This window comes from Pituophis catenifer, unplaced genomic scaffold (assembly GCF_029215685.1).
Source record: "Pituophis catenifer annectens isolate HBS135680 unplaced genomic scaffold, rPitCat1.0.hap2 SCAF_3, whole genome shotgun sequence".
NCBI classification, from domain to species: Eukaryota; Metazoa; Chordata; class Lepidosauria; order Squamata; family Colubridae; genus Pituophis; species Pituophis catenifer.
This window is the reverse complement of record NW_027256883.1, coordinates 29,840,671-29,984,849: the sequence shown is the minus strand read 5'-3', so window position 1 is coordinate 29,984,849 and position 144,179 is coordinate 29,840,671. Positions and strand designations below refer to the sequence as shown.

Sequence of the window (144,179 nt, the reverse complement as noted above, 5' to 3'; positions counted from 1 at the left end):
ACTCCTAACTTTTTATTTTTTGGCTAGTTCACAGTTTGCTTTAACTGTTACCTAGCGTATGCTTCCCTCCACTCCTAACTCTAATGGCTGGTTCACAGCTTTATTTTGGTTGTTTTCCAGCCCGTGCTTTCCTCCACTCCTAACTCTTGTTTTTATTTTTAACTGCTTCCCAGTTTTGCCTTAACTGTTCTCCAGTATGATGCTTTCCTCCACTCCTACCTTATTTGTAAGACTAGATCACAGCTTTACTTTCACTGTTCTCCAGAATCATCCTTCCCTCCACTCCTAACTTCATTTGTTTAACTAATTCATAACATTTTATTTTAATTATTGTCCAGCTTTATGTTTTCCTCCATTTCTACATCTCTTATTCAATTATTTAACTTTAAATTAATTCACAATATATTAGTCATATTCATTTTTAAATCCATTCTCCTCCATGTCTTTAACTGATTAAAAATAAAAAAGTATATCGACAAATATCTTAGCTCCTATTCTCTCCTAGGCTTTCTCCTGTGCCATATTTATTTCCAGTGAATATCAACATTTTAAATCACTTTAAAATCAATTTTCTACAATTTTTAAGTCTGTAATTAATTCTTCTTAATATCCAGCACCTTAGAGAACATTTTCTTCTAAATTATTAGGTCTGTAAATAGAGCTTAAAAATTCCAAGTTTAAAAAAGTATTAAAACATCCAAAAACCATAATTTTCAATCATTTATACTCATTTTTCAAAGTCAAATTGTTGTATATTCATAAAATCAACTTAGATAAAAATAATAGTGAAAAATGAGAGAGAATAATAACAATATTAATAGTTAAAATAAAAACAAAAGAAAAAAACAAGAATAAAAATAGGAAAGAGAATAGAAATATAACAAAAAAAGTTGAAAAGAGAATTAGAAAAAATAGAGAGGGGGAAAGGGACAAAAGAAAAAAAGAAAAAGGAAAGAAAAATAAATAAAATAGAATTGAGAGAGAGCCCATAGAAGAAGGAAGGTATCTTCTAAAATTATTCAAAGATCAAACTCCCAGACACCATTACATCCATTTAATTCAAACTATAGTATTTTGTTATCTTGTTACTTTATATTCCATTTTTTTCCCTTCTCCAATCTATCTGAGTATATTTTTTTTCCATTTCAATGTCCTCAAAATTGTAAGTTCTATAAAGTTAATTCTGAATTGACTATTCCATATATGGTATCATCATGTTCTTCTTTTGTTGCCATGCCCTTTTTCTCTTGTTGCCACGCTTAATAAATCAGTTTTCATTATTCCATTTATTTTTTTCTTTCTGAAGACCATCAGTTTTTGACATAAGCAGAATAACAAGTCAATTTGACATTTAATTTATTCTTAGTATATCTTTAACCAAACAATAAATACTTGAATGGTTTTTAAGTCAATGAAGAAGAGGGAATTTGTTAAAGAGATAAATATGAGTTTGGCCATCACAAGGGTCAGCTTCTAAGCAAACACATTCTAGACATCAGTTCAAATGAGCTAGAAGGCATACGGTATGTCTACTCCAAAGCAAGCAGAGATCAAAAGTCCAATGCAGGAAAGAAAACAGAAAAAAACTCAACTCAAATTCAAGTGAATAATCAAGCCCAGAAAGAGCTTGAAGTACATATTATCAAAGGGATCAGAGGGACTAGAGAAATAAGAATACATAAAACTAGGAAAGAGTAAAAAATGCAGTAAAAGATCAGAAGGGCTAGAAACAGATGCAGAGCACTTAGGGATCAAGATGCATATGTTGATCAGAAAAAAAGCAGGAGCACAGATAACATTCCCAGAACAAGTATCAATTATCCAGGCTGAGGATCAAACTCAAATTAGGACCTTAGAAAACTTGGTGGGAATTGGCCCTTGACTAACTGAATACACAGGCAGGTTGGTCCTGTAACCTAAAAAATGATCTTGGAGGTATTTTTTTAAAGGTTTGTGATACAAGAAATACATAGTTTACCCATCACAGGAACTAATGTGAAACTGTCACACAATAAATTATGCACTCTCTTAGTCATTTAGAGTCTGCCATTTATCCAATTCACTTGTCCTCCAAGTTGTTCTCATCAAGGATGGTTTGAATAGCAATATGAAGCATGGCAGGTAGAATGCTGAAAGCACCCACCTACAGTTTCTAAACCCTTCCTTCCATTTCTGGACAGATTAGCAAACCCAATAGGGAATTCAGCTTGTATCCTGAGCCTGCTTTTGCTTAATGACAGCATAAATATACTTAAAACGGTAGAAATGATAGTAGATTTTAGGAGAAGCCCTCCTATATTACCACCATTCACAATACTAGACAACACAGTAGCAATAGTAAGACCTTCCAGTTTCTAGGTTCTATAATATCTCAAGACTTAAAATGGACACCTAACATCAAATATGTCATCAAAAAAGCACAACAAAGAATGTTCTTCCTGCGCCAACTCAGGAAGCTCAGGCTGCCCAAGGAACTACTGATACAGTTCTATGGAGGAATTATTGAGTCTCTCATCTGCACCTCTATAACTGTCTAGTTTGGCACTGCAACCAATCAAGACAAACACAGACATCAACGGATAATTAGAACTGCAGAAAAAACAATTGTTACCAATCAGCCTTCCATTGTGGACTTATATACTGCATGAGCCAGAAGGATGGCTATGAAAATATCTACAGACCAGTGATGGGTTGCCCCTGGTTCACACCAGTTCTATAGAACCGGTAGTAAAACTGGAGGGAGGCCCCGCCCACCGACCCTGACGTCAACAAAATGCTTCTGCACATGTGCAGAAGAGCATGGCACAGCCCCGTTGCAAACCAATAGTAAAGGTAGGTAAGTAGAACCCACCCCTGCTACAGACCCCTCGCATCCTGGACATAAACAGTTTCAACTTCTACCATCAAACCTACACTATAGGGCACTGCACATCAGAACAACTAGACACAAGGAGACAGTTTTTTCTCCCATGCCATCACTCTGCTAAACAACTAATTCCAACAACACTGTCAGACTATATAGAAAGGCAGTACTATCATCATTATTCTCATCTTCCCTATTACCTAACTTCTTATTTTCTTATGACTATAACTTGTTGTTGTATTTAAATTGTTTAATTAGTATCCTAGTATGATTTATGTTGATTGCTTATTTAGTATTCATACTAAATCACTAAGTGTTGTAGCTAATGTTTTATGATGAATATATTTTTACAATGACTATGATAATCATCTATCACTATTGTTGGATGTACACTGAGCTTATGCACCGGAGACAAATTCCTTATGTGTCTAATCACATTTGGCAAATAAAGAATTCTAATTCTAGTAAGCTACCACTTTGGTGCTTCTCCCTGGGAGGCTACAGAGAAGTACCGAAGGTTCTTTTTGAAGAAGAAGAGGAGTAGTAGTTCATAATCATAAGGTAGAAAATGCAAGAAATCGTGTTTCATCTGGCTGTGAAAGAGGGAGGGGGTTTGTTTTATATGACATGGAATTTCCAGTTATTCCCATTTCAAAGCATTCTTGCTCATTTGCTATTGGATTCTGTGATCTGCAGCAGTATACTTAACAATAGAATCCCAATAATTTGTGATTAATTGACTAGGGCTGTGAAAAATGTGCTCCTATTTTTACTTTTGAAACATTGGAAAGCATGCACAATTTAACTCTAGATACATATGCTTAGTACCACCAATAAATCAGTAAGTGAACATCCTTCATAATACCGCAGGGTCTGCAGAAATACTGCATTTTTTGCATGTGAGTAAAGACTGTGGTAAGGTATTTTAATACCAGAAAATTGCTATCTTGAGCACATTTTTGCAAACCCTGTTCCTGCATAGCTCATAATAAACAAAGAGTGGGTTTGTCTTCAAGGAAAGGATTAAAGTTGATCTGCCAAGAACAGTCATATCATTATATCTTTAATTACATATGGAGTTATACAAAGATAGGAAATAAATAACAATTAAAGAGAATTAGTTCAAGCCTGTAATAAAAATCCACTGCAGTCAGATGGGCAGCCATATACATTGCTTAAATATATAAATAAATAAAAGCACAAAGAGTTGTGGAAAAGACAGGGGCAGGGTGGGGATTACACATCCTGGAATTTGTATATTTATCCTATTTATATTTGTTAGCCGCCAAAGAATTATGACACAGTGTATAGTAAATCCATAGACCAGTTCTTCCAGTCTCATGTTTTCAAAAGACAGATATTTCTACTGTTTTTTTCCTTACCACCTCAGAGTGCCTACCGTCCCTGTCCTATTGTCCCCATTTTTATTCGTATCCATTTCCTGTATTCATAATCATGTTTATACTTTTATCTTTTATCTTATACATGCTTGACAAAATAAATAAATAAATAAAATAAAAATATCAAAGAAAAACTTCTTATTTCCTTCACATTTTTTACATCCATCAGAGTTGATCTTATTGATTAGTATATATCACTTCAATTTCTCCTCTTCTTATATCAAACTAAATTAATTTCTTTCAATGACACTGAAATATGTAGTCTGTTATTATATCCATTTTAAACAATTGCAAGAATACATTCTAATACATTCTAACAATTGCAAGAATACATTTTAAGCAAATTGTTGTACATGCAACAACCTAATTTGGTGTTATTGTTAAAGAGTGGAGAGTTAGAAACTCTTCAAAATCTATGGATTTTGATCTAATACGTTTATCCTGCTGTATATATGGTATACATAAGGCTGAATTCAAATCAAGTTACCACAGATGGTCTTTAGCTAGTTCTAAATGCCTTGTTATTGATAGATGTGATCAATTTCCATCAATTTCCATTAAGTATATCAATAATAATAATTTGCTAAGTATGTAAGTAGCAAATTATACTACTTAAAGTATGCTATTTAAGTAGCATGCAAATTACAGATAACAACCAAATCAATGATTAAGTTAATGTAGTATATAGAAATAATTAGCTAAATGTTTTAAAACAGAAAATTATGCAGTAAGCTCCCAATAAATTCATACAAACAATCCTGAAAGACCTGGTCTTATTCATATATTTGATTTATTAGATTTTTCTCCTACTTTTTTTATTTTATAAGTAACTCAGAGTGGTGGGTATATATAATACTCCCTCCTTTTCCCTCCCACAATAACACCTTGTCAGGTGGGTTGAGCTGAGAAAGTGTAAGCCAAAGTCACCCACTGGCTCTCGTGCCTAATGCAGGACTAGAACTCATAGGCTCCTGGTTTCTAGTCTTAACCACTACATGTCTTAACACCTCAAATACAATAAAGCCAGGTATGCCAATGGAGGTGTCTGCAAGGCCACAGTGAAACCTTTACCCCTTTCATGCACACATGCAAAATCACCATGCATCTACAAAAGGCACAGCTTGCATCCTGTATTAACAGGCTTGCATCTGTCATTTGCTGTGAGTGATTCTGAGAAGCAGAATTCAGTGGAACTGAGAAGAGGCAGGCCTAGATCAGAGATTTGGAAACATTTCGTATCTTAATTGGCTTTTTATGAGTCTGACTTGGAACTTACAGTTTTCAAGACTGTGTTTGTAATCCCTGGCATTAAAAGTGTCTTTTTGAAATCTGTGTGGTTCTTACTTTTTAAGTTTGTCAGCCATGTGGACCTTGACATTTGCCCCTCTCACCACCACCCTGATCCCTCTCCATGCCATAAAATGCACAGCAGAAGAACAGAAAGGGAATATCATCCTTTCTTTACATAAACAATATGTACAGTATATATACAAGATGGTGTTCATCAATCCGAAAAGCAGACCCTGCACCTACGAGGAGGAGGAGGAGGAGGAGGAAGAAGAGGAAGAATTTCCTTTCTTCGCATATATAAATTTCCCAACAATAAATAAAGCAGGTGTATATGATGCTTAAACTTGGCAATGTTAAAATGTGTGGACTTCAATTTAAAGATGTGTGGACTTCAGTTTGCTGGCTGGAGATTCTGGGATTGGAAATCCACACACCTTAAAGTTGCCAAGTTTGAAAAACACTGTGCTAGGCAGACTAGATAAGCTATTTGACTGCAGGGCAGATCCAGAGGAAGGCATAGTGCAAAATCCCCAATGATGTGTAGTCTCTTTCTCACTTCCCCATTTAGAACACTATTGATTTCCACTTCAAATATTTAAATATGGGTGACAAATCATCCAGAAATGCCAGGTCACATTCCTGTGGTCACTGTTGCTTAGACTAGACATACCTAGAATTAGATGAGGTCTAGTTTGAATTCCAAGAGACTTTACATAGGGTTGCCTAGGCAGCTATTGTTTGTTGTTATTATTATTAACTATTTGGATTTTAGGCATATTCATTAATACTCTGCTTAAGTTCCTGTGTGTGTTAAAATGCATGGCTCAACATTTTCTACTTTTTGAACATACTTAATAAATCTCCAGTTCCAGAGCTAAATCATTCCTAATGATCTTTTCTGTCTATCTGTATCAGAAGTGGGTTTCAGCAAGTTCTGACCAGTTCTGGAGAACCGGTAGCGGAAATTTTGAGTAGTTCGGAGTAAAAATTCTGACTGGCCCCGCCCCCATCTATTCTCTGCCTCCCAAGTCCCAGCTGATCGGGAGGAAATGGAGATTTTACAGCATCCTTCCCCTGCCATGCCCACCAAGCCACACCCACCAAGCCATGCCACACCCACCAAGCCACGCCCACAGAACTGGTAGTAAAAAAATTTGAAACCCACCACTGATCTGTACATCTACTGACTTGCACCCATATCCGGATTAGAAAATGGTGACCGTCTCTGTGTATTTCACATGTTGACTTTGGCATTCAAGTACAGAAAATAGATGCTACAACAAACAAGCTGCACAGGTAATATTTTTCTAACTACATAAAATCTATAACTATTTTTCATATATTTCCAGCTGTTCCAGGTTAAATAGTCTTCAGGCCAGTTGACCTTTACAATGTACCTTACATTCCTTTAGTAGCATTTTTAGACAGCATTTTTAATTTCAACTAGGAAAGAGGAGCCTGTTTCTACAATCCGGAGAAATGCCATGCTATTCTAGAAATAATAACGCTTTTAAAACACTTAGTGGAAAATCAATCTTTCTTTTCACTGCACTTTAGACTGTATTTAGGTTTTGCCTGAGCTTTTAAATTAAGAACATTTTTTTCTTTTACTTTCCTGTAATATGTGATCTTGTTTACACATCCAAAACTGTAAAATTAAATTGAAACAAAAAATCCACATGAGTGTATATTGCAGGGTTTGAAGCCAATATGTTTCTGTCCAAGTATTAAGGTTCAGCTGGTAGACACTTTTCCAGCTACAAAATAATTTTTAACTTCTTTCTTGAAAAAAATAGTAGTTAAATATTAGTAGCTGACTTTAATTTAAAACGGTTTGGGGGGGTGGATTATGAAATATTAAAGAGAACTAGCACTAGATACCTCATGTGACACCAACATCCATCAGTAATCATAAAAGAATTTGCAAAAAATAAAGGCAAGCTACCAATTCTATTGAAAGCAAAATGTGTTTATCAAATGTAGTTGGACCATGGAGGGCATATTTATTTTATTTATTTTATTTTATATCAAATTTATATACCGCCCTTCTCCCTGAAGACTCAGGGCGGTGTACAGCCAAAGTAAAAACATAAACTACAAACATTAAAATACAAATAAAAAGATATATATATATATTTGGCCCCATAATTAAAAGCAATGACAAAACAATTAAAAACATTTTTAAAAAGTGTTAGGCCAGTCCGGCTTGCTGAAAAAAGAAAGTTTTAAGGGCACGGCGGAAGGCACCGAGGTCTTGGATTCTCCTTATCTCTGGGGGTAGCTGGTTCCAGAGGGTAGGCCCCCTGGGGGGTCACCAGCCTACATTGTTTGGCTGATGGCACCCCGAGGAGGCCCTCTCTGTGGGAGCGCACAGGTGGATGGGAGGCCGTCGGTAGCAGCAGGCAGTCTCGAAGATATCTAGGTCCTATGCCATGATGTGCTTTAAAGGTGATAACCAACACCTTGAAGCGCACCCGGAAGACCACTGGGAGCCAGTGCAGCTCACGCAGGAGAGGTGTTGTATGGGAGTGCCATGCAGCTCCCGTAACTACCCACGCGGCCGCATTCTGCACCAGTTGGGGCCTCCGGGTGCCCTTCAAGGGGAGCCCCATGTAGAGCGCGTTGCAGTAGTCCAGGCGAGAGGTGACGAGGGCGTGAGTGACTGTGCACAGGGAATCCCGATCAAGAAAGGGCTGCAACTGGCGGATCAGGCGAACCTGACAAAAAGTCCCCCTGGCTACAGCCATCAGATGTTCCTCCAAGGACAGCTGCGTATCCAGGAGAACTCCCAGATTGCGCGTCCTCTCCGAGGGGGCCAAAGACTCACCCCCAATAGTCAGGGATGGAGTCAACTGACTATATCGGGATGCCGGGAACCACAGCCACTCAATCTTGGAAGGGTTGAGCTTGAGCCTGTTTCTCCCCATCCAGATCCGCACAGCCTCCAGGCACCAGGACATCACTTCAAGGGCATCGTTGGGGTGGCCTGGGGTGGAAATGTACAGCTGGCTGTCATCAGCGTACTGATGGTACTTCACCCCAAAGCCACGGATGATCTCACCCAGCGGCTTCACATAAATGTTGAACAGAAGGGGCGAGAGGACCGATCCCTGAGGCACTCCACAATGAGAGGCCTCGAGGTCGACCTCTGCCCCCCTGCCAACACAAACTGCGACCGGTCTGAGAGAAAGGAGAACCACCGTAACACGGTGCCCCCCATCCCCAACTCTTCCAACCGGTACAGCATGATACCATGGTCAATGGTATCAAAAGCCGCTGAGAGGTCTAACAGGGCCAGAGCGGAGGAACAACTTCTGTCCCGAGTCCTCCAGAGATCATCTACCAACGCGACCAATGTCGTTTCCGTGCTGTGCCCGGGCCTGAAACCTGACTGGAACGGATCTAGATAAGACGTTTCCTCCAGGTAGTGCGGAAACTGTCGTGCGACCACACTCTCAACAACCTTCGGAGGTTGGAGACAGGACAATAGTTGGCTAATACTGCCAGGTCCAGGGAAGGCTTCTTGAGGAGAGTAATAGTTTACCAATTAGATTTATAAAATGGAGTTATTTTAAGATATTTTCCTGTATTTCACTTGGACAATTGAAGCTATGGGTACTGTTAAAATTCAAAAGCATTTCCAGGTTCTTATAATCTGGCAGTATGGAGGTGTTTGAGAGTTGATCAATTGCGGCATGGTTGAAATTGCAATAAAACTAGTCTCTTGTTCAACATTGCAGCTCTCTGGAATTGAATAGAAAATCCATATCTCCATTTGCAGGAACCATTCTTTGACACACTTCTGGCTCTTGGACTTTGGATCTTACAGCAAGACAGTTTCACTTCACAGGAACTAAGGTATTTTGCATGCAGTAAAGAAATGCATGCTGTTCCTTGTCATTAGCTTTGTAAGATCAAATTATCTGAAACTGAAGAGTGAAAGTGGAGACAATATGAAAACATTCCCAAACAGTGGAAATGTGTTATTCCTCCTTCCCCCCATCAGCCTCTAAATATGGAAGGAAAAAAACCTATGAAATGTTTGAATGTAACTTTTGATCACAAGAAGTAAAAAACTTTCATAGATCAATAAAATCACAATAATCTGAAATCATTTTTTCTAATTCAAAATGTACTTAAGAGGTACATCTGCCATTGTTGGGGAGCAACATCATAAAATATAATTGATTATGTTGAAAATAATTACAATCGGTCTACATACTATAAAAGTGGCAAATTGTAGAAAGTAATTATCACGCTTAAAACTTTTCCCTAAAATAATATACCGTTAGTGGTTTGGGCTGATGGCTATTCTTTTATAAAGCTTGGGAAATTATTTCAAATTGGCTTAAAAATAAACTTTTATGTTCTACATGTTTATTGATTTCATAAATTCAATCATGTATGATTTCACACCTCCAGCATTGTCAGCATGGCATAATATTCTCATATTCTTGGCACCCTAATTCTCTGTAAATGTCCTTATTGATTTGGGGACACTCACCAAAATATTATAAATTTATGTATTTAAAAGAATAAAAATACAATAAATAGAAGATTCATGAGGATGTGTATTTTTAATTTATATTGATCATTTATAAAAATATGTACATTTAATTTCACATTGCAACTGCACAGATAGTATCATGCTCTTTCATATAAATTTCTCTTTCTATGATTGCATAAAACTATAATACTTAAAATATAATATAGTACGATCATCCAGATCTTTAGAATTGTCACAATAATTAATTTTGCCTAGCTTTTAAGGCAAGGTAGGTCCAAGATTGGCTGGCTATCCACTCTTATAGAACCAGCACTAATGGCTCTACACTGAGTTGGAAAGCAATAATCAGCAGAATTCTGTAGTGATCTAGTTTGGATATGTCATTCAATATCTGTATTAATGACCGGGATGATGGGACTGATGGACTGCTTATCGGATTTGCAGATGAACAAATTGGGAGGTCTGGACAACATCCAAGATGACAGAATGAGATTACAGTCTAATCTGGACAGCTTGGAAGACTGGACAGAGAAGAACAAGATGTCCTGAAACAGGAAGAAACATATTGCATTATATTTGCAGAGAAAAAAAATGTGCGACGTAATATAAAATGACGGATGTACAGCTTGGAAACTCTACTTTTGAGAAGGAGTTAGGTGTAATCATTAATAACAAACATGAGTCGGGAATGTGAAATGGCTGCTAGAATGACTAACACAACTGGAGTAACACAAGGAATAATGCATCAAAGACATGTGAAGTCATTGTTTTCTTTAATCGTCTCTGGTGATATCACACCTTGGGTAAAAAGGTTAGATATACATTAGAATAATAAGTAAGTAAATAAATCAGCCAGTAAGAATATTTGATGAGTGATATACCATCTTCAGAAGCAAATTCCATGTTAGAACTTGATGAATTTTAATGGAGCACATGGTTTTGCAAATATGGGGGGAAAAAACCACAGGTGATAACTACAAAAAGGATTTTCAGTTGTATGATAGCAATAGCAATAGCAATAGCACTTAGACTTACATACTGCTTCACAGTGATTTACAGCCCTCTCTAAGTGGTTTACAGAGTCAGCATATTGTCCCCAAACAATCTGGGCCCTCATTTTACCGACCTCGGAAGGATGGAAGGCTGAGTCAACCTTGAGCCTGGTGAGAATCGAACTGCCAAATTGAAAACAGCAGTCAGTCAGCAGAAGTAGGTTGCAGTACTGCACTCTAACCACTGCGCCACCTCTGCTCTATTAAAAAAAAAATTCCCCTGAAATGAATAGTGCTGCCCACTTAAAAGCAAACCTATATTTCTTTTTTCACTTTGTATTATTTTAAAATTGTGTACTCCTGTTTCTGAAAAAGATATGCATGAATGATCATTTTATGCCATCTGCTAATGCAGTTAAGTACTCCAGAATTAGTAACATAGTGAATCTGAAGTAAAGGAAGGTTACAAAACCCAAGATTTTCCCCATTGATTTCTATGGGATCTGACCAATCAAATTCTCTGCAGAACAGCAATCATAACAAGTAAAGATGTTGTTCAATTATTTAATTGCAGTATAAAGGAGTTCTATGATGTCTGCTGAACTTTAAGTTCTACTTAGCACAAATCCACATGGCTTCTTTGTTCAAAAGTGATGGTGGCCCACAGACCATTACTACAGGACCTGTTCTCAAGCTATTGTCCCATCTCATCATCTTGATTTTAATGGAAATTCCCACTAAATATCTGTAAGACATTTAACTGCTTTTTAAGCAACGGATTGTTTCCTGTTTGGGATCATCTAAAATGAGCTTCCCTTTGCTCTTAATTACCTCTAAGGAGCAGAAGAGGAGTAATTTCCAAGCATTTAGTTCAGAGAATTGGATGGATTAGAAAAAGAAGCTTAAATTAAAACAACAAGGAAAGGAATGACGGCTTAGAAAATCAAATGTCACGGTCGAAATCAATTAGCAGAAGAAAACTCCTCCAAGTATAAACAAAACAAGGAAGTGAAGAAGCCAAATAGTTGTCCAGTGTGGAATTACAACAAAGAGCAAGCAAGTATTAGCAAAATTACACAGAAGATTAATATAGTCTGCAGATAAACAGGATTTTGAAGGATTGCTAGTTTTTTAATTAGGTGGTTAAAAGCAATAAAAGGGCAGTTCATACTTGTAAAAGGAGAAGAGAAAGAATGCCAAATGATTATAGAAGAGAAAAACAAATCCCAGAATTCAGAGGTAAAACAAATGCTGTATGAATAGGCAAAGAATTGGTGGGACAAGTGTTACATCTTTGTTTCCTCACCTAATACAGGTAGTCCTCGAGTTATGACTGTAATTAAGCCCAAAATTTATTTTGCTAAGTGAAACATTACCTAAGTGAGTTTGCCCCATTTTACAACTTTTCTTGCCACAGTTGTTAGGTGAATCATTGCATTTGTTAAGTTAGTAACATGGTTGTTAAGTGAATCTGGATTCCCCATTGAGTTTGCTTGTCAGAAGGTCACAAGCTGATCGCATGACCTCAGGACACTGCAACCGTCATAAATATGAACCACTTGCCAAGCATCTGAATTTTGATCATGTGCCCATGGGGATGCTGCAACGGTCGTAAGTGTGAAAAATGGTCATAAGCTCCTTTTTTCAGTGCCATTGAAACTTTGAACAGTCAGTAAATGAAGGTTGTAAATTGAGGACTATCTGTATAAGGCAATAGGCTTTATGCTTACTTATGCAATACTTATACACACACACACACACACATATATGTATGTATATATATATATATATATATATATATATATGTATGTGTGTGTGTATATATATGTATATATATATATATGTATGTGTATGTGTGTGTGTGTGTATATAAATATAATATATATTGTATATATAAATATATATATAAATATATATATATATAGGCTTTAAACTGTATGGGCAACATGTCAGAACTACAACAGTAGTAAAATATATTACTGATTATACCATATTATTACCATATATTACTGATTATACCATATTAAACACCGACATGCATAGTTTTTGTAACAAAATAAGCTAGATATTAACAAAATATAAAATCCATGTACTATTAGTTTAGAATGAGTAATTAATCCTTAAATTTACCATTACAGCTAAATAATTTAAAAACATGGTTCTATCTTTTCATTTTTGTCTATAACAACATTTCAGTATATAAAGCATATTCAGAACATTTCAATCCATTCCTTAACAACAGCAGTATACATTTCTTTCCATTTCTGCCAGATTAAATTCAGCCCTCTAGGCTGAAAAAAGATGAAGTTCTTCATAAAATAACAAATTCCATATCTGAGCAACATAATAACATATTTAAATGTTGTATTTCTTTACAAAACTATTTTCAATATATGCTATTATTTGAAATCAAAATAGAACGATGACTGAACATGAGCAAATTTAATGAATTCTCAAATTTCTTACTGTACTAACACTTATCAGTAAAGAAAATCTGATACTTCATTTTAAAAAATATTCAAGGGATCCAATAAATATAAAACAATTTTCATTTTTAAATCATTACATTTCAGAAGATTTAACCTCATTGATTTTCCAAGACTGATATTTCAATTCTCATTCCACATTCCGTATATATAACTAATGTTAACCTTCAACCTATTTTTAATTATCATTAAAATTATTATTAAATTAGTAATTTTTTAATTATTTGTAAAACTTAATTGTTGAATACATACCATATCAAGCTCTGCATCTCTTAAGGATTCTAGGGTTACAAGTCTCTCGAGTTGCTAAAACAACTGAGTCATACTCTTTTTTTCAGTAACTGTTTCAAATTAATTAATTAATTAATTCATTCATTCATGAACTTAGATTCTTCCACAACTTCTGCTAGTTAGCATCACCAAGCAGACGTTACATACGTAGTCATATGTAATCTCTCAAAATACCGGTATTTAAAAAAATCATTGTAAATATAATAATTTATTTATATTCCAGATTTCCAATAAAATAAATTCACCTCTATCTTCAATTTTGGATAATTCCATAACATCATATGTCCACAGCTTTCAAGGCTGGGGGGAAAAAATTCACTGTTTATTTCTCCTTTATCTTAATACTTGCCAAGATTTCAAAAGGTCATGTACTTACTCTTTAATTGGGCCCAAAGGAGACTAATATTTAGAAAAGTTTCCATTCCACAGAAAACATGTGCTGAAATAAAAGGCCAATTGTAAAGCTGAAAGCCTGATAAATTTACACCACCTTCCTCATAATGCAACCTCAATTTGGCCAAATAGATTTGAGGGGCTCTATCTTGCCATATAAATGTTTTCAATAATATCTATCTGTATAAAATATTTATCTCAGTGGAAATCTTAACTATCTGCTGTTTCTATATGCTGAAATTCTAACTCTACATTTGGATCTCTTTAATTCAACATAGTGTCGTATATTTGAGGAAAAATATAATTGCAAGTATTTTATAGAGTCTGTACACAATGTAAAACTTAAATTTCATCTATAATCTACATAGTAATTATGGATGTTCAGATGAAGCATGTAGAACAATATTTTTTTGTAATAGCAACACTCCAGTGATGTGAAATATGAGTACTATGAACATAGAATATAGAATATGTTCTACTGGAAGGGTCCTCAGAGGTCTTCTAGTCCAATCCCCTGCTCAAGCAGGGGACCTTATATCACTTCAGACAAATGGTTGTCCAGTCTCTTTTTGAAAACCTTCAGTGATGGAGCACCCACTACTTCTGAAGGCATGCTATTCCATTGGTTAATTGCTCTCACAATTAGGAAATTTCTCCTTAGTTTTAACTTGCTTCTCTGCTTGGTTAGTTTCCAACTTGTTGTGAAGGGTATTTGGAATTTTATTTACTTGACTGGAAAGATAATCAATATTATTATGGTTTTGATTTATTTTTATGGTCCTACTAATAATATTTTGAAATATTTCATAAATGTTTCACTTAATCACATTTTGCAATAATCCTAGCTGTAATCCATGATACTTAGAAAGAAATATCTAAAAAAAAAGAAAACCTTCTTGTAATAATTGGAAAGTACCCTATGCTTATATTTCTGAATTTAATCTAATAGTTATATAAATATTTTTAAACCCAAAATACGGAAATTATATATTATATTTCCTATGTACCTATTTTGGTGGCTCAAATTCTAGACTTCTCAGCTGGTCCAGATGTCACCCTACGTTTGTATGTAACTTTGGGGGGGGAGGATTTGTCATAACTTTGAACAGCTGCTAAATGACCAGTCATAACCCAATGACTTCCTGTATAGCAGGGGTGTCAAACTCAATTTCATTGAGTGCCACATCAGGATTGTGTCTGACCTTGGGGGACTGGGGTGGGTGTGGCCATGGTGGCCGTGGCCAGCTCAACGTCACTCATCTCGGGGGTGCCTGTGGCGGCTCAAGTGTGCTGTCAGCAAAAACAGGCTCCCGAGCTCCATTTTAAGCTGTGACGGACTCCTGCAACCCTCTGTCAGCAAAATCAGAGCTCGGGGACCGCATGCGGCCTCCCAAGCTCCATTTTCGCTGGCAGAAGCACCAGGGGCCAGACCTTTGCTGTTTCCAGGGTGACCAAAAGAGTTGGGGGCCACCAGTGTAAGCCTGCCCCTTTGGAATATGATGTCATAAGGCATATTTAATTTCTCTTAATTTTTAATTCTTTTGTATTATTTTGTTAGCTTAATATTGTGTCTAAGATTCCTAGATTTGCTGTAACAGTGGGATGGGCAGTGTATGGATTTCATAAATAAATAAATTAAAGTATTAAATTAATTATTTATTTAGTAAGCAAATGAAAAATAGAGAAAAAGGTAGTGGTTAGATCATAATGCTGTGATACTGATTATGCCATTCTGATTGCCCTTTTCTCCCTTTTCAGATGCCACAGCCACAAAATTTCACAGCATCCAAATGGATCAATACCTTGCTGTCATAGTTTGCCTATATCAGGGGTGTCAAACTCCCGAGAACACAGTGTCATCACGTGACATATTGCAATTTTTTCCCCCTTTGCTAAAATGGGTGTGGGGGTGGCCAACACGTGATGCATCTGGCCCACGAGTTTGATAGCCCTGGCCTATGTGAACAAAAGGAATTCTGTGCGAAAGAGATATTGTGAGAGGCTGGGAAAGAAAGGAAAGGGATAGCAGGTGGATTCATAGATTATTTTATAAAGGACAATACAGCCCAGGAGGGAACAATCTGGGGAAAAGAATTTTGAAATATTCAATGAGCCTCTGCCTTAAATCTGTAAATGAACCTGGGAATTTCTTATTACAGTTGCCAAGATTCTAAATTTATTCCAGATGGATTACAGAGACGTTACTGAAATCTATGGAGTTCTTGCTTCATTGGGCTTGATTACTATGAGATGGCCTTAATTTTCTTGCATCTTTTATCTCATCTGTCAATCACTATTTGACACATTTTTACCATTATATCTTAATTGTCTTGAAACCTAGTTAAAAGCAGTTAATTAGATAATAATTAATTACAGTAGACGCTACCAAGCAACAGAATTTTATAATCTCCTACTAGGAAGACTTAACAACCTTTTGGGGAAAAAAAATTAATAACTACTTTGAAAATTAACAAGGCTTTTAAAACAATGAATTGATTAAATACTTTACTTTTTTAATGCTACTCAGATGAATCGATGCAAATGTAGATTGATCTAACATTTTCAATGTTATAACTAAGAAAATGTCAGACTATTAACATAGATAATAGACTATACAGTATGGGTTAGTCATGTTGCAATAAATTGCTCTCAAAATTTAGTTTATTGCTATGTTATTGTGCCTCACATTGTTTTAGGATCTTTTAGGATGCTACAAGTAGTTTAGTGGAATGGTAAGTTCACATGCAAAAATTGTTCTTTCAAAACAATTCACATAGTTCTCTCTTTAGACCAGGAGAGGGCATGTTTGTTGAAGAAATGATGAATTAAAGAGCATTCTGTGAACTGAGACAAAATAAAAGCAAGGGCTTCTACAGAACAGGAAATTAGAAATTCTCTGAAATATAAAAAATGTTTTTATTTATTCTGTTATTGAGTTGATTCATTGGTTTCACTGTCATTGTTAACTGCATTTTAATCTTTAGATTTTACTGTTAAATAATTAATTGCATAATTAACTGCATCTATAGAAAGGCACCAGCTTTAAAGGGAAAAAAAGCAGTAACGTCCAAGGATGAAGCTGTCTTCTGCTAGGGGATTTCTACCACCACCTGGCTGTCCTGTCAAGCCAAGACAGCTGGGCAGGAAGGAATGCAGCAATAGTGAATGCCTTCATTAGTATTTGATGTCATCTCATCGTCCTCTTTCTTGTTCAACCAGGGATTTCAGAACGGGGCTCAAAGAAGGAAAGTATCTTCCCTTTTTTGTGATTGAAAAACAATAGCTGGGAGTCTAGGTTGGACATTTTACCAGATTACATATCCCAAAACACAGGTTACACCGAAATGCCTGATTAAAATCACACAAGGAATCAAGGGTCGATAAATAACAAGGGTAAGATCATAGATGAATGAATTTTCCTTAGATGAGCTTTGGCTTGTCATCTGGAAGAGAACAAGACAGCTGGCAATTTATCTGTTTACTTACTTACTTATTCTGCTTTTAGTGTTTTGTTAATACAGTCTTTGGAGGTCAGATTTGCCACAAAGCTACCTAACTAACAGTGATTGATCATTTCATTTTGTGCTCCTAAAGAATAAAAGAATCTGCATAAAACCAAAGTATAATTAGCTGCCAACTAACAAGGAATCCTGAACTTCTTTATCCAGAGCTAAGCTCACCCAGTTGTACGAGGCTCATTTCTAAATTAGTTTAAAATTATAGTGCAAGTCCCAGTTATAGAACTATGCTTTATTTTTTATGAATTATATCCAACTTTCCATCAAACATAGTATTGTAAAGCTTTTACACAATCTATAAAAATAATAAATGAATGCAATCTATATAAACAAAATATTATGAACTAAATATAATAAAGTATAAAATTTGGAACTCAGCAATGTATTTTTTGTTTTTGCTTTATATTAGCTTCAAATCCATCAAATAATGCATGGCAAAAAATAAGTATAGAAATAAATTAGTAAAATAGTGGCCTTCTAATTCATATATATTCTTTGTCTGTTTTAAGCTTACAACAATGACAGCCATTAATCAAGGTACAAACAAAAGCAGTGAAGAATGTAAAGAACTCACAATCTTGCATAAACTTTTGACTAGAACTTAATAAAGGCTTTGTTCTACAATGGATGCTGGATTCTTTTTTTTAACACAGCTGCTATTATTTTTAACAAATCTTACAAAATACTCATTTGGATACTGTGTTTTTGGTTGAGAAGCTGTACAATTTGCAGTGAATCTTAGGAAACCTGTATAATGCAATAAACAGTGTGGATCTGAAAATCAAATGTACTGATGAAGATCAAGACTGGCAACAATGGAGTAACAATTGAAAATTATATATAAACAGTATTACATCTATGTGAGGGATCATTTTTGTGACTCTGTTTCACCCTTATGTCACAGTTATGCCACAGAGGAACAGAGTGGTGTGATTTGTCCCATCAATAAGTTTTGGATCATTCACAAGTCTTGGCAGGGTTTTTCAACAGTAGTCTAGAAATCTCCAGAGGGTTTTCTGAGGATACACAGAAACTATGCAAATGCTTCTTTCGGTTTCTAAACAAGGCCTTACAGCAGTATACAACAAAACAATGCAGCCATTTCCCTTTGCTTTTAGAAGTGGGGTTTGAAGGTTATTTAATGAAGCAGCTTTGAAGGCTGCTGTGCTCAAAGCAACATGAAAGCAAAACACCCCCTCCAAGTTTTGCAGAACCACATTAAGTGTAGAATGTTGTCAACAAAACTCTGTTTTGAAACCTACTGAGAAGACTCCAGCAGGAATCTCCTCCTGCTGAAGTGCATATTCTCTCTCTCTTTGTGTGTGTGTGTGTGTGTGTGTGTATGTGTCTCAGCTAGAGTGGAATGATGCAAATTATATCTCACTCAACTCTACTTGACAATTAGATCTGAAGAAATCAGCAGGTGGAGTATTTCACAGCATGGAGATAAACATTGCCCAGTTGTATTGTAATGCCTACACAGACAGCTACCGCAGAAGATATTAGCTGCTCAGCCAATTAGAAAGTTGGCAAGCCTTTTGCATGGGCACCACAAACAAATCTATACACACACACAAAAACCTCAATACAATACAACTGCTTGTACAGCAATATGTTGACTTAATCAAAACAATCCTGATAATTGTATGAATTGGCCCACAATTAATAGGGCTGAAGGAAGTCATAGGAACAGGCCTTGAATTCAGAATGAGGTTGAAATCATCCTAAAAGGTCTAGCAAACAACTTGTTTCTTTCTGAATCAGTGAGCAATCAAAAGCCTCTTAGTATATGAGAAAGGATATATGAATCTGTACAAAATATTGCATCTTACCTGTGGGTTTTCCCTCCCACAGTAAGATTTTCTTTTCTACAAAATTTGCAGTCTTAAAGAGCAGAGTTGGAAATTGAAGGTGGCTGTGAGGAGGGAATCCATCAACAAATTATCTCTAGTAGAACAGTCAAGCTAAAAAATAAAATAAAATAAGACCACACCTGGAATATTGCATCCAGTTTTAGTCACCCATTATTAAAAAAAAAGATGCTGAGAGTTTGGAAACAGTGCAGAGAAGGCAATAAAGATGATTAAGGGCTTGGACGTTAAAACATACAAAGAATGGTTGCAGGAATTGGGTATGGCTAGTCTGGTTAAAAGGATTAGGTAGCAGTGACATGGTAGCCATGTTCCAATATTTGAGGGGCCCAGATTATGCCACATTATGCTACAAAGAAGAGGGGGTAAAGCTATTTTCCAAAGCACCAGAAGGCAAGACAAGAAAAGTGGATAGAAACTAATCAAGGACAGAAGCAACCTAGAACTAAGGAGAAATTTCCTAATAGTGAGGACAATTAACCAGTGGAATGGCTTGCCTTCAGAAGTAGTCATTGGACATTTTTAAGAAGAGATTGGACAGCCACTTGTCTGAAATGGTATAGGGTCTCCTGCTTGAGCAGGGGTTGTATTAGAAGACCTTCAAGTTCTTTCCAATAAATAAAAATTACCAAGCAAGCATTCAAATTTCTCAAACCCTCCTCCAAGTGAGTGCTGGTTTGAAGGAATAAATAACACAAGTTGTTGGGGGAAATGAGAAAAATGTGCTATTGTCAGAAACTATTTGAATTCCCTGAATCACTTTTATTTGAAAGTAAAAACAGCACAGATGCAAAGGAAATAGAATTAATATTTTTTTCTGTGTGATTTCCTTGCATGGAAGTATTCTTGTTATTCTTCATCCATAGATTTTTAATTGTCTGGGTTAAATTATTTAATTTGGTTTCAAATTGTTTCTAAATATTGTATTTCTGTATTTTATTCTGTGCCTGTTCACCGCCCTGAGTCCTTTGGGAGTAGGGTGGTATACAAATTTAATAAAACATAAACATAAACAAACATAGATGAAAATAGACAAGAAAAAAAGAACTTGAATTTTTACAATTTGGACAACTATTAGCATCGCACATATATTTCAAATCAGCTGTGAGTGTACTTTGACAAGAAGTATGATTTTAAAAGATCCCCAAAAATCTTCTTGAAGATCTCAAGTATGCCATCAACTTTCCCACAAGTTGGGACTTCCGGTGGCTCCGCAATCGCCGATGGACGCTCCTTTAGGAGCTCCAGCCCTGTGATTCCGTTTGTCGCTAGAACAGCGAAAATCAGCTGTCTAGCGGCTCAAAACTCTCCCCCTGGGGAAAAGGGGGAGAGAAGAGCAGAGGGGTTTGGGTAGAGCTCCCCTAGACCCCCAGGTTTTTCTTTTTAAACCTGGGGTTTGCAGGGTGATAGCTCCCTGAAAGCTCTTCAGTGCTCCGGATCCGGGATGAGTCTGCTTTATGCAGAACGAGGCATCCCAACCACACCAGCATTAGCAACTCAATTTTAAGGGAAAAAATTTTGGACTTGAACGCTGGCAGAGCAAATACAGGAGAAACAAAAATTGCAAGTACTAAACTTTAACTCCAAAATCTATTACTTCCCTCTGAATCCCTGTGGTAGAAAGGGAAAGTAAGATGGCGTATGACTCTAACGGGACGTGGAAAAGTGAAACTTAGGTACAAAGTATTATGTGGTGTTGAAAGCCCCTGTTTAAAAGAAGAGGATTTCATTTTAAAAGGAGAAAGATTTAAAAATTATATCCAAGGAAAAAAAATGGCTGGCTTTTTTGAAAATGATGAAGGCTCACAAATGCTGACTGTGGATCTTTTGGAAGAAGTTTTGGAATCATTTGCCTCTGTGTTCGTGGAAAGAATTGAAGGGTTTCTTAAGAAGGATTTTACTCAAATCCAAACAAGGATATAAGTGAAGAGGAGGCGGAAGAAAAAACCTAATTTATTGTGCCTTTGGAAAATGAAATAGAGGCTTTTCAAATTGAAACGAAGGAGCAGAGAGGCTTGAAGGAGTGTAACCAGGAAATATTGAGTGATATTCCTCCAGAGGTTTTGATACAGGCAAATGGAGAATTGTTAGGAGGTGTTGGGATTTTTTATACAAAAAGGAAGATTCAAAGTGGAAGTTTACAACTTGGTTGCAGGGATGGATTCTCAATCGCAGTTAAAGAGGTGTTCTTACCGAGAGGAAAAGAACAGGATTATGGCCGAGGAGTGAGACTGGAGAAGAAAGAAAGAAAGAAAGAAGAAAATAAATTATTTGGCTTTTGTAAAAAAAGCCAAATAAAAAATGGAGAAGAGAAAAATTCTTGAAAATAAAAGCAGGGGGAGGAGCAATGTTGAAGAATTGAGGAGGAGCAATGCTGAAGAATATTATTGAAGAAGGACTGGAAAAAATATAGAAAGAAAGGAAGAATGGAAGATTAATTTCTTTTGGGGAGGATCTTAGTAATAAATCTGGAAAGTTTATTGAAATTAGTATTTTTTAAGACAATAATATAAAGGAAGTGTTTTATTATATTTATCTCTGGATATAATTTAAGGGATAGCCTTTTGAGGGTTATATTTTGAAGAATGTCTTATTGAAGTAAAAATGTTTAACTAAAAATGGATAGCTTTTAAAAGTTATTGAGGTATCCAAATGCTTAATTTAAAATTTAATGGATAGCTTCCTGAAAGTTTTGAAACTTATATATTGAAGAATGAATTTAAGATTTAGAAATAACTTAACCCAATGGATTAACAGTATCTTTAAGGTTGTATTTTGAAGAATGTTTTATTACAATCAGAAATTGGCAAGTGGTTTATGAATGACCAAAGAGGATAAATGTTTAATTTAGAATTTTACTAGGGAGTAATGCTGAAAAAGAAGGTATGGAAAGGATTTTAGTAATAAATGTGAAATGTGATAAGAGAATTTATAAAAGGAAGGTTGATGAATACTTTTAAAAGGGGAGTTAAAAGAACGTGAGGGAATTTTGAATCTTTTAGTAAATTAGCATATTTTAGCTTAGGTTTGTTAAATGTTATACCCTGTTTTTGCTCTGGGAAGTCAGGTGTGTGTGGGGAGGGGGGGCTTGAAGGTTGTGTGGGGTTGAAATTGTTGTAAAATTTTTAATAAAATAAAAAGATAGATAAGTGTATTAATAGAGAAGTAAGAAATGTGGGGGAAATGTTATAATAAATGAAATGATAATATTAAGATATGATAAATATTGGAGGAGTAAGAAGAAAACACAAAAGATGTACTTAGATGATACATTGAATGATTGATTATGTATTGTTTGCTTGTTTGTTTATAAAATAAAAACTTTTAAAAAAAAAACTTTCCCACAAGTTGATGGCATACTTGGAGATCTTCAAGAAGATTTTCTTGGTAAGATTTTCTCCTTTCCATGATTCACATAACCAGGTTGGCTTAATCAATCCAGTTTTCATGCTTTGCATGACATGCACTGAGCCATAAAGTAACTATATTGACTCAATTTGCATAAAATGCCAAACCAACACATGGCTTGCTGCTTTGTGTATTCTGTGAACCAAGCCAGTATTCTTTGTAAAACACAATTTGTAGTTAATATGTTTGAGTGGTTACCTCAATGCAGTTTGTTGGGGGGGGGAGGGTGCAGTACAAAACCAGTTCTGTTTCTTTCAGTCTTTTATTTATACAGAACAAACGTTTCCAACTTGACATCCTTCAGAGTGCAAATTTCTGAAGAAATTCATATTTCATTGGATTCTAAGACAGAGAGAGAGCACCTCAACTTCCATGTTCAAAAGCAGAAAATATTGGAAAGCCATTGGTGAATGAAGCCCATTGCCCATGGCCTCCTTCTAGGCCAGCAGTCCCCAACCTTTTGCACACCATGGGCCAGTTCTGTGGAGAGAGGTTTTTCTGCAGACCAGAGGGGTTGTGGTTTTGCATGCTGTCTGCATCCCACAGATGGGACTTCCCTTGTTCGTGCAGCTCGGTTTCTGGCATGACATGGCCCAGTGGCCAGTCCATGGACCGGGGTTGGCGACCCCTGTTCTAGGCTGTCTAGAGATTTCTAGGAGGACTATTTAATCTGACCTAGCAAGGAACTTTTTATACTTGTGGAAATTAACCATTTAGCATATATTGGCAACCAACCAATAGTTATCCCTTCCTTATAGTGATGTTTCATTTATTTTTTAAAATTTATTTTCTTTTTAATGCTAGTGTTCAAATCTGTATCAATTAGGCAGTGGTGAAATCAGTTCGGTGGGCATGGTGTGGCTTGGTGGGCATGGTGTGGCTTGGTGGGCGTCGTAGGGGAAGAATACTGCAAAATCCCCATTCCCTCCCCACTCTAGGGGAAGGTTACTGCAAAATCCCCATTCCCACCCCACTCCTGGGGGAAGGATACTGCAAAATCTCCATTCCTTCCCCACTCCAGGGGAAAGGATATTGCAAAATCTCCATTCCCACCCCACTCTAGGGGAAGGTTATTGCAAAAATCCCCATTCCCACCCCATTCCAGGGGAAGGATATTGCAAAATCTCCATTCTCACTCCACTCTGGGGCCAGCCAGAGGTGGTATTTGCCGGTTCTCCGACTTGCTCAAAATTTCCTCTACCGGTTCTCCAGAACCTGTCAGAACCTGCTGGATTTCATCCTTGCAATTAGGATTCCGCTGATGGCTGTCCAAGGGATAAAAGTACTGTATGGCTAACCTATCCAAACCAAAGAATTACAAGAAAGAGAAGAATCAGACTATTATAAAATATGGAATAATTGGTATAATTGGTTAAAAATCAGAAATATACAAAAAATATAGGGGATATATTACCGATTGATATATATATGTATATATAATAAAAAATATTATTAGATTAAAGAGAGGTGAAGGAATATATTATAAGTAGAATTGTAGAACGTCACTCTGAAAAAATGCTTAAGAAGAAATTACACTCTTTATGTGTATATGTTGTATAAATGTTCGTTGTGTATATGTTACGTATGTCTTTTTTAATATTTATATTCAATAAAAACTATTTTTTTAAAAAAATAAAAAAATAATTAAAAAAAAGTACTGTATGGCACTCTGCGTATGCTCTTAACTTCGGTTTCACCCAGTTGCAAACAGAAGGGGAACAGCGTTCATTCAACACCACGCTTGGCGGCGAGCAGAGCAGAGAGGCCAGGTGAAGGCGGCGCTAAGGCTGGCGGCAACTGAGGGCTTGAGGGCGCCTTACCCTTCTTCGTTCGGACGCCGCGGCTCCTCCTGATCGCCTTGCGAATCGGGGACTCGGCTGAGAGGCCGAGAAGAGCCGGGGAGGTTCGTTGGCAGCGGGAGGAACAGCCGCCGCCAGCAGCTGCCGTCCTCTCTCCTCGCATCCCAGCATAGCCGCAAAGGAAGATCCAGAGCGAAGCATGGATGGCGTTGAGATCCCGGACGCAGCTCCTGCCTCCTCCTCCTCCTCCTCTTCCCCCGAGTCCTCGGAGGAGCTCCGTTCTGCCCTGACCATGACCAAGGGGCTCTCCATCTTCCTGGATGTAAGCGCGGCGGGTCCTTCGCCTCCCTTTCTCTGCCTTTGATCTGCTGGGTCTTTGGGCTTCAGAGAAGTTCGACCCTTCTCTCTTGTGAACGGGATGGAGGTTGGCGGACAAGGGGTGGGGGATCATTCCTTCCTTTCTTCCTTTAAATTATTGCAAACGTGTAACAGGTTGGCCTTTTGCTCCTCTCTCTGTGCGGAAGCTTTCAACCTGTGGAATGGTTCGCCCGCCCCCAAATCGATGTGTGGCAAGAGTTCCCTGATCATAAGAAGATTATCCTATCAAATGATGCTAATACAAAGATTGCGGTTATTTGATTATGGGCCCTATTAGAGTCCTCCAAATTAGATTCCCTCTGGCTGAAAGATAAACGACCTGAGGCACAAAACACAGATTCTGGACCATTGCAATTATATTAAGCTGCTTTGCACTCTTCTCTATAAGAAAAAACAGATTTAGATTAACGATTTTTCCAGGCTGTTTTATTAGACATTTAAAAGCACAACCAAGAAAAGCAAAAGCATTTTCTGTATTAAAATGACAGTTTACTAGTTCTTCTATTCAGATTTTTTTTTTTTAAAAAAAAGTCAGGTTTCTTAAAAATAATGTAAGTATTTAAAATTTGGCATTTACAAAATTAGTCACAATGATTCTGTATGACAGGTAATTCAATTTGCTCTAATAACAGGTATATTTCCAAAGCAAAAGAGCTGGTTGTTCAGGATGGGAAATTTAGAAAAGGTGTTGTGAATTTCAGTAATGCTAGATTACCTGATGCTTCCTTAGGATGGTCTCAAATGATAAAAGATAAATCTTTGGTGCAACTTAGAAGATCAGTGCATGATTGGTGGATGTGGGCATTATGTACCCATCTTATTTTGTGTGCTAAGCAATAATTAGGAAAAGTGGTTTTTCCAATCTTGGTTTGGGGCAAGGGAGATGTGGTTTTTAAAATCAGCTGAGCCATAGGGTGATTTTAATTCCTTTATTATCTCTGATTAATACATTTCATTAAATTAGTGTGGTGAAAAAAAAGAGGGTATTCATGTACAACACTTGGAACTTGTGGAGCAAAAGCAGGATATAATTGTCATAAATGATAGAACAACAATTTGTTAGGACCATGTTTGATTTAAAAATAAATCAAAGACAAAATGCTAACCTTTCAAATTAATTAGTGTTGGATCTAATATATCCTATGGAAAATAGAAGACTATGCAGTATACATAGAATTTAGTATTTAAATAGATTGTTTTATTTTAATATATAAGTGATTTTTCAACTCCCAATAACTGTATACATACAAATGTTAAAACATCAGTAAAAACCACAAAAAGAATATTGTTTAAAGCAGTTTTGTTATAACGTTACTATAAAAAGGGAAAAAATAATCCTGGCACAGAAGTAGCAACAGACTATATTTAAAAACTTCATGTATCAAATATCAGATAAAACATTTTAATTTCAGTATGTATTTTCTCCTTCCAGATAAAAATCCTTTTAGATGAGAAGTTCTTGATAGGGCTAGATTTGGGAGGTAGTGTAAAATCATTGGTTGCCAATTGTCCAAATATGTTAAATCTTAAACACTATTTTTATGTCTTCTATTAAATACTATTCTTTGTTAAATACTACTACGTATCAGCAATCCTAATCACATATTAAAATATGCTGTACTGTTTGTAAAATGTGAATATCTGGTTAAAATTCATCAAATATATTCAGTGTCATAGGTGATTCCAGTCCTCATATAGATAAATCCTCAAATACTGAATAGCTATAAATTTTGACAATGTTTCATGTAAATGGGTCACCAGTGTATGGGACTTCTACCTACCAGAAATCCATCCATTTAATTAAATGATGCAATTACAAATGTCTATTCCAGTTCCTTGCTGAGATGTAGGGATGCACAGTGGATCAATATTTCCAACACCAGTCTTTTATTGTAAAATATTCCCAGAATACCACAAAAAGTAGAACACTGAATTAGAACACCTAGTCAGCGAACAGTTCCCTGTAATTGTCTTCAGCCAGTCTGATACATCATCCCATAATTGATTAGAAAGCTTGACAGGTGAACTGTTTTACCTGGCACCAAATACAAAGGCAATCTGGCACCTAATCAATTGCAAATGTGTACCACCTATTGGTCTAAAGAAAATACTATCACTAAATGCACCTTTCTTCAAAAGTATAGTTTGTACTGTCTATTGTAGTACTGTGCTATCTGTACCGGGAGGCTTAAAGGCTTAATAAGCCTTTTAAAAAATCCTTTAAAACATTGCTAAGTTTACTGAACTATAAGTGTGTCCTGGTAAGCATTACAATATTTCTTTGTTGATACTGATACATATTGGTTTATTCTCTCTTAGATTCTGAGAAGAGCAGATAAAAATGGTAAGTCCAATCATTTGCTTTTCTTTCTCAGAACATAAATAAAACAGTAAGGGATAGGGATTTGGAGGAACATTTAGTTCAATTGCTCTCTGTTTCCCTAGGAGAGGAAGTGGCTGGTAAACTAGTCACTTCAAAATTACCTGGCTTTGAAAGTTGATTTATCATCACTGGCAATTTTAAGATGTGTGGACTTCAACTCCCATGCTCCCCGGGAAATACTGGGAGCTGAAATCCACACGTTAAAGTTGCAAGGTTGAGAAACACTGATCTAGATGGTACTGATTATGGGAATCCACAAGGGACTGTGGGCAAGGGATGCTATGCTTGCTATGGCATCATCATCATCATGTCATGCTGCGTGCAACATCATTGTAGCTTGCACTGGGCATCTATGGTGCCATCTCTGTGGAGATCATCTGACTTGTTGGGATATATGGTTGAATGGGAATTATAAATCTATCCAAAGCGCTTTACATATACAAGCTTGTTTACACATCATGTAAAGCCATGGCTCAACCATTATTTGCTGAATAAATAACAATGGTGAGTCCATAGATCATGACAAGTTATAAAACATAGTTTATAATCTTTAGTGGTTCGGCTTACCCACACACTAAGTGAATATTCTGATTGATTGATTGATTGATTGATTGATTGAAACTAACCACTTACCAGTAAGTCCTTGGCCTAAAAATATTGTTGTGTATCATTCTAGCAGTAATGTGGACTACTAGGTCAAGGACCATAAATGATCCAGTCATGGGGTTGGACAGAGAAGTCTTTGTCTTTGACACACTAGTGTTTCTTGGAGTCTTACACACATTTATGCTTAGGCAGGAACCTCCCTAAGGATTTACACATCTTCTAGATAGGTATTTAATCATTGTTGCGCCACTTAAACAGTAATGAGAGGTTTATGTCACCACAGTGATGTCCAGAAGGGAAACAGCTTTAATATGAAAATGGGGAAAGCCCTGACTGTAATTTTTCCCCTCAGAAATACAGTAAGTATTACAAATTCCCTGTGATGCCAGGAAAAGATACAGCTGCTCTGAAGAATTCCAGTCAGGTGCTACATGCTTTGAAACCCCTTTTTCAAATTATTTCCAGTGTCTTCCCATTTCATTGCAACATATGAGCAAAGCTTTTGCCTTTAAAAAGGCCCCAGAAGAGAAGATTTCATAGCTAGAGATGCAAATCTGGAACTGTGGCGCAACAGCTGTGCAGAGCTTCCAGCAGTGCTCTGAAAAAACAAGGCACTAAAAATCCAATAATTAAGAACTGATGAAAAGCTGAGGAGGGATGGTTTAGAATACCTGATGTTAGTATCATTCATAATATGCCAGGAAGAACAGCTGTGAACCAAATAAACTAAAAACAAAAAAGCAAATGAGAACTATATCTGAGGCAGAATGGATGAAACCCTAAATGAAACTAATATGAGATTCCTGTTCTTGAACAGATTTTTAGCTGTAGTAAAACATTTGGGGACAACGTAAACTGACCTTCTGTTTTAAATATAGAACTGGCCCAGTTTCATACAGATCTGTCCAAGCAGCTGATGGGAAGGGAATCTTCATGACAAAAGCCAATTCTACCTTCTCACCCAAAGAAAAAAAATATACAACATATTCATCCTTTATTTCAAATTATTAGCACTGGGCTCTTTCTCTGATGTTTGCGATTTCCCCCCTTACATGAAATTGCATTCAGAATGCATTAAACTGCATTTAGATTTTACTGCTTTTGTTAGGTAATAAAATGATGGTTTAATCTTAGGCCTTTTTCCAATTATTCTTTACTATAATATTTTTCCCAATTATCATTTTACCACAAAAACAGCTGCAACATTATTTGAAACTGATTTCAAAACCAGTTACAAAATTGTTCAAGGAAATATTTCTTCTTCATTTAGATCATGGATTTTACTATTGATTATCTAGTTGAAATTTCAGTTATTTAAAGTAAAATTAATAGCACAATTCTATTCAGTCTATTCAGAGTTATAGCCACCTGAGTAGAACATATCCCCAGGTCATTGAGTAAAGGTTTATGCCAAATGCAGTCTTATTGGTAGAACATATCCAGTCAACACCTACAAAAAGAGGCTACAATATCATGATCCATGTCCTTCCACTTCGGCACTTATGTGCAACATCAGGAAAGGTATGAAAGGGGTTTGGATTGTGAAATTATGCCCCACCATTTTGTAAATTTTAATACTTATGCGCACTGACATTATTTGACTATAGCCATCTTTTGCAGTCTGTATTCCCTTCAAATGTCTGGACTTGAATTATCTACAACATGCTGCTTGGGAGATACATAACCAGGATGAAGGAGCATAATACTACCTGGGCTTCAGTTGGACATTTATTTTGCATTAGCTTAATTCACAATTATGCTTTATAACAACAGACTTATTAGATATTAAAATCCTTGTGTATTTTCTGATACAATGTACCTAAATGACGTAAGATTCTACAAATAATCCTTGTTTAGTGATCAAATTGGGACCAGCAACCTGGCTGTTAAGAGGTTGCTAAAGAACCAGTGATTGTGCTTAATATCTTATTTCAGGTTTTCTTTGCTTTACAGATCTGTGAGGATCATAAATTCAAGGATTTGTATTTGTAAAAATATAATTTTTTAAAAAATTGCTTTTTTGTCACCATCGTAACTGTGAATGGTGGTAAATGAGTCAATCGCTAAAAGAGGACTACATGTATAAGTGTAGTATATCGGTATAAGGAAATCTTCTTCCCTTTCAGAAATCTTCTTACTCCAGCTATACTTAACATTATACAGCTAGAATCCAGCTGTTGGATGGCAGTCTGATAAAAAAGCTGAGAGAATCGTTGATGCATAATTATCAGATAAAACAAATATCATGTTACTTGCTCAGAACAGGTTTCTATGGCTACTTGAGGAGATGCTAATGAAACACTTTAGAAAACAGATAGCTAAGATTATGAAGGTAGGTAAAAAGCACTGATGCAAAGGAAATTGGTATAATATTGAGCTATCTTTTAGCATACCTGAAATAAATGTCATTAAGGATATTCTTGGCTAATAACCGATGTTGAGGGTTATTGAGCAGAGTACCCTTTGAGTTTACACACGGAAGTGACTGAGAATGATTGTGGATAATAACAGTTCACATACAAAACTGGATTTTGATAATATTTTACTTTTAGGGAAAAAGCAAAATCATAGTCCAAAAATCATTCCAAGTCATACACATATAAAATGAGATAAAGATCAGTCCAGGGTTATTTTCCAATATAAAATCTTCTTACCAGTTGTAGAAAAATACAATAAAACAGATCATCTTTAGTTTCATTCAGGAACACAGTTCAATATAAAAACAGTCAATAAATATTAGAGAAGCAATAAATAACCATGATCAAGCAATGATCATGTAGAGAGATCAAATATAGACTTACATGATATCAGCAGGTAAAATGGTGTAGTGTTCACACAAACCATAATTCAGGTCTCCTTAAGTACATTGGCTACAGAGCTCAGCCAATCAGGATGCATGATGATGCAACACAGTTTTTAAAGCTATATAATACTTTTAGCTACAAACACACAATGTTGGTTTATATATTTCCTGGCCAACCAGTTGGGTAATAACAATTTCCTAACATACTCCCCTTTTAACAGGACAATATATAATGGCTTACAATCTTAGTCCATAACTTTCACAACATGAGCTATGTTTAATTGCGCCCTGAGGTTTTGTAAAACTATCAGCAATATTATTCTCCAACATACAATATTCCAATTGTATCATCTTACTCTGTATACTTTGCCTTACATTTAAGTACCTAATATCAGTGTGTTTAGATCTTGTTTTCACAGCCAAATTTTTGCCATTTTAATAGCAGATTGGTTATCCTCAAATACTACAATTGGATCATTTAGTTTCATTTCAGAAAAGATCTCTGTTCATGAATCATGTACAGCAAAGCCTGCGTTTTTAGTTTTCACTGAAATTGAATTTTCCTTTCACTGTGGCACTCATTCAAAGAATAAATGGGTCAAAAATTTCTTAGTAGACAAATATTTAGCACTGATGGCTTCTGATGATGGAACAAATATTCACAATATAAGCGGAATTTATTCTTGTGTAATAAGGCTAGTAGATCTAGCCCTACTACACAGGAATCAAGCTGTGGGTGCTCCATCACTGGAGGTTTTCCAAAAGATACTGGATGATTTGCCTGAATAGTGTAGGGCAGTGATGGCTAACCTTTTCGGCACCAAGTGCCAAAAGTGCACAAAAGTGCGTGCACACTCATAATGCAATGCGCGCACGGCCATCATGTGTGTTCCGCCCCCACGCATCCATGCTGACCCCTGTATGTGCTCTATCCCCCATGCATGTGCACGTGACCCCGTGTACCTCACCCCCGTGCATACGTGCGCAACACCCGTGCATGTGCATACAACCTCCCTGTGTGTGCCCTGCCCTTATGCATGCACACATGTCTCTCGCATGCACCCCGCCCCCCACGCATGCACGGCAGAAACCTGAAAACCAGCTGGCCGGCAGGATGTGTGCGCGCATGCGCAGCGGAACTGAGCTGGAGCGATGACTCGCATGTCCCCAGAGAGGGCTCTGCGTGCCACCTGTGGCACAAGTGCCATAGGTTCGCCATCACGGGTGTAGGGTCTCCTGTCTGAGCAGGGATTTGGATTAGAAGACCTCCATTGTTAATGTAGCATTTCTGGGAGCTGTAATCCCAATAAATTGGTAAAACACTATTTGAAGGTGTTGGATTTTGGATCGTCTCTTCGCACTCTTGAGCTGATTTGACCACTAAGGCAACTGGTTAAAAAAAAAACCTCCATAAAGGACAGATTCTTCACAGGCTATCCTTTTGGCTATTTTACATGTGATCTACAGTAATCTTTGTAATAATCAGGGATGGTGGTCCCAAGGACAATGCAACTTCTGTGCGCCTGTAAAAAAACCCTTCACCTCTACAGTACTCGTGAAAAGTCTGTAAGAATATGACAACCAAATTTCACTGCACAACAAAAATGACCATCTGCAGTCATAAGAAACACATTTTTTTAATATAATAATGTAGTTTATATCTGTGTATGAGACAGAGGGGTGGGCAGTTCATTTTATGCAGAAATTTATAAACTGGAAAAATTACAGCCTATGGTGCTTCCTTTTAAAAAGTCATGACCTTCAAATTAGTTGGAGTAAAATGTCTCTGGGTAAGCAAATCCTTCTCTGATTTCAGATGATGGCAAATTGTCCTTTGATGAATTTAAGGCTTACTTTGCGGATGGAATCCTGAGCATAGAGGAGCTTCACCAACTGTTTCAGAAGATTGACATACATAATACAGAGTAGGTAGCATTGATTTTAAAATAATCAATTTGAAATCACAGAGGCAGGGACTTTTTCTGGTATGGATTTGTCAGGTAAACTTGCTGCTTTATAAATAATGTATGAAACGAATGCATGTATGAATAGCCTCATCCATAATCTAAACCTTAAATGTTTCTAAGGATGCAGGCTACAGTAGTGAGGTGGGTGGAGTGAGAAAGTTATCCATACTCTTTGAGTAACAGTGGATTGTTTTTTGTCATATAAATGTCGAGAGAGTGCCTTTCCCCTTTTTATTTCCATTTGTTATAATGCCATTCTGCCATTTTGAATTTTAGTTTGCTTGCATAGGGATGTGTCAGTGATTTATACCATTATCGGACCAATAGTAAAAAAAAAATGTTTTGAAAATACTATTATGCAAAGGGAAAATAATTCCCTTCCAAAACTGTCTATGGAGATTCTCAGTCATCCAGATTATGGCTGTCCCAAACGTGTTTTCAAAAGACAACTAGACTTTCATGTTTTTTTCCTTGAAAACATTTCGCTTCTTATCCAAGGAGAAATAAAGAAGCTTCTTGGATGAGAAGTGAAATGTTTTCAAGGAAAAAAACACAAGTTGCCTTTTGAAAAGCACCTTTGGGATCCTTTCAGAATTGTAAAGCTGCTCCCATATAAACATCCCTGACACTATTAATTCAAAAGATGAAGGAATGTCCCTACAAATTCTATTGGATTCCAAGAAGAATGTTATGCATACATACACATGCTTTCCTTGTGCATCTGTATTTAAATATAATTTAGAGATGCCCCTAAACAAAAACCTCTGTGCCTATTTGTATTGCAATGTCACTGCGTTATTTTATTTACCAGCTGAGCTCAGCTCATGCCCTGACATGCATTTCATACAGGAGTCTTAATTCCTACAACTCTCATTTTATGGTATCTGATGGGAAACAATCATAGCCACTTGTTGTCCTGCAGTTATATTAACAGTTGAGATGATGTTCTGGATTTAGATTTAGCTTACAAATCTAACTAATACGCCAACCAAATAAGCATGTCTTCCAAGTTACCAGCTCTGAGTTTGAACTATATTCTGTGATTAAAATATCCATGTATTTTATGTATGTAGGGCTGCCTTTATTGGGCTATATTAAGTTCTGTAGGGTTCCCAGATCTAGGCTTTAGAAATTCAAATGATGATTGGATGGCAGCATAATGATATTCTGTGGTGAACATTAACTCTTTGTTCCCATCTGTGATGGTACAGATTTTTGTAGGCCAGATCTGAAAGCCTTAAAGTTAAACACACTTTGTGTTTGGACTTAGCAAGTAGTTATATTATGAATATCTTGCTGGTGGCATTATTTCTCCTTTGATGTTTGCATTTGGTGCAGCTGCTATAAGTTCACAAGTCTTGGCAGATAGCAATAAAAAGCCATGGCAACCCATTTAAGGTCAAAGTCCAGGAGAGAGCTCTGTCAATCATGTGATAATTGCATATTTAACATTTAACATTTTCAAAAATGCAAATTAGAAAACTCATGTTGCATCCCTTTTTTGCTAGAACTGATCTCAACATCAGTCTCTTTGACAATCTGAAATTACGATTAGAGACATGAAGCTCAGCTGGTATCTGCCATTACCTTCCCGTCTGTAGCAATTAATATATTAATAGCAGCTGTGTCTTCAAGCCTCTTTGCCATGGATTGTGAGCAGGGCCTCTGTCTCTTTCATACCAACCAGGCTCAAGATTGCTTTGGGGATAAAAGTGTTTGCTTCCCAGTCTTTATGAATGGGTCCACTTTCTTGTGGTCCATTCCAGGTATCCTGAACTTGCAAAGGCACAGTTTGAGGAAGCTAAACTATTGTTCTTCTTTTACCAGAAGGTTGGAAATGTCAATATCACTTTATAATGCTTTGGTAAGACCACACCTGGAATATTGCATCCAGTTTTGGTCGCCACAATATAAAAAAAAATCTTGAGACTCTATAAAGAGTGCAGAGAAGAGCAACAAAGATGATTAGGGAACTGGAGGCTAAAACGTATGAAGAATGGTTGCAGGAATTTGGTATGCGACTGAAATGACATGATAGCGGCGGTCCAATATTTGAGGGGCTGCCACAAGGAAGAGGGGTCAATCTCTAAAGCACCCGAAGGCAGGACAAGAAGCAATGGATGGAAACTAATCCAGGAAAGAACCGACATAGAACTATGGAGAAATTTCCTGACAGAACAGTTAGTCAGTGGAACAAATTGCCTCCAGAAATTGTGGGTGCTCCAACACTGGAGATTTTTAATAAGAGATTGGACAACCATTTGTCTGAAATGATACAGGGTTTCCTGCAGGAGGGGACTGGACTAGAAGATCTCCAAGGTCCCTTCCAACTCAGTTATTCTGTTATTTGTTAACATGAGGCAGACCCAGAAGAAGATGGAGACAACATCAAAGATAAAACTTTTTTGGTGTAAGAGGTGGTTTCCACACGAATAAAGAGTCATGAAACTATCATTCAAATAGCCAGCTGCCAGTTTCTCTCTTTTGGATGAAAACCAGACCTCCATCTCACTAGACCATGGGGAGGCTGCTACAAAGAAAATAGAAAAGCCTCCACCCTAATATACACAAAATATAGTGGTTCTAAATGGAAAATAGCTCACTGCTGCAAGTTGTATAATGTTCTCCCTTTCCTGAAAATAAATCTTGCTAAAGGTATTGAGATAGAGAGAAGCACATTCTGTTTTAAGCAACTATGTAAAAACTTGATTTTGCCCTAGATAAAAGGAAAATAGTTTGGTCAAATGGCTAATTCTATGTTCTTCTTTTAATCTATCAAAGGGAAAGGTGGGTTTGGCCAACAGTCAAAACATTTTTCTTTTGCACAAGCTTGTTGAATGTGCTTGTAAATATGAGAAGGCTGTTGTTGTTTTAATCATTCAATCATGTCCAATTCTTGGCAACTTTATAGGGAAGTGTTCTCCACACTATTGAAGAATGAGAAGGCTTTTGTAGCACATTTTTGAAGTTCTCCATTCATTCAAGAATGCACATAAGTAACAGTGTTGTTAGGGTTATAGCACCATAATAGTAGACTGCATTTATTTGTTTGTTTTTCATTTTTCTAAACCACCTATCATGGTTTACAGGGGCTATAGTAGCATACATTGTGAAATCTGTAGAAGGTAGCCATGTACAGAAGCTCTAGGCATGGAAGGTTCTTTTTAGTTGGCATGGCTACATAATTGGGGTTTTCATGGTACCGTTCTATAGATATTCTAAATGTGCCATTTAGCAACTGTTTCAAGCACATTAATCTGCCTCTAGTCATGGAATGTCCATAGAATGTCTAATTTAGATTTTTATGAATTTGTATTATATGAATTTTTCTAAGGCAGAGCACATTAAAAATTACAATTAGGATTCATCGCCCAGTCAGCCAGATGTTCAGACTGGAACTTTTGACACACGCTTATTATTAGTTTCAACTGTCTTTCAAAATATGCATCTATCCCTTTTACAAATGGAGCCATTGAGAAAAAAATGTTTAGAAAGCATTTATTGCCATTATTAACTGGTAAACCTGCTTCTAGTTTCACTATAGTTTCCCTTGAATGGAAAAAAAGGAGGTACAAAATCTGCCTTGTAACCCCTTCAATGTGTGCTGTTTCAGTTTCCAAAATGTGATTGCCTTTCAGAAAATGAGATCAACTGCAGTGTGATCAGGGGTCCCCAACCTCTGGGCCACAGCCCACTAGCAGGCCATGAGGTGGTTGCAATTGGGTGGGGAAATAGCAGGCAAACGCGTATGCACGCGCATCCCCACTTGCGTGAGCAGCAGTCAAACACATGCACACCAGAGGTGGTATTCAGCAGGTTCTGACCAGTTCCAGAGAACTGGTAGCAGAAATTTTGAGTAGTTTGGAGTACTGGTAAAAACCACCTCTGACTGGCCCTGCCCCCATCTATTCTCTGTCTCCCGAGTCCCAGATGATCAGGAGGAAATGGGGATTTTGCAGTAACCTTCTGCTGAATGGGGAAGGAATGGAGATTTTACAGTATCCTACCCCTGCCATGCCTACCAAGCCATGTCACACCCGCCAAGCCACGCCCACAGAACCGGTAGTAAAAAAATTTGAATCCCACCACTGGTGCACACACGCTCCGTTTGTGTGAGCATTGGGCACACATACACACTGCTTGTGCAAATAGAGCTGCAGGGAATCATCCCCTCTCTCCCCCATTCCGGTCCGCAAAGCCAGAAAGGTTGGGGAACTCTGTGATAGATATATCATTAGAACAAGAGCACAAAGGCCCATGCTTCTCTGTCCCAGAACCTGCCCTCTTGGGACAGTTTTCCCTCAGAGATATAGATGGCCTCCATCCTGTTAGCCTTTAGGAAGGCTTTAAAACCTGGTTCTTTTCCCAGGTGTGGGGGCAAGATATTAAGCAAGCTTGCCATATACAATTTGAGCAAGAAATTGTTTTTAGTGGTTCTGCCCCATTGTACATGGTTCTCATGGTTTTGTTGTTGTTATGGTTCTATTTTTTGTTATTCAAGTCTTCTATCTTGGTTTTTTTAAGGTCTTGCTAGCTACCCAGAGTAAGAAGAATAAAATAGGCAACCATATAAACTGTTTAAATAAATAAACTGAAGGAGAGGCTGCTTCCTGAATTTGCTTCTTTTTGGTCCTCCTTTCTGTCTGCAAATATGTATAGGTTTTTTTATTTCTTTTTTTAAAAAATAAAATTTATTGAAAGTTTTTTAAAGAAGAAAATAATAAAATATAATACAAACTAAAAAAAGAAAAGAAGGTGAATAGGTGTAAGAAAAAGGAAAAGAGGAAAAAGAAAAGATTGAAAAAAATAACTTCCAATCTTCATTACAACAAATACAAACAAAATTAGCAATTCTTCACCCCCCCCCCCATAAAGTTACATGAAAGTAGCTTTTCTTCCAATAATCCATCCCTTATCCATACACAAATCTACAAATCATTAACATTTCAGCCCTGGTGTCAGCAAAAGTCCATAAAGCGTTCCCAGATATTATAGAAACATGTCTATTTTAACCTCGGTCAAACCAACCAACTCTGCACTTCTTTCTTTTGCTTCTAGAAATCCTAATCATTTCATTCAGATATTGTCATAGGGTTTGATGCCTCTTCAGATTTCCTTATCCCATTGCAGAAGTTGCTTCTTTAACAAACCTCTTTTGTAAATCCTGTAAAAAAGTCACTGTCCAGGACATCTTGGATTGTCATTTGTATTTTCATGTTAATTGTCATATCCATTTTATAATCCACATTTTTCATTTTCCAGTAGGTCAACAATTTCTTTATATTCTAAATTTTCTACATCAGATAAAGCTTATTCCAGTTCTCTATTCTGTAGTTCCTGTAGAAAGAGACAGGTATTCTCTTTCAAAGTTGTTATTTCAGTAGAGAAAAAAATAGAGTCTTTGAAGTACTCTTCATGCTAAAAGGCAGCAAATTGAATTTATAGGTGCATCTTTTATTTGAGAAAGTTTCTTGTTATTATCTTGCTGTGCCATTTTCAACTGTTCCATTTTGCATTTAATGGTAAAGCATACTTCAAACTTGCTATTCAAGCTTGAAAACTTGGAAAATTTATTTGAGATGCAATTGAGCTGCATATTTTGCCCGAAATAAATAAATTGTATGTAAACTTTAATCCATGCAAATCAACATAATAGAAATTAAAAACTGGTCAAGCACACTTGATAATAACCTACAAACTTACACTTAAATTATTAGTTGGTGTACAAACCTAATTAAAAGAAGTTGATGACAGAATTCACAAAATAGCAATGCATTTTCTATATTATATCTTTTCCTTGCAGCAACTTGGAAACTGGAGAATTCTTTGGTAAGTAATTCTTTTTTAATTAAAATAAAAGAATCAAATTCATCGCTTCTAGAAGGAGAGAGAAAACTAGTGAGTCTGAATAAGGCCAGTTGCATTTGTTTTATTGTTAGTGCCTAAGAAATAATTTGACTAAAAGCAAGTCATAAATGCAATGAGAATGTTGAAACATGGTAAGACTACAGGAGTAGATGTATGCATAGTAATTTTATCTTAGCGGGTCTTCAGATCAAATTTTTACTCTTTAGCAGATCTTTGAGCAACATACGATTGTGAGAAAGTTTATTGTTTATTATTAAAGTAAGGAGTTCAATGTATGATGTTCCCTTAGCTCTTTAATGTATTAGTGGATAAATTTTCCTGGGATGTATGCAATGACTTTAGAATTGTGTTGGTTGGGGACAGGAATATGTCTGTATCTGTTTACAGAGGCAATACTGCATTGTTATATTAAATGTCTTGCTCATTGTGTTTTAATATAAAAACGTTTTTGGAAAGGTATTTCACCCTGATTTCCCTAACTAACCTTTATTATAATTTCTGAAGCAAGCATATAAACCCTCCGTCTGCCCTCTTTCTCTTTCATAAACTACATTCTGACGTTTTCTTTCTTTGCTTATTCCTCCTCTTGTTCCTTCTTTCTTTTCCTACTGCTAAAATAAAACCAGAACAAAGTACATTCAGAGGGATTTACCACTTTTACTCAGTATTAAGGCCTTTATAAACTACTATTCTAAAGGATTTGGGTGACCCAGTTTATGCTCTTCTCTCCCTTCCTCCCTCCCTCCCTCTCTCTCCATTTTGATTTTTCAATCTTTCCACTTTCTCATTCTGTATTTCTATTTATTTTAGAATATTTTTCCCAGCATCTGGGAGCTTATGAAAGTGTCCTATCTGCTTTGGAGGATCTCAATATAGCCATACTGAAGGCAATGGATACTACAAAGAAAGTAGGGTTCCTTGTGTTATTTTTCCAACTGTATGATGTAATGGGGGCTGGAATTGCTTAAGTATATAATAATTTGCTTTGTGAGAAAAGAATTGCTATATTTGCTTAGATGGAGGACAAAGTGATCATCAATCCCAGTTCCATCAGCTCTTTCCAGTTTGTTTGAAATATTTCTAGGGCCTGGGCATAGACAGTTATTTATTTATTTATTTATTTATTTATTTATTTATTTATTTATTTATTTATTTATTTATTTTTATTGGTTCGATTTTGTAATCGAACCAATAAATAAGCCGCCCTGGAAACTCAGGGCAATAGCCTTCATACTTTTGTATATACCTGCTTAGTAGGGCTTTTGCCCCCCCCCCCAAGCGGTGTTCTTTTTTATACAAAGTCAGCTTATTGCCCCCACAATCCGGGTCCTCATTTTACCTACCTCGGAAGGATGGAAGGCTGAGTCAACCTTGAGCCTGGTGAGATTCGAACTTAGAGTAATTGCAGGCAGCTGGCAGCTAAGTGCTATTTAACAGCGCTTTAGTCCACTGCTCCACCAAGGCTCCAAGGTTAAATTGACACATACACCCATCCTCTGCATTATATATTATACCAGTGTATTTTTCCCCCACTGTTTCTTCTTAACTGTAGCCAGTGGTGCATGGAAACTCAAAATACTAAATAATGCTGAGATTAATATGTAAAGTTGATACATTTTATTACCTTGAATAAAATGAATTCACATTTTTTATCACTTCAAATACTAAATTCTAATTTGAATGGGACTCTCAGCACAGTTGGAAAATGTTTATCTATTCTACAGGATCACTGCATACAGTTCTAGCTCCCACCAGTATATCAAATTATCAGATAAGAATATAAGGTAGTCCAACAATATTAGAAGGGCCTACTAGGTTCTCAGGTTTCATCTGAAATGGTATGGAGGACGAACGTGGAAGTTATTATTTATGAAATAAAATGAAATATGCTGCTTTCTGATAACTTTAGGAAGATACCCAATATCTCACTTATTTCTGTACTTTAGTGAAAGAATACATGCTTTTCATGAAAATTGTCTCAGGCTGTTTCTAGTATACTCAAAACAAAACTGAAGCAACAATTGTAGAGTCACAACTAATCAATAAGTCTATAATGAGGTATAGTGGGGTAGGGATTTTTTTTTTTTTTTTTTTTACCAATGTAACATTTGTCTCCTTTGCTCATGTAATCACAGCTTCTTGTGAGGCCAGGTAGAAGAAACACTTATTCAGACACTCTCATCTGAGACTGAACGCATTAATTCACACCTGTGCCTTGAAAGAAAGATGATCGAGAGATGTTGGAATATAACCCCAGTCAGTGTGTTTCTTGATTGACATATTTACTTGAAAAGGGCTCAATTAAGCCATGGAATAAAACTTACATTTTAGTATCCACAGTAACTAGGTAGAGCAGGAGCAGAGAGGAAAAGAGTCAAGCTGATCAATCTCAGTATTTCAACAGGTTAAATATTTATTGATTAGATAATTAATTAGGTTCCTTCATGATCCCAAGTTACTACGTATTTTGTATAAGAACTCTTATAATCTCTCCCCACAAAGATTATGCCTAAAATTGAAAGCATCTGGATTCCTCAAATATATGGATCAAGCCAAGAGAAGCTTCAAATGGGCACTCTGCTTCAAAGTTTATCTTCTAATTGGCCAAGTAACCACACTTTTTTATTCATCAACTAACCTTACAGAGTAAAATATATTTTTGGAGTCTAGCTTGATTTTAGTAATGAAGACTGATAGCTGAAAATTTAATTTTCTTAAAATTTAAAAGTAAAAAGATTAAGAGATAATACTGCTAAATTAACACAAAAAGAACACAATGGTTAACTTTAACCCTTTTTTAAAATTTGTCCAGAGCAGTGTTTTTTAAACCTGACAACTTAAGATGGGTAGACCTCAACTCCCAGAATTTTTCAGCCAGCAAGTCCACCCATCTTAAAGCTGTCATGTTTGAAAGACATGGTATCCATGGAAATAAGGTATCCTTGAATCAAATTCCCTTTCTGATTCTTTTTTTCTGAAAATAAGCAGAGGCTGGAAGATATTGTGACAGCATTTACTGTCCTCTTTCCAAATATACTTTATTTCTCCTTTTCACCTGGAGTTCCACCAGTTCCCGGTTCTGTCCAGTTCTATAGAACCGGTAGTAAAACCGGCGGGAGGCTCCGCCCACCGGCCACAACATCATCATGGGTGATCTGTGCATGCGCTCCCGCTGCAAACCAGTAGTAAAGGTAAGTGGAACCCACCCCTGAGTTCCACCTTCAAGCTCCCAAAACTACAGCAGCCATTTTGGAGGGAGAGAGTCTATATGACAGAAAAGGTAGAGTCAGAATATCTGCAGTTTGCCTGGCCTGCAATTGGCTGGACCAATGTGTTCATATGTTACTTCACAGTATTTTTAAACCAATTATTGTTTGGCATGATAAGTCAGTGGTTCAGAAGTAGAACAGTACAAAATGGGTATAGAATGCCTTCCTGAATATGAAAAATATGCATTAGGAATTTATTCTTTCAAAACAAACAAAACCTTTGAAGACATTTGAAGAAAAACAGAAGACTTTGAAGTATTCTGTTTTTCTTCAAATCCCTTCAAAGGTTTTGTTTGAATAGAATATTTCAAAGTTGCCTCACATATGACTGAGTTTCATTAGCAACTTAAGGATAACTAAAACTCTCACCAAGACAGGTTGAATTGTACTCTATTTTCATCGGATATTCCTTCTTGCAAGAACCCCCAAAGATCCACAGACTTTTCAGTCTCATTTCCTTGGCACATTCAGTATTTGTTTTCATCTTGTCATTGTTCGTGGCTAGTGTTGTTTTCACTTTCAAAGGAAGGAATCAAATAGCTAAAGATACCTGGCAAAATCATGTTTGACTAATGCTTTGCTATTGTGTTACAAAGCACAGTATGCAAGGCAAGGAAGACAAAGGCCCATGAAAGTCCTTGTATATGTAATGGAGATATTGGGAATAAGTGTAGCATATAAATCTCATTACTTCTATCCTGGAGGGGAATTGCTATGAGTCACTTCTGTTGCAAAGTAGAACTGTGATTAGATTAACAATAGATCTAAGATTTTTCCTGCATCTCTGTCAGCTTAAAATTCGCCTGATCAAAGAAGAAATGAGAAGGTTTTACCACAGCAGTGTCTTAAAATTGGAATGCTTTATCCTTCAAAATAATTGAGGCATCTCATTATTTCTCTCCCTTTTGTTGTTTTGGTTATTTTATCTATTATCCCTTATAAACGTGCCAACCACATAAAGTTGCTTTCTCTATCTAACAAAGTTCTTACATTGCCAACTGCAGTTCTGTTTACTGAACAGGCTGTTTGTGATAATAAATACAGGAAAAATAAAGAGCAAAGAATGCGGTCTTCATATATTAGGAATCCACTGGGAAGCACTATCTTTTGCAGGTGTAAACCAGAGCAAACGTCCCCAATGTGCTGTTCCCCCTAATATGTCCAATTTATAAGGAATTTACCATTTTAGATAAAATGGAATGATGAACAGCATTGACACAGGATATTACACTACCTGAAATGGAGTCCCCTTTCATCTTTGGATAGAACCAATGCTTTCAATCATCTTGCTGCAATATTGATACATAAATATTCCAATCCAAATCTACAGTATTGTCATCCATTAGATAACAATGAAAGAAAGAAACTTGTATATTATTTAAATGTCATTTTAAAGGTCGTTTGCAATATTTAACTTTCCAAAATATCTGTTTTATAACCATGTTGTTGAAAGAGGCTATTTATAACAAGTTTCTTGTAGTCTGAATAATAACAGCAAAAATGAAGATACTTGGTATTAATAACAATAACAACAATCATAATCATAATAATAATCATAATAATAACAACAACTTAACAGTGATACCTATTGTCATCAGGGCACTTGGTACCATGTCCAAGAATTTTATAACATACATCAGCAAATTGCAGCTTCCTGCAATAACACCAGCGGAACTGCAAAAAACTGTGCTACTTGGAACATCATACATCTTAAGAAGGTACTTGGTTGATATCTAGGATGCTGGCAGCAACCCGTATCAACCTTTAGCACCAGTCAATGGTATTTGTATGCATTTTTGAATGTTCAGTTCCTGGGAAGGCAGAGAGTATTAAGAAGAGACTCAAATGACTCCTCACTCACTCGCTGGAGTATAACAAGGAAGGGAAAAGAAGCACAATCAAATTTGCAAGATATTGTAATTATACTCTACAAACACTAAAAACTGTTATCATTATTAATTATTAAACATTTAAATCATAAAAGACTATAAAAACAAAGCAAGAACAAAGAAGTAGCAGACAAAGGAATCTTAATAATAATGGAGCCACCTCACTTGTTCACCTCTCCCCTGGTTTAACCAGATCTTAAGGGACCTACAGAAGCTCAGAAGACACAAAGTCAACTTCACCTGGGGGAAGGGGGGGAGATTCCATAGTGCAGGCTCCAAAGCAGAAAAGGCCTGCCAATAAGAACTAATACAAATCAAAATTTGCCATGTGGCTACCAATCTCCAGCACAATGCCATCTCTGCTCCTTCCATGTTTCGTTTGCCACTGAACCTCACCTGGAAGCCAACTATTCTGTATCTCAAGGCTGAGTTCTACATTGTGCTACATGGCCCTTTCACTTGAATGTCTGAGGTAATCTCATGCTGTGGATAAGAAATGACACACATAGAAAAATATTGTAAATACTGACCAGCAGTGGTTCCAACAGATTTCAGTCGGAGGACTTTCACAAACCTCACAATCAGACTACCTAGGATTATACATAGTCTACAATTTACAACCATTCATTTAGTGACTGTTCAAAGTTACAATGGCACTGAAAAAAGTGACTTATGTTTTTCAAACTTATGACTGTTGCAGCATCCCCATGGTCATGTGATCAAAATTCAGATGCCTGGCAACTGGCTCATATTTATGATGGTTGCGGTATCCTGGGGACATATGATCCCCTTTTATGACCTTCTGACAAGCAAAGTCAATGAGAAAGCCAAATTCACTTAACAACCATGTCACTAATTTAACAAATGCAGTGATTCACTTAACAACTGTGGCAAGAAAGGTCATAAAATGGGGCAAAAACTCACTTAACAATTGTCTCACTTAGCAACAGAAATGTTGTGCTCAATTGTGATAATAAGTCAAAGGCTTCCTGCATATTGAACTGGAGATGCTAGAGACTAAACCTGAAGAACAGATGAGTATATGTTTACAAATGAATCACTGTTTTCCTCAAGCAACATCAACAACAGGATATATAAACAAATAGGGAGATTGGAAAGGAAGAAAAATCCAAAGCCTGATATCCTTTACATTTTTTTTAGGATGCAGTAAGTTCAAAGACACTATCAATTCTAAGAAAAGTTGGATCGCAGCAAACCAGAAGGAAAAGGATCAGGTTGTGACTAGGAGAAACTTTGCACAGCTTTGGTTTGTGCATCAGCTGCAGCCTTTCCTGGATTTGTTCTTCTTTGAAGAAGAAAAAAAACAATTTCTTTCTAATAGAATCAGCATGATTGAAAACAATTTTGTACAGTAATTCTCAAAGCAAAATTCTTGGCCCAGGAGACAAATTGTGATGTTGGCAGACTTTGAAAGATCCTCTGATCATCCCTAAGCAAGGGATGTAAATACACCTTTTATATTATTGAACTTTATACAGGAAAGGTAGATCTCCTAATAATTAATCTATCTTTCTTCATTCATTTGCCACAAAATATATAATTATTCAGGTACAATTAGTTCAAATATTTGTAGTCCACTGAAAAAGAAGTCTTATTGTTTGTTTCTAGCAACATTCTCCCTTATGGCTCTAGCCTCATGTCTAGAGAATGAAAGCCACTAGCAATTATATTATGTTTTCCAGGAACATCATCCTTAATTTAATTACAGACAGCCTTGTCAAATAGAGGAAGACAGAAATTAGCTTTACTTGTACAAATGAGTTCTGACACTTTCAAATATCAGCCACAAATATTTTCATGCAGAGTTGCTTTCACCTTAAAAACAGGGACATGTAATTTAATTTCTCAGGATTTTTCTTCCCAATTAACGGTAGAAATAACTGCTATTGTGATTGATAGTATTATAGGCTTGATTAATGTTCATGAGTGCTAAATAAATATTTGTGAAAAATATGCCTTCTGTTATCTATTAATGTGGACAATTTCTAAGATGAGCGACAACTGGGCTTTCAATAACTGCTTAATCTTTTACCACAAACAGAAGAGAAATAAGATATACTTCTGGCCTAATTTTTTTTAAAAAAAAATCTGTAATAACAAAAATGTTATACTCTTCCTTGCTTTCTGTGTGAAACTTAAGATAGTTTATATTTGATTGCTATTCACTGAATGGTATTATTGTACTGCTATGATTTTGTAATTATACAACACATACTGAAACAAGCTGATATAAAAACCATTTGAAATCATAAAGAATATAGTCAGACTACTGATTGAACAAATTTTCCTCCAATCTATGAGCATGCCAGCATCATTTGCTCCATCCTCATAGCCGGGCCTTAGTCTGACTTGACAGGTGTGGTTATCTTAATAGTTCACGGTGGGGCAAATTAGGATGTGGCTATTAATGGAGTTTTTGCAAGTGAGACACCCATAATTCACTCTCCTTAATGTATGGGGATGGTGAGGAGGCAAGTTGATAGATGACAAGTTTCCATTCTTGTTTTACTGAAATGCCTTAGCTCATCACATGTACCACCTACAACATCTTCAGATGATCTGTGTGTTGGGTAGGCAGTTGAATGCTTAGCAGATCAAGGGTAGAGTGGTGAAGGCCTGCACTGCTTCACAAAATGGCCTTCCTTCTAGGACATTTGTTTGTGTTGGCCCACTGGCTTAGAAAACAAAAATGGCATGGTTGATGGATAAATTGCAGGGCAGAGGGAACAGCAGTAAGTAACCTATTAAAAGCAGCCAATAGGATCTGGGAAGATCTCAACCCTGCTACATCCTCACCAAGGTCACAGCTAAAGTGCTGCACATATTTGTAGCAAGTCTTATATTGAAAAAGATGGCAAACTTCACTTTCTTATCTAATCAGAAACTTCACAAATTGGGCAGAGCCACTTATAATTTGGATGGGTGGAAGGAGGTAAGGCTAAGCATCTTCAAGGGGAAGATGCTTTCCTCAAGAATCATTCATTGAGAATTCAGGTGAGGTTTTATAGTACTAGACTTTTTGATCAATGTTCCTGAATTCTTTTCAGTTTTAAATGAGAGGTAGATATATTTTTTAACATTAAGTTTAGCAATTACAAATCTGTATTTTACTGATTTTTAAATTGGTCATTTGGTTATTTTTCACTATAAGGCTTCTAAAAGTCATTGGAATTTGCCTTTAACATTTTTTCAAGTTTCCTTGTGATGATAAATATGCCAAGTTATTTGATTGAGAATTGCTTCAACAAGGTGAAAATATAAATAACTAAAAGTTTATATTCCAATAATCTTAAAATAAAGCAAATCTTGAATACAAGATACAAGAATGCAAAATAACAGTCCAGTACCTAAGTTTTTACTTATTGACTTGTTTTAATCATAGTTGAATGAGTCACAGTATCTTATACTGTTGCTGTTTACCATGATTTGTTGAACAAACCCCAAGCATATGAGTTGAATAATATCATAAATCATGGTTTACAATCTACAATGGAGGAATTCGGACAACACAATAAGCAAAATTAAACTAACCATATTATGATTTAATATGATTTAACCTTCTTTGAGGGCCACTTACCTTGCCACAAGGCTGATTCTTGATGATTAGTTTGAAACATACATAATTTTTTTTGAAAAAATGTAAATATGGTTTACCAGTTAACTTTTCCCCCAATTTTCCATTTGGAATAACAATTGGAACATACCATATCAGATTTTAGAATTATGACTGTAAGAAACTATTATTTTGGAGAAAGTGCTTGTAGCTGAGAAATGTTAAGCTTTTTCTTTTTTACTAGCAGTTTTCCCTATTTGCTTTAGAATTATCAAGAGGCTTCTACGTTGGAACAGTTTGTGACTCGCTTCTTGTTAAAAGAAACCCTGAATCAACTACAGTCTCTACATAATTCCATGGAATGTGCCATAGAAACCACAGAAGAACAAACCCACCAAGAGCAGTAAGATTCTTACTATAGTGTCCCAGTGGCAGCATGGTGGAAATTATTTTAGGAAAGCTGCTATGGACCAATGTCTTGCTCAATTAATTTAGAGAATGACACTTTGCTAGTACTTCTACAAAATAAAACCTGCCCCGAGATTTGTAGTTAGATTGCTTGAAAGTACCTAAGGCCCACAAATTATTCCCTAACTATTCCTTCTATTTCAAGACTCTTCCTTCCCAATGAATCCATGTCCAGGTAGTGATGTCAAGGGAGCTTTTGTGTTGTTGAGCTGTTCTTTTTTCTGGTTCCATTGTCTTTGAACTAAAAAGGAACTATTTTGGAGCTTTCTGTCCCATTGCCTGGTCCACAGTTTAATCAAAGCAAATTGTCACTCCCAAAGTGATCCTTCATGATTCTCATTCTCGCTAGAGGACTTTAGGCAGACATTCTCATCCTTCCTCACAGTACTATTGTTATGGGAACATATACGAGGACAGAATCCTATTTTGATCTCCTTGCTTAAGACGGGATAAAAATAAAGATGTAAATATAATAAATATATTGGGGTCTGTTACTTTTTATATAATCATGTTGACTCAGTATAGAAATAGAAATAATGTTATCTAGAGCTGTATTCTTGTTGCTGGTTTTGTTTTTAACTTGCCTGGTTTTTATTTTGATAACGAGTGTATTTAGGGTCAATTTTGTGACAAACAAAAACAATGAGAAAGTTTAACAAGGTTTGTCTATGTAAAGGGTTGCAAACAGATTAAAAATACAAATAATTTAAATACTGAACAGCTTTATGCATTTTTTTCCCTAAAGACAAGTTCCAAAGAAGCCAGAGGTGCTCAAAATACAACACCCAGGAAGACGTTCAGGTCGAAGGCTCCAGAGAAATAATAGTTTTTCTCCAGTTAGTCCTCTTTTGAACCCAGGTAATATTGTTTAACATTTACCATTGTTTATTCATTCTTTAAAACTCGTGCAAGTAAGACGTCATATAAAATGAAGAAATAAATTTCATTTTTTAAAAATGGATATAATCGATCATTTCTTATATTCTGATCATTTTTAATATTTACATTGTTTGTGTACAGTACTGGCTTTATATCTGCCAGATGTCTGCAACAACTTTAAATGTCTTGCAGGGTTTAAAATATTTGAATATTTTAAGTATTTGAATTATATTTTTAGATATACATCTTAATATATTCAGAAACAAATATATTGTATACAAAATAATTTGAAGTAGCCACTTATATTCATCCTGTTAATCACCACTATGATTAAAATGCCATTTCCACCTTTATGGTCTGTTTTTACTATAGTTGGATGTGAAGAACGTATACTGTATCTCCCTCCTTTTGAACAATTGGCAGGTTGATGCAAGCCTCTTGTTGACTTTCTGAAGGAATTTTCTCCCTTCCCACCAATACTCACTTTAGCAGACACCTAGCCTTGGTTGCTCTCAGAAATTAAGCAAAGTTGATCCTGGTTAGAATTTAAATGAGGAATTATTTTGGAGTTTTAAACTGCTGTGCAGTGTTTTAAATAAGAAGTCATTTATGTGTGTGCATAAATAATAAATTCCAAGATTACTGATGATAAAGGAGGGTTTAAAAAACAGAAGAAAACAGCAAACCACAAAATGGCTGCCCCCCAAAATTTAGAGGGCTTGAATTAAACTTGCAGTTATATTTATCTTTACTAATATTTATTCAGGGATGGGCGGCAAATTTGATACAGTGCAAGCAATCTATGAGGAATGAGATTTCTACATTTGCAAAAGAAAGCAGCAGCAGAAAGATTTGAATCAAGACAGAATCAAAATGGGATTTATACTTTACTTGCATCACTTGTTCAGTGAAACAAAAATTCCCTTCCCTCGCCAAGAAACAATACATAGATATCATAAAAATTTGTCTTATTAAGCAAGTACAATCTTCAATCATGTTTTCAATTCAGGTATGTATGTTTTACAAAGGTTTGCACAAGGAGGACAACCAGTGGATGACCCAAATAAACAGACTTCAGAAGCTGATTGATAAGCTAGAACAGAAGGTGTGCATGAAAACTTCATTACCTCCCTCTTTGCTACTGGAAGCTTCTGTAAGAAATAGGATTCATTCAGTATTTAAGATTTCTTTCTTTTAAGAATCTCTGAAGTTTACTTTGTTCTAGAAAGAGGACACATTGATGTGTACTCTTTATAGACCCCCTTCATTCCACTAACTGTTTTATATATTTTCACTAAACCAAAAAGCAGCACAGTACAAGGCATGTCCATTAGCTCCAGCACTTAAGAGTCTGTTCATCCACTTATTGATAGGACAACTTTCCAACAACAGAATACAACGGAATCAAATTTTATGTGGTGAGAGAAGCTGACAAAAGAAAGATCCAGTTTGAATATGATGTGAATTAGAACAGGGGTTGTGACTTAATTAAAAAAAAATAGGGGGAAAGGAAGTTTTATTTAAAAATAAGTTCAAGAAAAGGCACATCTGTATCAGGAATATCTATATCTATATATATCTATATCTATATCTATCTATCTATCTATCTATCTATCTATCTATCTATCTATCTGTTCTTTGCCATTGAGCAGGTACACAACAAAAACTAGTATGTTACAAAAAGTACACAATGAATTCAGAGCAAATTAAGACATACTCTTGCTCTCTTAATATCTTTATTGATTTTCACCATAGAGTATGTAAAATTTTATTAATTATTAAACAGCGTGCATAAAGGAAGTTCCAGGAGGCATGATGTATTGCATTTGAGAGAAAGGATGCATCTTGACTGTCCAGGATACACTTATTTTTAATCCATATTTTAAAAAAGTGATATTTTACAAGTAGATTATCTTCTAATCTACCACCCATTGCAAATCCTATTTTACTGCAGATTTGGCCAGCTGAAATTATTAATGTATCACCATCTGTCAACATGTTTTATCTACTGTTGTTTGCTTTATCATTGCAGCAACCATGGTTCCTAATGTTTGTTATGTGGACCATCTTCAACCAATTCCAGACAAAACTAGTTTTTAATTCTGAAAGAGGAAATATATTGACCATAAAAATTGGCTTTTATGGTCAGCCATAAATCAGAAGAGGGCTCTACTTGGCGGGATATGATGCTCCCTTGGCATAGTCTTGTGTTGAAATGATCTGATGATAGAAATGTTTGTATTTATTCTAGCAATCTCCATAGATGGAGCCCTTCTCACTTATCTCCATACACAAGCTACTGCATCCAAGGGACAATGCTAGACTGTTTCCCCAAGAAGGGGAAATAATTTTTTCAATACCCTTAAATTCCACTTCATTTTTATATATTTTCTACCAAAATAGATTAGGAATCACAGTATTAGTGATTTTTTATTATTAGTGAAGATTGTTAAAGCACTAGATAACACTTAACACTTTTGTATTTTCCCTTTATCGGTTGACAAGGACCTAAAGCTCGAGCCACTAGAAGAGGATGTTTCAGAAGGAAATACTAAATCTGTAAGTAATATTTCCAAACTCCACCCCATAGAATACATATGAATGGAAAAGCAGAAGGAAGAGTTCTAAATCTTTTCTGGGACTTGCTAAGGCTGGCATCTTCTGTTTAATCCACAATTTTTTGTAGCACTTGTTTCTAATAAAGGCTTTCTAGAAACATGATCCAAGAATCACACAAGTTTATTTATTTGCATGTTGCTCTACTCCTGCACTCAAACATGAAAAACTTTGCTTTTGCTTTATCATTTGGAGCTGGGTTCAAACTTAGTCATTTATTGACTGGTCCATTTTAAAATCAATGAAAAGATTAAATATTTCCTATAATAGCTATTTACCTTGACACTTTGTGTGCATTCTAGCTGAATAAGCTGCTTTAAAAGCCTAGACAAACATATATTAGAAATAAGCTTTAGAAGCATTTTTACATGTTGAATTCATAAAACAAGATAGCATGTAAAAGAGAAACCCAGAATTGATAATACAAAAAAATATATATATCTTTAGGGGGAAAAAGGGCTGACATGTAAAGCCGCTGGGTGAGATCATCCGTGGCTTCGGGGTGGAGTTCCATCAGTACGCTGATGACACCCAGCTGTACATCTCCACCCCAGGCCACCCCAACGATGCCCTTGAAGTGATGTCCCAGTGCCTGGAGGCCGTGCGGGCCTGGATGGGGAGAAACAGGCTCCGACTCAACCCCTCCAAGACCGAGTGGCTGTGGCTTCCAGCGTCCCGATATAGCCAGCTGACGCCATCGCTGGCTATTGGGGGCGAATCACTCGCCCCCACGGAGAGGGCTCGTAACTTGGGCGTCCTCCTGGACGCACGGCTGTCTTTAGAAGATCATTTGACGGCCGTGGTCAGGGGGGCTTTTTATCAGGTTCGCCTGATACGCCAGTTGCGTCCCTTTCTAGATCGGGACTCTCTACACACAGTCACTCAGGCACTAGTCACTTCCCGCCTGGACTACTGAAACGCTCTCTACATGGGGGTCCCCCTGGGGTGCACCCGGAGGCTCCAGCTGGTCCAGAACGTGGCCGCGCGGGGGATTATGGGGGCGACAAGGCGCTCCCATGTAACACCTCTCCTGCGCGAGCTGCACTGGCTCCCGGTGGTCTTCTGGGTGCGCTTCAAGGTGTTGGTGACCACCTTTAAAGCGCTCCATGGCTTAGGGCCGGGGTACTTATGAGACCGCCTTCTGCCACCAATAGCCTCCCACCGGCCAGTACGCTCGCACAGAGTGGGCCTCCTCAGGGTGCCATCCGCCAGACAATGTCGGCTGGCGACCCCCAGGGGGAGAGCCTTCTCTGTGGCGGCGCCCACCCTCTGGAACAACCTCCCCCCAGAGTTACGTACAATAACAGACCTCCGGATTTTTCGTCGGGCCCTGAAAACCTATTTATTTCAACTAGCTGGGCTGGCTTGAGTTAAATTTTAAATTGATTTTAAATTGGGTTGTTTTAATTTACGGCCAAAATATTTAATTATTTTAATACTGTTTTTAAATTTTGTATGCTCTGTTTTTACCTTGGCTGTGCACCGCCCTGAGTCCTATTTGGAGAAGGGCGGTATAGAAATTTAATAAATAAATAAATAAATAAATAAATAAATAAATACATATTGAATGGACCCAGAATAATGTGGCTTGCAAGGAAGAACTAGAAAAACAATCTCAGAATAAGTTTAAAAATAAAAAAAGATAATTTGATGACAGTATAAATGTCAATTAATCAGATTGCACTACTGTTTTGCCAGCAAATAATGATTGTTCAACGTGAGATGTCAGTAATCACAGAACAACTAGAGTCGTTCCGCTTTGCTCTAAAGCAGTATGTAGATATGGCCTCTTCTCAGGATGGATGTCTGCAGTGAGTATGTTATTCTCAAGGGGTGGACAAATGCAGGTCATTATACTATAGGAAGATTGCACTTTGGGAGACAGTGGAAATCACTAATAAAGAACATTTATAAAACATCCTAGGCTGACTAATTCAGTAAATGTAGTATCTCCATTATATTGTTGTCTTATAAATGTCACAGTAGGCCATAGTAAATGTCAGGCCATAGTAACCTGGGACAGCAGCCATTAATAAGATAGAAGAGGCAATCTTTATTTTCCTGGGAATAAATCTGGCTGAATAGAGTGGCCTTATTCCTCAGATGTGTCAGCTACAACATTTTTACTAGAAACTATTATCCAAGTAAGAGAATAATTATCAGTAATCTGATGATGATACAGAAAACTAAGAGAATTTTCATTTAATTTTATGTATTATTTTCCATGTATACGGTGCCATCTGCTGGCAATTCTCAAACTTGACATTTTGTTGTAATTAAGTAGCTGAACGTAAGACATGACTATTTCCATTTCATTTAGCTGAGGGCCAAATACCCAAGGAAATAGGCTTTCCTACAAATCTTACCAATTGAATAAGGAATTGTGTGGATAAGGATATGCCTTGTGCAGTTTCTAGGTGTCAAGATTATGAATTCCCATTCATCAGATTTCGGGAGGTTAGATTCAATGCTTCCTTTTTCCAAAAACTAACAGAATTTCACTTTTTTAAAGTTTCAATGAAAATGCATATGTTCACATATTTCCTCATTGAAAAGTTTAACTTCGAATGTCAAGTTTTTATTACGTTATATACAGTCACATGACTGTTATGCTATGGCCAAGAAATTACTAATTTTTTTTTTTTTTGCTAAAATATACTCTGCTCAGCTTTAGGTTCAACATCCCTCTGAATACTGTACCATTTATTGCAAATGTATTTTGGCTTTCAATCAGTTTTATATGAGGTTGTAGTGCTGGGAATGATTTATTTAAAATATCAATCTCATGGTAATAAAAAAAGGTGAGCTTTAACTTAGTTTAATATTACAGAAAGAAACTAAGCATTGTCACTAGGTCTATACCAATCCAAAGATGAAAAACAGACATAAATGTTTTTAAATAAATGCCAATTTGGGCTGTTTTCTATTCAAATAAATGTTGTGCTTATATTTTAGTATTTCTATCCAGAAACTTTCAGGCAAATCCTGTTTCATTGTTTATGAATTTTGGGAAAATAACACCTGGAACAGGTAAGTAGGTTTCTGAAACACTATTATTCATCAGCATCATCATGCTTAGGCAACATAAGCGTATACTGCGTGTCAGTCTTCTGCCAACATTGTTACTTTTATATCTTTCTGAAAAATACCAACTTCCTATTCCAGCAGTACTGAACATTAAAATATAAAAAGATTTCCGTGGCCAACAGGAAGCAAGAAGCAATGTAAAACAATGTGATAAAAGCATCAGATGATTCTAATAGATTTAGAGATGAAAATACTGATTCATCAACTTGGAAAACATTTTAATATGGCAATATTTTTACATGTGAAAACTCTTCTGGCATAAAAGTGTGGCCCCAGAGCAAATACCTCAGAAACCCATGGTGGCCCTATCTTGTTTTTAGATCAGAAGCTCCGTAATAAAACAATTCATAACTGCACCCTGCCCCATTGACACACTTTAATCACAGATGTTTCTGAATGAGTTGTCTGGTTATGAGCCTGTGCATAACTGAAGCATTCATTTGTGAATTGGAACAGCTAGGTTTGGATTGGGCTATTTTTATTATTCATGATTAATTTAATCATTTTAATTCTATAAAATGTAAACCAAAGAGTTTTAAGTATGGCTTTTAAATATTTTAAATATTACTTATTTCTCCAGCCATCTCCAGATGAATTATAGCAAGTCATTCCAAAGAAGTAATGTAGATTGCCTGGAGACTCCAGAACACATTACAACTATGCTTGTTCCTGGTAATATTTTTTGTTTTTACTTTAAGAGTTCGTTATTTCCTTGTGTTCTTCTTTCCAATCATTATTTAGTTCTACTCTAAGAAACAGTAACAAATAAATGAATATCCATTTGGAAAATTTTATTAGAGTATAAATCTCATTGAATACATGGAACTTGCTTCTAACTATGCACAGAATGGCATTAGAGGTTAACAGAGGTGTATTTGTCAATTCCAGTTAGTCATAACTTTATTTTGCTTTGCTTTGTTTTTGCAAACAGTAAACAAGACATAGTAGTCTAGTTTAGCTGCACACATGCCAAGTTGTAAATGTTGCAAAAAATGGCTGAATTTACCTAGATAGTCCTGAACTAAGAACCATTCATTCAGCAGTCATTCAAAATTATTACAGCAATGAAAAAAAAGACGATTAACTAGTCCCTGAAGTTGCAGCTATTGCAGCTTTCCTGCAGTCATGTGATCAAAATTTGGGGCCGCCCCCATTTAAAGCTACAGGGACTCCCCACCATCACCTATAGTCCCATCTCTGCCCTTTTGGGTGCCCTGCACTACATATCCTTGCTCCCCGCTGCTGCCACCTCCCAAAGCTTATGTTTACCATTTTCTTCTTGTGCAGGGCTAGGATTCAGGTACTGGGTGAGGGTGTAACCATCGGATGTGCAGTGAGAACTGCAAAACTGCAAAGCCTTGTTTACCCTAGGAGGTGACTAGGCCTGGCTGCAAAGGAAGCAGTGAGACAGCAAAGTGCTCTCCATTGCCAGGCAAGGCAAGAGAGCCAGAATCAGCTCCCCAGCAAAAATGGAAGCTGTGTGGGAGGTACTGTTCAGGGTGGTGGCAGAACTGGAGGATAGTGAGGACACAGGTGGCCCTGAGATTCAGTGCACACTATGCAGCTGTTGTTGGAAGCACCTTCTACAAAGCTCACCCCTGGAAGCACCTGCTGCAAAGGCGATACTTCCATGATGAAGTCTTTGCAGGAGGCCCTTCCAGGCGAGTTTTCCAAGTTCAGCCACACCCAGTGCCTAAATCCTCAGCCACCAGCAAGAGGAAAAAGATGGCAAAGGTCAACTAGGGTAGCAGGTCCCAAGTCAGCAAGGGTCATAAAAATAAACTGAAGCTTCGTGGGCTGCAACAGCTTTGTGGAAGTCCCTTTGTGCTGCACTGCTGGGCCAGGTTGCAGCTGGGCTTTATGCTGCAGCTCAGGGGTTTCCTGGCACTCCAGAGCATGGAGTGCCAGGAAGCCCGAGATGCAGCATATTCTTTTTCTGGCCTCCCTGAGTTCACAACACAATGCACTTCCTCCAACTCATGCATGGCCAACCTTTCCAGGCCTCCACCTCCTAACAGCACTCTCATGCTCTGCACCTGGGATTCCTGCCTTTCTTCTTAATAATCCATATGCCTTGGGGTTACATTGGAAATGGGGAGTATCACATTGCACTTGCAGTCACAAGACATCTCGCTTTATATCTGCACAGCTTAACAGTGGAAATTCTAGCCCCAAAAGTGGTCCTAAGTGGAGGATTACGTGTATGAGTTTTAGAACAAAAATATTAAGATTTAATGGATTGCATAAACTTGGTTGATGCCAGTCTCTATTTGACTTCTTATATTTGTTCTGAACTATTGAATTACTGCTCTGATTCTAAAAATGTCAATGTTGGAATGGGCCACCGAGTCCAACCCATCTCCATTCAGTAAAAATAATTCAAAAGCATTTATTGATAGGGAATACAGTTGTACGGAATTATAATTCATATGTGCTGATTCATTCATCCATTTGCTACATGGGTGCCTCCAGATATAATTTAGGGAATTGAATAATCATTTTCATGGGACTGATAGTGCTGATCCAGAAAAAAACAAAGTTGAAGAAATTCTTCTTTATCCACACAAAGTTTAAGATCTAGAAATATCCTCCTTCATATGTATCTTTTACCAGAAGTGGCAAAGTTAATCTATAAGGGTTCTTTCAGATATCGTACCTTTCTAATGGGATTATTTTATTTATTATATTTAATATTGGATTAATCCAATTCCCAAATTAAAAATCATTTAAATGTCAAGTACACATTTTATCTATACAGTATTTTACCAAATTGTTGCATTAACTGATGAATTTTAATTAGCTCCTTCCCCATATCAAAGATCATAATTTAAAAAAAAATCAGGATAAAACCAACAGATAACATAAACATATATGCAGATGACAAGTAATTTACTCCAAAGCCATGCTGTTACTATACTCACTGCCAAATCCCAACTATTTTTAAGTGTCTTATTCAAATTGGGATATTAATATTGCGCCATTTAAAATATTTTAATCTTGTAGGAATTTTGCAAGGTTGATGTTTATTTATCTATTAAATTTATATACTGCCCATATCACTCTACAAAGCTACTCCATAAATATTATTTCTTATGTATGTCAGTATATTTTAATCTATTCTGATATAACAACTAAATAAAATAAAACATCTATTTACATGCTGCAAAATTACTTTAAAACTAAGCAGTCCTTTGAAATGTTGATGGGAATTACTGACATGAGATTATTTAAATCATGAATATTTCCTTTTCAGCTTCTTGGTGCATCCTGAACAACTAGAAGTACATACTTCTTAAAAGTAGGCTCTACATTAAACAGCACCTAGAGAACAATCAATCTCTGAAGCTAGCAAATCATGACTATTCTTTCATGGACAATTCTTCCATTTAAAAACAAATCTATGTTGTAAAATTTGTTGTGATTAATATTTTATGAAATGATACAAATTCATTTTAATTTCATGGTTCTTTTTTAAATATACAGTAGTGGCCAAAATTGTGGAAACCTTTTGGGAAAAGTGTATTTTCTAAAACTGGCTAATAACACCACTTTTTTGGAGTAGTACCATAAAATTATATATCAATGGAAAGATAATTTAATCAAGAATGTAATGCAATAACTTTTATGTAGGATTTGCTATTAGAATAGCAGTTACAGTATAAAGAAGAAAAGTGAAACACGTAGAAAAAATGAGATATACAAAAATTATCACGTCACTTAGTTGGGTAACCTTTAGCATGAATTATGGCCTTACGTCTTCCCACAGAGTGAACCAAGTCTTTTAGTACTGCAGCTGTTATGTGAAACCAAGATTGAATAATTGCTTCTATTAACTGGGTTTTATTGCTGGGTTGCTTCTGACTAACAATTTTCTTTAGTCGGCTCCATAGATTTTCAATTGGGTTAAGGTCTGGGCTATTTCCGGGCTATTCCAGCAGAGGAATATGATTATCTTGAAACTCCCCCCCCCCCCAAAAAAGTGGTATTATTAGCCACCAAAGATCAAAAATACACTTTTCCCAAAGGGTTTCCACAATTTTGGCCACTACTGTAGTATTGTGTTGCTTGTTTACTATGTGCATTTGTCTTTTCATTTTGCTTGTGTTTACTATGTGCATTTGTCTTCAGTTCCCTGAAAATTCATTTCTACCATCGTTTGAAATTGTTGTGTTTACTAAATTAGTGTAGTGATGTTAGTTAGAAAAAGACTTGTGAATAGTAAAATATTTTACTGTTTTATATTTATAGTAATAGAAAAAGTTTCATTATATTATGCTTATAAATAAATCTATAAGGAATAGTTATGTTACCATTAGACAGAGTATGAATACATATCTTTGTATGGAGATGACGCCATGTTTTGGGCTGAAAACTTGAATAATTTGCAATGAAGTTTAACTATATGATGCAACAGGGATCATGGACCTGAAAAGTAATCTATTAAAAACTAAAATAGCTATGTTTGATAAAGAAAATGGATCTGAAGTCAGAACCTCAAAAGGAGACAGGAAGACACTGTATGGACATTGCATAAAACAAGAAAAGTTTGCAAAGACAAGCATGGAAAGATATTGATATTGATATTGATGTCAACTAGAATTGGCGGTTTCTTTTTCTTATCACATGTCTTTAGTTTCTTTGTCTTGTTGTGTTTTAATTTTTTTAGGCTTATTGTATTTACTCCCTTTTCACACTTTATTTTGAAAGTCTGATAAATATAGATGTATGTAAACTTTCAAATGCTGCTCTAAGTGAAAGCAAGTATCTTTACACAGCAACTAAAAAAAATCTTCACAAAAGCAAATATCATTGCACATTTACATTCATAACACCAGTAACACAAGGTTCAATGTTCATCAGAAAAACATTACAAATGTAACATATTTGCAGAATTTGGAAATTTGAAAGGAACAAAATACAACGGTAATTGATTAGCAGTATTAGAAGGACCATTGTACTAGAGGACTAGATGTATCTTTGAATCCAAAATCTTGTTAACTAGTTAGATGCTATCAGATGAAAAAAAAGTGAAACCCAATTTGATCTAGTAGTTCTAAAGCTTAAGCATCAGCTAGAAACGAGAAAACTGAGTTCTAATCCCGCCTTAAATATAAAAACTGGCTGTGTGACTTTGACCCAGTTATTCTCTCTCAGCCCATGACATCAGGCTTTGGTGGCAAATCAATTCATCAATTCCTATTACAAACAAATTGATCAATACTTGGTTGATCTGAAAAACAGTAGACCTTGTAGTTGTGGGAAAATGCTAGGAAAAAATGTGGAAAAGAGTGTATAGCAAAATCTGGGAAAGAGAGAGGAAAATGACAGATGTAGAGACCAAATTATTAACACATAACCAATACCTTATACTTAAAAATATTTTTAAAAAACTTTCCAAAATGACATAGCACCTAAATCCTAATAATTGAATTGAAAATTTTAAACATTTAACAAAAAGACAAGTAGCAATAGCACTTAGATTTATAGACCGCTTCATAGTGCTTTACAGCCCTCTTTAAATGGTTTACAGAGTCAGCACAATTGCCCCCCAACAATCTAGGTCCTCAGTTTACTGACCTCGGAAGAATGGAAGGTTGAATCAACCTTGAGCCGTTCAGGATTAAACTCCTGGAATGAGCAGTGAGTTAGCCTGCAGTACGGCATTCTAACCACTGCGTCACCATGGCATTTGTAATATACAGAATAGTCCCACACAAGGATTGCCTGTTTACAGCTAATTAAGTTGGGATTAAGGATATGGGGCAATCTACATCTTTTGATGGTCATGTTTTGCTACTTACTACTTAAATGTTTGGCATGAAAATCTTCAAAGATTCCAGTGCTCATACCATTTTTTGTACATATTGATGTTAAAAGATTCTACAATCTAGCAAGAAGATTGGTACATGGAAAAAGAAGTTACGTGTGTGTCCATGTTCTCCAGCTCAATTTAGTTTATGATATGAGTTGGCATCTAGTCAAAATGCAAACAGCCACAAGATATGAGCAGTTTATAGCAGTTAAGACATATGGCATATTCCCAATATTTGGAATTTTGCTAGAATAAAAGGTGAGGAATGAGCCTCACACTTGTTAAGATATGCAACTTATTTTCATATGTAGAATTCCCAAAACTTGACAAGTGATAATGATCCTGCTTCACTTCAGCTGCTGTTTCCTTTATCACTACAAAAATCTTAATATAATACTAGTTCAGAATCAGACAACAGTTGAAGTTGATTCACATACATTTTTGCTTGAATATAGTTTTACTGATGATTACACCAACTGTAAAAGATACATCTGAATTCAGTCTATTGATATTACAGATCACTTTTCCTTAATTTTTTTAAGTGGTGAAAAGAGACGCATTCTTTATCTTCAGAAAGATCTATCATTGCTTGTAGCAGGTAATAAACAATAATTTTTCTACAAAACAAAAGGCCCACATATTTAGTTAATAGAAAACATTACATATTTAAATAAGCTTTGAAACATGTTAGCATTTATAAGATTGAGTCACAACTCAAGATAAAACTGAAAACTATTTAAGAAACTCAATTCTTTAACATAATTAGAAGAGCTACGAAAAATATATAAACAATGAATTGAAGTATACTAGCAATATTTATGGATAAAAGAATGTGTGACAGGACATCCAGAAGAATACTATCCCATACTGGCAACTCTCAGAGCTTTAACCTCCCCTCCACAAATTGCTTTTTATACCCAATGCAATTAATGTTATTTCAGACATTTTCTTCTCAATTCTCATCAATAAAACTATGCTAATATACTGATGCAGGCTCTCACAGTCAGTGTTAATCTAATAGTGATGACCTTCCAGAGTAATAGGTTATGGTCTAATTAGATCTGAGAAATGTGCTACAAAGCAGACTGCTGTCACCTCAGAAAATGCCAGCCACAACTGCTGATGAAATGTCAGGATATCAGGTACTGTAATTAGATGATACCTGTTAGCCCAGAAGCTTATCATCACTGGAAAGATATACAGGTAATCTGCAATTTATGACCATTTGTTTAGTGGCCATTTGAAGTTCATTGGCACTAAATGAATGGCTATGACCAGTCCTCAGAGTTTTGGCCATCCCAGCACCCTTATTGTCATGTGATCATGAGCTGGGCACTTGGCACTTGGTTCGCATTTATAACTGGTTGCAGCATCTGACGATCACATGATCACCATTTGCTACCTTCCCTACTAGCATCCTCAAAAAGTCAATGGGGAAGTCACTGTGGTAAGTCTCTCTCCCCCACGCACCCTCCTCCAGCCCCATGCCCTCAATGCTATGCTGGCCACTTGTGCACCCTCCCTCATCTGTATCCTTGTGTATCCTCTCTGACCCCTTTCCCCACAAGCATCTTCCTGACCCTTGCTGCACCCCTGCACTGTCTCTCTCTCTTAGCGATGGGAATTCCAGGCTCTATTGCTATCATAAATCAAGATTACCTGTATTAGTAAAGTTCAGACAGGCATTTTTAATCACATGTAGTTTGTGTATTTATAACCACTATGTGTATGATTGCAGAGTTATGGAATTATAAGCAATAACTCAATCTAAACAGTTCATATAACAGTTCATATAATAAAAAATATATGAAAAAAACATTCTTGAGCTTACAGAAATCCATGTAAAAACATGACAGGAAAAAATTATAGCTCTGTTATGCAGAAAAAATTACAGCTGCGTTATTTTGCAAATCAGAAACACAGCATCACTTTCCCCGCTGTTAAAGAAGCATGCTTTTTACAAACTTGAGCAGCTGCTACTGAAACTCTTCCTTGTCTGTCTCCCCACCGATACACATACATATGTACTATATAGTTCTACTTTCACAATAAAACCCATCCCCAATATTTCAGTGGGAAAAAGTTTGGAAGGACCTAAGATCTCTAGTTTCATTTTGGCATATACTTTTGCACATCATCACTTTAAATTTACAACACATTAAAAAATCATGAACACCTATCCGTTACGTTATGTATTAATTCTAAAGCCTTCAGACATCTATGGCCTCATTCCATTCATTTACAGTTTATTTTTTATAACTAAAGGACAATAGTTTTTAATACCATGAAATATACAAAATGCACTTTGCTTAGATTTTGTATGCAGGTCATTCTTGGACAAGAAGTATATTTGTATAATATATTTAGACTTCTTCCCATTTATTCATAAAATAATATAGTAAGTAGCAGCAATTATCATTTGTGATAGAAATGTGGTTCTTCCCTAAACTACCAGAGATAACTAATCTGGTAAGAAATTATTTGCATCATCATTTTGTCATCATTGTGACTAAGAATGGATACCTATGCTGCAACTTCACTATACAATAAATCTGTACTACTAATTTAAATGTCAGTAAAAATATTTCTACAAACTCAGTTTTAAATTTAAATACTTACTGACTTTTCCAGTACAATAGGATGATCAGGAAGAAATTCTGGCTTCTTTTGGGCAAGTGAAACCCCTGAAAGTTTCAGAAGGAAATCTCTGCTATATGTTATTCTTTCTGCCAACACAAAATTTATTAATGAAAAATGATAAGAACACTGATATACAAATCAGGCATCTTCTAATGAAAATCAGTAACTAGATTTTTTTTGCAAACAATTTTACAGAGGAATTTTAGTTAGCAAATCTGTTTCCTTATTACTAAAAATAACAAAGTATGGTTCTGGATGTTTATATACAGTAACTATCATTTGAATTACCGGCATGATTATCATTCTATACTAAATGTTATAGTAATTTATACAGAGTTTTAAAGTTCAGTGTCTAGTGTTATAAAAGAGATTGGATTGACATGCAATCATTACGTGGCTTATCCCTTGAGCTTCTGAAATATAAATACCACCTTTGCTGTAAGCATGGTATGCTAAATGAATTCTTGAATACAAATTCATTTAAGCTCACAGATAAATTTCAAATATTGAATTGAAATTGAAAATTAATAGAAAAGTCTAAGTCGATATCTGAAATATATTTTGTGTATTTTTTCATGATAATTTTTACTTACCTTTTGTGACTTCATTTTTATGCTGCGCTGACAGACTAGGAATCAAATTGTCATTTAAAACCAGCATTCCATTAGATTTACATATCTAAAATAAAGTGTAATACATATTATATTCTAATATGATATGTATCTAATATATGTATTTTGTTTATTATTTTACAAGGTTCTAGGAACTTTTGAGAATTCATGCAGGAGATATTGTATACAGATATTATACAGAATAATACAATACAATGTATACCACATGGAATTTTAACAGTGAAGAACACCATCAAAACACTCTAATTGCAGACCGTAAGGTTAGAAGTTATGTAGTCACTATTTACAGCGTGGAAGGAAGAACAAGATTCATTCAAATTCTATTGCAACATTTTCATAGGCATACATGAGAAAGTACTATAAGACTGTCAGATCAGCCACCACAAAATTGTCAAAGTTTCTTCTATGCCGTTTTTATGTACCATTTACATTTTGAAAGGACAGGTAGACCCTGATTTATGACCACAATTGAGCCAAAATTTCCGCTGCTAAGCAACACAGTTATTGAGTTTTCCCCCATTTAACCTTTTTGCCACAGTTAAGAGAGTTAAGAGTTGTTAAATGAGACACACGGTTGTTAAGTAAATCTTTACAACAGATGCACTGTCCCGATGTTTTGTAAACTTCCTAGCCGGCTTCTGACAAGCAAAGTCAATGAGGGAAGCCGGGTTCACTTAATGACATGATTAACTTAAAACTGCAATGATTCACTTAAAAACTGTGGAAAAAAACTTGTAAAGTGGGGCAAAACTCACTTCTTAGCGATGGAAATTTAGGGCTCAATTATGGTTGTTAAGTTGAGGACTACCTATAGATGTTACAAATTATGTACTATTTTGGTATGCACATTATAGGAAGAGAATCATATTGGTCTGTTAACCAGAAATGGGCAATTTGATATAGGACTTAAATTGGTATAAGAGAAGGAAGAAAGTTATGAAGATACATCTTACATGTGAGACAGATTATACTTGTGTTAAAACAGTTTCAAAAGCCTGAAACTTTTCTATGTATTTAAGTTCAACAATTTCTCATTCATTTTTACTGCTACAATCTCATTTTTGCAAAATGACCATTTTGAGATTTGCAGTAGAGTGCCCTCAAAGTTGAAATATTCTATATAACTTAGTCCTTCTTTTGATTCCTGATATCAATTTGTATCCATTCATTATTTTGTCTGAAGTCTGAGCTATTAGAAGGTCAAGACTGGCAAATGATGGCATATATCATATTAGAAGTCCTCTAAATACTATATACCTGTTTCAAAGTGTCTCAAAAAAACATAATGTTTTAAAAGTTTTTAATACATTATAACTGTCAGTTGATAAAGTACTCATAATCTGTCCAACATATTTTAGTTTATTGATTAGTCTTCTGATTATATTAAAAAAATAGTACCTGATCTAATTTCAGGTAAAATAGATAAAAATACAATATTAAAATAAATATGTGGTAAATACAGAGAATCAACATCCAGATAAGTATATGACCTTTGCAGAATACCCCAATCTGCTTGATATGATGGGTTCTTAGCTTGACTGTTTTAACTATAGACTTAGCAGTTCTGCTCACAATAAATTAATTAGAGCTGAGGAGAGAATAGGACAATCTAATTCAGATCCCAATGGGCTGTTCTTTCAAGTAGGGATGTTGAATATCTAAGTCTAAGGGTTCTATACTGTAGGTAAAAGTGAAAAAAAAAAAAAAAAGACCATGAGCAATATCTTCAATGGCTGGGACACATTTACATATCCTCTCATAAGGGACGTAATCTGTCCAACATATAACCTGTATGTGCCAGGGGTGGGTTCTACTTACCTTTACTACCGGTTTGCAAAGGGATCGCACATGCACCTTGTTTCTGCACATGCGCAGATCGCCGATGACATCCGGGGCAGTGGGCGGGGCCTCCCACCAATTTTACTACCGGTTCTTGCGAACCGGTCCAAACCAGGGACAACCCACAACTGGTATGTGCCTAACCAACTGTCTTCCTTCATTTTTCACTACCTCATCTCAATTTAAATTGTATGTCATTTAGCTCTAACTCACAAAAACTTATTCCTTTTAATAAACTTTATTAGTTCAAAAAGGTTATAGCAGTTTTTTGATTTGGGGTAGGTTCAGTAAAGTACAGAGTGTTGGCTGGCAGGGACCAGAGGACAACCTTTTTCTGCAGGGGTAGAATGTTCCATGTTCCACAGAACATAGCCAGGTTTTTAGGGCCTTATGTAAGACTAACAGGGTTGGGGGTCAGGCTTGAGCCCTAAAAACCTGGCTATGTTCCAATGCCTGGGGTGCTGAATGTGTTAAAAACCCCATTTTCTGCCTGTATTGCTAACTGGCCAAGAATTTTGATCCTACGTATATTTAATCTGGATGTTTTTACTGTTTTTAATTTTTTTTAAATGTATTTTTTTTCCAGTTGTAAGCTACCCAATCATTGGCTGAGATGAATGGCTATAGAAATTCAATCATTGATTGATTGACTGACTGAATCAAAGTTCTAGTCCTAGTAGTTTAGAATACAAGATAATCACAATTATCCATTTTACAGACTGTTATTTCAAAACAAGTTTAAGTAATGGGTTATGCATGACATTGGCATGTTAAACTAGCCAAATATTGCTACAAATCACAATATCTAGCATCAGGTTCAAGTAAAAGAGGGATTTTTGTTGTTGCTGTTTTACTGAAGTAATACTTACTGAACTAATTTCATTATGTAAAAAGACAGAAGCACTGCATGGAAAGTCAGCCTGAAAACTACCAGAGTCTGTTGATACTGTGGCTAAGGATGCTGTAAAAAAGAAGTAATAGCTTTATTAATACGCTGAGTGCCCTTCTAAATCTGTATTAATGTGTTTTCTGCACAAATACTTGAGGCGATCAAGGCACTTACCACGAGAAGAGAGGCACAGAGATCTTGCTGGCTGAAGGTGCTTACCAATCAATCTCTTAGTTTCCATTTGTTAAAACACTTGGAGATGCCATGCTGTAAAATAAACAGCCCCAAAATATACACAGATGGAAAACCGGGCAATTACTCGAAGTGTACTAATTCAGGACTTCCCAATGTCTAGTACTTAAGTCCTTACCTAAACCCTCCCCCATCTTCCTACCGACCCATCCCGTCCACACACAAAAACAAAACAAAATAAAATAAATAGAATTAATGGCTGGGCTGGGCTGGCCTAGGACGAGGCTGCACGATGAAGGAAATGAGAATTGGACGTGGATGTCTGTATAACTCTTCAGGGCGCCGCCACTCGAAAACCCCCACTGAGTTTGGTAGGTGTTAAAAAAAAAGAGCGAGAACGCGAACTCTTTGGGAACGACAAGAAACCGCGGACACTCTGAGGGGCTACATAAAAGAGCGCTAAGTTCATAAGGAAGAACGACCGTACTTCATAACCGCTTAAACAACAACAAAAATATTTTCCCAGCTTCAGGCAATTCAGGCGGCAGAAACGGCCGCAGCCATACGCTCCACACGCGTTCCATGCGCATGCGTGGTTCTCTTTCTGGCGCGGCCTCGGCGTTTCTCTGGGGCCATGGCGTTCGACCTTTTTGTTGATCGACGGCCCCTTCTTCCTTCCTCTCCCTCTCTCTTTCTCTCTCTCTGTCTCTTTTTAAGCGAGGCCTGCTTACCAGCACTTTGCGCTCTCTCTTCGGGACCAAGAGCAGCGCCGGCCGTTCCCGCGAGCGCAAAGAGCGGTCTTCGAAAGGGAACCGGACGGGACAGTCCGGCTAAATGACGGCCCGAATGTTTGTGGCGGAGAAGCAGCTAACCGCCTCTTCGGCACAGCCGCCAGTATTCTAAAGGCGCGCGCAGGGAACCTGGCGGCAGCCGTTACTGTCCATCATCGTCGTTGTCGTCATCATTATCACCATCGACCACAGACTTTTTTTTTTTTTTTTTTACAAATTTGGCTTTGGAGTCCTGCTTACCAGCACTTTGCGCTCTCACCCTTGGCTCTTTGCCTTTAACAGATAACAGGTTAACAAGAGTTGGAAGGGACCTTGCAGGTCATCTAGTCCAACCCCCTTTGGCTTCTCGGCGGTAGTTTGCAGGCGCGCTCCTATGGAGAACGGGGAAGGCTCCCGTTTGTTGCCTTCGCTCTTTAATATCCATTTATTTGGAGGAATCTTAGGTTTCTTACTCCAGTTTGAAACTGCAGAAAGAGGAATATAAAAATATTTAAACTGTTGAATAATTTGACATACGTTTAGTGAAGCCTAAAAGTGTAAGAGACCTCTGGTTAACTTGCATGTTCTTCAAGCGAGTTAATTCTGTTGCCTCAAACTTTAGGCTTAATTATTAACTTATTAAAAAGATAATATTAGCACTTCTCCTGTTTGTCATTTTTTCATTGAGTTATAAGATAAAATAACTAATTGTGTTATAAGATAAAATAAGATACAAAATACAAAAATAAATAGGAAAACAGTTGGGAGGAAGGGGCAGGGAAAAAAGTGAGGAAGGATTAGGAAAAGGAAAAAGCATTGACTTCCGACTCTCTGTTGCGGTAAAATGCATTAACATCAAATCACAACTTTTTGTTTTTTCATAATAATATAAACTAGCCATTTCTATCTGTCAGTCTAATAGGTAAAACCCAAAATCAGAGTTTAATTCTTTTCCACTTCAAGCACAAAGTTCAGAAGTAGTCTCCATGTGGAAAGAAAAGTACTTATATTCTTTTCTTTAATCAAAATTATCAATTTTGCCATTTCGGCTAATTCCATCAGCTTCTGCAACCACAACCTAAAATGGACACCCAACATCAAAAACGTCATCAAAAAAGCACAACAAAGAATGTTCTTTCTGCGCCAAGTGAGAAAGCTCAAACTGCCCAAAAAGCTGCAGATACAGTTCTACAGAGGAGTTATTGAGTCTCTCATCTGCACCTCTAACTGTCTGGTTTGGTTCTGCAACCCAACAAGACAGACACAGACTTCAGAGGATAATTAGAACTGAAGAAAAAACAATTACTACCAACCTGCCTTCCATTGAGGATCTGTGTACTGCACGAGTCAAAAAGAGGGCTGTGAAAATATTTACAGACCTCTTGCATCCTGGACATAAACTGCTTCAATTCCTACTCTCAAAGCGACACTATAGAGCACTGCACACCAGAACAACTAATAATAGTTTTTTCCCGAATGCCATCACTCTGCTAAACAAATAATTCCCTCAACACTGTCAAACTAATTACTAAGTCTGCATTACTATTAATCTTCTCATCGTTCCTATCACCCATCTCCTTCCACTTATGACTGTATGACTGTAACCTTGTTGCTGGTATCCTTAAGACTAATATTGACTGTTTCCCTATGACTATCATTATGTGTTGTATCTTATGATCCTTGACGAATGTATCTTTTATGTACACTGAGAGTGTATGCACCAAGACAAATTCCTTGTGTGTCCAATCACGCTTGGCTAATTATTCTATTCTATTCTATTCTATTCTATTCTATTCTATTCTATTCTATTCTATTCTATTCTATTCTATTCTATTCTATTCTATTCTATTCTATTATTTGTCCATGGTAGAAATCGAAGTGTCCTTCCATTTTTGTGTACATATAGAATAGTCTTGCTGTAAAATCTAAAAGTGTAAAGATCTCTGGTTAACTTGCATGTTGTTCAAACAAGTTGATTCTGTTGCCTCAAACATTAGGCTTCATTACTACCTTTTCTTGACTGTACACCGCCTTGAGTCCTACAGGAGAAAGGCGGTATAGAAATATAATAAATAAATAAATAAATAAATAAATAAATAAATAAATAAATAAATAAATATACTAGCACTTTTAACATGGCAGTGGAGGTCACTTTTTTAACTTCAGGAAAATATGTTTTTTTTTTCTTTTTAACCAAGAAAAATTTTTGGTAAATGAAGACTTGTATTTTTAGCACTAAACAACAGCATATACTTTTAAAAATCCTTGAATACAGTGGCAAGTTCTAAGAAAGATACAAATCCAACTGGGAAGGAGTAATATAACTTATAAACTTGCCACTTGTGAAATGTTATCCAAATAAATGTTTTCTGTTGTTAAGGTTTTACACGTAATCATGCCATTTATTGTTAGATCACTTGCTTTCTGATGTATCATATATACTTAATGTATGTATCATTTTCCATGTTGGATAAACTACTTTTCTATGATTTGTTCCTTATCCAGCATCAATACCAGATGCTGTAATTAATAATAATTTAATAATGTAAAAATAATCGAAAGTTTACTAACACAAGACAAACATACAACATACAAGCATTGAATACAATCTGGGCCTGTCTGCAGCATTCTTTTATAATCATATACAAATAATTAATTTCTGCATGCCTAATTCTAGAATTCTCAATTCTAATACTAAATTCCTAATAAAAATACTACTTTTCTTCATTTATTATATTTTTATGCTGCCCATCTCGCCTATGCAACCCCTATGCCGCCCATCTCCCCTATGCAACTAATTTTATAGGCTGATTTTTTACTTTCTAATTGGCACATCTTATCTCTCTTGCTAGAAGCAAAATCTATTTAATCTATTCCTTATCTACCTACATGATGCTTTCACTTTTTTGTAATAGCAAAGCACTAACTTCTAAAATGGAGTTGGTTTAACTTTCTAGTAATTACTTTCCAACACCTCACAATAATCCTGTGAGGTGGGTCAGACTGAAAGACTGTGACTGACCGAAAGTCACCAACCAACTTTCATGCCTAACAGAAGGCTAAAACTCAGTCTTCTGGTTTTCCACAATGCCAAATTCTACTACTACTACTACTATTACTACTACTACTACTACTACTACTACTAATAATAATAATAATAATAATAATAATAATAATAAGTTAAATTTGTATGCTTCCTGATTCTCAATGACTCTAGGGACCTAACTACAATCAAAGAATTTAGTTCTATAACATTTTGAAACTATAATGGGTACAAATTATAGTAGTCAAATCAATGGTGGCTCTATGCTAATATTGCATTATAGCATACACACATGTGCTAATATTGCTGTATAGCACACACACATGTAGTCCTCAATTTATGACAGTAATGGAGTCTGTCCATGTGACCAATTTGATTTTATAACCTTTTTTTTTTTTTTTTTGCTGCGGTTATTAAGGGAATCCACAGTTGTTAAGCAAACCCATTATTTTTAACTGGGTAGTGGGTTTTGCAAAAAACAAATCAGTTACATGACCACAGGATGCTGTAAATTGCCATAAATGTGGTCCAGTTGCCAATTGCCCAAAATGTGATTATGTGACCTAGCCATCAGAACTTCAGAAACATATAAGTACTTTTCAGGGGAGTATGTCGTAACTTCAAACGATTGCTAAGTGACTGGTTGTAAATCAAGGATTACCTGTACTACAGTCCCTGTACTAGTTACATTAAGCTTCTGAATCCAATTCAACTTTATAATGATCTCCATGTTGTGGCACCATAGTACCTTACTGGTTACCTTCTCCAATCCATCTAGGTGTTCAAGATATGAGTGAATATTATGGAAAATACACTAAGTTGTGGGCCCAAATGGATGCTTTCTCAAGAGGTTGTAGGCCCAAATGCAGGCCCTCTCAGGAATAGACCTGACATTTTGGAGTGTTGCACCATCATTTGCTTTGCTGTGCTGTTACAGCTTTCCAGGAAGGGCTGAACACCATTTTCCTTTGGTGATTATGATTAGAGACAGATGAACTGCTTAAGTGAGGACCCGGGTAGTCATTTGATTGTTTATTTAGAAGTTTTAGATGGAGTTTTACTGTCTGATTTTAGGTAGGACAGAGCACCCAAAGGTTTTATGGTTTATGTACTGAGATGCAATTTGCCTCTTATTATACTATACATATACTGTAGGAAATGAGTGAGATTCAAATAAGGGCATAAATATATAATTACTCTAATAACTTGCTTTTTTTATTTAGAAAGTACAAAATGATTTAATATAAAAATGAACACATCATTTTTAAAAATATTACATATCAGTTTGTTCAGTTGCACAAATAAACTATTGAAATTGTATGGTGTCATGAGTCTTTAAATGATGATTTTTGGACTTCACCCATAAATAAAATTACTGTAATGTAGTCTTCTCCTCCATAGTAGTGTTACCTGGAATTGTAGGTTTCATTATTAGCTTTTTAATAAAGATGATAGTAGCTTTAGCATGACATCCATGTCTCCTTTTGAAGTTCAAGATACCCATTTTCGTTTTAACCAAAGACATTTCTTTATTTTTTTTAGCTGCAGGAACCTCTTCAGAAACTTAACAATAAGGAGTGTATTCTATAGGTCCTTGAATACATTTAGTATTATGAAAGAAAGAAACACTTGGAAAAAGCAGTCATGTAGAGTAATCCATAAATTTGCTATTATCTTGAACCAATGTTTTCTACTGTTCAATTCCTACTTCTAATTAATGTATTTTATTGTTCAATTAGTTGCTTTCTGACTCATTGCCTCTACCAAATGTATCATTTATTTCTATACTGTATATAAACATTGACCCTTAATAAACACTTTTTGCTTGTGATTTGGGCGGGGTGGCAGTGAAAGTATATGTGATTTAAAAGCTGCTTTGCAAAGTTAATGACTCCCCCAAATTCTTGGATCAAGTTCCACTTCAATTGGTGGGTCTGAGTTTTAAAAGAAACTGTAGTCAGGAGGTACCATAAATTTATCCGTGGATAAAGTATCTCATCCTTTTTCTTAACCCCCCCCCCAATGTATAAAGACATTTTAAAGCTTTTCCTGAAAAGGTCCAACTGCCACTTTTGTAGGTGGTCAAGGCAAATTGTATATGTTTAGCGGTTGTCTAGAAATGTTCTCTTTTGCTGTTGACGCCTGCGCAGATATTCCAAAACCAGAGGGGATGACCCTGTACTCGCTCAATAGACAGTTAAGACCTTGCCTGCAAAACAAGGTGTTGCTGGGTACCTCGGTGGGAGAAATTTACCTGCAGTCACTTTTAAGTGTGGCTTGTGGGAAGATAGAAAAATAATCCTGTATCCTGCAAATCTTATCTGATTTCTTGGTCTTCAAAATGCGTTCCCGAAAGCACAAGGGATTTGCGTTTTGCGTGGAGGAGATCAAAACCCAGCAACTGGACCAGAGGATCAGCCTCACATTTTCTGGTTTCCCCGAATGCTCACACGCGCAGGTATGCATGCACGCATAAACACACAGACTTTCCCCCCCCCCATAACATATTTATGCATCACTACATCTCCACATAGGTATCTTTGTCTACATATGTGGATCTGGGAAGCTTCTCTCTATTCGTCGATGGGCATTTGGGAGACACGAGCTGTCTTTCACCGCTTCTGTTCCCTTTCCAGGCAGCTTCCTTTGCAGTCGGCTGGCCAAGATCCTAGCAGGAGAAGGGGAAACCGGGGGTCCTTTTCCTACCCCTTAGGTTGGGTGGGATATAAAGGAAACTCACAAGAGGAATTGAGGATTATGTTATGGGAAAGAGGCCACTTTGCTAGCTGCAGGGCGTGGGAAGAGAGATTTCCCAGACCAAGACGGCACAGAGGGCTTTCCCCGATAGCTCTTTGCCAGTGGGAGAAAAGGCCCTCACCAGGGAAGGAATTTGCACGCGATCCGACTTTCTGATAAGGGGGGGGGGAGGATGTCCATGTTTACTCGCTGGCTCAAAAAAGGGGATCCAATAAGAGGTGGATCCCCTGGTTGGAGAATTTCTGAGCTAAAGAGAGCAATGGCAACTTCTGTTCCAAAAATCAGGGTTCGCTTAACCAAAAATCATCACTAACTAGACGACCTTGAGAATTTCCTTGCATCCAAATAGAGGAGGACACATTTCAGAAATTTGAACAGAAATCTTCCAAATATCTATTTTACAAAAACAACCTCTGTAAATTACAGCATTTTTTAAAAATCGGGATAAAAATGAAATACATACACACACAAACACAAACACAAACACACACACACAAAATACATGCATATTTAAATGTTTCTTGTTGATTTGAGTACTTGTTGGCAAGTGCCTTGAGAGTATGAATTTTAAACACTAACTGATGAGAGCAGAAGCATTCATTTTCAATAATCATCTTTATTAATATATTTTAAAAGGTACATGATAAACCTGAGCTACTGCTTTTGTACATTTAACATTATACAAAGACAACTTCCATGTACATTTAGGATTTTTTCTTTTGTGCTCCAAATCCTCAGCCAAGCATCACTTTGTCCTTTATCAGGGTTATTATATATATATAATCCTAGAAAATCCATTTTAATCTACTTTCTTGATTTCCATTGTCTAAAGACTACTATAATCTAAAGCTCAGGGTATTCCCTCCAAATTTTTTTAAAAACCCATATTCTGTAAAATTTCAAAGTTGGTCAGTGCAGTAACTGGTCCCAATATTCTGTTTGTGAACAAGTCATGAAAAAAAATTATTTTTATTCTATCATTTAGCACGATTAGTTTTTAATACTGTACCAACCAGCTACACATTGATGGAATGATCAGAATAACTTGTTTGCTCTATTTAATTTCCTATTAACTTGTTAAGCTATAAATATGTCCCTTTATAATGACTGGAGAGTTATTCTCCCATTATGGAAAATAAACGACCAATCTAAACAAACTAAGAGATAGCCCAACATCACTCTATAATCATCTAAATGTATAAAACAAGTCATATCAAATGCTTCCCTTATTTAGACCCTGTAAAGGAACTCATACAAATAACCAGAGGGAAGTTCCAGAAATCCAATCATGGCTTTTGATGTTTAAAAAAAATACAAGAATTAAAAAAAAGAATATTCAAGTTGAATTGAAATTCAACTTGAAGAGGGTAAATGAACTTTTTTTCCTTTAGCTAGCCTACTAAAATACCGTATTTCTCAAACTGGAAATCTGAAAGGATAGTATATCCCTAAGAAAAACTCCACTTCTTTGAAAATGATGCACACTCTTTAAGGTCACGCTGATCTTAGGTGAAAGTTAAACTAAGCATTTCAAGCAAAATGTTTATTGCTTAACATTCTAAAGCAAGATGCTTTGACAGTTTTAAAAGTGTACATACAAATGTGAAGCACTTGTAGAAACACCTATAAATATTTCTTGTTTTTACATATTCATCCCCAAATGGCACAAGCACATTTAATACTGGAAAAAAAATACTATAAATTGAAATTGAATTCAGCAGTTCTTTTAAGACAGATGTACAATTCTGTAAACAAAGCTTTAGTATTCAGAGTTTGGGAATCTAGCAGCAAAACAAACTATTTGCATATAATGTAGTGCAATGAACATTTGTTCTTAAAAGGATCCCCAGCCTTAAAACTTTAGTAACAAAACAGAAACATTTAATAGGAAAACTGTTTAAATTACTCGGCTCCTATAACCATCAGATTCTCTAAAAAGCTCCATTTTTCAATAAGATACTATTAGAAGTCTATGCAAAACTGTGTTCTGGATAACTGACTTTTACAGCACCCCAATAACAGGCTCGAACCAAGCAGACTAAGCCAAAGAGGTAAGCGACAGCCCATGAAACATAAGTGGCATGAAATGTTCTAGCAAAATCCTGGGTACCAACCTTTAAAAAGAAACACATGGGGGAAAATAGTTAATGTACAGTACTAAGTCTTGGAATACTTTTTTTTTTAACTGACAAATTATCAAAATCTGAGATTAAAACAGCCGAACTTCTAACCATTTCTAATAACAATTATATAGCTAGTCCTTGATTTACATCAGTGGTGGGTTTCAAAATGTTTTACTACCAGTTCTGTGGTAGTAGCTTGGTGGGCATGGCATGGCTTGGTGGGCGTGGCAGGGGAAGGATACTATAAAATCTACATTCCCTCCCCACTCCAGGGGAGGGTTACTGCAAAATCCCCATTTCCTCCCGATCATCTGGGACTCGGGAGGCAGAGAATAGATGGGGGCAGGGCCAGTCAGAAGTGGCATTTACCGGTTCTCCAAACTACTCATAATTTCTGCTACCGGTTCTCCAGAACTGGTCAGAACCTGCTGAAACCCACCTCTGATTTACATCCATTCATTTACTGACCCTTCAAAGTTACAGTGGTCCTCGCACTTACAATCGTTGCAGCATCCCCATGACCATGTGATCAAAATTCAGGTACGCGGCAACCAGCATACATTTATGATGGTTATCTACGGGACCGCTGCTACCACCAATAGCCTCCCACCGGCCAGTACACTCCCATAGAGAGGGGCGCCTCTGGGTGCCGTCGACCAAACTATGTCGACTGGCAGCCCCTAGGGGGAGAGCCTTCTCTGTGGGGGCACCTACGATCTGGAACGAGCTCCCCCCCAAGATACGGAGGATCCCGGATCTGCGCACCTTCCGTCGCACTCTCAAGACTTTATTTCATCAAGTTGGCCTGGCCTAAATCTTCTCCTCTTTTAAATGTAAATTTTAATTTGTTTTTAAATTATTGGGTATTTTAAATTTATCTCAGCCAAATTATTTAATTCATTTTTATTCTATTTTAAATTTTTGTATTTATGTGTTTTATTCTGTGGCTGTTCACCGCCCTGAGTCCTTCGGGAGTAGGGCGGTATATAAATCCAAATAAATAAATAAATAAATAAATAAATAAATAAATAAATAAATAAATAAATAAATAAATAAATAAATAAATAAATAAATAAATAAATAAATAAATAAATAAATAAATAAATTAAAATAAAATAAAATAAAATAAAATAAAATAAAATAAATAAATAAATAAATAAATATCCCTGGGTCATGTAATCACCATTTGTACCTTCCCAGCCAGCGTCTAACAAGCAGGGTCAATGGGGAAAGCCAGATTCACTTAACCATGTGATTCACTTAATGACCCTCATGATTCACTTAACAGCCGTGGCAAAAAGATCATAAAATTGGGCATAATTCACTTAACAACTGCTTCGCTTAGCAACAGAAATTCTGTTCCCACTTGTGGTCATAAACCAGGGATTACCTATCTGCTGCTTTGCTTGAACTGATTCGAAAGATTGAATAATTTAATGTTTTTAAAAATCTATATAAAACACGTAGTTCTATTACAAATACTGTGTCGAATACTGAAGAAAGTCAGAAAGGCCACCTCTATAGGATCAGCCAGTCTTACTAACTAAGGTGTTCTTAATTGCTGGATATAAACATATATCTTGATAAGAATGTAAGAAATTTTCTGTTAGATGCGTCAAGGAAATATCTGCTTTCATTTTTTTTAATTTACAGTTTTCTAATAGGAAATTGTCACTCTTATCATCACACTTTTCTCCCCTTCATTTTTTTCCAGAGAAACTTTGCTGATCTTATTGTATTTCTCAAGATACTATATGAAGAAATTGAGTATTAATTTAGAATATGACTTTATCATTAGTATGCTTCACCATTTATAATAACACACATTTTTTAAGTAGCTCATTTAAACCTTTTGCTAATATATACTACATACTATAATACTACAGTTTAGTCACCTATAATTGTATATCATGTAATTCATGATAATTTGAGTAAGTGTGCACAGTATTGTAAACAAAGAGTTAATAAAAATAATTTCTCCTCCCAAACACTGTTATGGAATTGATGGAATTTATAAACACATGCAATTGGTGTGTGTGTGTATGTGTGTGTGTGTACATACATACATACTTGAGAATAGCTAATATTTCTCATTAGAACCAAAAGCTAGAGAAGCCAGGAACCACATTCTTCTTTACAACACTTTTTTCTAGCAGAAATTAGCAAGGACAAATAGTCTTCGTACATGCAAAATACAGAATAAATTGTCTAAACTAACAAAAGTGTTTTGTAAAAATGTCTTTCCTCATAAAATACAATTTAATATCTATATTAAAAATTCTTCTCTGCTAAAAAGAAAAGCAAGGCCCTTCTGGACAACATGGAAGGTATTGCATGTAATTTCTGATGGGTGATTGTTTTGTGCAAATTTGTCTTGTGGTGTTTGGGCTATGTGGGGAACATAAGCCAGCCTAGTATGAAGGCTGCATCCTTCTCTATTTGGCAGCTGAAGACACCATCAGGCCCATTAAAAATCTAGTTGGAGCACAGCCAATAAGACACAGGACAATTTCTATTTCATGTACAAGTAATCTTCAAATGTATGATCCTTATGGAACCACTGACCAACCTGATTTTGCAACTTTTTTGTGGCTGTCGTTAAACAAATCACCCCAGTCATTAAGAAAAACGCCACAGTCCTAAAGAAAACCAGTGGTTCACTCAGACATGGTTTTGCCAAAAAACAATTGGTCATAAGTTGAAGACTACTTGTCATCTGGGCCATAAATTCTAATTTATAATCTGCAGGCAAATCTTGTATTTTGACATTTTCTAGATTTTTAGAGGGCAGAACTGATTTGCAACCTTTTGATAAGATACTACTGTGTTTCCGCGAAAATAAGACCTTATCTTATATTTTTTTGAACCCTGAAATAAGCACTTGGCCTTATTGCCATGCACTCAAAAGCCCGATTGGGCTTATTATCAGGGGATGTCTTATTTTGGGGGAAGCAGGGTAGTTGAAGACATACCATATGTCTGATTCAATATTAAAAACCAACACTAATGCTACTTACAGTTAATCCAACGCCAATGAAAATGAATATCATTCCAATTGTAATATATGCACAGCACCGTCTTCGTGGGAGCGCACATCCAACAGAAGAACTGAAAACACACAGTATTCCATAGCCAGAATTAAACACAGATTGATACAATGATTTTGAAGGTTCACTGAAGAACGTACAAGATAATACTGCAGTTTAAACTCTTTGGGGTTCAAAGTCACATCATGTTCTGGGATTAGTGTGAAAAATATTTCATAATTCTAATTGTTTGTTTAGTTACAGACATTCCAAAATATTTGCAGGAATAGTAAGCTATCATGTGATTATCCAAAAGCTCTAAGGCTGATTTCAACAAAAAAGACCCATGTGCCAACTTGTGATTAGATTTCCCCCCTTAAATCTTGGTGGAATGTCTTTAAACTGATTGACTTGGGCAGTTTTACTTCAATAACAAATGTTCTACTTTAAAACAGAAGAGAAAGCATTACTTGATCACTGTTAATTGAGGCTTTTAATCTGTTCCCTAAGGGTTCCCACTATTGAAAAAGAATAAATGCTATTTCTATCACGGTAGTTTTGACTTTTTTAGAACTGCTATATTTCATACTTTCAGTTTTTATAGATGAATTTTGCTTTGTTACCATTAAAATCTGGATAATGGATATGATTCAAGCATTTTTATTGGGTGTTAAAACCTGGTTTGTATTATTTTTCTGAACTTTATATTCTGATTCTAAATATAACAAAGACAGTAAGATTTTTATTCTAAAATGTATATGGCAGCAAGTATTTATAACTCAGATTTGAAGTATCTCATTATGAAGAGTAGCCTCAACCAGATCTATTGTCTAGAATGCAGTTCTACGTAGTAATTCATCAGCTTTGAACTTTTTAAAAAAAGTGAAAATCCAGCCTACTATAAATTGTACATGCATCACTCACTTAATTTTACCATAAGATGAATGTCTGGATAGACAATTAGATAGACAATTAGGTAGATAAGCTAACAGGAGAAAAACTAAATTGTTTTTACCATTTTATTTGCAAATAATTACTGTATACAAAGCATTTACAATCAAGAAAGTTTACAAGATTTTGACTTGAAAACGTTAGAAATGAAAACATCAGTTGACAATGTAAACACTGTTAATGTTATTCTTTTTAAAGATAACATGCATTAATTGAGAACTAATATTTGGAATAAAATTGCATCCATAAACACTAGGATGTATAGCTGTATTTGTAGGAACTTACATTTTTTTGCAATGTGGGCACTTTGCCAATGTGTTGAATCTCAGTTCCATCCACTGCAACAAAGAAACTAGGTTGAAAAAAATGCCAGCATGAAAAATACTTATTTTGCTTCACATTAAATGCCATGGGTATCACAGCAAAATAGTTTGTTTCTCATGACTTTTATTCCTTATTTTCTTTCGTCACTGCAATGTTCTGTTTTAGGCAATATCCCCATACTTTGTGGTTTGGGAGTTCTATGTAAAATAATTTCCCATGACTTGATAGTTACAGACCTCTGTATATTATTCAAGAATTGTAGTACTTTTCAGTACTAATAATTGTAATAGCATAAGTATTCCATGATTATGATCTTATCTACATATAATCATGACAGATAAATGGTACAGATAGATAGATAGATAGATAGATAGATAGATAGATAGATAGATAGATGACACACACACAGAGATTATTGATGTCCATAGAAAAAAGTCTTTTTAACTTTTTAAAAATTTCTAAATATAAATAGACATCCACAAAATCATTGCATGATTAAAAATATTAATTGTCCTTTCATTCAAATGGTCAGCTAACAGCACTGTGTTATCTAGCTGTCATATATTAGAGGTAGTCCTTGATTTACAACTATAAGAGAACCTGCCTAATACGGTCATAAGTTGTGACAATCAGGTCAACCATATGACTATGATTTTACAATTTTTTTGTGGCAGTTGTTAAGTAAACCCTTTGTTCGCTATGGGCCAGTTTTATCAAAACCCTGAAGCAAATGCAAAACCAGAAGTAAAATGCAGTCATGTGACCATGGGATGCTGTAAGTAGCTGGTTGCTGAGCACCCAAAGTGAAGTCACATGACTGCAGGGGGTGGGCATCGGAGCTTTGAATCCAGGTTGGATGTATCCCTCACAACTTTGAACAGTTGCTAAGTGACCTGGGCATCGGAGCTTTGAATCCAGGTTGGATGTATCCCTCACAACTTTGAACAGTTGCTAAGTGACCTGTTGTAAGCCGAGGATTACCTGTTCATCATCTTGTAATTGGAGATTGAGGTTTAGTCCCATGTGTCCGCGCAAAGTACACATTCTACTAATTAGCAATAATTATTTCGTATCACAGAATTATTACATTAACTACTTAGAACAAAAAAACTCTTAATGGTTTGCCCTAAAGCAGAGGTGTCAAACTTGATTTCATTGAGGGCCATGTCAGGGCTGTTTGACCTTGGGGGGCTGGAGTGGGCATGGCCAGGGTGGGCATGGCCAGCTTGATGTCACTCGTGTCAGGGGTGTGTGTGGCAGCCCGAGCACTTTGCCAGAGAAAACAGGCTCTCAAGCTCCATTTTTGCTGGCAGAGGCACTGCGGGACAGTCCTTTGCTGTTTTCAGGGCGGCCCCACAGACCAGATTTAAGCACACCATGGGCCGGATCCCGCCCCTGGGACTTGAGTTTGACATCCATGCCCTAAAGCTTAGATTTTATGCTTGTGAATAAACTTGCTATGATAAATGAACTGTGACAAAGGATTTAAAAACCTCAGACTAGTTTGAATATTCTATCCAATGAATTAATTTGACCCTCCTGTTGTTTCATCATGACTGTACTTACTAGAAATGTATTTCCACAGTGTCCACACACTACTCTGGTGCCTTCTGGCTGGGCAGGTATTGCAGGCTGCGCTGGCTGCTCCTCTGGAATTAGCATTACTGGACTGAGATTAATGATGCGTCTACTGTCAGAAGTAAAGATGTCATACCATTTCAGAAAAAAAGAGAGGAAAAAGACTCTTTGATCATCTAGTATCCTTTCTACAAAGAAAACTCATTGGCTCAATTTTATTTGCCAAATTGCTGCACCAAACACAAAGACAGTTAGGTAAACTGGTATCAATTCCTGTAAAATAATCAAAGTTTTGAAATATAAACTTATCTTCAAATGAATAGAAAATGCCATAAAATTAAAAATCATGCACATATTGAAACCAAGGTAAATTAGGAACAGACCATCCAAGCCTGTAAGGTATGAAACATCTGGCGCAATGCAGGAATCCTAATTAAACCATCTCAGACAGTTGCTACTTAGCCTCAACTTGAATACATCTGGGCAGCTCTCATAGTAATTATTTCCACTGTCAAACGGCCTGAGTTACTGAGAACTGAAACTTTATTTATGTAACCTGGCTGCACTGCCTTGAAGTCTTAATCATCCCTGTAAACTATCATCCTTATAATTCAAGTTGCCCAAAAGCCGAAAGTAACTACGAAGAGTTCATTATTCTGATCCATAGTTTGTTGAAATTACTGGTTAAAGTAGTAATTGTATACTCTTTCTAGTAACTAGGCCAGTGGATAGCCAACTTCAAATCCAATTCCTTGATAACTGATTAATAGACAAGTCTGGTTTTAGAAGTTAACAGAAGTTAAACGATTGGGCAGAAGAATTTAAAGTACCATCTTCTAGAAGATTTCAGTTTGGAGCTGAATACTATTCAAAAACCAAGGGTACTGTATTCAGGTCCAAACTACTTCCAACCCAAGGCCAAACTCATGGTGATCTTAGTTTACTTCAGAAAAATTACTATAAATTCTGAACTGATTGCATTTTCTGAAATGGAGATAGTAAGACCAATATCCTGACTGTATTTATAATTATTCACTGGAAAGTAAACAATGCTTCAGTAGTATCTTTCTCAAAAGTTATAGATTGCTTTAGATAAGATTGAGAAGAAGAAAAAACCTGCACGATACCCTGTCCTGTTTTCTAAAACATCTAATTTCATAATCGTTATTCAAAATTCATAATCAATCAATTTTGATTGATTAGTTTTGCTGCAAACAATATATTGGACCATTAGAAACTGATAATGAAACAATGAAAGGAGAGTGATCTCTACTGGTTTGGTATCAATTATAAGAAAGCATTTTATTAATTAAATGTGGGATTGACTTTAATGCAATAAATACTGCTGGCACCATGTTTGTTCATATGCGTGTGCGTGCTTGTGCATTGCACATATTCCACTTTAAAATCCTCTTCTACAGATTAAAGATAGTTAAATTGAACCGTGATCAATCTCCTTGATTAATCCACATATCTCTGGATCAGTGAAACTGAAGCTGGATTAAACTCTTGGGCAAAGGGGATTAAAGCAAATATAAAGGGTTTCATCATTTAGGCCTAATCTAGCATTAAAGAAATAACTATAGCATTATTAATATCATATCTAGTATTTAGTTCTCAAGCTCATCCCATGTATACATTAACTCAATACTTGTAGTCCTCGATTTACAACAGTTCATTTAGAGACCGTTCAAAGTTACAACAGCACAGAAAAAAATGACTCATGACCATTTTTCACAGTTACAATTTTTTGCAGCATCCCCATGATCATGTGATCAAAATTTAGGCGCTTGGCAACTGGTTCATATTTATAATGGTTGCAGTGTGCCAAGATCACATGATCACCTTTTGCAACTTTCTGACAAGCAAAGTCAATGGGAAAACCAGATTCACTTAACAAGGTTACTAATTTACCAACTGCAGTGACTCAGTTAACAACTATGGCAAGAAAAGTTGTAAAAATGGGCAAAGCTCACTTAATAAATGTCTCACTTAACAATAGAAATGTTGGTCATAAGTCAAGGACTATCTGTAATTGCTGTTGAGGTAATAAATATCAATTACTAGATATTACCAACTTTCCTCCTGTTTTCATATCCTTAAGTTGATGGAGTTGATTAGTTATGATAACAAAGTATAAGAAAGGAAATGAAAGTACCGGTAATCCATCAGACTTTTCCCTAGTTTAGTTCTCTGGTTTAACCATACACCTTTTCCTGAAAATTAGTCAGTTTAGCACTCAATTAGTCATATTCTTGTGCAGATAGAGGATAATGTAAAATGTGTTTGTGTGTATGTGTGTGCGTGTGTTTGTGTGCATGTGTATTTTGTGTAAAATCAGAAACATACTTTGGAATCAGACCTGGACAGCTTTTATTCTGATGGCATTTAGGAAAGATTTACGAACTTGACTTTTCCAGGTCTTGGGACAGGTTAGAAGGGGAGTGATTGTTTTGATGTTGTTGTTTTTATATTGATGCTATAGCTCATATTTCCAATGTGTTGAGCTTTTTAATTCTATTTTTAAAATTTATGTTATTTTACCTCAGTTCTGTTTTAGAATTTGAGCTGCCTGCCCAGAGTCATGCTAATGTTGGGAAGTGCCAAAATAAAATTAGATAAAAAATAAACACATAAACAGTACAATATGACTGAAACCTCTAGTAAGTTACTTTAAAAAGGTAAATCAACCTCATCTACAAGGCTCAATAGACATCTGACCCAACAGCAGGTCTCCAAGGCCTTCAGGGAGACTCCCTCCCTCCCTCCCTCCCTCTCCCTCCCTCCCTCCCTCCCTCCCTCCCCCCCCCCCCCCTCTCTCTCTCTCTCTCTCTCTCTCTCTCTCTCTCTCTCTCTCTCTATATATATATATATATATATATATATATATATATATATATATATATATAAAACTAATCAGCCTTAACACCAATAATGCTACTGTAATCAATAGAATTATGAATTTTTTATGAAGGCATGAATACCTTCCATTAGACATTATGTATATTCTTCTCATAATTAAAGAAAGTGGATGTGCACAAAAAATAGTCATCTTCCTTTTTTTCCTGAGTCATTATTATTGATCTCCTATCGCTCCTCTAATTAATCTATATTTGGTAATGGCACAAATAAATATTTACATCTGCTTGACTTGCATAGGCTAGTGTCACAGTTTATATGAAATGAAATGATGAAAACAATCAAATCATATCAAGGACAGATTGAAAATTTTCTGTGGCTCTTACCAATTGGGTCTTGGACATCCTATTCTCCGTGATGTATCCTTACAGATAAGCAGACAGTTACATGGACATCTAACATACTTTTTCCCTGAAGGAGGGTTTTTGATTGGCTACACAATAAGAAAAAGAAATCACATACATGTTGATTCTCAAAAAACAAACAAACCTTACAATGATTAAAACAGAGCAACAGAAATGATTCCACTTCAGTTAAAAGTGTTATAGCACAACATATTTTTCCTTTTAATTTTAATACCAATTACTGGTAGTGTGTTTAAAATTCAAAGTTACATATAGATGTGCCAGTAGCTATTACTGTATGTATTTAATAAAATGTCTTTCATAGTACTATATTCTCCTCTATCCTCCCTAGAGTTTCTTTAACATATACCCAAGAATGGTTATCATACAATTAAACAATACAATATATAACATAAACAGAGACAATGCCATAAATTGCAGTTACTACAAACCAGACTCCTATTGTTGTTTACTTATTTAATTTTATAGATGAAAGTCTCAAGAACCAGAATACCATAAAATAATTCTTTTCTTAGTTATTAAAGATTTCCCAGAATCAAATTACATAAATGACTTCAAGAAAAGAGTTCCATAAATTGGGCTAATTTTGAGAAATGCCCAAGGAGAATTCCAAGAATTGGTGAATTGGCTTTTGTCTTTAAACAAGCAGAATCGGCTGGCCAGACAATATTGGGAAAACATTGACCAGAAATGGGGTGACTACAAAATAGGTAAACTGGTGGATATATCAACAATCAGATGTAAATCCTTTCAAAATTCTAAACTATGATATAAAGAAGGAATTTTATGCAAAAGAGTTAAGAAACGATAGTTTGATTTATTTTTGGCTGTTAACATTCAAAAAGTTATTGTGTGTTTCTATCTGGTTTCCATCAATCCTATCTGTTTATTATCATCTGTATCTTATTTTTTCTTGCTAAAGAGATTCATGTTTGATGTAATAATATCTTAGAACAATGTAATATAGTATAATAAACAAAATATTCACTGCAACCAAAAATCAAGGAAGATTTAAATGACATGTTTGATGTTGACTTTCTAATGATTTAAATTATTTTCTAATCCAATAATAGAAGTTTTATTTGATAATTAACAATGGTATAAATGTTTTAATACAATTATGATAAGAAAAAGTAAACACTTGCAACAGAGGAAAAATGGTTATTCTGCTAAAAGAAGTTTGAATAAACTATGTGGATATGTATGTATGTACACACACATATAGATACACAGAGAGAGATTCAAAGGTTAACTAGTTATTTAGGCTAACTAGCTTAGACCATAATAAACACTGGATTACAACAGGGACACTTGCATTATTATTGGTGATACTATTTGCCATTTCTGAAATGACTGTCTGACTCACAGAATTTAAATTCTCATGCAGCAACTGAAGCTAATTATCACTCCTCTTCCTGAATCATACTGAAAACATTCTCTCTTAAGAACAATCTATTCCCCAACCATTCTATTTGATTTCTTTCCCCATGTTCCCCCAAATTCATGTAGCATCTTCCCAAATGAAGAAAATTCCCCTTTTCCCTCAGCTAAATTCATCTATACCAGGAGTGGGTTCTACATATCTTTACTACCGGTTTGCATTGTCGGGGTCAGTGGGCGGAGCCTCCCACCGGTTTTACTACCGATTCTTGCGAACCGTTTTGGAACAGGGGCAACTCACCACTGATCTATACTATGTAGAAGATGACTGGTGAAAGCAACATGTCCTTTTCTGCCTCTATCTTCTTTCAAGGACCTGGTAAGCCCATTGTTCCTGCAATCTGAGGAGCCTTCTATCATAACTACCACAGAACACACCTACCATAATTAAAACTCCTTCTTCTCTCAGAAGATGGAACAGAAAAAGAGATGTAACTCAAAACCTGATCAGATCACTGAACCACAAGCATCAGAAGAGGAGGGGATCAGGGAGAAATGATGAAAATGCTACCTTGTTTTGTACGTAGTAATATTCCACATATATAGGAAAGTGGCAGAGTTTGTGGTACCACAACAAAAGTGCAACAAAATGCTAGATCTTTCAGTCTTACACAGGGGTAGGCTGCTGGGGGTTCGCAGCTAAGATTCTGTCCAGTTCGGAGAAATCCCAAATCTCACTTCTAGCTGGCCCCGCCCACCCCTCCCAGGAGTCCCCACGCAGCCCGTTTCGGATGCAGGTAAGAGCAGGGCGTGCACAGAGGCTTGGGGAGAAAAAAAAACAGGCTTACCAAAAGTTTGGGAAGGCCAGAAACAAGCCCATTTCTGGCCTCCAGAGGGCCTCTGGAGCCTGGGAAGGCCATTTTCACCCTCCCGGAGGCTTGAGGAAAGCCTGGGGAGGGCAAAAACACCCTCCCACCATGGTGCAGGAGGTCAACTAGGCCATGCCCACCATGGCCACACCCACTCAACAACCGGGCAGGGAACCCCTTGCTAAAATTTTTGAAGCCCATCTTCAAAACTATGTCTTACAAACATAGGTCCTATGAAATCTACTGAAAGCCAAACTTTGATTTACGCATCCCACGACAAAACTCTCTCTCACACACACATCACTAATCAATGAAATATAAACCAGCTGTTATCACAAAGAAGTGTAAGATTAAAAGCCAATCCTACTATTCCAAGTCCAAACAATACTGAAGCTACTGTTTCGTACTAAAAATATAACTATGGCTGTCCTCACACAAGTGATTCTTATAATGGCATGTAAATGAAACAAAACGTTAAAAAGGTATATTTATGTAGTTACTTACCAAGCACATCTAAATTATATTAAAGTAACCAAAATATCTTGACAATCCCCAAGGCGAGTCATAACTTTTGAGCACCCCCAATATTTGGAAATTGAAAGTTGAAAAATTTGACACGCCCCCCAAATTGCATTCTTGACTACTGTAAAAAAGGTCCAACAGAGCATGTTATAGAGTGAGAAACTTGTAAATCCATTTACCGTAGCTTCGTTGCAGTCTGTGCACTTGACCACATGTTGGTGAAGCTTCCCTTCCAAATGGATTACTGACTGGCACACACGGCAATTTATTATAGGAATAGCAGTGGCATCTGGGCTAGCAATGGCAGTGTAAGGTGGCGGGAGTTCTGCTACAGAAAGAAACGACATATTTGCGTCAGAGCATCTAAAAGTCATTCACACAATGAATACAGAACTAATAGCTCATGTGCCCATGCAGTTCATTCAACTGTCCTTTCGTTCAAAGAATCATCCACTTTAATACTCAAGTGCTATTGTTTCAGGATACATTAATAATAATAATAATAATAATAATAATAATAATAATAATAATAATAATAATAATAATAATTTTATTTCTATACCGCCCTTCTCCCGAAGGACTCAGGGCGGTGTACAGCCTATTTAAAAACACAGAAACAAAACAACAATTAAAATTTTAAATCATTAAATAATTAGGCTCCAATTAAAATCCCAGAAATTTAAAATACCCCAATTTAAAACGTTATGTTAATAGCCCGGCCTGGCGGAACAACAGGGTCTTCAGAGCGCAGCGAAACACCCGGAGGTCGGAGATCTTACGTATTTCCGGGGGCAGTTCATTCCACAGGGATGGGGCTCCCACAGAGAAGGCCCTCCCCCTGGGTGTCGCCAGCCGACATAACTTGGCCGATGGCACCCTGAGGAGACCCTCTCTGTGGGAGCGGACTGGTCGGTGGGAGGCTATTGGTGGCAGAAGTCGGTCTCGAAGGTACCCGGGTCCTATGCCATGGAGCGCTTTAAAGGTGGTAACCAACACCTTGAATCGCACCCGGAAGACCACTGGGAGCCAGTGCAGCTCGCGCAGGAGGGGTGTCACGTGGGCGCAACGAGTTGCACCCATAACCACCCGCGCGGCCGCATTCTGGACCAGTTGGAGCCTCCGAGTGCTCTTCAAGGGGAGCCCCATGTAGAGAGCATTACAATAGTCCAACCGGGAGGTGACAAGGGCGTGAGTGACCGTGCGCAAGGCGTCCCGATCCAGAAAGGGCTGCAACTGGCGAATCAGGCGAACCTGATAAAAGGCCCCCCTGGCCACGGCCGTCATGTGCTCTTCTAAAGACAGCCGTGCGTCCAGGAGGACACCCAGATTGCGAGCCCTCTCTGTGGGCGGCAAGGATTCACCCCCAATATTTCACATTATCTGCAGGGGTGAAATGCTCCCGGTTCGGACTGGATTGCCCAATCCGGTAGCAATGGAGTTGGGTGGTTTGGAGAACCGGTAGCAAAAATCCCTGCCCCACCCACCCACCCAGCTGAGCTGCGCGATCATCAGAGGCTTTTTTTCTTTGGGCTCTGACGATCCAAGCTGAGTTGCCTGATCGGCAGAGGCTTTTTAAAAAATCCCCTGACGATCAGACAACACACCTGGGATCGTCAAAGCCTTTTGAAAGCATTTTTTTACAACCTCTTCGCCGAAGAGGTTGTAGAAAAAATGGTTTTAAAAGTAAAAAAAAAAATTGGCCACGCCCACCCAGTCACATTACCCACCACCACCAAGCCACGTCCACAGAACCAGTAGTAACAAATTTTAGATTTCACCACTGATTATCTGTAAAAAAAAAAAAAAGTCAGAAATTTCCAAGTTGAAATACATATAAATATACAAATAACTTTAAAGATGAACATTAGATTGAAATCAAAACTTTTCCTGTTGCCATTAATGGATAGTCAATTAGGAAAGAATCATGGAAGAATGTTTTTATATATGATTACTGCTGCCAGACACATGTGCAGAAATGAAAAGATTTTGAAATACTCAGAATGGGGGAAAGATTGGTGAAGATGACAGAACTAGGAGAGATGGCAAAATTAACTTGATTAGAGAAGTAATTACATTTATCAGTGCCTGGACAACTCTTATGGGCTTTTTGCAGAAAAAAAAAGAGGAAAATGAACTTGTGATTTATGGGTTTGAAGCAGTGGTGGGATTCAAGTAATTTAACAACTGGTTCTCTGCTCTAATAATTTCTTCCAACCACCAGTTTGCCAAACTACTCAGAAAGTTAACAACCGGTTCTCCCGAAGTGGTGCGAACTGGCTGAATCCCACCACTGGTTTGAAGATTAGAAAGGGTAACTTATGGAAAGAAGGAACATTCTGATATAGCTTTAGAGAGAAAAGGCAAAATATAAATATAACTGCTGTCCAGAAGTCGAAAGCCACTTCTTTATAAGCTTTTCTGAAAAGTTACCATTTGTCAAAAAACATTCAGTACCTGATACCTCTAATAAAATAAACTCCAGGCAATTCTAGCCCTTATTAAGAGATATCAAAATTAGAAAAACAGCTGTATCATACCAGTTTTGCAACTCTGAAGTAACGTGTGTCTAAATCTGGGTTTAGATCTGAAATCAATATCCTGCATCAACATTACTTGTAGCCATAGTTTGTATCCAGGACAAAATGATTGCAATGAAAAATGTATTATTACATCTACTAGTAGAGACAATACTCAGCAAGCACACAAGTTAGCCGGTGTTATACAGAACAGGACTAACTCGGCTTGTTTCATTTTAGCCTTGGATTTCAGAAGGTGACATATGCTGAAAGAATCCCTTTGAGCTAAATTCCCCTTTGCAAAACACTTTAAAATTACCGGTATATACTTCTTTGCACTTCTAAATATGCAAAGGATTTGGACTAAAAAGGATGTGCTCCTCACACACAAATTCTTCTCTCCAACAGATGGCAGATGAATTTAAACCCAGACCATCATCCCAATTCTCAGCTTTATAGACTTGCTGAGTTCATTGGATTACCGTATGCTTTCCTGAGCTGGACTCAAATGTTTGCAGGCTCTTTGAAATGTCTATTAATTAAAATCCAAGAAAATCAGCTGTAGATCTTTAATTTCAATCAAATCTTTCCTGGTTTGTACATATGACAACTGTGTCCAACAGTTCCATCAAGCAAAATTTGAGGAGATCTGTTAAGGTCCTTTTCTTTCTTTGACTCAGATAGGAAATAATAGTTTTCTTTTGGGAAAAGAGTGTAAAGAAACAAAAATGTTCTTTTAGCACATTGCCCTCCCATTTCTCTCACCGTGCTTTGTTTTTAGCAATTATTTTTTCAACTGTAGACACATATAGAATTTAAGAAAGCATTCTGAACTGCAATAAAGATTTGCCATCATGGAAGTGAGGATTTGGTCAAACATGAAATGTTAAATGAGATTTTTTTCCCCTTCTCTGTTCACTTGTGTATGTACACATGGATGAAGTTCATGTAGTCTCACTCTCTCACATACACATATATATCTTCCATTATGAGCAACGTTGGTATTACTTTTTCTTGAAATACCAGACTTTTTGAGCAAAGGGCAAAGCTACCACCATCTGAGCTCTGGTGCTTATGAATTGAGCCAGTTTGAAATAATTAAAAACGGTTAATTTTAAAAATGACAAGTTGGAGGGCCTTAACTCGGACAGAGTGCTGCCAGCTCCATCTCATCTATTGCTACAAGATATAAAGAATGGCATTGAAAACAACAGTTTCACTTGGTTTTATGACTCAAAGGCAGATTATAAACCCAGGCAAAAGATTAGTCCAAAACTAAGGAACATTGTGACAATCATTTAAAGAGGAAATAAGCTTTTGGAGAGGCTCCCACTGCTAAGTTAGTAGCATTTCAAAGGAATTCCTTGGGAGAAACCAATACACGTAAGTTACTCCTTTTCCGGTATTTATACGTCAAGATTTGCCCCTACATTGCAAAATATTTACACTGTCAGACAACACACAGTACTAGCAGTTGTGGAAATGTTTATTCCTATTTCCCAGTCATTTCCAAAAGGCCTCATTTTCGCAAGTCTCTTGTGTCCTTAGAGCAATAAGGTTCAAGCCATCTTACTAGTACTGGTGTGTACACAGATTTATAACCCCTTCTTGACGTCACTCACATCTCCAGAAATAAATGGAGAATAATTCAGTGAAGGAAAAGAAAAACAGAACTTCTTCTAGCCTTTAGACCTTAGATCCAAGAAAGTGTGTGGAACACTTTCATGATCACAAGTCAAGCAGAGTATAAGAGTTATTTAGCAGTTCAAAGCATAAGGAAGATTTGCTGCTATAAAATCTATATTCTCTTTGCCTTCACACTCACAAAAGCCAACACTGATCCATAGAATATCACACCTATTTCCACTTAAACTTTCCTTTCCCAGGAAGATTTGTTTTCGTCAGACACAATACAGGTAGTCCTCAACTTACGACAATTGAGCCCAAAATTTATATTGCTAAGTGAGAAATTTGCTAAGTGAGTTTTGCCCCATTTTATGACTGTTCTTGCCACATTTGTTAAGTGGATCACTGCAGTTGTTAAATCAGTAAAATGGTTGTTAAGTGAATCTGGTTTCCCCATTGACTTTCCTTGTAAGAAGGTTGCAAAAGGTGACCACATGACCCCAGGACACTGCAATCGTCATAACTGTGAGTCAGTTGTTCAAGCATCCATATGTCAATCATCTGACCATGGGGATGCTGCAATGGTCAGAAGTGGGAAAAAATGGTCGTAAGTCACTTTTTCCAGTGCTGTTGTAACTTCAAATGGTCACTAAGCGAACTGTGGTAAATTGAGGACTAACTGTATATCCAACACAATCCATGCTCTGCAACTGGAAAAGACAAAGGCAGATTTGATTTTGTTCCTTTCAAATTAGAAAGATGCTCAGTTACTGTTAATGCAGCTGAAGAAAAATCTACACCCCCTTGCCTAAACCTTGAATTGTAATTATCAAGAGGAAAATGGAAATAAAATAGGGGGAAAATGGACAGGAAAAACCACAGCTGCTATACTTCCAATTTTAGTTGGAGAGCTCCATCAAGACAGAATGCATCAAGACAGAATGTAAAAATGACAGGATTTGTGACTCCACTGGGCAAATGACACAATTATGTACTTGTATCATAGCACATGTAAAAACATAAGTTCTATTATTTGCATGACAGTCATGTGTTCATATTAACACCACTCCCTCCCATACACACACACACACACACACACACACACACACACACACACACACACACAATGTAGGCTTTCCCATATGGAAAGCTTTCGTGTCCGATTCCCAAATGTGCCAAATCCATATCAATGGTTACTTATCTGCCAACAAACTAATCTGTCTGAAGAATTAAGTAGAAATCCTGCCTGACTACCAGTAGCAAAGAAAAGGTCATTATTTTTTTCCCCCAACTAGCGTAGTCCCTGCAATCATTCTTTTAAACCTCTTAATGTCTTGGGGGTCCCTTAACAGCACTGCTTCAATTAACCCTTAAATGCATTATGAGAGAATTGAAGGGAACTTGAGTGCAGGGAGGAGCAGTCAAATTAGAGAGCAGGTGCTTCGGGCAGCTGCAGCTGGCATCCCCTTCAGCAAAATGAGAGGAGGAGAGGAAATTGGAGCTGCCTGGTTTCCATCTGGAAGGGTGGCGGAATGACTACATTGTTCTTGCCCCTTCTGGGATGCATGAGTGAGGATCCTGCTCCTTCTGCCTCCATTGCCTTTGCCTTAAACACACTAAGAGATAATGTTATCAAGAACCTACAACAGTGCTGCCAATACCTATGACACGGGTGTCAACAGTGACACCTTACAATGTTTCCGGTGACCTAGCAGCATTCACCAACACCCAACAGCACTTATTCCCGAAAGCACACCCCATTCTTGCACAATTTGAGGAGGCTGCATGAGAATGGGCTGTGTGCTCTCATGGAACCTCCACCCCCCCCCAGAAGTCACGTGAAATGTATGTGCTCTCACATGACCTCTGGAGCATTCAAGAATTGTGTGAGAACAGGACATGCTTTGGTATGGTTTTAGGAGGCTCCAGAGGCCACGGAAGAGCATTCTACAAAGCATGCTTCAGGAACGAAGGCCTCGTAAGACCCAGAGCTGTCTCGGGTAGGTCCCAGGGGCCTGTCAATAGAAGGAGAACACACACTTGAACATATGATTGGATTGTACATTTTATAAAATAAATTAATATGTTAACAATTGTTTCTCTCTTGTTTTGGAGATGGTATTGTGACATGCCAGCAAAATCAAAGTAGGAATTTTCTGAATTTTTGGAATGCTAAGCCAAAAGGTTTGCCATCACAGACCTACAATGATTGCTTAAAGCTGCTATATTTCACCTCACTCACATAAAAAGTAAAATAAATGAATGGCCTAGGAAAGAACTAAATTTGCCTCCCATAATCTTCCTCTTTGAGATTTCTGGAACTCAACAATTGGCAAAAATGGATACTGTTTTCTATTGTTGTAGGGGAACACGTGCATGAAACTTAAGTTAAATCCCTAAACTAGATTTATTCCTAAACTAGATTTATTCATTATATTTAAGGAACCCAAGAATATTTGATCCTGCTCTCACATATACCCTACCATGTCTACTTTGCATCATTATTCCAGTCATTATGAATTTTCTACCCCCACCATAAGTCAGGAATGGAGTAGCAACCAAAATAATGAATCCATCTCTGAAAAGCAAAGGGATATTTTCATAGTGAAATATTGAGCTTCATATAAAGTATGTAAGCATACTTTACATGAATGTAAAAGCAAACAAAATAAAAAGTGTGGTTTTACAGGAAAAAAATGACAATGACACACATATTGAAGAACCTGGAATTATGAACTGAAAATATTTAAAGATATTTATCTCTAGATAACTCCCCCCAGTTCACACACATACATCTGATATACATCAGGCTCTGTTTGCCCTTAAAATCTGCCTTTTTCTCCAGGGATTTGGCTTCAGTGGAGTGGGGGTCCCCTTTTGGTTGTTTTTACTGTTGTGTTTCATCACCATTTTGTATTTGGAATGTCATATTATATATAGCATGTAAATTTAATATTATGTGGATCTTTTGTTTTTCTGATGCACACCATCCAGTCACATTGTTTGCCTTATAAATCCAGTACAATAAATCGATCAATAAAATGAATAGATGATATAGCTATACAATGTCCATACTTGGGAATAAATCCAAATACTAAAATGCCTTTCCAGGGATATTTTGACCAAAGGAAATGAACCCAGTAAACCCAGCCTTTTGCACTTTTGATTGTTGTCAGATATCAGGCTAGACACAGCAATAAATCTCAGTGCTCCAAAAACTTAACCCCTGAAAGTTCAGTAACTAAGTAACAGAAGGAGCTTCTTCACAGATTTGCCCCTGCTAGATATATTGCTTTACAAGGGTGAAGATTCGTTCTCCAAGTTTCTGGGTTGATTTCCGAATGTTTTGTTACCTGGCTAAGTAACATCTTCAGTGCGGTTGGTAACGAAATGTTCAGAAACCAGCCCACAAGCTCAGAGATTGAACCTTCCTACATCCGAGCTACAGATATTCGCCATTATTGCATATTGTTTTATTGCAGACAAGAAAGTAGTGGTATGTACCCAGGAAATCTGCTTACCTCAGAAGGTAGGAATCAAAGTATTTTCCTCCTACCTTTTCAAGGTTACAGACTATCTCAGTACTTCTTAACTTCAGTGCCTTTAAGATTGTGGATTTCAACTTCCAGAATTCTCCAGCCTGTAATCTGTCTGAGCAATTCACATTTTAAAGGTGCCAAGGTTGAGAAACAATGGACTATCTGACTTTTTCCTGGTCTGCCTCAACAGGGTCAGCACTTACATAGATTCAATGATGCACCAGCTATATCAGCAGTCACCAACTTGTGGTCTGTGAGAAAATTTTGGTGGTGCGCATAAAAATTATTTGCATTTTTTTATATTGCACTAAATACTATTTATCTTTTTAAAAATTCATATTAGTGGTCCGTGGGATTTAAATTTATGAATTTAGTGGTCCCTGAGGTCCGAAAGGTTGGTGACCCCTGAGCGATATACCACTACCAGCTGTGGCTATTATGCTTAATAAATACAAATACTTCATAGGATCACTGAATATTGTACGATAGTCTTTCTACTATTATAGTCTTTCTACTAAGAAATTCATTCACTATCCACACAGCCGTGAATGGGTGATGAGGGGGTGACTGAATATTTATTTTTATTTTATTTATTTATTTTGTCAAGTACGTATTAGATAATAATTACCAAATTTAAACTCATTCATCTTTCATTTGCATGATGTTCATAAATGTAACTCTGTGTAACTGTAATTAAAATGATTATCTTCCAGGTTTGGAAAAGAGCATCTTGCTGCAGGAGATAGGATTCAGGTTACTCATAGCTTATGTAGGAGTGCATCTGTGAAAAAATATTTGGCAACTTTCCCCTTCCTCAACATTTAAAATTTAAGGGTAGCTTACTCTTTCTTTATACCTTTAGCCAAGGCTGATGAATTAAACTACACTTACAATTACAGCAATGAGCACAGTATTCCATAGCATCTATTAACACACAGGTAACAAAACTGAAGTAGCCAGCTTTTTAAAAAATTCTAATACATAGCTCAAATGCAAGCTGGACCTCAGCTAAGCAAGAGGTAGGGTGTGCTTCAATGCAGACATAATTTCAAAGAAGAATTCACCAATGTTCCTGCACATAGGATCAGTACAGAAACTAAAGAGACAGCAACCATATCACCCAGTGACCTGATAAATGTTGCTGTATCCTTGCCAAGAATATCTTCTCAGTGGTTTTGATCACTGGCTTTAATCTCTACTGCCCAGCAAATCATTTAAAGATTGCTTTGTGTTCATTACCGTGGGGAACAAAAAATCATCTGGACAGCCATCGCCCATATCTTTTTTAGCTCTCTCTTTTAAATAAGCCACAGTGTCTGGATTCATAAAAAGCATTAAGCCAACAAGTGTGTTTAGTAGGATACAGTGGCTAGATGTGCCCAACGTTTTAAGCCAGAGATGTCAAATTCAAGGCCCGCAAGCCAGATCTGGCCAGTGGTGTGCTTAGACCTGGCCTATGGAGCCACCCTGGAAACAGTGAAGAACCAACCTGTGGTGCCTCTGCCAGCAAAATGGAGCTAGGAGGGCCATACACGGCCCTGCCAGGCTCCATTTTTGGTCGTGATGGCCTCCTACAGCCCTCTTCCGGTGAAACAGAGCCTGGGGAGTCTGTTACGGCTGAAAATGGAACCTTGATGAGTGACCTCAAGCTGGCCATGCCCATCCTGGCCACACACACCCGGCCCCCTGAGGTCAAACACAACTCTGATGCGGCCCTCAATGAAATCGAGTTTGGCACCCCTGTATTAAGCTATACCCAAACACATCACAGTAATGATCTCATTGTGAGCCCTTCATAGTAGACCAGGCCAACAAACAGGCCAAGTGAGGATTTCAGGAAAGCTCTTTATTGTAGTTAGGTAGAATAGCACTATCTTGAAAATTTGTCTAGGCTCCCTCTCTATCCCAGCTTATACTAAACAAAATAAAGGGGGAATTATTTAGAGTTTTTTTCCTCATTCTTTCTTCTTTTTCAGGACTATGTAATCTTTTCTGCAAATCCCCCTTAACAACTAGCTCATTCTTGAAGGTCAACCCTACATTCCTTCATACTTAAATCACCAAATCTAGTCAGTACTAAGGCTGTATGAAGTTTCATTTCAAATTTTAATTTGAAGGTGATTTGACTGAATAATTTCTTCAATTAAAATGAATCAAATATAGTATGACTCAATTAACTTGAAGGATTTCTGCATGTGCACTGTTTCACTGAACTGAATTTTATCAATCCAGTTTGATGATTTCAACCGATTCTTCAAATAAAATCCCTTATTCAAACCGAACCAATGATTCACACTGTAATCTGCTCAATCCACAAAACCTATTAGTAGGTTTTATTCTCATGGTACCATACCTGCAGCTATCAGCAGGATCTCTAGTTGAACAAAAGAAAGCCTTGAACACGGCTGTTCCTATTACAAGGCAGAATTAATTATATCTACAACGTCATATGAAAAAAGACAATGGGTTGACATTTATTTGTCCATTTCCACACACTGTCATTACAATATTAGCAATCCCATTATTAGTACGCACCAAGATAATGCTGCTGCAATAAAGCAAATGCAAGTTCCAGATAACTAGAAATATTTACAGAAAAAACATGGCATCATGGTTGCAAGATGTTGTCTTGCAAATGAAGGACTCTTAGGTGCTAGAACTTCCTGCAAGAATTCCTACATTTTATTTTAGCAGATTTAAATTATTGCTTTTAATGAATTGTATTGGTCTTAAAAAATATAATCGATCCTGGTCCAAGAAATATGCTTTCTCTGAAGCTGTGCCTTCTAGAATGGGGTCCCCCCATATCCAGATGGCCCAAACTCTGCTATTCTTTAGAAGAGCCATGAAGATCTGGCTCTTCAGGCTTTTGACAAAGAAGAGTGATACTTCTTGTTAGTCATTTATCTTTATTGTTAATCTTTTATTGATTTTATTGTAACTTCTTTGATGATGTGAGCTGTTCGTAGTAGTTGAGAGTTGGACAGCCTACAAGATGATGATGATGATGATGATGATGATGATGATGATGATCCACGATATTGAGAACTATGCATTATAGACCTTGGAAACCAGTTCCAGAAGACATGGATCTGAGTTTTATTAGAAAGAACATCTTCTGTGCTATCAGAGGTTTTACATTCCTGTTTGTATTTTCTTCATTCTTCAAGTTCTACCGTACGCTCAGTTTCTCAAATAATGAACTTTTGCTCTGTAAATATTCCCCAATGGGGATTCATTTTTGTGTTATGACAATAAATAAAAAGCTCTGACCAATAATTAATCATTATCAGCCTTTGCTTCTAGAGAGGTCAGGACATTTTGATCCTTCTTGCCAGGGGAAACACATGGGCAAAGTCACACGGATTGAAATAAGCAAAGGCTTTTTGTAGCTTGCTACTTTCTTTCTGGGCTGTGGAATACATTAAGCCAAGGCAAAAAAAAAAGTTGAAGCAAAACTGTTCACGAAAACCAAAAATGGAGCAACATCAAAGAAGAAGAAAAAGAAATAATCCTCTTAGAGCATTCCAAGATTAAGTAGGCTTCCCTCAAAAGGCTCATGCGGTTTTATATTTCTGGTCTCAATTCCCAATTCCAAGAACAGAAGTACGAAAGCTTCCAGGAGTAAGATATGGCTTCTATCTGTTCTTTTACCTTCCCTTCCCTTCCTTCCTTCTCCTTTTTCTGTTGATCATTCCTGACATGATTAACTCTTCTACAACATGCTCTGCTAAAATGTATTTTACTAATTTGTTGTGTTATAGAATCCCAGAGCATATGGTGAATTTATGATTTGTTGTAAGCAGGTAGTCCTTGACTTACAACTATTTGTTCAGTGACCAAATAGTTACAAAGTTACAACAGCATTGAAAAAACTTACAACCATTGCAGCATCCTTACAGTCAGCTGATCAAAATGTGGGCGCTTGGCAACTGGTATGTGTTTATAATAGTTGTAGCATCCTGGGGTCATGGGATCATCATTCACAACCTTCCCAGAGAGCTTCTGGAAAGCACAGTCAATGGGGGAAGCCGGATTCCCTTAACGGCTGCCTGATTGACTTAACAACCATCTTGCTTAACAATGGGAATTCTGATCCCAACTATAGTTGTAAGTCAAGGACAACAATGAACCCTGGTCATTGGGCTCATGGGTAAATTCAAACTGCTCAGTTTACAACTAACTAATATGGAGGAATCCACTTAAGAGCAAGACACAAAATTCAGTCTCAGCCAGTCTCACCTTCTCTATAAAGGGGCACTGACTAGAGAAGGGAATAGGCATGAGTGTACTGCACTAGCCCCTTATACCCGTAATGGTGAACCTATGGCACGCGTGCCACAGGTGGCATGCAGTGCCCTCTCTGTGGGCACGCGAGCCATCGCCCCAGTTCAGCTCGCCACGCATGAGTGCACACCTCCCACTGGCCACCTGGTCGTTGGGTCTCTGCCACGCATGTAAGGGGGGGTGGGGTGCATGCGTGGGGACCGCACAGCATTGCATTTGAGGGTTCGGGCACATGTGCGTGGATTCACATACACGCACAGACTTTGGGCACTCAGTCCGGAAAAGGCTAGCCATCACTACCCTATACCAGGGGTAGGCAACCTTAAATACTCAAAGAGCCACAAAGGTCCTAACCAGGAGACCTCTGTTCAATTCTGGAGCGGACCAGAAGTTCGGTTCCCCCACCATAGTCTCCTCCTAGCGCGGCGTCCTTTTTCCTCTATCTATCCTAACCGAAAACCCTATCAATTGTGGAGCCGACAGCTGACAGGGAGCCGCAGCAGAGGGATGAAAGAGCCACACAGCCGCAGGTTGCTGACCCCTGCCCTATACCCTTCTATTCCCTATCACTTGTACACACGATCACCAAGTATGATGAATTACTACAGCAACAGCAGCAGAGGACAATCTTGGAAGATAGGAAGCAGACTCCTTTGTACTCTAATGAGTTTTAGGGGCATGTGTGGAGTTTTTTCCTTGGGGAACCCAGGAACCCCCCCACCCCACCCCACCTAGCTGAGAATTGCAATAACGCTGAAACAGCCTGGTTTAGAAAGCTGCTTTACTACAAATACCCCCACGTTAAAAAAAAAAGGCACGCCCCCAACCGTGTGGAGGCCTTTAAACACCCTCTTCATCTTCTCCAGCCCCCCCCCCCGCGAATCCAGCATTTCTGTTTCTTACAGCGCGGATCGCAAAGCAAGCAAACCCCCGCCGCCCCCCCCCCCCCACCCGCTCTCTTCTGTAGTGCCTCGCCAGAAGCCGGGTGGGATTCCACATTGGGGGAAAAAAAGGGGGGGTGCATTATTTACGCACACATACGCCAGTTCTTGCCTACTGCGTACCTGTCCTTGTTTTTTTAAGAGAAGCCCCTGATTCAGCAAAATTGGGGGGGGGGGGAGAGAGAGAGAGAGAGAAGGAGGGGGAGGAGGGAAGCCAGGCAAATGGGAAGAAGACTCAGGAGCCTTGCCTCAAGGACACCGGAGTCCTGTCCGCAGCAAAGGCGTCCCCGCCCCCTTTCAAGCCAATGCCGCCGTCCCCGTCCCCCCCCCCCCACTAGCTCCAAACCTCAATTCATTCCCCCGCCATCAACAAAGCAGGCAGGGAGGCTGGGGAAGGTGTGTGTGGGGGGGGGGGGAAACGAAGAGAGACGCACGCGCACCCCTCCTGCCTCCAAATTCACTCCCCAGCTCGCCCCCAGCCATGAAGTAACACGAAACCCGCCCCCCCCCCCTTGGAGACGCTTCGTTTCCCCTCCCACCCCACATCCCCGGCCCCGAAACAGACCCGCCGAATTCCCCCCCCCTCCCCTCCACTAATTCCCTTTGCCAGCCCGTGCACCCCTCAGGTCTTCTTCTCCTCCTCCCTCCGTCCCTCCCCCACCCCTCGAACTTGGCAGCGATGCCGGGAAAGGGGAGTTTGTGGCCAACGTGCCGGGCAAGGCAGGGGGGGGAAAAAAAAACAAACCCGCGGCATGGAAAAAGAGCTCAGCAGGCTTCGCTTTACCTCTCGGGCTGCTGTCCGGGAAATACGGCGGGGCCGTCGGAGTCAAATTGCCCGACCCGGGCGCTGACAGCAGCGGGGACCGTTCGTCCACCCCGTCCGCAGCCATGGAAGTCTCGCACTAACCCGTTGGGTGGGAGAGAGTGAAGGGAAGAGGCCGACCTGCCTTTCAGCCCCGCTGCGCCAGTGTGCGCGTCGGCAGGCGGCGGAGAACGGAGGAGGGAAGGCGCCGGGCGGAGCGCTGTCCAAAGGGGAGGAGGGCTGGGAAAAAGGCCTGCTCGCCTGCCTGCCTGCCTTGCCTTGCCTTGCCTGCCTGCTTGGAAGGTAGAAGTTAATCAATGAAAGTGGGGGGAGGACTCCGAGGAGGAATTGCTCCTGCCGTGCTTCGACGGCTCGAAGTTGGGAGGTGGGAGGAGGAGGAGGATGCTGTAGTCACTTTAGAGCAGTGTTTCTCAACCTTAGTAGCTTGAAGATGGGTGGACTTCAACTCCCAGAATCCCCCAGCCAGCAGCGCTGGCTGGGGGATTCTGGGAGTTGAAGTCCACTCATCTTCAAGCTTCCAAGGTTGAGAAACACTGTTTTAGAGAAATATAGCCATGGCTCAGTGCCTGCCCGGATCTCGCGACTAGGGAGGGCTCCGGCACGCATTTGCTGGATTGCTTTTCATCAGGAATCACATTATGATGCTCCCTCGCCTAGTCAGCCAGATGTTTAGATGGGGATTTTTATTCACCTATCCCTTTTCTCCTCAAGGACCTGGGATAGGCAGAATGTGGCTGCTTGGTAGTGTTCAAAGTGTGGCCGCTGGTTCCAAGTACAGTTTAGTCCTCGATTTAATACCACGATTGAGCCCGAAATTGACGTTGCTAAGTGAGACATTTGTTAAGTGAGTTTTGCCCCGTTCTGCGACTTTTCTTGGCACCGTTGTTAAATGAATCACTGCGGTTGCCATTGATCTTCGCACAAAGCTTCTGATATTTCTACTGACTTCTGTTATTTCTAAGCATTTGATTATCCAATCATGTGGCAGAGAGTCAAATGCCTTCTTCAAGCTACAGTAGTTGAAGTTGATCTTCCTTCTCCTGCAGTTTTCCAAAATCATCTTTTGTCTCTCTGATGTTTGGGGTATTTCCTTTCTGTTCAGGTGGACAGAGCTTGTTTTCAACTATATACTGTTGGACTGCATCAGATAAATACTAATTAGCAATTTGAAAGTTGTTGGTAAACAGATTATTATTATTATTATGGGTTGGTTACACAGTCAGCCAGATGTGTAGAGAGGATTTGGCATTTTTATTCATCTTTCTTTTCTATTCTGCTTCCTCCAAGTACTACCACATCCACAAGTATTGGAGAGTTTGTAAGCCAATTTTCTGCCTGCTGTTTAACAGTGCAACCGTATAGTGTTCATTTGTTGTTTCAACAGCTTTTGGGAATGATCTTAGTGCTCAATTAGCAATAGCACTTAGACTTATATACCACTTTACAGTGCTTTACAGCCCTCTCTACAGAGTCAGCATATTGCCCCCAACAATTTGGGTCCTCATTTTACCCATCTCAGAAGGTTGGAAGGCTGAGTCAACCTTGAGCCAGGTGAGATTTGAACTGCCAAATTGCAGACAGCCGGCAGGCAGCAGAAGTAGCCTCCAGTACTGCACTCTAACTGCTGTGCCACCAAGAAATTAGGAAACCTTTAGCCCATTTTCAGAAGCGGCTTGTACAATAACCAGCAAGTGTGATAAAGGAAATGCATCTTGGAGTGGTAGAGCTATTTTTCTCTTTCCCACTTTACACTACGCAGCTGCTCAATGGCTGCTTCAGTTCAACTGGTGTACTTTCTGATCCAAGTCTTCAAGCGAGTGATGAACTGGAGATTTGTCCTGTACAGAAAGAGCCTGTTTTGGAAGAACAGATTATCCTGCTGCCCATAGCAGAATGGATGGTCTTGAAGGAAGCAACTGCTAAAGGAACTGAACAGTCATAGTATGTAACAAACATGCAAATATTGATCAAAACAATGCTTTCTCTTAGTAGAAACCAGGCTGTATACAGTTGATAAAAAAACTTGGCATGCAAGCATTTGAGGTTTTTTTTTCACCCAAGTCTATACAAGACTTTGAAGCAAGCAGAAATTTCATCAACATGCTTCAAGATGGCACGATTCAAGCACCATCCCTTATGTTCTTGTACATCATGATACATATACATCAATATAAAAAGGTGTCATGACATTGCAATGCATGTTTTGCCATTTGCCCCGTATCTCTTTCTACTGATGTGAGTCCATTGTAATTATGAATACGTAGCAGGGGTGAAATGTAAAATTTGTTACTATCGGTTCTGTGGGCGTGGCTTGGTGGTGGTGGTGGGGTAATGTGACTGGGTGGGCGTGGCCAACTTTTTTTTTTTAAACTTTTCAGAGCATTTTTTCTAATGCTTTGAAAAGCCTCTGCCGATCAGGCAACTCAGCTGGGATCGTCAGAGACTTTTCAAAGCATTTTTTCTACAACCTCTTCGGCCAAGAGGTTGCAGAAAAAAATGCTTTCAAAAGCCTCTGACGATCCCAGCTGAGCCGCGCGATCATCAGAGGCTTTTTTTTTTTTTTTTACTTTTAAAAGCATTTTTTCGTCGGAAGAGGTTGTAGGAAAAAATGCTTTTAAAAGTAAAAAAAAAAGCCTCTGATGATCGTGCGGCTCAGCTGGGCATGGTGGGGGGGCACAGGGATTTTTGCTACCGGTTCTCCGAACCACCCGCCGCCATCACTACTGGATCGGGCGATATGGTCCAAACCAGGAGCATTTCATCCCTGATACGTAGGTTGCATAGTTTCACTTTCGGTTGTAAAGAAGCCCAGATCAAATAACTTTAAAAGGGTATATATTTTGCCTATTAAAGCAACAAACCAGTCAGAGTTTGGCCATGTGACCAGTTTGGAAGGAGTGAAAACTTTTGCAGTAGATTTCTGCACAAAGGTTTGGACTCCTTAGAGCAGGGGTGTCAAACTCATGCCGTCATGGCAGCATCACGTGACGTATCGGGACTTTTTTCCCCTTCGCTAAACTGGGCGTGGCCAGCGCGTGACGCATCCGGTCCGCAGCCCAGAAGTTTGACAACTACGCCTTAGAGACTAGGTCAGGGATGAGGAACTTAGATTCTTTGGGATACGGCTAACCTACAACTGGCCATAACCATCACCATTGGCTATGCTGGATAGATCATCAGCTAGCAAAAAAAACCAACAACAGCCTTTTAAAACCCTCTCATTGAATTGTATAGTTCTTCAAGTCAGCTAGAATACAAGTAGTCCTCAATTTATGACAACTGGGACTGGAATTTTGGTTGCTAAGTGATGTGTTGATTAAGCAAGTCATATGACCAGACCAATTGTATGACTATTTTTACTGAAGTGGTTGAGCAAATCACTGCATTTGTTAAGTGAATCACACAGGGAAGTGAATCTGGCTTCCCCAATGGACTTTTCTTGTTGGAAGCCAGTTGGGAAGGTCACAGATTTTGATCATGTAATCATGAGATGCTCCAACCTTTGTAAATGAGAGCTGGTTGCCAAGTGTCCAAATTGTGATCATGTGACCACATATAGTGTGAGGCAATGCTGAAATCCAATTTTTTTTTACTATCGGTTCTGTGGACGTGGCAGGAGAAGGATACTGTAAAATCTCCATTCCCACCCCACTCTAGGGGAAGGATATTGCAAAATTCCCATTCCCTCCCCACTCTGGGGCCAGCCAGAGGTGCTATTTGCCAGTTCTCTGAAGTACTCAAAATTTCTGCTAACGGTTTTCCAGAACCTGCTGGATTTCACCCCTGGTGTGAGGGTCATAACTTCAAGGATGGCTTGGGGCATAAGTTACCTTTTCTGAGGTCATTGAACTGCTGTTAAATGAATGGTTATAATTCAAGGGCTACCTGTATCTTGAATAATTATTGGGCTGTTTTTCTTAAGCAAAAATTCTTTATTGGAGTCCCTGGAATTCTTCTGTAGGCAACTGGCCCAAGGCTGTATGGTGGCAAAGGAACTGAAAATGCAAGGGGCAAGAGAGCTCACCTGTCCAAGTTGCAAATGGAAAGAGGTGGCCTTGAACTGTTAAAATGAATGGGACATATACACAAACAGAAAAGCAGGGTGAAGGTGAAGTGGAAGAAGAGTTTGTGTGAATAATTCATTCCACTCTAATAGTCTGTGGATGAATAACCTAAACAACAAAGGAATTGCAAGGAACCTGGGTGGAGAGGCTGTTGGAAAAATGCTGTTGATTGCATTTTGCAATTAATGGGTAAGTGACAACCTTGCCTTTAGGAAAGGGTCAGAATTTATTATGGAAATTCTGGCTCTTTGTGAATTAAAATGATTGGCAGACTAATGGTTTATTGTTATCTCTTTTTCTAAGCAAAACCAATAGAAGATTGAGAAATGATCAGTAAGCAGAGAGTGGAGAAAGAAATCATGGATGATTCACAATTTCTATACAAGGGCTAAAAAAGAAGTAGGTCAATCCACTTAAGTGTTGAAAATTAAAATGGAATGAAAAATGTTACTGATTTGCCTAGCATTTTCATCAAATAGAGCAGTTCAGGGATACATACATATTTAGCCTAAAATACTAAATTACTATATTAACATGAATTTTTGTCCAGATTCTCCTGTTTATAGTCTTAGTTTCATTCCATCCTGTTTCTGCATCACTGTGCAATTTTATTGTGTATAGTCTTCAAATATTGCTTAACGCATTGTAAGCCGCCCTGAGTCTCTGGAGAAGGGCGGCATATAAATCAAATTAAAAACAAACAAACAAAAAAAAATAGACACATTTTGTGATTCTTAATATTATGTGGGATAATTATTCTTAACTCTTTCAGAGTTTCAGAGGCTTATCAGCATTAAAGGTAACCCTGTAAACATCTTCTTGTAGCACAATTATTTTGTTGTGACTGGGTTGACATATACTAAGCGATGACTTGTTAAATTAACCACAATTGGCAAGTTCACACAACACATTAAGTCATAAATCATGGTTTCCAACACTATTGCATATCACCATAATGGCTTGTATAAAATGTCATGCTAAACCAAAAATAAAGAACCTACAAATTCAACTTATTTGTTTCGTGCATATATATTCCATGTCTTTTTAACGGCAACGTTTTCAGGAATCCTTGTGGATGAATTTTAACTGATTTATAGTCTTTGTTGCCAATCAGATCCCCTACTAGATGTTCCTTTCTGATGAACATCTTTAATCGTGGCTGTGAAAAATTGTACAGCAAATAAATCAGTAAAACCTTCAGGGGTACATTTATAAAAAGCTTCCCTCAGTAAGCCATGCTGTGCCATCCACAATGACATCCTGCAGGCTTTTTATTTCATGTACTATCCTGAATGTATGGAACAAAACAGATAAAGCAATCCTTACAGAATTTTAAAAAAGCACAGAAAATATAATGAATTGGCAAGTTCTATTGCCTGGAAAGACCCATATTCTTGTAATTTTTACTCATATGATCAATATTATATCTGGCACTCCTGATGCAGTATTGTTTTCTGAGTCGCTGTCCAACTATCCCAGTTAATTCATATTATATTCTTTATTAAATAAATATCCTATGTACACCACCAATATATATCCCAGCGAACAAACATGTTTTTCAAAATGTGAGGTCAAAGTTTCACTGTACTAAAGACTTATATTAAATATATTTCTTGTCTCGATCTTCTTACAAAGTACTATACAACATAATGTCAAAAATAGAGAAGTTACAAAGAACTTGTCACAACAAAACACATATCTAGTTAAACTCAAGAGTCTGGATAATTATTCATTAGTAATTGTAAACTTTAGCCATTTAATACTGTATGTGCATATCAGGCTTTCCATGTGGCTAACTGTACACTGCAGTACTGCTTGATAAAGAATATCAGTAATATCAGACAAAAAGGAATACATGGGGAAAGGGAAACCATAAATGCTGTGAGAATGTTGCAAAATAGAAAGGTTGCATATATAGATGTTGCAACTGTTGGGTTACAGAGTGCAATTTGTTTAATCTAGGTGGGTTTGGCAAAACAAGAAAGATCATTATTGTCCTATATAAATAATAAACACGTGTGAATGTTGGGTAGGGAAGGGAATTGTTTACATTTATAAAAAAATGGAATCAAAGAACAAGACAAATAGATGAAAAGAGGGAATGAGTGTTGACAAAGATGGATGGATGGATGGATGGATGGGTGGGTGGATGGATTGTAGACTATCTACTAGATAGATATGATAGATCAGAGGTCTCCAGTCTCTGGGCTGCAACCCACTTACTGGGCCTTTAGCCATTCAGAACCAGGGCGTGGAAGTGGTGTGCATGAAAACTGAAAAAGCAGTGGTTGGAGCTGAGATCATCAAAAAGAGAGGTAAGAAGTTTAAAGAATAAAAAGTATAGAAGTTGTTGTATGTCTTATGGCATTGTCCTATTGGTTCATGGGCAAGAGTTTACTATCCTTTTACTGTAGAGAAATGAGTTATTCTGCCATGGCACCATGGAGCAAGGAACAAAGTTTGTCACAGCTATTATACTGCTCTAATTTTCATAATCTCATCCCCTCCACTAGTCTAGGCTTCATATCCCAGTTCTCAGCAATGGCAACACAAGTCACCATTATAACAATCACCTGATAAGCCAATGTTTTGGTAGTTATTGTAAGGATGCATTATATAAACCAGGATAGAAGTTTGTCTGTTTGAAGTATAAATGCTGGCAGGGAGTAAAGCCTAAAGTTCTTTCTCCCCAGGTCCTCACTGCCCCATATCAGAACTATGTCATATCATTCTGACAACAAAGCATAAGATAGCCAGGGTATTATGACATTGTTTTTTTATGGCTGTTCACCGCCCTGAGTCCTTCGGGAGAAGGGCGGTATATAAATAAAATAAAATAAATAAATAAATAAAAATGTCCTGCTATAGCTTTTGGTAGCATTTCCATTATTTATTCTGTATGGCACTTCAGTCATGGCTTTTTAATCCTTCTGTTATTCTTCCTAACTTATTTTTAGATACATGTGAGAACATTCAGTCCTGAGGCTTAAATGTGTTCTCATTGGAAATGTGTACTGGATCTAACACTGCAAACAGTGGATCTAAAAATATTTCTGGGGCTGCTTCTACATTGACTTACATCCCCTATGTAAGTCAACCTATTCACCCAACTCCCCACCCCCATTAAAGCTTGGTATATCCACTCTTATTTCTAATGATTTTAATACATTTCTTGCTATTCATACAATAGAGTTGGGTAACTGTATTGGCTTTGATGTTTAACACATCTGAAGGGCCATAGTCTAGTAATGTTGTCTTAAATTCTTTTTAGAATGTGGATTTGTATTCTTGTTATGAATTTGTATAAATACAAAATTATAGTAAGAATTCTGTTCCTGTTGAGCTCACTAGGATTTTCTTAGGAGATCCATCTAGGATTATAATGCTAAACATTCAAGTTCTATTTATCCTTTTAAAATGCCCATGTTTTAGATTTCTTCACCTGCCTCGCCTTCTAGTTTGGTTCGGAGAAGAAGTATTTTTAAACTCAAATTCAGTAAATCTATTGCCACGTTTACATCTCCTTAATTAAGGAATCTTAATTTGAAGGTGGAGAGCAGAAGCGGTCGAAAAACCACTCGAAGGTGCAATATCTCAAATAGCCATACGGTGGCGCGCCGCCTTAGTCCGAGTGCTTTTTTCTAGCCGCATACGCTCTTTCTTCCTTTCTCGTCATAGACATATAAACTCAAATTAGATTAGACCAGTGGTTTTTTTTTTAAATTGTCAATTTAAGACATGTGGACTTCAACTACCAGCATGCCTGGCTGAGGAATTTGGGGAGTTGAAGTCCAGTTTTATGGATTTTTAGATTTCTTGGTAGACAACTTTCTCTGAAGTGTACCAGTTCCTCCCAAACTTGTGCTGAAGTTTATCCTCCAGCTTAGTAGCTCTAAAAATCCCCCAGCCTCGCTCCTCCCACTTTTCTTATCTCTTTGCACTGCGGCTGGGGTAGGACATTGCGTAGGGGGCGTGTCTTCGGCCGGCCCCGCCCCCTTTTTACCCGCACGTGGGTAGCAGAGCCAGCCGGGCGGTGGTGCTGAATCCGCCATGGACGGGCGCGGGCGAGGCGGCTCAGCCGCGGTGGCGGCGGCGGAGGAGGAGGCGGAGGGAGAAGGAGAAGAAGAGGAGGAGGAGGAGGAGGGCGGCGCGCTGGAGCTGCTGGCCAGGCGGCAGCGGAAGGAGAAGCGGGAGCTGCAGGGTGAGGGCGGCGGCGGAGGCAGAAATCCGGGCAGCGGGAGGAGGATTGCAGAAATAGTCTTTAAAGCTTTGCAGGGGAAACCTGTATCCCGAAGCGAGCTGCTGCGCTTATGTTGGCAAGACACGCTGAGCCAGGATTTGCTCCACCCAGTTTTTTTCAGATTGATAGCCTGCTTTTTTCCAGGGTGGCAACTTCTAAGATGACCGTGGCTGGTTCCCCCAAAACTTAATAGGTTGAATCAGGTTAGTATTTGGGTTTGAGAGACCATAAGGAAGACCATATCGGGGTTAGATAGGGAACACGTCCAGGAAGAAGGCAGGGACACAAACCAGGTAAGGTTGGCAAGATGATGACATGGGTAGGTCAAACCTGGGCACAACGTGAAGGACGTTTTACCTTGTTTCATCCGGTAGCTCAAGTTGGTACATACAGCATTTCCTCTTCAATGTAGGAACAGGTAGGTTGGTACAGTAGGTTGGTCAGGGAGAACAAACAGCCCTGACATCCTGTGGGCTTCCAGGGTTTAGGGGACACATGGTTTGGAGTCCTTCCAGATCTGCCTGACCACATTAATCATAGTATTGCTCTGGCTAAAATCATAATGTGACACGCTAAGCTATAAACCAGAGGTCTTCAAACTTGGCAGCTTTAAGATTTGTGGACTTCAACTCCCAGAATTCTCCAGCCAGCATAGCTATGGAAGTCCACAAGTCTTAAAACTGCCAAGTTTGAAGACCTCTGCTATAAATTAACCATGGGTTGGTTGGTTGGATGCATCATATGGAAAACTGATGTCAGCACTTCAAGCTGCATTTACTCTAGTGCTGACATAAGAAGGAGAAGCAGAGGCGTCTGGAAAGGGACGCTTGACTTTTCACCTACTTATTTTCCCTGGAGATAATATCCCCTAGGAGATGGGATGGGAGGGGGGAAATTCCTTGAGCTGGAGCATTAGATAAGGGGTAGAATGACTTGGAAGATGGGCAATGAGTGCAGGGGAGTGGGGAACGGAAAGGGAGGGTTTGGGGTCTGGAAGTCAGTGTTGGCTTCGATGGAGTCAGATTTAGAATGTCGTGCTTAATAAATAGGAGTTTTTCTTCAAAGACTTTGTTTGAAACGCAATTTATTTGAGACGACCTCGAAACCTGACAACTCAGTTGTAATTGGCTTATTTGTGGCACGTTTGTCACATAAGCAGAGGCACAGAGTTCTGTGTACCAAGGCTAATGAGCTTTTGCGGGTTTCAGCCTCTTCATGAGATGCCTGGAGTGTTGTTATGAGTGAGAATGTGCAGGTGTATACTGTATATGAAGTCTCTGCATTGGGATTTGATACGCCTCAGTGAGGCGCTTTATATCATCTCATAGCTTTTGACATAGTTTGAAAGGACACTTGCAAAATCTGGAAGAAACTTCTGGATGCTTCGGCATGTAGACATCTCGTACGGCACATCTGCAGCCGCAGCCGCAGCTTCCAACAATTGCAAGTGTGAATTGAACCAGCAAGTGACATGGCTGCTTCACTTTTATAAGCAAAAAGTGTGTTGCTGTGCAAAAAAGATTCCTGGGAGGGTGTTTCACCAGAGCATTTGTGAACGTACAATGAGTGTACAACGTATGTGTTGTACATGTATAAACAGATTTACACACAAAGTCCAGGCTCAAAAGGAAATGGTATAGAAGGTCTCAAGTGAGACCATGCGAAAAACAGCAGAAATGCATTGATTATAGCATCATCCTAATAACTAATACCTGTAATGGATAAATGTAACAGAAACAAATGTTTTGATAAAAATCTTAATGTAAGATTTAAGGACAATATTCAAAAGCCAGTAGACCCTTTCAGATTTTCTGGGTACAAATGGAAATAGCCATTTTTGGCTCTAGGACTCCAAATCTAAATTGCAGTGTGAAATAGTTAAACTCTATTTTAATGTAGAAAATATTTAAATCATGAAATATTACTAATTGCTTTAAAGGTATTTTGAGCGTTTTTTTAAAAAATAGCATCCTAAATTAACTTGATGCTGTCAGAACTGCAATTACAAGCATTTTCTTGAGCTATTGCACTAATATGATAGGACTAAAATAATAGAAACTCATGTTGTTGCATCATCAATTATTCTGCATTGTCCCATACAGCTTGCTTCCATGCATGGCAAGGGAGAGAATGATGGCAGTGTTGCTGCTGTATGAGCTTTCTTGCTGTCAGGAGAACATAAGAAGCTGTCCTAAGATGCAGTACTTGGAGCAAAAGTGACACCTTTAGTTTAGTTTTGATTAATCAGATTTTCCATATAATATTTTAAAAACAATCTTTTGAATAGAATATGGTTTTGAAAATCCTTATATTTATATGCATACCACTGTTTGTAGGAACCATGAGCTAAGTATTTTGCAATATTCAAAAGTACGTACTGTGTTTCCCCAAAAACAAGACTCTGTCTTATATTTTTTTGAATCCCGAAATAAGCGCTTGGCCTTATTTTCGGGGAGGTCTTATTTTGGGCTACATGGAGCAAGTTGGGGCTCCTCTTGCCGCCTTACCTGATTTCCAGCTTGCGTTTAAATATTTTTGGGGAGGGCTTATTTTTGGGGGAGGCTTATTTTAGGGCATGCGCTCAAAAGCCCAATTGAGCTTATTATCAGGGAATATCTTATTTTTGGGGAAACAGGGTAATTTGAATTTTATTCTGTGGAATAAATTAGGAGGCCTGCATTGCTCAATAAATAAATAACCATTTCTGTATATACATATACCGCTCAAACTCAAATTTTAAAATAAGTAGGGGAATTACAAAAACTAGGAATAATACAAATTGTCGAAAAAATGTAATATTTTATTTAGAACAAGATGTTACTTCTAATAGCAGCCCTTTTGATTTTACAATTTTCTGTTGATTATGCACTATTAAGTCATGTCAAGTCTTAGCAACCACATACCGGTAGATGGATTTCATTATCAATGAATTGACAGACACCAGCCTGGTCCTTCATGGCTTCCAATGTTGCTGTAATTGAATCCATCTAACATGCTACTATCTCTTCTCTTTCTTTCTAATTTAGTTGCAAGTTTAGTAGCAAAAGCAACTGTTGTAGCCAAAGTTACAGTTTTGTCTTTATAGGACAGGCAGAAAGAATCCAGATCAAGTCTTGCATGACCCACAACTACATGGACTTACAGTATCACATGTGGCATATTTATTCACAAAAAAATAAATTATTTCCCATCAAAACACAGGCACCTCAAACTAATGAGCCAAATTGTGTTCTGACTACATAACTGCAGAGCTACATAATTCAGTCTACTTTTAATTTTGCATGTCAATTTTCTTTTGATTTTTGAAAAGTAAGCGTTTTGGGGTCAGTGTGGATTAAATTTCATTTAATGTTTTGAATTGTGTTAGTAGGAGGTAATATAGTACTAAGACAATAAGATAATTTTTCATTCCTTTGGGAGGATGTTTTCTGAAATTCAATTACTGCAATTTTATTTGATTTAATATGCATGTATAAGATAGTTATTTTGCTAAACTGAAATCATGAATAATGACAAGAATAATTTAAGATGCTTTTCATTTATCTCACCTGTTTTTGCTTCTGTAGCCAAAATCCAAGGAATGAAAAATACTGTTCCAAAGAATGATAAAAAGAGAAGAAAACAGCTGCTGGATGATGTTGCCAAGATGGAGTCTGAATTGGAAGAGAAGCACAAAGAGGAACTAAAGAAGTTAAAAGAAACATTACCTGAACAGAATAAAGTATGTGCTCCATTTATTTTTGAGTTCTCTTGAGTTTGTTGTATTTCTAGTTACTAAAAATGCCTTGTGTTTTTAAAGTAAATATTGCTAAGGACTTTTTCCATTCTGAAAATTGTTGTGTTTTGAACTTGTTTGTGGGCAACTTGTTTTAAGTAAAACAAATGAGCAATCACCGGGAAATATAGTTGGACACTTTGCAGTGATTTTCTATAAAATTTAAATGAGTTTGGGGGAATAAGGTAATTTTTGTGGAAGAGTGGTCGTATAGCTCTAGAACTCCAAGATGGAACCTCAAGGTTAGACGGAAGCAACTGTTGTTAGTAAAACATTCTTTCTCTCTAACTGAAAGAGAATGAGAGAATTGGCCATTGCAAGAAGGCAGAAAGAGATTCGGAGAAGGCCTGCACACGGAATCAGGAAGAAGCCTGGCAGAGCCAGCTACTACCTCACATAAGGCCAGGCTGGGTGCACTTTGTCAGCTTTAGGAGGAAGGAAACTGGGGCAGGAGAGCTGGGGCAGTAGGGCCGGCTGAGTCCAGAGCAATGGGGCCTTTGTGCTGTAGCACTGGGGTGGCTGGCTGTGGCATGGGGTTTGAGGTGGCACTCAACGACAGTGGCAGTGCTGGTGGTACTCAGACTGAAGTATGAGAGCACTGGCAGCTGGTTTAGACTTGAAGGACACGTGTATCTAGCATCACCACTGCCTAGAAGTGCCACTGCTCAGGGCAGCTAAAAGGGCATAGATGGGTAGGAGCAGGGGTGAAATCCAGCAGGTTCTGACAGGTTCTGAAGAACCGGTAGCGGAAATTTTGAGCAGTTCAGAGAACTGGCAAATAGCACCTTTGGCTGGCCCCAAAGTTCGGTGGGAATGGAGATTTTGCAATATCCTTCTCCCAGGAGTGGAGAGGGAATGGGGGTTTTGCAGTATCCTTCCCCTGGAGTGGGGTGGGAATGGAGATTTTGCAGTATCCTTCCCCTGCCATGCCCACAAAGCCACACCACGCCCACCAAGCCACGCCCACAGAACTGGTAGTAAAAAAAAATAGATTTCACCACTGGGTGGGAATTAGGGGGTGGGGGATTGAAGAGGAGGCAGTCCCTTATTTTATTGAGTCTCAGAGCTGGTTGGGCTCAAAGCAAGAATGGTTGGATCAGGGTGGATCCTTTACTAACCACTGATGGGATTCAGTCAAGCATGGCAACGGATTGCTGGGACTTCTGTTGCTAAGTGATGCAGTTATGTGACATTGTATTTTACGATTGCATCGTTTAACAACAGAAGTTGCAATCCCAATTACTGTTGTAACCTGAGGACAACCTATATTTATTAACCTTGGGATTATAGTTTTTCTTCTGATTTTAGTAGGAACTTGTTGCTGCAGGTTGGGAACGGGTGCATCAGAAATGTAAAACTTGTCTATTTCATTCTTATCCCAAATATAATGGGATTTAATAGAATTTCTGATAGATAGGGTTCTCTGGTGGGCCACTTACCAGAAAAGGAAAACGTCTCTCAAACTAACTAGGAAGTAGAATTAGCACAGAATCATGTAAAAGAGAACGATGGCTGCAGTAGAAAGGATGTGAAATATCAGGAGACAGTGAAGATTATGAAACTTTAAACATAGCTTCTGTTAAAATTGAAGGGCTATAAGAAATTCTTTGTGAAATATTTTAAGGAATTTTTATTTATTATTTAGGAATATCTGGCAAGTCTAAATATTGCAAAACTGGAGATTGAGAGCAGAGAACAGACCCAGCCTGCTAGAATATCAAAAGCACAGAAGAGGCGGGTAAGATTATTTCAGTGTTAATTCATTAGACTGTGAGTAAGTTTTACAACCAAATGCAAGGTGTAATCTTTAATGTGGTATCTATGGGATGATTCTAGAACCTGATTCCAGTCCCAAGGGTCAATAGAAGTCATAATCGGAATATTTTGGGCAGAGAAGGATCAGACATGCACTATGCACACTCATCCATCAGATGAGATGCTGTGTGAGGCACCGGATTTTCAAAAATACTTTCTCAGTTTGCAAGCCAAATTATTTCTCTTTTAGGAATAAGGGCTGCCTCCTTCCATATTATTCCGTCCGGATTATTCTGCAAGACACTGAATTCATGTTGAGACAAATATGTAATGGTTTCCCCAGATCTGTTTGCATTGTTTCACAATTAAAGGGAAAAATAATATGCACAGAAATAATTACCAGTAGGTAAAATTATGTGTGGTTTTGCCTGCATTTGTCCATCTGAAATTCAGATAGTCCTTGACTTACAACCATTTGTTTAAGAACCGTTCAAACTTGCAATGGACTGAAAAAAGTGATATACAATCAGTCCTCCCACTTAATGACTATTGTAGCATCCCTATAATCACGGGAACAAAATCTGGGTGCTTGGCAATCAGCATGCATTTACGACAGTTGCAGTATTGTGGGGTCATGTGAATGCCACTTGCAATAGCAATAGCACTTAGACTTATATATCACTTTACAGTGATCTTTACAGCCCTCTCTAAATGGATTACAGAGTCAGCATATTGTCCCCAACAATCTGGGTCCCCATTATACCGACCTCGGAAGGATGGAAGGCTGAGTCAACCTTGAGCCGGGTGAGAATCGAACTGCCAAACTGCTGGCACCGGCTGATAGCAGAAGTAGACTGCAGTACTTCACTCTAACCACTGCGCCACCACAGCTTTGCAACTTTCAAAGCCAAGCAAAGCCAATAGGGCAAGACAGATTTGCTTAAGGACCACACGATTCACACAACTGCAGTGATTCACTGAATAATTATGGCAAAAACTCCTAAAATGAGGTGCAACTCACTTTACAGCCATTTTATTTAGCAATGGAAATTCTGGTCCCAATTGTGGTAGAAAGTTGAGGACTACTTGTAAAATAGATACTTTCCAATCTACAACTGCCATATTTGAGGGTTAGAGGTATGTGGGCAAGGATCTACTTTTTCCTATTCTTCCCATTATGCTGTCCCTCGTTTTATTCCAGATTATTTTCTATGCCTCCAGAGAGCAGTCTAGAGACTGTAGGATGAAGGAGAGATTCCTTCAATTCCAAAGGCATATTTTTGTTAAACATGATTCTGGATTCTATCAAATGTTTCCAATTTTTTTTCATAAGAGAACTACTTATAACAGAACTGCCAAAATCTGATAGCTTAATTTCTACAGCACTCTGCTTGTACTTTACTGGTGACAAACATACTAGTTTGCCAAATAAATGCCACTGATTAATAAAAAAAGATAAGATTGTTATGAAACATATTTAACAGAACACATATCATTAAAATCCTTCTGGAAATTGTATTTTAAATGCTGTGAAATATTATTCTGAGATGAATAGCAAAGGATAAATCTTCAGGCAAGCTGGTTTTGCTCTTCAGTTCAGCAAGCTGGACTTGAAAGCATATGACTGTCTTTTATTTGAATGTTTCTTTTGAAAAGCAGACTGTGTGCAACTGAAATGTCTTGATAAAAGGTCTGTACAGTATTGAGCATACGATATTATGACTTAGTATTTTGCTTATTTTATTCAACTCTTGTTAGCCAAACTGAATCCATATATTACTAAAACTCTTGTTGTCATGACCTTTAACTGGGGCAGTACATCATAGGGTAGGGGTCAGCAACCTGTGGCTTGGAGCCGCATGTGGCTCTTTCACCCCTCTGCTGCGGCTCCCTGTCACTCAAAATATGCATCACAATGTGCATAATGTGCACGCAATTTATTGAGCTTTTCAACCTCTGGTAGGCTAACCATAAATAAATCCAAGAAAAGAAAAGTTTCAGAAGAAAACAGAACATTTAATTCAACTACATATGCTAGTTTTGTGGCCACTCAAGAAATAGCCACAGGAAGGGTTTTGTGGCTCCCGGTGTTTTCTTTTCTGTGGGAAATGGGTCCAAATGACTCTTTGAGTGTTTAAGGTTGCAGACCCCTGTCATAGGGCAACAGTTTTTGAACTAAGGTACCTTAGATGAACTAACATTCAGAATGTGTCAAAATCTGGAAGCCATGACTCCTGAGGGAATGAATTTTGGGAAAGTTATGGCTGCTTTAGTGCTGCTGGCTGACACTAATCCTCATTCTCAACATTCTGTGACAGTTTCCAAGCCAGTCTTGCAATCCATCACTCTCTCCCCACCCAGCAGCAGTCACTTTTCTTCCTGCAAAGAGAGGGAAGGAGGGAAGGAAGGAGGGTTGGTTTTCCTTGCTCCCTGCCATATTCCACAAGGAAACTCAATGGGGAAGCCAGCAGGAAGTCAGAAGTTGCTCTTGCTTTTTGGCCTTCCCTTAGCTATTCTATTTCTCTGTTTAGGTAAGGAAATATCTCTAAAACGATGACTCAACAGGGTACAAGTTGTCTAATATAATATCATAAACACCCGAGAAGGTTAAACTCTATAGGCTGTATTAAAATATGACATGGACTAATGTAAAACTGCAGTGTTTTGCTGTGTTTCATCACAGGATAAAAAAGCAGCCCTGGAAAAGGAAAGAGAAGAAAGAATAGCAGAAGCTGAGATAGAAAATTTAACAGGTGCTAGGCACCTTGAAAGCCAGAAACTTGCAAACATTTTAGCCTTAAGGCAATTGGAAATTAAGCAAATCCCATCTGATGGTCATTGCCTGTATAGAGCTATTGAAGATCAGCTCAAAGAGCAACAAAACTTGTGGACAGTTTCAACACTCAGAAGTCAGACTGCAGAGTATATGGGAAGTCACGTGGATGACTTTCTCCCATTTCTGACAAACCCAAATACAGGAGACTTGTATAGCCAAGGTAAGTAAAGGTCTCCTAATTACAAAATAACAGCTTAAAAAATGGCATTACAGAGAATATTAGTTTCAGTATGTTTCAGATACTTAGCTGTGTTATATAATCTGCACAGCAGCATTTTTCAAAATTGGCAACTTTAAGATGTGTAGACGTCAACTTCCAGAATTCCCCAGCCAGCATACAACTACCTGTTATAAATACGCAGCCCACTTTTCTGTTTTACTATGTTTATTGATGTTCTTCCTCTCTGTCTTTTTCTGTCACATTCATACAAATATGTATGCATATATACACACCCAGCATCTTTAGGGTAGAGGTAAATGAATCAATCTGTGTAAAATATTAAAAAACAAACATTTACAGTCTTAAGTAAAAACAAATCTCAGCATGCCTTATCTTTGTTCATAACCAAAAATGGTAAAAATTATCTCTGTAGTACTTTTTCTGAACCATATTTATGAAGTAGGGAAACGTCTCATAATATGAAAACTTATTAATTAGGCACAATAAAATTTTACTATTAAACTTTTAACAAATTAAACCTTTTCTTTTTTTCTGTTTCATACCTTTGTCATCATTATCTGTTTTGTCTTTTTGAGAGAGATAGTGTATATAAATCTTCAATTTTTCTTTTCCTTTGTGTTTTATTTTGCAAGTGTTTATATTCTACAAGCTTCCTTTTGCCATTCTATTTGTTATTTTTAGATTATTATCCCCCCCCCATTTTTATGTTTTTAAAAATGTGATGCTTTTTTTTCCTGCAGAGGAATTTGAAAAATACTGTTCCGATATAGCAAACACTGCTTCATGGGGTGGTCAGTTAGAAGTAAGTATGACATGCTGTACTTTCTTATTAAATATTTATGATATTATAGGAGAATGCTTTCTGTGTTATAGAAAGCACTAGTGAGTTGAATTTCTTCTCCAGGAGAGGAAGACCTACAGTTTTTAGAATTTTCCAAGATCTTTAAAAGAAATAGGGAAAATTGTTAGGCAGTGAGGATTGTGGTGAAAATAAAGAGCATTTTTTCATATTGTTTCACAGAGAATTTTTGGAAACATATGTCATGTTTAGATGTTTGCTGAGGCTCTTACTAATAATACAGGTAGTCTTTAGTTAAAGATGTAATTTGGATGTTTAAATATGTGGAGCTAGTAGAATTATGCATCGTGTATGCTTTTGTAGAAAAATCATTTGTAGAGATACAGAAGTGAAAAAGATAAGATTTAAATGTAAATTAACATGTAATTTTGCTTTACAGCTAAGAGCTTTATCACATATCTTGCAAACACCAATTGAAGTAATTCAGATGGATTCCCCTCCTATTATTGTTGGTGAAGAATACAGTAGGAAACCACTAATACTTGTGTGAGTATAATATGTTAAATGTTGAACTTCAAAACAATTTTTGTTTGGTTGCTTTACACTTGAAATACAATTTGCTTTATACTTGAAATACAATTAAGAAATGAACTACAAATTATAAAACCACATAGCTCTAATTTGGCACCTTTTTCATAGTTTAGAAACACATTCTTCTTCTTCTTGTGCCATATCCGTCATCGGACGTTGGCGATCATGTTGGCAATCCTATTTTAGAAACACATGCAGAAGTTTAATATTGGCCTTCAAACTTGCGATCACTGTGATCACCAACTTCATTATATTTTTGATAATATTATAAAGTAACAGAAATCGGTGGTTGCTACCTGTTTTCTTAAAAAAAATAAAATAAAATAAAAACCCACTCCAAGAATAAAAGTGTCTACTTTCTTATAGAAAATGAACTCAGTTTAAGAGAATATTGATTTAAGCAATGTCTTTCAGTTTGTGTAGTAATAACCTTCAGTGACGAAAACTGAATTTTCTCATTCTATTAACTTACTCTTAAAGTGAACTTTTTTATTTAAGATATTTGTATGACCACCAATAAAAGGGATGTGGTGGCTCAGTGGCTATGACCCTGAGCTTGTCGATTGAAAGGTCAACAGTTTAGCGGTTTGAATCCCTAGTGCTGTGTAACAGGGTGAGCTCCCAGCTTCTGCCAACCTAGCAGTTCAAAAGCATGTAAAAAATGGAAGTAGAAAAATAGGGACCACCTTTGGTGGGAAGGTAACAGCGTTCCATGTGCCTTTGGCATTTAGTCATGCTGGCCACATGACCACGGAGATGGTCTGAAGACAGCTCTGGCTCTTTGGCTTTGAAACGGAGATGAGCACCGCCCCCTAGAGTTGGGAACGACTACCACATATGTGCGAGGGGAACCTTTACCTTTACCTATGACCCCCATATCTTAGAATGCAACTTTGGGCAGCCATACAATCTTTTGAATAAATAATGTGGTAACTTATATCAAGTGTGCATGTGCTGTTTTAATTTGGTGGAAGTCTTTATATTTTTCATATATGTTTTTCTTATTAGGTACATGAGACATGCGTACGGATTAGGTGAACATTACAATTCTGTAAAAACTCTTTTGGACAACACTGCAGAAAATGAAAGCTAATATACAGTTCATCAGAAGACATGAATGATGGCTACAATTTTACTAAGTGTCTCTATATAGGTCTTAAAACGAATTCTCAATTCTTTAATAAGGCATACAGGGTTATACAAATACACACATATATGGTATGTGTGTCTGTATATATGAGATCTGTTATCAGCACTACTCCGTTTAAATCATGTTTTTTTTTAAAAATTCTGCCGTGTTTCTAATGTATCTCATAATAAATTGTGGGTTTTACTTCCTTTGTTTGTTCTACTTCTTTTATTTTAACAGGAAAGCCAGTGTACACAATACATACATGCAATATTGCATTGCGGTTCAGTTGTTATGGACACCAATCATAAAATAATTATAAAAACCCCTGACATATAGATCATCTGAAATTGCTATGCTGTTATAATACTTTTCAAGGTGATTTGTTCTGAGTATTGAATCCCCTTTACTGAAACACTCATATTGTTTTTATTTTGGGTTGTGGCAGAAGAGTACCTGATTCTGAAATGCAAAAACCTCCATCTCTGATCATTAAAGTATAGGAAGCAGTCTTACCATATTGATTCCTCTAGCTCAGTTTACAGTAATAGTAATCAGTATAAAGAGATACTTTGCCAACCCACCTTGGAATTGCCAGGAACCTTTCGCAGGCAAAGCACGTTTTTCCAATAAATTAAAATATTTCCTTTTCAGAGTAGAACTTTTACTTTTCAAGGCTGTTGAACTGATCTTTCTTAGTTAACAGGATAATCCTTTCCTTATGCAACATGTCAATAGAATATCTGCAGAGACTCGTTGTGCTAGTATTTATTTTAGATAGGTGTTAAAAAAACCTGGTATATTGAATGCTGTCCAGTTTAAAATGAAATAGTGCCTCCACCTGGGTATTTTACTTATCCCATTATTTTGAAAACGGGAAGAGTGGATTGCTATAGATTACATATCGCCACATATATCCCACAATAATATATTTCAAGAAATGAAACAATTTCCCTTGTAAAGCATGATTTATGAATATACTATGATCCTGCAGGCCATTTCATATCTGAGGTAATAATGACAGTATATAAAACTTCACTTAAATTATTTTCATCTCTTTCATTGAGATGTGCTGCTTTATACATCATTTAAAATATTCTTATAATTAAAATTGTTCATAATAAGTCTGTCTTTCATAATGAATACTTTTTTGATCACTCATATATTGTACCTAATATGTGCATTTAATACCCAAGGAATAGATAGATTTTTATTTGTGATCTATTGTGAGTTTATATAGGTACACTGTTTGCTGATAAAAACAAAAAACCCTTAATTTTTGAAAGAGGTTTCTGTCTGAATTTCTTGGGGGGAAAAGGAACAATTACTATTACTGTGATAAATATTACTGGCATCTGAAAAATGAAAAACTGTATAACTGAAAACATAACTACTATGGTGGTAATTTTACCTTGAACCTTATTTCCATTTCCCTCCATTTGACCAGTGTAAACTGTGCTTCCTGCAGTATTTAATGAAAGTTCAAGTGGTCTTCAGAACTGATCGATATTTAGAAACAGACTTTTTTTTTTTTGCTATGAGTATTATTTCTTAAATGTTGTATGTCCTTTCCTCTTGACCTCTGTATTGTCCATTTGGGAATGGCCCCCTTCAAGCTATTTTGTCAGGTTATATACTGTGGTCACTGTTTGTGTGAATGTATTTAATGCTGCAGTGAAGTATTTTGTAAAGGCCCAAAGTTCACTAATTTTATTTATTTATTTATTTATTTTAATTAACTAATTAACTTTAGTATTACAACGTACAAATCACTGAAGGCAAGAGATGATTAGATTTTTATTCCATCTTTATATTTGGTCAAATCATTATGGGGAACATAACCTAATACCTCTGCACTTCCTATTTTCCCACAACAGCCACCTTGTGAGGTGGGTCAGACTGAAGGAGTGTGACTAGGCCAAAGTCACCCCGCCAGTTTTCATGCCTGAGTGACCTAGAATTAAGTTTCCAGGCCAGCATTTTCAACACCCCACTAAATTGGGATGCTGAAATGACGCTGATATTTATAAAGCAACGTCTCCTTTAAGACCAGTTCTTCCAAGATGTAACCAGCAAAACTCTTACTTGGTTCTCTAAATTGGCCAAGATCACGCTTGAATTTATTTGCACGGGGATGCTAACATAAGTCAATTCTGTAATACTCCATAGCTGTGGTTCAGAAAATAATCTGATACGTTTTAACACCATTATTTATCATAGATGTATTTATCTCCTTGAATTCTGACCAGACCTTCCAAGGTTATCAAGCGAGGGCAGCTAAATTCATACATCCTACGTTTCTATTCCCACGGGGTGTGTTCCCCACTCCCCCACACTTCGTAGAGCGCATTTTTTTTTATTAAAAAAATGACTATTCGTCATGAATGAACACTGATGAATGATTGTGACAGATGAACGCCGAGCTATATAACAATCGCCACAGTTCTGTCCCCGCCCATAGAACGAGCTGAGGCTTCGGCGTTTCCACAACAACGGGAGGAAAGAACTTTTTAAAGTTCTACCGTTTCCACAGCGACGTGGTCGGGCTGGAGGACAGTCCGCAGATGGCGGAAGGGAAGCTGCTTCGCGTGCTGCGGGGCGGCTCCGGGACTCGCTCTCTCTCTCTGGCACGTCGGGGGCTGCAGCACCCGCCCCGGGGCTTGGCCAACTTGAGCAACCTGGAGCGCCTCAGCCTGCGAGACAACCAACTGTTCAGTCTCTCTCACGAAATGGAGGCTCTGAGCCGGGTGAGGGTGGGTGGGTCGGTCGAGGGCGAGATCCTGGCTTGGAACTGCATTTGTGGAGCAGGGTTACTCACTTACCCTGCTTGTAAGCTTTGTTATCCAGAATGCTGGTTTAAGAGGTCTGTGACTGGTCCAGCCAGGCTCTTCTTGCATAGCTACGGAATGATCTCCTGCAGCAATCACCATTCTTCCATACTAGAGAATCTCTGATATTTGCAAGGAAAGAACAGGGGTGAAAAACATTCATGCCGTTCTTGGAATTTTTGTAAAAAACAATATGTATTAATTATTACACTGAATTGCTGTTGTAACAAAATTGTTTCATAATTTCGATCTCGGTAATCTCAGCTGTAATCAAGGTACTGCTGAATTTTGAATGGATACTTTTTTCAATCCAGAACAGTTTTGTAAGCCACGCTGTTGGAAATCTTCATTGAAAAAAAAATTAGTATAGTTTGTAATATTTTTTTTTCCAAATAAGAAAATTAGTTTCCTTGTGTAGTGGTTTCTTAAAGCGGGAGAATGTGACTGTGGCGAAGGCAGGAATAGTTATCCTCTGACATGGAATGAAGAAGCATTTTAAAATGAGTGTTTCTCCTTTTGAAAAAAAAAAACAGATATGATTTTAGCACTTTTGAGCATCATCTTTGGAACAATTGAGAACTACGGAGTACTGTTTTAACCATTTTGCTGTACAGCATTTTGTGTGTGTGTGATAAAATGTTACTTTGTGAGCGAATAAATATGCTGTAATTGTAATAGTGTAAACCCATGGCAGAATCAACATTTGACCATTGTTAAAGTTTCAGTTTAAACATCTCCTCTAAATAAAGGCTACTTACGGGGATTGCAAAAATCTAAATATCATCTGAAACTGGAGAAGCTTCTTGTATGAGAAGCAAAACGTTTTCACAGAAAAAACTAAGAAAGTCTAGTTGCCGTTTGGAAAAAGCACTTTTGGGACAACAATGACCTGAATGGTTGAGATTCTCCACAGCCATTCAGCAAAGTCATATTACTGTAGCTTAAGATAGATACCTTCATCCATTGCATGTATGACTCTTTTGTTATCATGGTTTGCAATTCATACCTTATAGATCACTATGTTGTGTGAGCCAGCTAATTTATTAACAAACTTGGATTTAGGGCAACATGTCAACCCTGCAATATTACTTTATATAAAATTTCATTGTACCAAACATAAAAGCGGTGCTTAACTATACTTAAGTCATGAAAACCAGGTGGGAAACTTTGGGCTAGTCACTCTTTTTCAGCCTAACCCACCTCACAGGGTTCTTGTGGGGAAAATAGTAGGATAATGTTTGCCATTTTGAGTTATTTGTAAAAATAATAAAGGTGAGATACAAATAAAAAAAATAAATACTGTATTCATCCATACTTTGAGTTCCTGAATGAAAAACAGGGTATTTCTTTAATAAAATTATAAGTAGTATTCAAAGGAATTTGCATGCCATTCTATTCTATACAAAATCTTTTTTTCTGATAATTCCATGCCACTTGGTTATCCTGCTATAATTAATGTAGGATTTTGCTTGTAGCCCATTTCTCAATTTCAAGCTAACTGACAATAATGCCCAATTTTGTTTTAAGAGAATTTCTGTTGTATACTTGAATCATGGGATAGTTTCAGCTCTTAACATGATAGTTCAAAATTAGGTAGTACTAATGTACATGACTGTCTTTTTTCAACCTTAGAGGAGAACTGATTAACACTATTTAATCAAATATCTGATTGTAGTTGAAGGTACTAAATTTGGGAAATAATAATTTTGAGGAAGTTCCAGAGCAATTGAAATATCTCATATCTCTGCAAAAGCTTTATTTGTTTGGAAACAAGATCACCAAAATGTCACCTTTAATATTTGGTAAGAGCATATCATGTGTTCAAAGTCAGATATTCTATATATAGCCACATATGTGCTATACTATTTACTCAGCAACAAATCTCTGCTATATGATGAAATCTCTCCCCTCATCCCATTGTACTGAAATAACTTTTAATTTACACGTCCATTCTAGTGCATTATAATAACATCTGTTGTATAAGTTAGCATATGAAGGAAATGAATAGTTTTAACAGAGAGATACTTTATTATCAATGTTTAACTGATGCAATCTCAGAAAAAAAAATCCATAATGAGAAAAGAGAAATGCATTTTCTAAAATAATATCTACTTTGGGAGATTTTAAAGAATCTTTTATGAGAGAAAGAAAAAAAACTACAAAGTCATCATCCCAAAAAATCCAGTCCAAATTCATTCTTCATGTCTATGCTTGTTGAAAAGGATTCTGGTTTTTTTTTTTCCAAAAAAAATGTTTATTATGTTCTTATTAACAGTTGTTACTTGTAAACTGCTTTATCTGTCTATCACTGGGGACTCCATCCTCTAAGCATTCTTTGTTGCCAGTTGTTCACCTTCAGATGAAACTGGTCCTAACAAAGCTAATGCAGAGATGCAGAAACAGAAACAGTTAAACAGAGGTTTCGTGTGATCCTTGAAAACCCCAAATGCAGCCCTCAGAATTCTGCAAATGCTCTTACAAAATAGAATTTTTTTTAGTAGAAATAAAGGTCAAAAAAATAAATGCATAGCGAAATGGTACTTACACCAAATTATTTAATTAAATGTACTCTTGGTTACTTAAAAATAGCATTATGACCAAAGGGGATATATAAATAAAATGGAACATTAGGAGAATAGGCGTAATATAGGACTTTGTATCTCTGCAAAAGCTTTATTTGAAGGCCATGTTTGTTTATAGATGAATTGAAGAATTTAGAACTTCTCAATCTGAACAAGAACCAACTAAATTATCTTCCTCCAGAGATTTGCAGGTAAATTTGATAAATATCAGGATGAGGTTTTGCCTGAATTGGCTGTAATGGATAAGTTAGTTTTAATAACTCGTCACTATTTTTGTGAGCAGTAGCAAGCAGCATTTGAATGATGAAAGCAGTGTTGCAATGTGATGTTGCAAGCTCCACCCCTTTTGTTGCTATGCTTCTATGTGTGTGAGACATCCTAAGCAGTGGTGGGTTTCAAACATTTTTACTACCAGTTCTGTGGGCGTGGCATGGTGGGCATGGCAGGGAAAGGATACTATAAAATCTTCATTCCCACCCCATTCCAGGGGAAGGTTACTGCAAAATCCCCATTTCCTTCCAATCAGCTGTGACTTGGGAGGCAGAGGATAGGGGCGGGGCCAGTCAGAATTTTTACTACCGGTTCTCCGAACTACTCAAAATTTCCACTACCGGTTCTCCAGAACTGGTCAGAACCTGCTGAAACCCACCTCTGATTCTAAGGCAGGTACAACAGGGCTTATGGGATGATCTCTCTTGCTCTTTATAACAGTCTGACCCTCATTGCTGCCACCTATGGATGCCACTGTGTTGAGATAAGTCCATATCTTTCTCATACTATTTCACCATAACAATGTATTTTGCAATCTTTGCTTAATTTTCAAATATAATTTAATCCAGACTGTTTGACTGTAGTAGGCACACTTGATTTGTAGGAGCTTTCTTTTATTGAATAACAGTACTAAACATATATAGCTATAATCTTGCTGTAATTCCTATTAACATTTTGAAGACTGGACTGTATGTGTGTGTGTGTGTGGTTGAGGGGAATATATGTTTATTTTACAAGAAAAGCTATTAACAAAGAATATAAATACTTTTCCTAAGACAATAGGAAGGACACAAACTCTTAGATTAGCATTAAAGGAGAGCCATATTACAAGAGACAGTGCAATGTAATGGCTAAAGTGTTGGGTTTAGAATAGGAAGATCCAAGTTTGGATCTTCTAAACAACCTGGAACAGTCATACAATCTGAGTGAATGATTTTGGATCAGTCATTCTCTCTTAGCTCAGCTTGTCTCAAAAGGTGGTTGTGGGGGGAATATAGGTCCCTTTGTTTTTGAATGAAATGTGAGATAAGTTTATATTTGATGTTACGTTTAACAATAGAATATAGTAAATTATTTACGTCCAGAGTTTCAGATGGTAGCTGAAAAAAGATATTTATACATCATTCCATTTATCTACAGTAGATCAGTGCTTCTCAACCTTGCAACTTTATGACTCTATGCTGGCTGGGGATTTCTAGAAGTTGAAGTCAACACAACTCAAAGTTGCCAAGATTGAGAAACACTGATCCAGATCACTTTTCTGTTGCTTAAATACTGTAAACCAAGGTGAGGCCATAATATATTATAATCTTTATAAACTCTTTTATAAAATTTGCCAAATTTTAATTCCATGGGAGCCATGTGTTGCACATTTGGACACATTCTGTAAGTTAGCCTATATGATATACTTTGGTTGAAAAAAGATTGCCCTATGATGCATTGTTTCATCCAGTTAAATGTTACAGGAACAAGAGTTTTAGTAGCTGTTAGACAACCCATAACATTTGGGTTATCATTTCAGAGATATTTCCTTACCATATTCCTCAATGCCTTCAACAATAGCAGAACTTCTGATGTCCTGCCTTCTCTGGAAAAATTGGGAAACATTCAAAGATGTATCTGCCTTGAAAATAGCCCATGTTGCTGTATAGAACAGTCATGAGCATAGATATAGGAAATGTTTTATGACATTTTGTACTCTGTCATAAAGTGTTTTATGACCATTTTATATCATAAAAGATTTTATAAAATTTGTCAAATTTCAATTCTATACAAGTCTTGAGTCCTAGATTTTGGACCCATTCTGTAAGTGAGCCCATTTGAGATACCTTGGTTCAAAAATTGTGGGTCTATGATGTAACATTTTGTCTAGTTATAGGTTACAGGAACAAAACAAGTAGTATATAGATAGGTTGTTCAATAGTGGTAAATTGAATATCAATTCCCATAATATCCAGCCAAGGTGGTGCAGTTGAATTATTGGAGTTGATATCTGCTGAAGGCTAAAAAGGCTGATTTGAGAATATGCTATAAGTAGTTTCATTAAAATTGATTTATATGCAAACATTAGAGGCCATCATTTACAAACAGTTGTTAAATATTTAAAAGCAAATATCCTCAAATACTTTCTTCCAATAGGCTTGAAAATCTTGAATGTGTGAGTTTAGAGAATAACAAATTGGAAAAGATTCCCAAGGAATTTTGTTACCTTCAGAATTTGCATGAACTTCACTTATCCCACAATTTCATCACCTCATTACCTGAAGACATCCAACATCTGAAAAAACTCAAGATCTTGATTTTGTCAAGAAATAAAATAGAATCGCTCCCTGATGTGAGTAGCTATGCTTGGAAAACAATGTACTATATTGTGAACATTAAAAAAGCCATGCCTTTAGGAATTGGATAGGGAAATGAAACAGGCCTTCAGACGCTCAATTGAAAGAGCCAATGATGATGGAGCTTGGAGACTCTTCTTCAGCAACATTTGGAGGGGCGAAGTTTTTCACTCAACTACAAGGTGATCTTTTGTCTATTCTTGTAGTTAACTCGTCTTAAAAGTTGCAATAATCAGTTCTGTTATTTGGTATGTAAATATGCAGCAGGTAGACCCTAAACCAGGAGTCCCCAGTAGCAGTCCATGGACCAGCACCGAGCTGCAGCATGACAGAATCTGGGCCGTGAAAACAAGCGAAAGCCCATCCGCGGGATGCAGGCAGCATGCGAAACCACGTCCCCTCCAGTCCATGGAAAAACCTCTCTCCATGGAACTGGTCCCTGATGCCCAGAAGGTTGGGGATATTGCCCTAAAGTTTAGGGAAATAACAGTCAAAGGTTTTATTTATGCAAAGCAGTGGTGGGTTGCTCCTGGTTATATCCGGTTCTATCGAACCGGTAGTAAAAGTGGCGGGAGACTACGCCCACCCACCCGGACATCATAATTGATGATCTGCACATGCGCAGAAACTTCTGTGCATGCGCATGCACGCTCCCGTTGTGAACCGGTAGTAAAGGTAAGTAGAACACACCCCTGATGCAAAGTACAGGTAGTCCTTGATTTATGTACACAATTAGGATTAGAATTTCCATTGTTAAGTAAAGCGGTTATTAACTGAGTGGTGCCCAATTTTACAACTTTTTCGCTGTGTTTCTTAAGCAAATCACTGCAGTTAAGTGAAACCTGTGGTGTTTAGCATATTCAGCTTCTTTCATTGACTTTGCTTGTTGGAACCTGATTGGGAAGGTGTTGAATGGAGATCACATGATTCTGGGATGCTGCAACAGTTGTAAATACATTCCAATTCCAAAGCACCTGACTTTTGATCATGTGACTGAGAGGATGCTGTGATCCGAAGAGGTTGTAAAAAAATGCTTTTAAAAGGTAAAAGAAAGGCTCTGACGTTTGTGCAGCTCAGCTGTGATCGTCAGAGCCTTTTTTTTTTTTACTTTTAAAAGCAAAAAAGCAAAACCACCTGCGCATGTGCAGAGGGTACAAAACACATTACTTCCTGGTTAAAACCAAGAAGTAACGACAACCGGGCGGGTGGGCAGAGCCTCGCGCCGCGATTGCTACCGGTTCTCCGAACCACCCGCCACAATCGCTACCGGATCGGGCGATCCGGTCTGAACCGGGAGCATTTCACCCCTGCCCTCCCCTCTGTTGAGTGAGGGCTATTCAATTTTGACATAGATGGCCTCATGGGTGATAGAACAATCCTCAGCCCAGACCAGATATGACATCATCTATTTCCAGTTTATAACACAGTCCTTTCAACAGTTCCATGAAGGCTCCACACCCATTTGCACTACTGAGGTGACCCTCCAGGTGGCCTCAGCGACTCTCTAAAACAGGGGTGTCAAACTCACATTGTCACCGGGTGTCAGCATGGCCAGTGCATGATGCAACTGGCCCATGAGCCATGAGTTTGACACCCCTGCACCCCTAGACAATGACTGGACCAAATAATGATACTGTACAGCAAAAGAACTAAATTTAATATAATTTAGGTTACATTTAAACATAATTAAATTGTATATAATTAATAATTATATACTCTCCATGTAATTATTCTCCATGTTATTCTTCAATCTTTAATGATAATTGTTCCTTCTTTCACATTAAAATTAAAATTTGATGATTACTTCTGGGGATACTCTAGAAATACATTCCAGGAATTCAGTAACTTTATGCACATTCACTTGGGAACACTGCAGAACATCAAAGTATGTCTACTTAGGTTTGCGCTGAAGGGCACTTATTTTAATATTATTAATTCATATTTATCATTTTTAATTAGGGAATCTGCAAGCTGGAGAGTCTTAAGATTCTTGATGTTGCAGGAAATAATATTCAGATTTTTCCCATAGCAGTAAGTATGATTGTTAATCAATCTCTTTGGTGGAAACCTCTCCAACCAGTCTTCTATTGAAGTCTAATGGTTGGCCTAGAAAATACTCAAGTATAATGCATTTCCAACAGTGCCATATAAATATATCAAGGACCCTTACTTGACTTTTGATATTATACTTTTGTAATTGTGTTTATGCTGTTATTGCATTTGAGTCTCACCAATTTGTTTTTGTACATGAATTTTACCATTTTGTTGTTGTAGAAACACACAGTTGCTTAGTAAAGTTTAATAAGTTTACACAAAATCACTGATGGTAAAGAATTTCAGATAAAATCAGCCTGATCAAAGGCTTGCTAAAACAAATTGAAAATTGTCAGGGGGCAAAACCAAACTATAGGCCTAAGATGTATAGCAAATAAATGATGTTAATGGGAAAACACTAATATTTAAAATGTTATTTTATTATTTAAACAGATGGGATACCTTCAGCTTGAAGAACTTTACTGTGAAGATAATCCATTGCTTCAGAAAAAACCAGTTAGTGCCATACAAGAAGAGGACATTCTCACTCTTAAGGTTATTAATACAGAAGTACATGTTCAAGAAACTATTGTTTTAGCATCAATGGTGAAATCCATTTTTTTTTACTACCGGTTCTGTGGGCGTGGCTTGTTGGGCGTGGTGTTGCTTGGTGGACATGGTTTGGTGGGCGTGGCAGGGGAAGGATACTGTAAAATCTCCATTCCCACCCCACTCCAGGAGAAGGATACTGCAAAATCTCTATTCCCACCCCACTCTGGGGCCAGCCAGAGGTGGTATTTGCCAGTTCTCCGAATTACTTGATATATCTGCTACCAGTTCTCCAAACTGCTCAAAATTTCCGCTACCGGTTCTTTAGAACCTGTCAGAACCTGCTGGATTTCACCCCTGTTTAGCATGATGTTTTCCCTAGATTTCAAATTTATATTTTGGCATTCAAACAATTTCAGATAACTATTTAGTAGCCTGTAGTAGTATATGTTGAAAGTTATTGTTAATTATATGAGTACTGTATATTAATTTTCAAGTTAAATGGATTGAAATGATTTAGCATAGTACTAAAATCCTTAATTATATGAGTTTGAGATGATTAAAACATCAATTAAAACAGTGGTTGGGTTGAAGTGTAGTCCTAAATTATCCTTTGTTTTAAACATGGGCCAGTGAACAATTGGTTTCATGTAACACCAAACCATATAAATAATGATTTATGAAATAAACTAGATGGGTTCACACTAAAATAAAAGAAGACATCTTATAACTCAGTAAAATATATGAATAAGCCAATAATTCAGAAGGAAGGAGCATTTTTGCTATACACCAGTGGTGAAATCCAAATTTTTTTATTACCGGTTCTGTGGGCGTGGCTTGGTGGGTGTGGTGTGGCTTGATGGGCATGGCAGGGGAAGGATACTGCAAAATCTCCATTCCTACCCCACTCTGGGGCCAGCCAGAAGTGGTATTTGCTGGTTCTCTGTACTGCTCAAAATTTCCACTACCGGTTCTCCAGAACCTGTCAGAACCTGCTGGATTTCACCCCTGCTATACACTATACACTATTTATTAAATGTAAATGCTATCCTCTCAGGAGGAAGAAAACTTTTAAGGAATGGGTGGTAAGGTAAAGTTAAAGATTTCCCCACACATATGTGCTAGTAGTTTTCAGCTTTAGGGGCGGTGCTCATCTCCCTTTCAAATCCAAAGAACCAGTGCTGTCCGAAGACGTCTTCATGGTCATGTGGCCGGCATGATTAAATGCCAAAAGCGCACAGAGTGCTGTTAACTTCCCACCAAAGTGGTCCCTGTTTTTCTACTTGCATTTTTTACGTGCTTTCGAACTGCTAGGTTGGCAGAAGCTGGGACAAGTAATAGGAGCTCACCTGATTGACAAGGTCAGCGTGTTAGCCATTGAGCCACCGTGTCCCTAGAGGACCTTTTATCAGGCTCAGCTGATAAATTGGGTGGTTATTTTTTTGAGGGAACGACTATATTTGAGTCAGTCTTGATCCTGGCAACTGCCTGAACAAGTCTCTTGGCAAGATTTCATAAATAGTTTGACTTTGCCTTCCTCCTAGAGCTAAGAGAGAATGACAGGCCCAAGGTCACCCCACTGGCTTTGTGCCTAAGGCAAGACTAGAACTCACGGTATCCTGTTTTCTACCCTGGTACCTTAACCACTATACCAAATGGGCTCCTATTAAATCAAGTGTGCATTCCTTTAAAAAAAGCCTGGAAATTGTTCAGAATGCAGCAGCATGAGTGCTGAGTGGTGTCCCTCAAAGGCCCCACACAATCCATGTATTGAAACAGCCTTATTGGATATGGGTTGCCTTCCACCCTCAATTCAAAGTATTCCCACTGGTGCGTAAAACATTACATGGCTTAAAGTCCAGCCATCTACAGATTTACCTACGTATTCTAAGAGCTGTGATGGCGCAGTGTTTAGAATGCAGTATTGCAAGCTAATTCTGCTGACTGCCAACTGCCAGCAGTTCAGAAGTTTGAATCTCACAGGTTCAAAGTTGACTCAGCCTTCCATTCTTTCAAGGTCAGTAAAATGAGGACTCAAATTGTTGGGGCCAATATGCTGACTCTGTAAACTGCTTAGAGAGGGTTGTAAAGCACTGTGAAGTGGTATATAAGTCAAAGTGCTATTGCTATTCCCACATAGTCTGCTCCACGCTTTTAGATATCAATGGAGCCAGTGGTGGGATTCAATTTTTTTAACAATTGGTTCTGTGGGTGTGGTTTATTTGGGTGTGTGTGGCTTGGTGGTCATGTGACTGGGTGGGCGTGGCTAGATGGTCATGTGACCGGTTGGGCATGGCTATGTTTCTGGGGACTACTCAGAGGGCTGAAAAAAGTGATTTCTGACTGGTCCTCACACTTTTGACCGATCCTTGTATTTGCGATCGTCCTCACATTTATGCCTGCTGCAGCATTCTTAACAACCATGTCACTCATTTCATAACTGCGGTGCTTCTCTTCACCGCTGTGACAAGACGTAAAATATGAGGACAGTCGTAAGTGTGAGGACCGGTCAAAAGTGCAAGGACCAGTCAGAAATCATTTTTTTCAGCCCTCTGGCTAGTCCCTATGTGCATAGGGATTTGCACTTATGACCGTCCTCACATTTATGCCCGTTTCAGCATTCTTAACCGTGTCACTCATTTCACAACTGCGGTGCTTCATGTGACCAGGTGAGTGTGGCCAACTCGACATCACTTCTTTGCCCTAATGACAGTTTGCTGCAATGGTCGTAAGTGTGAAAAACTTTTTTCAGTGCCATTGTAACTTTGAATGGTCACTAAATGAACTGTTGTAAATCAAGGATTACCTGTACAAAAATACAAAAAGCTTCTTTGCTTGCAAAAAGCTGCCTTAAATACCAAACATTAGATTAGAAAATAGAAATACCTGCAAGCTAGAGTTACAAATCAGGCAGGGTGCCAGAGCACCTTTAGTAATTGATAGTTAAAATGCAATGATAACTATCAGCAGCCAACTCTTGCTCATAAAGTGAAACCCTTTAGCAGAGAGGTCATTTAAGCTTTCCAGAATGAAGCAAAGGAGCAAACACAGTAGCTGTTGCTTGTTAAACCAATTACCAGAACAAATAGACACAGGAACTAGCCAGATTTCTGAAGCTGCTTCTTTTCAGGATTAGAGATTAACATTTTTTCTTCCAAACAAAGGGAATAGGGAAAATTATCCCATCAATAAACACAGGATTACACATCACCAATCACAAAATTAAACTTCACCAAAAACTAGTTTTAGACCAAAAGTCAGAAAGGGTATCTATACTCTTTTGAAGTTTGAATGTCAATCTTTCTAGCTAGCCAAGAAGCCTTGCTGAATGTCACTCATCTTATTTCCTTGTCATTAAAATCTTTCCGCCAGCTCTGATTCGTTATTCAATTATTTCTTCAAAGTGCTGATCATTGCATATCGACTGGAAGAACTCCAACAGGGGAGTATTTCCTCCCAACAGCAGTTTACAAAGCTTAAAATAACCCTTCCCCTTTAAGAAAATCAAGCAAAGGAAAAAAAACCCTCCGGAGACAGTAAGTCTAGGTGTACGCCTAGAATGTAATAAGGGTTAAAGGAGAGGCAGTTTCTGTAAGCAGGGCAATAAAGATTAGGCTAGAAACAACACCAGAATGTTGTAATTCCTTACAGAATTAACCCTGTAAAGTGGAAAAAAACAAAAGGAGATTTCTTCTAACAACCAGTTCTCCAAACTGCTTAGAAAGTTAACAACCGGTTCTAGCGAACCAGTGTGAACTGGTAAAATCCCACCCCTGATTGGAGCACATTCTGCAGATTTCAGCACAGATGCATTTAACATTAGTAGTTACTTTTTTCTTTCCCTTGGCAGGGACCATGCTAAGAAACAAATTGCTGCTGGAAAAAATTACAATCTATCTCCTTATTAAGTTTGAAGGGGGTTACAAGCATTCATACTGATGCAGAATTTTTGATGTTTTAGTATGAAGTCTCTACTGGTTTTCAATTTTTTTTTGTCTTACTTCTTAATTATGTTCTAATAATGGTTTTTGTTGTATTTTTCCTCAGCTGCACTGTGCAGTTAAAAAGACAGGGGCATATAATTTTTCTAAATTAAAACTTCAAGTGACATATTTAAATTTCTATTACAATTCTTGTCAATAATATTTACTATTTTGTCTTTTAAATCCACAGGAAATAACAGCAAGGTTTATTTTTACTGAGCTGGAAAACGAAAACCCTCTTTTATGCAGAGCAGTAAAACAAAACCCACAAGCACAGAATTTGCTTTCCCAGAGACAAGAATGTGCACATTGTGGACACAGCTTTCTGAGTATGTGGCTAGAATGTGTGCGCTTCATAGATATAAAACAGGTAAGTTACTTTGATACTATAGCAATAGCACTTAGACTTATATACCACTTCACAGTGCTTTACAGCCCACTATAAGCAGTTTATAGAGTCAGCATATTGCCCCCAACAATTTGGGTCCTCATTTTACCCACCTCGGAAGGATGCAAGGCTGAGTCAACCTTGAGCCTGGTGAGATTCGAACTGCCAAATTGCAGGCAGCCGGCGGTCAGCAGAAATAGCCTGCAGCAGGGGTGAAATTCAACAGGTTCTGGAGAAGCGGTAGCGGAAATTTTGAGTAGTTTGGAGAACTGGCAAATACCACCTCTGGCTGGCCCCAGAGTGGGGTGGGAATGCAGATTTTGCAGAATCCTTCTCCTGGAGTAGGGTGGGAATGAAGATTTCGCAGAATCCTCCTCCTGGAGTGGGGTGGGAATGGAAATTTTACAATATTCTTCCCCTGCCACGCCCGCCAAGCCACGCCCGCCAAGCCACATCATGCCTACCAAGCCACGCCCATAGAACCGATAATAAAAAAAATTGAATTCCACCACTGGCCTGCAGTACTGCACTCTAACCACTGCACCACCAAGGCTCTTCACTATACATTTTTAAAGATGGATTCACTGCAATTTTGAGACTTTAACTAGATTTTATTGCTGCATGCTTTTCTTATGCAGTTCTAAATGCTTAGTTTATCTTCTGCATTCATTGATAATAATAATTGGCTTCCAAACATAAGCAGAATCCTGACAAATTAAGGGAAGACTCCATATGGTTGCTAACTAATTTTCTATCAATGGCCAACCAGATCTTATTTATACTCCTATAAATTTTGCTCTTTTTGATTATTCTGTGCTTTTTAAAAATCGATTTATTCAGTTAGGAGTGCAAAATAGGAATAGTATCTCAAAGGTAAGCTCCACTGACCTCATACACACTCTCAGGTAAGTATGAATGCAGCTATAATTTCTTAATTTGGACCTTATATTGTTTTTCATTATCACACTCTCCAGAGTAGCAATTTATCGATACAGCATACAGGTAGTCCTTGACTTACAACAGTTCATTTAGTGACCCTTCAAAGTAACAACAGGATTGAAAAAAGTAACTTAAGACTGTTTTTCACACTTATAACCATTGCAGCATCCCTATGTTCATGGGGACCAAAATTTGGATGCTTGGCAACTGGTTCATATTTATGACTGTTGTAGTATCCTGGGGTCATGTGATCACCTTCTGTGTCCTTTTGACAAGAAAAGTCAATGGGGAAGTCAGAGTCACTTAACAGCCGTGTTACTAACTTAACCGTTTCAGTGATTCACTTAACAGCTGTGGCAAGAAAAGTGTAAAATGGGGCAAAACTCACTATAGGTCGAGGCTACTTATAGTCTTGTTTTAGGTTACACTGAGATAATGGTTTCCTTGAGATTACTGTTCAACTGTGTTTCTCAACCTTGACAACTTTAAAATGTGTGAACTCATACCGGCTGAGGAATTCCGTGAGTTGAAGTCCACACATCTTAAAGTTGCTGAGGTTTAAAAAACATTAATGTATGCCAAAGATCACTGGTAATGTTTACAAATGTGAATCAGAAGACTGATATTGAACCCTTATATAACCTTGATGCAGTGGTGGTGTTTCAAATCATTTGACAACCGGTTCTCTGCCCTAATGATTTCTTCCAACAACCAGTTTGCCAAACTGCTCAGAAAGTTAACAACCGGTTCTCCCGAAGTGGTGTGAACTGGCTGAATCCCACCACTGCCTTGATGCCTTCACAGTTCGGTCAATTCAGAATATGTTTATTAAAATAGAAGATGGATACAATGCTTTATGAGTAACACAATCAATTTTGAAATAACCCGTCAGCATATATAGCAACAGTGGTACCATCGTTCTTTTTTCCATAGAATGAAGAGCAATAGCGTAGAGGTTTGGTCAAAGATGAAGGCAAAGATTAAAAGCTAGGAAAGCAGCAGTTGGCTTAACATACACAGTGCAAAAACAATACAACTGCAAAACGAGCAAAACATAATGGTTTAAAGATTTTCTCATTTTTTAAAAGTACAACTATAAATAAAGTAGAGGAACATTTAGGTGGCATAACTCCATTAAATATCCTGTCATTAGGAATGCAGGGGTATGTCTAAAATTAAGAATAGGGCTCTTAAAATACAGTTTAACATCTGGAATAAGACCCATAGATGCTTTTTCAGGAGGCAACGAGACTTTCTTGTTTTTTTTCTTTTGAAGATGTTTCGCTTCTCATCCAAGAAGCTTCTTCAGCTCTGACAGGATAGGGGGAGTGGAAGGATTTATATTCCTTGCAGACAGCTGGTCATTTGCATCCTTTTAGAGGGTCATTGAAGCACTTGGGGATTTATCTGTGTCCTCAGGGTCACCTGAGTAATGCTCCTGGTTTCTGTAGTCTGCAATTTTTCTCTGGAAATCCATTCCAGAAAACCATGACCTGGACGACTGAGAATCTCTACTGATTTGGAATAAGAGTACAGAAAAACCATTCCTTCATTCACATTCTAATATTGCTATCTCAGCACCCAAGAATGAAGATGATGACAGTACCAGTAATTGCACTGTTCTACAAATAGAGGGGCAAAATTTAACATGCTACAAAGCTGATCATATGATAGAGAATGTTCAGCATCAAACAGAATATTTACTGACATTTCATAGAAATTAATGTATTATTTCTGCATAAATAATAAAGCACCTTAGTAGCTGCACCAAATATAGGATAAACTTTGGAAAGCAATACAAATTAGGCAATATGGTATTTTCCCCCCTCCCAGGAGAATATAAAGGGAGTGAATGCAAATGTAGAAAAGGGAACCTGAAAAGAGAAAAACTATGTTTGGAAAATAAAGGAAAAATTGGGTTTAACATTAAAGTATGCTTCAAAATCTGATTGACCAGAATCTAAAACAGGGAAATAATATTATTTTTATTTTATTTGTTAAATTGATATCATTTTCTCTAGAAGCTTAAGCCTGCTTATGTGGGTAGTTGCCTTAATTTTATCATTAAGTCCATTTCTTTATTCATGGTTATTCTGATTAGTTTTGCAGTTGTAAAAACTCTACAGGGAATAAATTATACATATGCTTGCCTGAGGGCGTTCATCTCCATAGAAAATCTGTAATATAATCAAAAACTGCTTTTGAAAGACAATGTTGTTTAAAGTTTTGGACCTGGGGAAGTCTATTTAGGAAAATTAATGTAATTGTGTACAGTAATAGCACAAGGTTCAGTTATACGTTCAGTTGAAAGCAGTTTAACAAGCATAAATTAAATTTATATTGTAATTGATTATATGACCAATTTCATGGCTGGACCATGTCTGTAACACTGGGAACGAGCAGAAAAGAAAATTCTGGGAGAAAATCAGGGAATAACTTTCTTTGACTGGGACACTGAACTTTATACATAATTATAACAAGAAATAAGATTTACAGTAAAAAATGTTTTATAAAAATAAACAAACAGTGCTTATATTTTTGGGCTTATCCCCATGGAATTTAAACATGGGTATTACAAAATGGAGGTTGAATTCAGCGACCCGAAGTGAAAATACATCAGTGCGTTTGTGAACTTTTGTATAAGAACAAGCAGAACATTACTGTTTAATTTCAGAGATTACATTCTTGCATAAGAAATAATGAATAGGAGCAGTACCACCCATATAATGTATACATTTTAGTAGGGGTTTAAAGTCTTACACAACAACTTCTATAAACAAAGTCTTGGACTAAGTTGAAAACTGACGTCATGTAAACAAAATATTTTTTTGTTTTGTAAATTATCTATTTTCTCTCAGTTACAGATATTCAGTATCCATTTACCAAATGCACATTTCTTATGAGAAGCAGCCCAATTACTCTGGCTAAGTTCCCAAGAACACATGGGATTCTTTAAAAAAAACCTTCCATGCCATTTTGCAAGGTATATTTGAGTGTCTTTTCCATATGGGAGAGTTGCTTGTGAAACACAACAAACAATTCCCTCAGGCAAGCACTTAATTTCTTTTGACCCAACCAATATTTATTTAATATCTCAGTTCTCATTTTGCAGAGTTGGCATTTTGTGTGAATAAAGTGGAAAGCACACAATGGCATTTTGAAGGATTTTTCATTTCTAAAAATATAACTCATTTTCATATTTAACACTGTAAATATAAAATCCTGAATTTTACTGGTTTCTTACTGGTTTCAAGTTAATGGGGGGGGAAACAATGGTATTATTTTTCATATAAATCATCTGTAGAATAGAATGATAACTAAAAGTTTGGACATAGATGTGAGAAAAACAGATTTAATCTCCATTAGGCTTCAAAGCTTATTGACTTTGGCCTTCTATGGTTGTCAAAAGGACAAAATACTTCTTTGGGTTGTTGTGGGAAAGCTGAGGAAAAATATAGTAAATCAAAACAGGTACTGGTTTTAGTATGTATGTGATTATACTAACCACGGGAAACTATTATTATAATAATTTGCAGCATTACTCAGCATAAGGAAGAAATGTATTTTTATTTGATTGGATTGTATATTTACTCTTAATATAGAAGAAGTGGACATCCATTTACAGAAATTCAAGATAGAGCTAGGTATTGTTGTCATACATCATTCCAGCCTACTCAGTTCTTTGCCCCAAACTGCTCCTCCTTTTCATCCTATTGATTATCTGAATTAAACCAGTTATGGGTTATAAACTGCTTGTCCTACAATTTAGATTAGAACAACACTCAGAAATGTCCATGCTATCTTCATGGTATGTTGTGATTTGTTGATAATCCTCATGCATTTAAATGGTGGCTAAAAAGAGAGCAGTATTTATTTGCTCCTTTCCCTAAGCAACAAAATTTATACAGTTGTGGGACTGAATTTTCAGCAGCTCATGATCTACTGACTCCAGGAAGGCAGTAGAGTATAGATATGTAGAGGGTTAAAGATTGTGTCTCTGTGTATATCACTCTGCCTTCTCTTTGTCTATCAGATTCTTAATCTGAGGTCACATGAGTTTTAGTAGATGCTAGATAACCCATGATGTCGTGAGTCATCATTTCAGAAATATTTTTTTACCAGATTTGTCAATGCCTTAAACAATGGCAGCAACAATAGCTGGTCTCCAAATAGTATCCCAGACAGTGGCCCTTTTCAAATAATAGTTTATTTAAACATAACCCAAATAATGTTTTGAAAATAATGGTTTGAAAATCAGCTTCAAACTTTGTTCTTTCAATTTCAGACTCAAAAGCTGTTCTCTTAATCTTTGGAGTTTTTTTCAAATGGTGTTGATTCAGAATGACAAAAACATATTTTGGTGTTCTATCTTTTGATTCTTGTATCTATGTGAGCTTCATAAAAACCATTCAGTACTTCTCCACGCCTAGTTCATGTGTTGGTCAAGGAACACAGCCATTGGCAAACATATCAGGACCAAGCAGTCCTGTTGTGTAGCCCAAGACAACACACTACATATCTTGTCCAAGAAAGGACACGACACAAAAACAACATCTCTATGCTTTGTTGTCCTTTTAAAGTGGAGATTTAATCTCTAATCGAGACAAAAGATAGCAAAACCTGAAACATGAATGGATGAATGGATGGAACTAACATGGATAGTACCCATACGCATGTGCTATGGTACTTCACAATAGAATCTGACATCCCTTTGGAGGAACTGTAAAAGGAAGAAGATTCTGGAGGCTTACCCTGAACAAATCTGACTTTATTTCTTAACACCACCTCAACAGAATATGAAATATTGATTTCTAGGTTTAGATTCTGATCTTCTACTATGTTTCCATGAAAATAAGACCCTGTTTTATATTTTTTTGAACCCTGAAATAAGCGCTTGGCCTTATTGCCATATGTTCAAAAGCCCGATTGGGCTTATTATCAGGGGATGTCTTATTTTGGGAGAAACAAGGTAACTGCTACTTTTTAAATGCCATTCAGTAAATTTGTTTTCTCTGACTCTTGTTGACCCATTTTCAGTGGTGGGATTCAAGTAATTTAACAACCGATTCTCTGCCCTAATGATTTCTTCCAACAACCAGTTTGCCAAACTGCTCAGAAAGTTAAGAACCAGTTGTCCTGAAATGGTGCGCACAGGCTGAATCCCACCACTGCCCATTTTCCTTGCCTAATTATATTAGACTAGATTGTTCTTTACATATTCAGAATCCCTGGCAACTTCAGAAAACTCCTTGACTGCAGATATGATTTATATCATTTATCAGAAAATGTGAAGTTTGGAAGTGTTTATATTATGAGAGGGATTAAAGGGGATTTTTTTTTGTAGTAAATTATAATTTACAAAAAAAGAAATGCAAAATTCTGTAACCTAAATGTCACATTTTCTTCTCTTTATTTTTAGAAGCGAATGAAAACAAGCAAAAACTTGCAGCTTTTACCTGTGAGGTCACTACTATGTTCATACAACTGTTTTTACCAGCGTGATCATGAACTCTTTGGAATCTCTGTATTGTAGAGCACACAGTGAAACAGTGCCTCAATCAACTTGCAGCTATCATAGTTTTCCAAAGACCTTTAAAACCTGAAGCCAGTATTTATTGCTACATCAGTATTTAATTAAAAATTAATAGTTTTTTTTGGAAGCGTAATTTCAGAGAAGTGATGGCTGATAATGTGTTTTGGCAAACTAGACTCCATCTCTGAGAGTAGATTTAGTTGGGCAAGCAGCATTATTTAACTTTCAGGTAAAGTTTTATAATGTAAGCTAACTGATCTTTGTTATATTATTTCTCTTGGCTTCTATCCACGCAAACTAATGTGAAATTCTGTGTTTCTCTCTCTGAAAATCTAGGTCAGCATTTAATGATGCAAAAGACTCTTTTAACATATGTGGGGTGATTGACTTTTACTTTAAATCCTTCTTTTCTAGATGTTTATAACTTGGCTATAACATTTGGCATGTAGAACTTTCAATACTTGCAGAAAACAGGTTGGAGGATTTTAAAGAGAAATGGCATGTATAAGGGATTTCTTCACTCTTAGGTGCATTGATTACAAAAATCTATGTGTATCATGACAAATTTTGGGGGAAAAAAATTTGTAAGGAAGCAGGAAGTTAAAGATATTTGCCTGTTTGCTTGCTTTTCCAATTATTATATGAAGGGTTTTAAAATTCTTATGAATGTTTCTATATTGTAAGTCTTCCAAATTTTTAACTAGCATGCTCATCTCATGTCACTAATTATAGTCTCACAGAATACCAAGCTTACCTTAAATATAAACATTTACAGTTTACATATAGAGGTCATGCAGAAAGGATAAGTAGAAACACGTGATTGCCTTAAGTGTGGACATTTTCCATTTAGCACAATAACTTTATTGAAAAATTATGCAGCAATACAGACTTTTTTTTAAAAAAAATAAAATTGTATTCAGCATTTATATTAGGAAAGAGATAATCGTACAAAATTATAGATATCTGTAGAATGCATTGAATGATTTTTCCACTTCCCCAAACTTACAAAAACAATCGGCTGATCCCTACCTACTGTAAGAACAGATTTAATAGATTTAACAGATTAACAGAGTTGGAAGGGACCTTGCAGGTAATCGAGTCCAACCCCCTGCCCAAGCAGGAGACCCTATATCTGCCTCTACCTAGGATCGAATTCACAACCTTCGACTTACAACCACAATGGAGCCTGGAATTTCAGTTATAAATTGTTGGGGTCATAAGTCGAGACACCATGTGACTAGACTCGATTTTATGACTATTTTTACAACAGTTGTAAAGTGAGTCACTGTGGTTGTTAAGCAAATCACATGGTGGTTAAACTAATCCATTCTTCTGAATGGACATTTTTGATTGGAATTCAGAAAAAAATGTCAAAAACATCTCTCAAGCAAATTTAAAGTTACCATTCAGATAATCCAGCTAACAGATAACTGCAATGTAATAATTTGGAAATAATTCCAAAACTCCTTCTGAATAGTTTGGATTCTCTCTCTTCTACAAAAACAGACATCTGCACTTACACACTCCTTGCTTAGGGTTAGGGTTAGTTGCAGCTGTACAAACTGTTTTGTGGCCTTAGGAATTAAAACAATCTAATAGCTGCTGTATCCTTAAACACAAAGTCAAGCCGACTGGATGTTAGTGACAATTTCTGCAAAAGTTTTATTTTTCCATGATAATTTCTACTCAATCAATCAATAAAAGTAAAAGAATTCCTATTGAAAACTCATACAATAGTATTGCATTTATTTTTTAAACATTTGGTTATTAGATTTGTTATATTTTAAACTACACCTTCAGAACAGCAAATTACGCAAAAGAACCACTGCAAAACTCAAGCAACCATAAATCAATGCAAAAACTTCTCCCAAGTTGTTTTCAGCCTACTGCAAAGGTATGGATTAAAATCACAGAGCTGTTATTCTATTTTGTAACTGAAAGTGGTATCATGAATCACCATGGTTTCTCAGCAAGGTCAAATAAGTGCACATTCACCATTATTGTTGCTTTGCCAACTATTTTAAGACATTCCAAAACATGGGGGCTCAGTGTTTCAAACCCCATTGCAAAACAGATTTTGGTCTTGTTGCAATATTTTCAGGATCAGACTCAATAATGATAATAAGAGTTAGAGGTTTAAATATATTTCTCTTTAATTATAACAGGCATTCTATATTCACTGAATATTCACAGATAGAAGCAAGGAAAATGGTGAAGGTGGCTCCTTATATATACAAGGGGTGGAGCCAAGAATGGGAGTGGTGAATTATGAATACATTAAGAACCAAAGAATAAGTTAACCCCCGATGTCCCATATATACATTATTTACACATTAGGGAATAAGGCATTTACATCTCACAAATCCCCCTCTAAATGCCGGTTCGCTATACAACAC

The 144,179-nt window shown here is 37.3% G+C and overlaps 5 protein-coding genes across 7 annotated transcripts; 3 read left to right on the top strand and 2 right to left on the bottom strand.

The window, feature by feature from the left end:
* Window positions 1-25,017: 25,017 nt before the first annotated feature.
* NECAB1 (N-terminal EF-hand calcium binding protein 1) lies at window positions 25,018-57,884 on the top strand. The gene is made up of 13 exons (XM_070942140.1): window positions 25,018-25,140; window positions 27,516-27,540; window positions 32,805-32,913; window positions 38,759-38,784; window positions 39,634-39,731; window positions 47,822-47,958; window positions 48,769-48,881; window positions 49,931-50,055; window positions 51,408-51,461; window positions 53,217-53,329; window positions 54,474-54,548; window positions 55,186-55,277; window positions 57,859-57,884. The coding sequence occupies exons 1-13, from the start codon at window positions 25,018-25,020 to the stop codon at window positions 57,882-57,884; spliced, it is 1,116 nt and encodes a 371-aa protein (XP_070798241.1).
* Window positions 57,885-60,925: 3,041 nt separating this feature from the next.
* CUNH8orf88 (chromosome unknown C8orf88 homolog) lies at window positions 60,926-67,544 on the bottom strand. The gene is made up of 6 exons (XM_070942139.1): window positions 67,341-67,544; window positions 66,592-66,684; window positions 66,398-66,489; window positions 63,651-63,735; window positions 63,037-63,143; window positions 60,926-61,034 (listed from the first exon to the last, which is right to left on the bottom strand). The coding sequence occupies exons 2-6, from the start codon at window positions 66,656-66,658 to the stop codon at window positions 60,987-60,989; spliced, it is 399 nt and encodes a 132-aa protein (XP_070798240.1). The 5' UTR covers window positions 66,659-66,684; window positions 67,341-67,544; the 3' UTR covers window positions 60,926-60,986.
* Window positions 67,545-67,804: 260 nt separating this feature from the next.
* PIP4P2 (phosphatidylinositol-4,5-bisphosphate 4-phosphatase 2) lies at window positions 67,805-101,093 on the bottom strand. 2 transcript variants are annotated; one of them, XM_070942138.1, is made up of 7 exons: window positions 100,930-101,093; window positions 87,416-87,564; window positions 84,427-84,533; window positions 81,170-81,293; window positions 79,565-79,617; window positions 78,320-78,410; window positions 67,805-67,864 (listed from the first exon to the last, which is right to left on the bottom strand). In XM_070942138.1, the coding sequence occupies exons 1-7, from the start codon at window positions 101,033-101,035 to the stop codon at window positions 67,814-67,816; spliced, it is 681 nt and encodes a 226-aa protein (XP_070798239.1). In that variant the 5' UTR covers window positions 101,036-101,093; the 3' UTR covers window positions 67,805-67,813. The 2 variants fall into 2 exon arrangements, with proteins under 2 accessions (XP_070798239.1, XP_070798237.1); XM_070942136.1 differs by lacking the exon at window positions 67,805-67,864 and adding an exon at window positions 75,030-75,293.
* A 7,989-nt stretch (window positions 101,094-109,082) lies between these two features.
* OTUD6B (OTU deubiquitinase 6B) lies at window positions 109,083-120,528 on the top strand. 2 transcript variants are annotated; one of them, XM_070942134.1, is made up of 7 exons: window positions 109,083-109,233; window positions 112,839-112,993; window positions 114,693-114,785; window positions 117,486-117,798; window positions 118,560-118,621; window positions 119,058-119,164; window positions 120,218-120,528. In XM_070942134.1, exons 1-7 carry the CDS (start codon window positions 109,083-109,085, stop codon window positions 120,300-120,302), a joined length of 966 nt encoding a protein of 321 aa, XP_070798235.1. In that variant the 3' UTR covers window positions 120,303-120,528. The 2 variants fall into 2 exon arrangements, with proteins under 2 accessions (XP_070798235.1, XP_070798236.1); XM_070942135.1 differs by lacking the exon at window positions 109,083-109,233 and adding an exon at window positions 109,287-109,475 and having other exon boundaries at window positions 120,218-120,527.
* A 2,374-nt stretch (window positions 120,529-122,902) lies between these two features.
* LRRC69 (leucine rich repeat containing 69) lies at window positions 122,903-141,783 on the top strand. Its single transcript, XM_070942133.1, has 8 exons — window positions 122,903-123,085; window positions 124,842-124,968; window positions 125,867-125,939; window positions 128,158-128,353; window positions 130,317-130,388; window positions 130,845-130,946; window positions 135,114-135,293; window positions 141,670-141,783. The coding sequence occupies exons 1-8, from the start codon at window positions 122,903-122,905 to the stop codon at window positions 141,781-141,783; spliced, it is 1,047 nt and encodes a 348-aa protein (XP_070798234.1).
* The last annotated feature ends 2,396 nt before the right edge of the window (window positions 141,784-144,179 follow it).

Excerpts from the sequence above, each read along its gene's own strand:
- NECAB1 (XM_070942140.1), top strand. The coding sequence starts at position 25,018 with ATGGATGGCGTTGAGATCCCGGACGCAGCTCCTGCCTCCTCCTCCTCC. Across the intron at positions 39,732-47,821 it reads CAATGGATACTACAAAGAAA|AATTATCAAGAGGCTTCTAC; the intron begins GTAGGGTTCCTT and ends TATTTGCTTTAG. Across the intron at positions 48,882-49,930 it reads TAGTCCTCTTTTGAACCCAG|GTTTGCACAAGGAGGACAAC; the intron begins GTAATATTGTTT and ends TGTTTTACAAAG.
- CUNH8orf88 (XM_070942139.1), bottom strand. The coding sequence starts at position 66,658 with ATGGAAACTAAGAGATTGATTGGTAAGCACCTTCAGCCAGCAAGATCT. Across the intron at positions 63,736-66,397 it reads TACATAATGAAATTAGTTCA|ATATGTAAATCTAATGGAAT; the intron begins GTAAGTATTACT and ends ACTTTATTTTAG. Across the intron at positions 63,144-63,650 it reads TAAAAATGAAGTCACAAAAG|AAAGAATAACATATAGCAGA; the intron begins GTAAGTAAAAAT and ends TTGTGTTGGCAG.
- PIP4P2 (XM_070942136.1), bottom strand. The coding sequence starts at position 101,035 with ATGGCTGCGGACGGGGTGGACGAACGGTCCCCGCTGCTGTCAGCGCCC. Across the intron at positions 87,565-100,929 it reads CCCGGACAGCAGCCCGAGAG|CAGAACTCCCGCCACCTTAC; the intron begins GTAAAGCGAAGC and ends TTCTTTCTGTAG. Across the intron at positions 79,618-81,169 it reads ACTGTGGAAATACATTTCTA|TGGATGGAACTGAGATTCAA; the intron begins GTAAGTACAGTC and ends TCTTTGTTGCAG.
- OTUD6B (XM_070942134.1), top strand. The coding sequence starts at position 109,083 with ATGGACGGGCGCGGGCGAGGCGGCTCAGCCGCGGTGGCGGCGGCGGAG. Across the intron at positions 109,234-112,838 it reads GGAGAAGCGGGAGCTGCAGG|CCAAAATCCAAGGAATGAAA; the intron begins GTGAGGGCGGCG and ends TTGCTTCTGTAG. Across the intron at positions 119,165-120,217 it reads AGGAAACCACTAATACTTGT|GTACATGAGACATGCGTACG; the intron begins GTGAGTATAATA and ends TTTTCTTATTAG.
- LRRC69 (XM_070942133.1), top strand. The coding sequence starts at position 122,903 with ATGGCGGAAGGGAAGCTGCTTCGCGTGCTGCGGGGCGGCTCCGGGACT. Across the intron at positions 124,969-125,866 it reads AATGTCACCTTTAATATTTG|ATGAATTGAAGAATTTAGAA; the intron begins GTAAGAGCATAT and ends GTTTGTTTATAG. Across the intron at positions 128,354-130,316 it reads AAATAGAATCGCTCCCTGAT|GGAATCTGCAAGCTGGAGAG; the intron begins GTGAGTAGCTAT and ends ATTTTTAATTAG.